Source organism: Stegostoma tigrinum, chromosome 1 (assembly GCF_030684315.1).
Source record: "Stegostoma tigrinum isolate sSteTig4 chromosome 1, sSteTig4.hap1, whole genome shotgun sequence".
In the NCBI taxonomy this organism is placed as follows: domain Eukaryota; kingdom Metazoa; phylum Chordata; class Chondrichthyes; order Orectolobiformes; family Stegostomatidae; genus Stegostoma; species Stegostoma tigrinum.
The window spans coordinates 105,458,228-105,569,294 of NC_081354.1; the positions used below are offsets into that span (position 1 = coordinate 105,458,228).

General features: G+C 42.1%; 1 protein-coding gene across 3 annotated transcripts; it reads left to right on the top strand.

Moving 5' to 3' along the window:
• Positions 1-43,374: 43,374 nt before the first annotated feature.
• slain2 (SLAIN motif family, member 2) lies at positions 43,375-104,599 on the top strand. 3 transcript variants are annotated; one of them, XM_048530751.2, is made up of 8 exons: positions 43,376-43,944; positions 67,314-67,474; positions 78,479-78,649; positions 83,047-83,208; positions 86,190-86,555; positions 91,758-91,901; positions 97,424-97,721; positions 101,846-104,599. In XM_048530751.2, the coding sequence occupies exons 1-8, from the start codon at positions 43,574-43,576 to the stop codon at positions 101,910-101,912; spliced, it is 1,740 nt and encodes a 579-aa protein (XP_048386708.1). In that variant the 5' UTR covers positions 43,376-43,573; the 3' UTR covers positions 101,913-104,599. The 3 variants fall into 3 exon arrangements, with proteins under 3 accessions (XP_048386729.1, XP_048386708.1, XP_048386718.1); XM_048530761.2 differs by having other exon boundaries at positions 43,377-43,944; positions 67,314-67,462; XM_048530772.2 differs by lacking the exon at positions 91,758-91,901 and having other exon boundaries at positions 43,375-43,944.
• The last annotated feature ends 6,468 nt before the right edge of the window (positions 104,600-111,067 follow it).

The following is a 111,067-nucleotide window of genomic DNA, read 5'->3' on the forward strand; positions in this document are numbered from 1 at the left end:
AAGGGCCGTCCATTTAAGACAGAGATGAGGAAAGTTTTTTTTCTCTCTGAGGGTTGAGAGTCTTTGGAATTTCCTTCCTCAACAGGCAATGAATACAAAATCTTTAAATGTTTTTAAGGCAGACATAGATAGATTTTTCCATTACTAAGGGGATGAAAGATTATTGGGGATATGCAGAAATGTAGAGTTGAGGTTAAAATTAGATCAACCATAATCTTAATTGAAATCCTTTATTAAGTCACATTTGTCCATAGGACTTTCAGTTCCACTACAAATTATTAAGATATTTCCCCATAATCAAAGTCAAATGGATCCCTAAATTCCCACTTTTTCAAAACCATTGATCCAATAAGGTCCTTCCCTGGTGGCTGCTATATAAATTGTGGAAGACTGCTGACCCTCAACTGAGAATGTAGATGTAGATGGAAGGTGACTTTGACCAACTTTGGGCCCAGCTGTTAAACTGCATCATCACATAACTACAACGTGATATAGTCAACCACCAAGTCATTAGGCCTCCAGAAAAAGAGCTCTGTAGTTGGCAATCTTGCTGTAACTGAAGCTAATGGCGTTGAGATAAGTTCTGCCATTGCCCATCAGACATTACATAATGGTAAATTCCACAGTTGAGTTGATGGAGTTGACCATTTATACTGTGATGGAAACCTTGGGTACCAAGGTCTTTGCAAAACCCTGTGCCAAGTTGGAACTGACTTCTTCTATGATCTTTGATAGTGTCCATAGGCCTTACTGAAAGGCTTTCCAGTTCACCAGGGACTTCACAATATACACCCATCAGATGTCTTTTATTGTTCGCTCCAGTCAGGTCTTCATCTGACTACTCTGCAGAATAACTCACTAATGATTTCTCTTCCACAGAACTGAAATTTTCATCATCTTTTTCACCTTCTATTTTAGCTCCTGTTCTCTTGTGCCCAGTAACTCACTATCTGTAGCTTTGTCCTCTGTTGTAGCTTCTAAGTTATACACTGAAGCAATCTCCTAGCTAATGGAAGATCAAGTCACATTCTCTCTTCTTCTTCACTGTCTTCTTCCTTTTCTGGCTGAGTGTATTCAAGTTCTTGGGAATCTGAAATGAAAGAGACAATGGTTAGGTTATACTTAGAGTGGAGTAAGTAATAAATTGTGTGTCCTTCCATGATTAGAAGACAAATTGAGAGATGAGGGAGAAATAAGAAATGAGAAGGAGGATCAGGGATGCAGATACCCTCATTAATCCTTCCAGCCCTGCCAGTGGTCATGATCTTAATGATACTTCTTCATATAATTACCACACTGTCTCCTCCTGGGAACTAAAAATGCATCTTGTATCCTCCTCCACTTCTTTCCTGTTGCATTCTGTTATGTTGCAAGGCAGTTTCTCCTCCAAGAGAGAGAAAAGTGTGTCAGCGAGTGTCTTGCAAATGTTTCAATCATGTGGTTGTTGTCATTGAATATTAGTCGGTGCGTGAGCTAACAGCTATGCTTGCACCCGTCCTAAGTGAGGTAATGCATGTAAATTGAGACCGAGGACTAATTAATCAAAAGTCAGAAACAGAAATTGCTGGAAGAGCTCAGCAGATCGGCAGCATCTGTGGAGAGAAATCAGTTAATGTTTCTGAACTAGTGACCCTTCTTCAGAACTGCTTTAATTTTTTATTTATGATGTGGAGGTGTTGGCGTTGGTTTCGGTGTCGGTGCTGGTGCTGGTGTTGGTGCTGGTGCTGGTGTTGGCGCTGGTGTTGGTGTTGGTGTCGGTGCTGGTGCTGGTGTTGGTGCTGGTGTTGGTGTTGGTGTCGGTGCTGGTGCTGGTGTTGGTGATGGTGTTGGTGTTGGTGTTGGTGTTGGTGTTGGTGTCGGTGCTGGTGCTGGTGATGGTGTTGGTGTTGGTGTTGGTGTTGGTGTTGGTGTAGGTGTGGGTGCTAGTGCTAGTGCTAGTGTTGGTGTTGGTGCTGGTGCTGGTGTTGGTGCTGGTGTTGGTGTTGATGTTGGTGTTGGTGTTGGTGCTGGTGTAGGTGTTGGTGCTGGTGTTGGTGCAGGTGCTGGTGTAGGTGCTGGTGCTGGTGTTGGTGTTGATGTTGGTGTTGGTGTTGGTGCTGGTGTAGGTGTTGGTGCTGGTGTTGGTGCAGGTGCTGGTGTAGGTGCTGGTGCTGGTGTTGGTGTTGGTGCTGGTGTAGGTGTTGGTGCTGGTATTGGTACTGATGTTGGTGTAGGTGTAGGTGCTGGTACAGGTACTGGTGTTGGTGCTGGTGGTGGTGCTGGTGTTGGTGTTGGTCTAGGTGTGGGTGTTGGTGTTAGTGCTCGTGCTGGTGTTGGTGCTGCTGCTAGTGTTGGTGCTGGTGTTGGTGCTGGTGTTGGTGTAGGTGTTGGTGCTGGTGCTGCTGCTAGTGTTGGTGCTGGTGTTGGTGCTGATGTTGGGGTAGGTGCTGGTACTGGTGCTGGTGCAGGTGCTAGTGCTGGTGTTGGTGTTGATGCTGGTGCTGGTGTTAGTGTTGGTGCTGGTGCTGGTGTCTGTGCCAATGTCGGTGCCCATGTTGCTGTTGGTGTTGATGTCGGTGTTGGTGTTGGTGCTGGTGTTGGTGTTGGTGTTGGTGTTGGTGTTGATGTTGGTGCTGGTGCTGGTGTTGGTGTTGGTGTTGATGTTGGTGCTGGTGATGGTGCTGGTGCTGGTGTTGGTGTTGGTGTTGGTGTTGGTGCTGGTGTTGGTGCTGGTGCTGGTGCTGGTGCTGGTGTTGGTGTTGGTGTTGGTGTTGGTGTTGGTGCTGGTGCTGGTGTTGGTGTTGGTGTTGGTGTTGATGTTGGTGTTGGTGTTGGTGCTGGTGCTGGTGTTGGTGTTGATGTTGGTGCTGGTGCTGGTGCTGGTGCTGGTGCTGGTGCTGGTGTTGGTGTTGGTGTTGGTGTTGATGTTGGTGCTGGTGCTGGTGCTGGTGTTGGTGTTGGTGTTGGTGTTGGTGTTGGTGCTGGTGCTGGTGCTGGTGCTGGTGCTGGTGTTGGTGTTGGTGTTGGTGTTGGTGCTGGTGTTGGTGCTGGTGCTGGTGCTGGTGCTGGTGTTGGTGTTGGTGTTGGTGTTGATGTTGGTGTTGGTGTTGGTGCTGGTGCTGGTGTTGGTGTTGATGTTGGTGCTGGTGCTGGTGCTGGTGCTGGTGTTGGTGTTGGTGTTGGTGTTGGTGTTGATGTTGGTGTTGGTGTTGGTGTTGGTGTTGGTGTTGGTGTTGGTGTTGGTGTTGATGCTGGTGCTGGTGTTGGTGTTGGTGTTGGTGTTGGTGTTGGTGTTGATGTTGGTGCTGGTGTTGGTGCTGGTGCTGGTGTTGGTGTTGGTGTTGATGTTGGTGCTGGTGCTGGTGCTGGTGCTGGTGTTGGTGTTGGTGTTGGTGCTGGTGTTGGTGTTGATGTTGGTGCTGGTGTTGGTGCTGGTGTTGGTGTTGGTGTTGGTGTTGGTGCTGGTGTTGGTGTTGATGTTGGTGCTGGTGTTGGTGTTGGTGTTGGTGTTGGTGTTGGTGTTGGTGTTGATGTTGGTGTTGGTGTTGGTGCTGGTGTTGGTGCTGGTGTTGGTGTTGGTGTTGGTGTTGGTGTCGGTGTCGGTGCTGGTGTTGATGTTGGTGCTGGTGTTGGTGCTGGTGCTGGTGTCTGTGCCAATGTCGGTGCCCATGTTGCTGTTGGTGTTGGTGTTGATGTTGGTGCTGGTGCTGGTGCTGGTGTTGGTGTTGGTGCTGGTGCTTGTGTTAGTGTTGGTGCTGGTGTTTGTACCAATGTCGGTGCTGGTGTTGGTGTTGGTGTTGGTGTTGGTGCTGGTGTAGATGTTGGTGTTGGTTCTGGTACTGGTGTTGGTGTTGCTGCTGGTGCTGGCGCTGGTGTCTGTGCCAATGTCGGTGTTGGTGCTGCTGTTGGTGTTGGTGTTGCTGTTGGTGCTGGTGTTGGTGTTGGTGCTGGTGTTTGTGCTGGTGCTGGTGCTGGTGTCTGTGCCAATTTCGGTGTTGGTGTTGATGTTGGTGCTGATGTAAATGTTGGTGTTGGTGTTGGTGTTGGTGCTGGTGTTGGTGCAGGTGCTGGTGTAGGTGCAGGTACTGGTGTTGATGTTGGTGTTGGTGTTGGTGTTGGTGCTGGTGCTGGTGTTGGTGTTGGTGTTGGTGTAGGTGTTCGTGCTGGTGTTGGTGCAGGTGCTGGTGTAGGTGCAGGTACTGGTGTTGATGTTGGTGTTGGTGCTGGTGTTGGTGTTCGTGCTGGTGTTGGTGCAGGTGCTGGTGTAGGTGCTGGTGCTGGTGTTGGTGTTGGTGCTGGTGCTGGTGTTGGTGTTGGTGTTGGTGTTGGTGCTGGTGTTGGTGCAGGTGCTGGTGTTGGTGTTGGTGCTGGTGTTGGTGCTGGTGCTGGTGTAGGTGTTGGTGGTGGTGTCTGTGCCAATGTCGGTGTTGGTGTTGGTGCTGGTGTAGATGTTGGTGTTGGTGTTGGTGTTGGTGCTGGTGTCTGTGCCAATGTCGGTGTTGGCGCTGGTGCTGGTGTTGGTGTTTGTGCTGGTGCTGGTGCTGGCGCTGGTGCTGGTGTTGGTGTTTGTGCTGGTGCTGGTGCTGGCGTTGATGCTGGTGTTGGTGTTGGGGTGGACAAAGTCAGAAATCACACAACACCAGGTTATTGTCCAACAGGTTCACTTGAAAATACAAACTTTCAGATCCTCAGTCCTTCTTCCAGTGTTGGTGAGAGAGATGTATCAGGCACAGAATTTATAAGCAGAAGATCAAAGGTTCACACCATTGATAAGGATGTACTAAACAAACCTAAGATGCTCTTAAATCTTTAATCAGTTTGAAGGTTTTAATTGATTAACACGTGTATGTACTTCCTCGAATTCTTTTCAAGTCATTGTTTTGAAAGAACTAAAGGTTTTATCAATGTAAAGAAGAGGTAGCATTTTAGGTCAGACAATGCATGTTAGGTCTCACACCTTGTTTAGCATCTGACTGTGTTTTAGTTTGGAGTCAGGCTGGTTTTATTTCTAAAACAGGAATTTATAAAAGACCATATTGACTGGCTGTCAATAAATTATGTGCTTTTTGAACAAAATAAAATGTTTCACTAAGTACAAAATCACCCCATAGATTTGTGTGCGTGTGTGAGGGTGGGAGAGAGAGTGAGGGTGGGAGAGAGTGTGTGTGTGAGTTGGCAGGGTAGAGAGAGTGTGTGTGTATGTGTGGGGAAGGAGAGAGACAGAGTATGTGTGTGTTTTGGGGGGCTTCTAGAGAGAGTGTGTGTGTGTGAGTGAAGAGGGGAGAGAGTGTGTGTAAGTGTGTGTATGTGTGTATGTGTTTGGGTGTGGATTGAGAGTGTGTGTCTGTGTGTATGTGTGTGTGAGGGAGAAAAGAGAGTGTGTGTGTGCATGTGACGGGGGAGTGTGTGTGTGTGCACGTGTGTGTGTGTGGGGGGGGGGGTGTGCGGGGGTGGGGGCTGAGAGAGAGTGTGTGTGAGTGTGTGCACATGTGTGTGTGCATGTGTGAGAGTGCATAGTGTGGTGTGGTCATCTGTTGTGCAACATGAACCCAAGATCCCAGCTGAGGCCATCCTCATGGGTACCGAACTTGGCTATCAGCCTCTGCTCAGCGACTCTGCATTGTTGTGTATCCCAAAGTCCTCCTTGGTTTATCCAAAGATCCAAAACTGAATGTCCTTGACCACTGAAGTGCTCCCCCACTGGGAGGGAACATTCCTGTCTGGCAATTGTTGCATAGTGTTCATTCATCAGTTGTTGTAGCATCTGCATTGTTTCACCAGGATACCATGATATGAAGAGAGCTGCTTTGCAACTGTTGGCCCAGCAGCACCAATGCCAGCAGTGACTTGGACTGCAACTACAAGCTATCTCCAGAGTCCAGAACCAATTATGAACAGGAAAATTACACATTAGTGACGAGGGCGTGGAGGTGGGGGGGCAGCTTTTGATTGAGAGATGGGCCTGAGGAGATGTAGCATCCACAAGAGGTATACGTTGGTTGGGTGTAACTAGTTTGGAAAGGGGGCCATTGAGGTAGCACCCTGACATCCCCACCTTCCTGCAGAAGGCCTGAGCAGAGTGATCAGCCAAATTTTCTGCCTGCACCTGAATTCCCAATCAGCCTCAAGATTGAATTGTTGACCGCTTAGGGGCAGCATTCAATCTAATTTTCTTTCCAACTGTACAGGCCTCTGAGGTTTGTGTGCAGCAGCAACTTGCTGAACTGGAAGTCAATACCACAAGTGCCATGCCTTGCTGATCGCCATTCATGGGATGTTGGAGCAACTGAGTTCACATGCAGCTTATAAGGAGTGTTTACTGTGGGCTTCAGTTGGGGGATGTGGGCAGGTGGGCCGTACTGTGCCCTGCTCACCTGAATTAAAATGTAGATTAGTCTAGGAGGGATGGGGTCAATGAGCTCAATTCATTGGACATGATCTGAATTCATTCTTGCTCTAAGGGAAAAGGAGGTAGCACTGCTAAGTCTCTAATAAGCAGTCAAGGTTTCTTCTATGCTTAAATTTGAGCATAATGCACAAAGTGGTGGTAAAGTTGATAAAATATATGAAATGCAACATAAGTAAGTGAATAATATAATTAAATAATAAAAACTCATTACGGATGGCAAGGCTGCAGCATGTAAAAGCTTCTGGATCTAGGGCAGATACATCTGCAATACCTATCTGAGGTTTGAGTAGATTTGACTCAACTACAGACACTGTGATGCAATGTTAATAAGTGTGAGGGCATCCATTTCGGTAGGAATAACAGCAAAATGGACTATGTTTTAAATGGTAAAAAATTGCAGCACACTGCTGTGCAGAGGGACTTGGGTGTACTTGTGCATGAATCGCTGAAGGTGGGATTGCAGAAGCATCAAGGAGGGGGAAAGTTACCCGAGTACTTTGTAGCAGGAAACAATCACACCACTTAGGATAAGATCTGCTGAATCAGCACTGAATCTAACTAGCTCAGAATGTAAAAACAGGCGGCAAAAGTTTCTATAAATATGTAAATCGTAAAAGAGTGGCAAAGTAAACATTGGGTCTTTAGAGGATGAGAAGGCCAATTTAATAACTGGTAATGAGGAAATAGCCGAGACATTAAGCAGATATTTCATGTCGGTCTTCACATTGGAAGGCACAAATAACATGCTGAAACCTAATGGCAAGAAGGTTATAGCAGTTGAGGACCTAGAAACTATCATTATCACTAAGGAGGCAGTGCTGGGCAAGCTAATGGGGCTAATGGTAGACAAGTCTCCTGGCCCTGACGAAATGCATCCTAGGGTATTAAAAGGTGATAGGGGAATTAGCAAATGCACTAGTAATTATTTATCAAAATGCACTGGACTCTGGGGTGGTTCCCACTGATGGGAAAACAGCCAATGTGACACCACTGTTTAAAAAAGGAAGTAGACAAAAAGCAGGTAACTATAGACCAGTTAGCTTACATTTGATAGCGAGGAAAATGCTTGTATCTATCATTAAGGAAGAAATGGCAAGACATCTGGATATAAATGGTCCCATTGGGAATACCCAGCATGGGTTCATGAAGGGTAGGTCATGCTTAACTAATTTGGTGGAATTCTTTGAGGACATTACTTGCATGGTGGACAATGGGGAACCTGTGGATGTGGTGTATCTGGATTTCCAGAAGGCATTTGACAAGGTGCCACACCAAAGGCTGCTACAAAAGATAAAGTTGCACGGTATTACAGGTAATGTATTGCCATAGATAGAAGATTGGTTGACAAGTAGAAAGTAAAGAGTAGGGTTAAATGGGTATTTTTCTGGTTGGCAATCAGTGGCTAGTGGTGTGCCTCAGTGATCAGTGTTGGGACCTCAATTGTTTGCTATTTACATAGATGATTTGGAGTTGGGGACTAACTGTGGTGTGTCAGAATTTGCAGATGAGACTAAGGTGAGTGGTAGAGCAAAGTGGTCAAAAGACACTGAAAGTCTGCAGAGGGATATAGATTGTCTAAGTGAGTGGGCAAAGGTCTCGCAGATGGAGTACAATGTTGATAAGTGTGAGAGCATCCATTTTGGTAGGAATAACAGCAAAATGGACAATGCTTTAAATGGTAAAAAAAATTGCAGCATGCTGTTGTGCAGAGGGACTTGGGTGTCCTTGTGCATGAATCGCTAAAGGTGGGATTGCAGATGATTAAAAAGGCAAATGGAATTTTGTCTGCCATTGCTCGAGGGATGGAGTTCAAAAACAGGGAGGCTATGCTGCAGCTGCATAGGGTCCTGGTGAGGCCACACCCGGAGTACTGTGTGCAGTTTTGGTCTCCTTATTTGAGAAGAGATACACTAGCACTGGAGGAGGCGCAGAGGAGATTCACTTGGTCGATTCTAGAGTTGAGAGGGTTGGATTATGAGGAGAGACTGAGTCGACTGGGATTATACTCATTGGAATTCAGAAGAATGAGGGGAGATCTTGTAGAAATATATAAGATTATAAAGGGAATAGATAAAGTGGAGGTAAGGAGGTTGTTTCTGCTAGCAGGTGAAACTAGGACTAGAGCACATTGCATCAAAATAAAGGGAAGCAGATGTAGAACTGAGGTCAGGAGGAACTTCTTCACTCAAAGGTTGTGAATTTGTGGAATTCCCTGCCCAGTGAAGTGGTTGAAGCTACCTTGCTGAATTTTTTTAAGGCAAGGCTCGATAAATTTTTGAACAGTAAAGGAATTAAGGGTTATGGTTGGTGGGCGGCTAAGTGGAGCAGAGTTTCAAAAAGATTTGCCATGATCTTATTAAATGGTGGGGCAGGCTCGTGGGCCCAGATGTTCCTGCTCCTAGTTCTTGTGTTCTTATTAAGTGGTCAGAGATAGTATGACAGTTATAATCTCTGGATGATTGCCTGAGTTATGTGCAAATTGTCAAAGGGTACATTAGAGAAGTGAATACATGGCTCAGAGTCTGGTGTGGGAGAAGTGGGTTCTGGTTTGTGGGCCACTGACATTGTTCTGGGGAAAGTGAGGGTTGCACAAACTGGACTATCTACATCCGAAACATGCTGGGGCCAGGTTTCTTATGAACTGCATGAGTCAGGAAATAGAAGGGGTTTTAAACTTGAGGGGAAGTAATGTAGAAAGACTGTATAGCGACATATAGAGAACAATTAAAGGAAAATGATAATATGGGAAATGAGGGCCAGAGAATGCAGGAAGGGCATAAAGGAAAATAAGTAAGAAAAGGTCAACAATTAAGATTAGATTTACAGAGATGATCAAAAACATCAAAATTAAAGGCTCTGCGTCTGAATGCACATTGCCTCAATAACAAATGAAACAAAGTGGTCGTATTTATTTACTTCAATGTGGACTATCTGATATCCATTATGGAGATATAGCTTCAAGATGACAAGGATCGAATCCTGAATATTGAAGGTAAATGACATCTAAGAAAAATTGGAAGCTAAGTAAAGATGGAGGACAAGCATTACTAATCAAGGATGGCATTTGAACAATAGATTAAAATGACATTGGTTCGGGGGGTCAGGATAGAGAATAAATTGGGTGACTGGTCGGCGTGGTCTACAGTACCGCAAACAGTGACTACAATGTGAGACAAAGTATATAAGGGATAATATTGTGTACTTATCATGGGTAATTTCAATTTACATATAAATTGGAAAAATTAAGATTGGCAATAGTAGCCTGGATGTAAACTTCATAGAAGTCTTTCAAGATAGCTTTTTCAGAAAAGCATGATCTGCAACAACCAAAGAGCAGGTTATTTTAGGCTTGGTATTATATAATGTGACAAGAGTAACCAATGATCTCAGAGTAAAGACACCCAAGAGTTAGACTTCATGGTTCAATTTTATATTCCATTTGGAAGGGAAAGAACTAGGTCTAACACTAGCATTTTAAACCTAAATAAAGGACAACTATGATGGATGATTAATTGAAATGTATCAGATCCTGAATGATTTTCACAAGGTGGATATGGAAAGGATCTCTCCTCTATTCCAGAACTAAGAGGGACTTTTTCAAAATTAAGAGTCACCCTTTTAGGACGTAATTAGGAGAGGGTTGTATGAATTTGGAAGTCTGCATCAGAAAGTGCTGAAGGTGGGGACATTGAATATTTTAAAGACAGAGATGGATTCATTCTTGTTAGACCAGGGATCAAAAGGTTATCATGGGTAGATCAGAATGTGGAACTCAAAATACAAACAGATAACAGGGGGATTGAGTTTAAAAGTCGTGAGATCTTGTTACAGCTCTATAAAACTTTGGTTAGACCGCACTTGGAATACTGCATCCAGTTCTGGTCGCCCTATTGTAGGAAAGATGTGGATGCTTTGGAGAGGGTTCAGAGGAGGTTTACCAGGATGCTGCCTGGACTGGAGGGCTTATCTATGAAGAGAGGTTGACAGAGCTCGGACTTTTTTCGTTGGAAGAAAGGAGGAGGAGAGGGGACCTAGTTGAGGTATACAAGATAATGAGAGGTATAGATAGAGTTGATAGCCAGAGACTATTTCCCAGGGCAGAAATGGCTAACATGAGGGGTCATAGTTTCAAGCTGGTTGGAGGAAAGTATAGAGGGGATGTCAGAGGCGGGTTCTTTACACAGAGAGTTGTGAGAGCATGGAAAGCGTTGCCAGCAGCAGTTGTGGAAGCAAGGTCATTGGGGACATTTAAGAGACTGCTGGACATGCAAATAGTCACAGAAATTTGAGGGTGCATACATGAGGATCAATGGTCGGCACAACATCGTGGGCTGAAGGGCCTGTTCTGTGCTGTACTGTTCTACGTTCTATCAGCCCAGATCTTAGCAAATAGCAGAGTAGGCTCAAAAGGACTGGCTAGTTCAGAACAAAGAACAAAGAAAATTACAGCACAGGAACAGGCCCTTCGGCTCTCCAAGCCTGCGCCAATCCAGATCCTCTACCTAAACCTGTCGCCTATTTTCCAAGAATCTGTATCCCTCTGCTCCCTGCCCATTCATGTATCTGTCTAGATACATCTTAAATGATGCTATCACGCCCGCCTCTACCACCTCCACTGGCAACGCGTTCCAGGCACCCACCATGCTCTGCGTAAAGATCTTTCCATGCATATCTCCCTTAAACTTTTCCCCTGTCACCTTGAAATCGTGACCCCTAGTTATTGAGTCCCCAACTCTGGGAGAAAGCTTCTTGCTATCCACCCAGTCTATATCTCTCAAGATTTTGTAGACATCAATCAGGTCGCCCCCTCAACCTTCATCTTCCTAATGTAAATAAGCCTAATCTACTCAACTTCTCTTCATAGTTAGTGCCCTCCATACCAGGCAACATCCTGGTGAACCTCCTGTCCACCCTCTCCAAAGCATCCACATCCTTTTGATAATATGGCGACATGTGTCTAGTTCTGATCCTGTTTCCTATTTTTGTATGTTCAGCCAGGGAGTCTTTTACATTTCCAACCCAGCAAACATATCAGTCGGGGACCACAAAATTATGCACCATGTTTTTGGAGCTGTATTTTTGCCATTGAACTCTGCTGCTATTTCTTTCTACTGTCTCCTCAGCCTATGCTTTGAAGGCCTCCTCCCCACCCCACCAAGCCCAATGTTACAGAACTTTTTCCCTTCTCCCCGCATCTTACACCATGCATTATCAGAAAACCTTTTGCAAAGATTTAGTCTTTTTCAATTTAGGTGCAGCCCACAAAGGATTTTGATGACTTCTTGCAATCAAACTCACCTCCTATTTAGAAGATGCAGTCCACCTTTAAGAAAGCCTAGCCACCTGTGATATTGGGCTCCTCAAGCAGAATGAGCTGCTTTTAAGTAGATGAATAGGTACACATTAATCAATCTGAACCACAGCCATTAAGCTAATATGCCGCCACAGGTTGCCAATAATTTTTGACACATTGAGGGCACCCAATCTAAGTTTTCAACTTGGTCCGGTTGAGATGAGTAGTTTTTGCACGCCATCTACGATCTGGAATTCCCGATCTTCATTAGTGTTATTTCAACGGGTTTACAGAGTAATCAATCCTTTCAACACAAGTATGCTGCCATCATTTGGCTTCAACCTGCCTGAATTATCATACTTTGCACAGACAGGTCTGTGAAGGCCACAATGCACTGATATCTACCCGACACTTTATAGAAGATTTTCATTTTCTTAAGTCATCATTCCAACAATCACATTACCATGTTTTACCTATCAACTGAACCAACCTACTGTGTTATGTTGACTGACTTGTCAGCATCTTCAGCTGAGACTCTCCAACAGCCATCTGTTCCTGCTGGGTGTCCTTCTTCATCATAACACGCTTGTGTGCAAAATGATTTAACTGCTTTCAAAAGGAACGCTGCTATACCGATGATGAATATACCCTGTTCTCCACAATGTCCTCCACAGTATTTGCATTCTGTCCTTTGTCCATGATTGTTTTGATCTTTGGGTCTGGAGTATCTATCTGCAAATGCAAGACCTTGTCTATTCTACCATGAATATGCTCTCATACAACCTCTGTTTCTGCATAAGTCAACTGCTTTCCTGATTGCAAGTTTCTCCTCAGTAGATGTCCTCTCCTGCAGAATCTCTTATGTCTAATATAATTATACCTTTTATTGTACTGTCTTTTAGTTGCATAAACTCATAGGATTATGTGAGCTGTGTGAATGATATCTCATGTTGATCAATGGACACTTTCAATGTGGCCTTAAATTGAACATATACCATTCAAAAGTTACATTCAGTTAGGGTTCAAGGTATGCCTTCAGGCTTTCAAGGCTTTAATCTTTTTTTATGTTGTTCTGAGAGATTTAGGCAGAATATGCTTTGAGATAGTCATTTCCTGACAGTGATGTGCATAACTATTCATAACTGCTATGGCCTGTTACGCAGATCTGTTGCTTGTTAGTAAATTTGCCATTGCACGTGGAAAAACTGCTAATTTCATTTCAGATCACTTTTCAGTTTGACCAGAACTAGGAGAGACAATGTTGCAGCCATTGTCTGTTGCCCAGTGTTTCTGGTGTGGCCTGTTCTTTGTTCTTTTTCAGTTTCTTTCTGTTGCTTGTAACAGCTTTCATAATTCTAAACATTCTGTGCCTCTGTTTGTTCTTATTCATTTGTTCATGGGATGCTGGCTAGAAAGCATTATTTCAAATCAATTCAAAATTTCCATTACGTAGCTCTGGGAAGGTTGAACGTTAAATTGCAGCAAATAGCACCATCTACTGGTTTATATGAGAGGAAAATTAAGGGCTGTTAAGAGTCAACCACGTTGCAGTGGGCCTGGAGTCACACATAGGTAAGGATGGCAGTTTCCTTCCCTAACAGACATTAGTGAACCACATGGGTTTTTCCCCAACAATCGACAATGCATTCATGGTCATCATTAGACCCTTAATTCTGGATATTTATTGGATTCAAATCCCACCATCTGCCATGGCAGGATTCAAACCTGGGTCCCCAGAACATTATCTGGATCTGTGGATTAACAGTCCAGTGATAATCCCACTAGACCATTGCCTCTCCACTCTGTTAGGCACTGTCCATTTTTACAGCTCTTCAACCACTCAATTTCAGTTTCATTTCTGACACCATGTTGTGTTCACAAAGCAGCAGTCTGGTCTGTACTGTGCCTGTACTGACATCCTTGCAAGATGGCTTCTCCAACGTGTGTGTGATTCATAATAGTGTCATTTGCCTCTGGGATACATTGCAGCCAAATTGCACAGCAAGTTTCCAGAAACAGCAATGGGATCGGTGGCTGAACAACCTGTTTAGTGACGTAATTTGACAAAAACTGGTGGCTTGTACACGAGGTGAATTCTCCTACACTTATTTAAGTAGTGCCAGGGACACTTTTATAGTGATGTTGTCAGCTGTGGCTCAGTTATCAGAACTGTTACTTCTGAGATTCAAAAGTTCTGAGTTCAACTCCTACTCCAGGACTTAAGCCTGAAAATCTAGGTTGAAACTCCAGTGAAGCTCTGAGGGAAATCTGAGCGTTCTTTCCAATGAGTTGTAATTATATTCTGAGTGCTCTGGAGGATTTAAAAGATCCCACAGCATTGTTTCATCAAAGATCAGGGGAGTTCTTCCCAATGTCTGAGCCAATATTTATCCCTTAATTACTATTACATAAACAAATTATTTACTCCTTACCACATTGCTGTTTGTGGGAGCTTGCTGTGTACAAAGTTGGCTCGAGATCTCCTACATCATAGCAGGGACTACACTTCAAAATTCTTAATTGACTATGAAGGGCTTTGAGATCTTTGAGTAAAGCTGCTATATAAAAGCAACTTTTATTTATCCAACAGAATTATGGTTCTACATCAAAAGAAAATGCTCCTTTGGTGGAATAATGCTGAAGGTTCAGGCGAGATAGTGTGTTCTAATTTCTGTGCTGACATTTAAATCCCTAACATTTAAGTCAATGTTCTGCCATTTAACCAAAAGTTAACACCTTCGAAAGAGCAAATGAGCTACAAGTTGCGGAAAGATAGTTTGAGCGATTTAGTGCATCTATAATCTGAAAAGCTATTTCAATACAATTCAAAATTTCCATTACATAGCTCTGGGAAGGTTGAACGTTAAATTGCAGCAAATAGCACCATCTACTGGTTTATATGAGAGGAAAATTAAGCACCTGATTGTATGTACTCTTAATCCAAAGGAAATGCTATGGGGATCAATGTTCCACTTGACAGTGTCTAGGTTCCACTTAATACAGTTCTCAATTAATACAGTAGTCGTGGTCCTGAAAATAACCACATTAAGCAAAACCATGTTATTCAAAGCAAGGTTTCTCATTGAAACTCCTGTAAAAGCAAATGTTTGTATTCCATTCTGGAATATCAAACAAATATAGAATACAAGCACAAAGTTAATGTAAAACATCAAAATTGACACAATTTGTTTTTAAAAAAGAATGTATTTTCATGCTCCTTGCCTCATATGCAAGTTTCCTTATCTGGAAGCCTGTGGGCTATTTGACTCAATGCAGATCTTGAAGTTGAAGCTTGAGGATCTTCAAACTGCTGTTCTGCTAGAGATGGAGTGTTGATTGTCCTTGAGGACAGTTTGTAAAAACGTTTCCACCCTAATTGAGGCAGGCAATAGCAAAAATGAGTTGAAAAAACAGGAACTTGTGCAGGAATGCTAATTTTTGGCTCATGTTTATCCCCTGCACTGTAGGGAGTTGAGAAATAATTTAATTTAAATTTTACACTTTCTAAACAGATGTAATCTCAGCACGTAATGGAAATGAATTTATGGTTTTGTTCACAGCCCTCTTACCACAATTTCCTCAGTCTACACAGCACCCACTTTCAGAGCTTCCCCAATCTAGGCTTTGCACAATAGCTTCCTGCGAGAAAACTGTATCTCATGAAACCTAGTCATAACGAGTGTCTGAAAATAATTGACTCTTTCTTTACCAAGAAAATCTTTGGGCCTTAAGAATTCAATCTGCAATCTCCCAACCTAAGTCCAGAAAACAAACTCAGGACCATGCTAGGAAAGCAGATGAACTTACAATGAACTCCACCTATCCTCTGAATTGGCAAGGATAGAGGAACTTTAGGCCATTAGAATTCAATGTTCCACTTCTGCATCGTGTCAAAACTTTAGCCTGTCAGCAGGTAGCTTTACTGTTACAGTTGAAAGATCCTCATGCTAGACCATTAAATATTCAACTGCACATATAAGCCAAACAAAAGTTTTCACTTGTATAAAAGCTTATATACTCTTTGGTTGCTTGGCAGAAATCAATCACTTCAGCTAAGAGTCTCCAAACCTTGTGACTCACAAACCAACATAAGTGCAATTTTCTGAAAAATCATCCCCAAAAGTACGGCTTTATAATACAGAAAATCTAGAAATTCTGGAGATTTGCTTTCCTGTTTACTGTCTAAGAAGCATTACAAACCTGCTGAGTGCGCTGAATGAGGTATAGGCTATGGGCCTCATCAACAACCTGGCTGAAACACTGGCATCTACCCAACAATTTGGCAAGTTACCCATGTATGTCCTGTCCAAAGAAACCATTACAAATCTAATCTGGTCAATTCAACCAATGAGAAATGAATGCCAAATGTATCAAGAATACGACATTTGATTAATTGTTTTTAAAAAATGCAGATTTACACTGCACGTGAGGAGGCTTCTGGCACAAATACATCTTCTTGTCCATTTTTCTTTAAAGTAAGCATGGAAAGGTTGCAAGAGCTTTTAAATTGTCTTTGTAAACCTGTTTGCTGTCTGGAAATTGTTTCCTTCATGGATGGATTATATCCTGAAAAATAAACCAATCTTATAACTAGTGTGAAAGTAGGCATGAATGAGTTTGTTGCCTCAATTGTGGGGCCATGCCTCTATGATTTGGTGGCATCACATGATTTATTACTAGAAGGAACTTACTGACTCAAACCTTAAGAAGATCCAAGCAGCCAGTTTCTATACACCAGCCAATGCAGATCCACCTGGAATAAAATATCCATGGAAGCTATACCAATGAAACACCTCAGAAGAAAGTTTGATGCATAACAAGACTTCTCTGTAACAATGTGAAGAATCTGTAGACTCCAATTCTTTTGCATTTGATAAGGATGGTCACTATTGACCGTCTCTTTGACCTTTGTTGCATTTCCATTCAGCTGATGTTGCTTCATTTAAAGCCACAAATGGAATGGGGTTCTCTTTCTCTCCCCATAGATTTTTTTCAAAGAAGTAGCCCAGTTGCAGGAATACCTTCAATGAAGCTGTCATAATTACAACTTAGGGAGTAGATATTATCCTATGTTGCTGGTCACTGATACCTGAGAGTTTCATGGCAAGGTACTACCTGAAATTCAAGAATGCTATAGTATTAATTAAAAGAAGGCCAGATGGCCACTTGTGGCCAATTCAGCCCCCACATCTGGAGATTGGCAATTATAATGAGCCAGTATTTATCTCCAATTGCCAGTTGGTGAAGGTCAAGAGTCCTTTTAGGTGGGTTTGGAATTAAATTGGCCACCTCATTCGCCCCACGGGACAAGAAAATATCTCTAACGTAATTCATCAGAATGTAAATCAGATCAAACTACCCTGACAATGTAGTGAATCAACATATATATGTATATTTTCTGTACATATCCCAAACTATGTTATGTCTTCTGCATTCTTCACTTTTCTTCACTGTTTCCAATTCATATATTTGTTAATGTCAGAAATTTCTGGAATGATTCTTTTTACGCACTTCTCCAACTCAGTTTTGGAAATTGGTAAGGACAATAATTGCACAAATCTTAGCAACTGACACAAGCTTCAACTTGCCACATAATTTACTGATACTACAACCTTTCTGTATGTCAGTCCTGTTGTTTTCTACAATTAGGGAGAATGTTATGATAGAGATGTTCTCTTGACAGGAGAGAACTTGGGTATTGCTGAAAAAAGTCACATTTTGTTGAACATTTTCATCTTTCACCCATGAAGACATTAGCAAGAGGGTCAACCTAAAAGGAATAACATTTAATCTATGTGAAAAAAAAGAGTGCTGATTGATTGGCGAGTGAACTGATTGGTAGAGGCACTAATGTGCGGAATGCACGAATTCCATGACAACCGACATTGAAACGTGGTTCCTCTTTGAATCCATATTCTTGTGAATATCCTGATCAGCGCAAGACGAAAAGATTTCACAAAATGTGTCTTTAGTATAGAAAGATGTTAGAAAATATTATGAGCAATTTTCAAAAGCAGTACCATCTATTTCCTGCCTTAAAACTAAGAATCCAGCAACTGAAAATCCTGTTATGTGTGGATGGGATGAAAGCTCAGCCATTCCTCAGTCTAAAGCCTGCCTGTGCATGGTTCTGTGTAGCATTCTTGCCTTAAATAACAAAGTTGTGTTTTCAAGTTCCAATCCAGAGACAAGAGCCAATACTTAGGCTGGTATTTCAGGATGTTCTTGAATGAGACATGCAAGATCAAAGAAGTCATCTTTCAGATGAGGTATTAAATTGACACATTGGTTTACCCTCTGTTATAGTCTCTGGTATTATCACTGGTCTGTTAATCCAGAGACGCAGATAATGTGCTGGGGACTTGAGTTCAAATTCTGCCATGGCAGGTGATAGCATTTGAATTCAATTTAAGAAATCTGGAATTAAGGGTCTAATGATGACCATGAATCCATTGTCGATTATCAGAAAAACCCATCTCTTTCACTCATGTTCTTTAGGGAAGGAACCTGCCATCCCCAGCTGATCTGGCCTCCATGTAACTCCAGACCCACAGCAATGCAGTGACTCTTAACTGCTCTCTGGACAATTAGTGATGGACAACAAATGATGCCCAGCCAGTGACACCCTTATTCCATGAATGAATAAAGGAATAAAAAAAAGTCTTGTCCAGCAGCAACATTAACATCCCAACTCCTATTCTCAATGTCGTGACCAATGACAGCAAGCGCGCCAAATGCCTACTTCACCAGCTCTCTACCTATGACATGATTCATATCCCTCTAAACCCTTCCTATTCATATATCCATTCACATGCCTTTTAAATGTTGTAATGAGCAATGTTCCCACACCCCTACCTCTCTCTGTTCAACAGGACTCCCCAGGGCCCTACCGTTAACTGTGTAAGTCCTGCCCTGGTTTGTCTTATCAAAATTCAACACTTTGCATTTATCTTTTCCATCTGCTACTCCTCAGCCCAGCTGGTTCACGGTTGATGGAAAGCTGACCCAGAGTTTAAAAGAAAAGTGGAACCAATTGCTCAAACCAAAGCCAAAGCAGAAGGATTTCCAGAATATATCAGAGATATGCTGCTTGGCCTGCTGTGTTTATCCAGCTCTACACTTTGTTATCTAGGATTTCCAGAATGTTGCTGTGATTTTGATCAGGATGTGGAGACCTCTTCAGGTACCTGCAAATGAAGAGTAGCAAGTGCTTAACCAGCTGGCAGTGTGCCCTAAGTATCCAGGAAACACTAATGATAACTCATGAAATTCCCATGGCTGGGAATCCAGAAGACATTGCAGAAGTAGTTACTGGTTATAACTGGTCCTAGCATCCTGATTTGGATTGTGTCTTGAGCTTCTGTCCTGTTAGAGCCTTTTGGATTTGGCAGAGCACAAGTAGCCTAATTTTTAAGCTGAGAATTTTTTCCCCTTCCTTCAGATGGCCAGTGGTCTAGAGAGGAATCCTAAATAATTTATTGTAAATATTAAATGGCATCAGTTTTCAAGGCACAATGTTTTCCCGTCTGAGGCACTTGTGTATATCCTACTATCATAATTGGCCGTGATCTCCTAGCAGCGTAGACAAGTTACTGTGAGCAAAACAACCCCTGAGGCTGCCATGGTTCCTAACCTAAACAATCCCTGCCAGCTTGTGATGTTTCAGCCTGATTCTGTTGCTGAGTTAATTAGTCCCCTAGCAGTTTGAGTTTCCAGATTCACCTACTGTCTTGCCTTTAGCGTGGACTCAGTCAAGATTTCTATATACTCTCGAGCTATCTGGACCACACTTTGCATAGCTACTTACATCTTTGTGTTGAGTGTGCAGTCTGTGAAAAGAGCCTGAGCAGGTATCCACAATGATCCTGGGTGGATGGAAGTTTCCCATTGTTAAGTATTGGGTGAATTGAATGCAGAAGCTGGTGTTAGATACACACACCAAGTTACCACAGGTGAATTGTTTCTCATTTGATATAAGACACCATCATATTATTATGAAGAATCACAGATGAATGTAGACTGATATTAGCCTCACATACAAAATACCACATGCTTAGTCTAGTGGCCTGCCATAGATCCCTCCCAAATCTAAATCACAGTTGAATCTTCTGAAAATGTTATATCAAGATCCCTCGGAATTTGCATATGAATATTCTGTCCCCTACTTAAATCATGCATCCACCCAAACCTTCTGGTTTTCTGTTCGTATTATTTAAGGGGTGCTCCCAGTCTTCTCATATTCTAAGTTAATAAATTTGTATCCTCAGTTTAACAATAATTACAGCCATAGAGATAAATGGCACGGACCCTTCTATCCAACTTGCCCATGCCGACCAGCTATTCTTTATAAATCAAGTCTTATTTGCCAGCATTTGGCCCATATCCCTCTAAACCCTTCCTATTCATATACCCATTCATATGCCTTTTAAATGTTGTAATCATACTAGTGTCCATGATTTCCTCTGACAGCTCACTCCATACATGCACTACCCTCTGCCTGAAAAAGCTGCCCTTCAAGTCTGTTTTATATCTTTCATCTCTCACCTTAAAACTATGCCCTCTCGTATTGGACTCCCCAACCCTGGGAAAGAGACCTTCCCTACTTACCTTATCCATACTCCTCATGATTTTATAAACCTTTATAAGGTCACCCCTCAGCTTCTGACACTCCAGGGAAAAAAGCCCCAGCCAAATCAGCCTCTCCCTTTAGTTAACTCAGCCACATTAGGGGCATTTAAACAGTCCTTGGATAAGCATATGGATGATGATGTGATAGTATAGGGGGAGGGGCTTAGATTAGTTCACAGGTTGGCGCAACATCGAGGGCCAAACGGCCTGTTCTGCGCTGTATTGTTCTATGTTCTATGTTCTACGTTCTATAGCTCAAACGTGCCAATCCTAGCAACATCCACATAATTTTTTTCTGAATTCTTTCGAGTTTCACTGCAGGAGGGAGACTAGAGTTGCAGGCAATACTCTAAAAGTGGCTGAACTAATGTCCTGTACAGCCGCAACATGGCTTCACAACTCCTATATTCAATGTACTGACCAATAAAGGCAAATATACCAAACACCTTCTTCACTACCTGATCTAACTGCGACTCCACTTTCAAGGAGCTTTGAACCTGCATTCTAAGGTCTCTTTGTTCGGCAACACTCCCCAGGACCTTACCATTAAGTGTATAAGTCCTGCCCTGATTTACCTTTCCAAAATGATGCACCTCACATTCATCTAAATTGAACCCCATGTGCCACTCCTCAACCTCACTCCTCATCTGATCAAGATCCCGTTGTACTCAGAGGTAACCTTCTTCACTGTCCACTGCACCTCCAATTTTGGTGTCACCTGGAAACTTACTGACCATACCTTCTATGTTCACATCCGAACCATTTATACAGATAACAAAAAGCAGTGGACCCAGCACCGATCCTTATGGAACACCACTTGTCACAAGTCTACAGTCTGAAAAGCAAATTTCCTCCTCCACCACCCTCTGTCTTCTACTTTTGAACCAGTTCTATATCCAAATAGTTAATTCTCTCTGTATTCCATGTGATCTAACCTTGCTAATCAGTCTACTATGAGGAATCTTATTGAGTGCCTTCTGAAGTCCACATGGATGGTGTCCACCACTCTGCCCTCATCAATACTCATTGTTCCTTTTTATGGTGGCTCAGTAGTTAGCACTGCTCGGGCAACTATCTGTGTGGAGTTTGCACATTCTCCCTGTGTCTGCGTGAGTTTCCTCCAGGTGCTCCAGTTTCCTCCCACAGTCCAAAGATGTGCAGGTTAGGTGGATTTGCCATGCTAAATTGCCTGTAGTATTCAGGGATGTGTAGATTAGATGGATTACAGGGGGATAGGTCTGGGTGGGATAATCTGAGGGAGGGATAATGGGAACTGCAGATGCTGGAGAATCCAAGATAATAAAATGTGAGGCTGGATGAACGCAGCAGGCCAAGCAGCATCTCAGGAGCGCAAAAGCTGCTGCGCTCCTGAGATGCTGCTTGGCCTCCTGTGTTCATCCAGCCTCACATTTTATTAATCTGAGGGAGGGTGTGGGCTTGTTGGGCCAAACAGCCTATTTCCATGCTGCAGGGATTCTATGATTCTATGAAAAAACTCAAGACAAGTTAGTGAGACAGGATTTCCCAGGCACAAAGCCATGTTGACTATTCCTAATCAGTCCTTGCTTTTCCAAATACATGTAAATCGTATCCCTCAGGATTCCCTCCATTTTTAGATTCATCTGTTCTGGCCTGAATCCAGTGACTGACAAGAGTGACTCAGTCTGATATCCAAGTGCTTGGATTACTAACCCATTCTCCCATACTGCTGTTTAAATAGACCATCGGAGCTTCCCACACTGTTGTCTGTCCAACAGTGAGCACTGCATTCCAAATCCTGTTTAAAAAAATGAGATTGGCTTCCGACTACGCAGTCATTCTTCATATACGTTTAATTGGATGTAATGTTTTCTTTCAAGTCTATAAGTGCTACGTATCACCTGCCTGAATTACTTCAAATGGTACTTACACCTGGGGACAAGTCCAACTTTGTCCGTGTTAAGTTTGATCCATATTCTGGTCCTTGTTCAAGGCATTTGGTGTGGCTTCTTAGTTCTGTCCATTTCTATACCTTTAATTATTTGTTAGTCCGTGACTTCTTGCCTCACATTGCCTCCTCTTTGCTTGAGGAGAATCCCTCGTGTGCTATCAGTTTGGTGTCGCTTTGGGATGCTGCGCAAAGCTTGTATCCAGCTATTCCCTGTTTTCCTGAATTGTTTTGGCTAATAATAATGTACCCCCTCTCCATTATTCAAAGCTTTGGGGGTGGTACGTAATGTGGAATTTCTGCTCTTTTTCCTAGGAATTTACTGTGTTCTTGATGTAAAATGAGTGGCCTTGGTCAGAATCTATTTACACTATGTACATCGCATTAAGGGGGTATCCCTGCTGCCAAGGGCTTCATCACCACGACAGCAGAACAGTCTCCAGTGAGGTAGTAGGAACTGCAGATGCTGAAGAAGCTGAGATTACAAGGTGAAGAGCTGGATGAACACAGCAGGCCAAGCAGGAAAGCTCTCTGATAAAGGGTCTAGGCCCGAAACGTCAGCTTTTATGCTCCTAAGATGCTGCTTGGCCTGCTGTGTTCATCCAGCCCCACACTTTGTTATCTTGGCCTGTTGTGTTCAGTGCTCCTGAGATGCTGCTTGGCCTGTTGTGTTCATCCAACTCCACACTTTGTTATCTCAGCTCTTATACCTTGTTATCTCGATCTCTCGTGAAGGTTGGCTCCATCTATTGGGTAAATTGGTTGCCTGTGACTGCACAATACTGTTTCCCTATAGACATAGGGAAGGCTTTGGTAACGTCAATTTGTATTTGTTCCTGAGATCCTTTGGGACGTGATTGATGCCGTAGTCAGATCTTAATTGCCTTTTCAGGGTTGTGTTGGGCACAAATTGTGCACGTATGACAACAGTGGCCACCTCCTGCCCAAATCCCTTCCACTACCAGCCAGGGACTAATAGATTTCTCAATTATTTCATCCTCTGGTCTGACTCCAGTGGTAAATTTTCAATGCAATTTTTCTGATTTTTCTTTACGGAGCTATAGTATTTCCAATTTTTTCCCCATATTCCACCTGATTCATTCTGTGCTTCACTTTATCCTAGTCCGACCACTCTGCCTAGGTTTCTAACTGAACACCCCATGCACCACCCCCATACCCACCCAAATGAACCTGAAGGATGCCTCACTAGTGCACTGTTGTCTTAAATGCTGCCATAAAATAGTCATACAGCACAGAAACCGATCCCTTGGTTCAGCCAATCTGTGTCGAACATAATACCAAAATAAGCTAGTCCCACCTGCCTGCTCCTAGCCCATATTCCTCCAAACCTTTCTTATTCATGTACTAATCCAAATGTCTTCTAAACATTGTCATCGTACACACATCCACTACTACCTCACAAAGTTCATTCCACACACAAACCATCCTCTATGTAAAAAAATTGACCCTCATGTCTGTTTTAAATCTTCCTCCTCTCACCTTAAAAATGTGCCCCCTAGTTTTGAAATCCCCCATCCTAGGAAAAAAGAGAAATAGTATTAACTCTATCTATACTCCTCATTAATTTATAAACTTCTATAGGGTCGCCTCTCAACCCACTATGTTCCAGTGAAAGAAGTCCCAGTCTACCTCTTTATAACTCAAGCCTTCCATACCTGGCTAGATCCTTGTAAATCTCTTCTGAACCCTCTCCAGCTTAATAATATCCTTCCTATAACTGGGTGATCAGAACTGGAAACTGTATTTCAGAAAAGGCTTCAGGAATATCTTGTACAACCTCAACATGTCTTTCCAACTCCGATACTGGAAGGGCTGAGCAATGAAGGGAAGCATGCCAAATGCCTTTTTAACCACCCTGTCTATATGTGACATAAACTTCAAAGAATTATGTACCTGCACCTCTAGTTCCCCCTGTTCTTCAACATTACCCAATGCCCTGCCATTAATTCTTAAGCCCTACCCTTGTTTGTTGTACCAAAATGCAATACTTTGCATTTATCCAAATTGAACTCCATCTGCCATTTTTCAGCCTATTGACCCATTTGATCAAGCTCCCTTTGTAATCTTAGAAAGCCTAAGATGTCTACAGTCTACTGTGCCACCAATCTTGGTGTCGTCCACAAGCTCATTAACCATGCTTTCTATATCCCCATCCAAATCACTTGCATAAATGAAAAATCAAAGAGAACCCAGAACTGATCCCTGTGACACACCTTTGGTGACAGGCCTCCGTCTGAAAAGCAACCCTCCTCCACACTCTATCTCCCACCATGAAGCCAATTATGTATCCAAGTCGCAAGGTGACCCCGTATCCCATGTGACAACTTTACTAACTAGCCTGCCATGCAGAACCTTGTGTAAGACTTTATTAAAACCCAAGTAAACAACTCTGCCCTCTTTTTGGTACCTTCCTTGTGCTCTCCTTCATAGTCCATGTCCCTGCCAGCTTTATCTGCCTGATTACAGAGTGGGCCCAAGGGCCTGTTTCTATCCGGACTGTTTCCCAACCGTTCTGATGTGTCAATTTTCCATTAAATTTTAATTTTGATCACAGCCAAGTCCCAGTTTTTGTATGGCCTCCAATAATTCTTTACCCTCTCAGGCCAAATTGTGTCCACATATCACCCTCCCTCGAGGGTGATGAACCAGCATAGTCATAGACCACCCTAATATGTACCTATTGACAGTGTAGATCCCTTTTCTCCTCTGTTATCTTCAAAGCCTCAGTTAGTGCAGTTAACTCTGCCACCTGAATGCCCTGCTGATAGGCATCCCTGGGTCAGTATTCTCCCTCCATCTTCTACTACTGTATTGACACGGAGAAGGAATTTCTCTGCCACAGAAAGCAGTTAAGACCAAAATAATGAATGTTTTCAAGAAGGAGTTTGATATAGTTCTTAATGTTAAAGGGTTGGGAGGGTCTGGGGAAAAGTGAGTGCAGGGAATTGAGCTGGACGATCAGCCATAATCATATTGAATGGCGGAACAGGCTCGAGGGGCTGAATGGTCTTCTCCTACTCCTATTTTATCTGTTATGTTGCTGCCCAAATCTCTAGGGGGTTTCGTTTCACAATTCTTCAAGATTCATCCACCTATAATACCACATCCGCTTCCTCACCTGTCCATTCCTGCGAACATCATAGGATCAGTGCCTTTAATTTTATTAAAACTTGGCAGGGTTGTTAACCCTCTCCTTGAGCATGGAAATTAGTTTTTGGAAGCAAGAGACTCTCCCATTTGCACCCTTCTTATGTCTGAGACAGATGTCTAGTATTTAACAGCTGATTTAGCAGCTGGTGTTTGTGTGCGCGCGTTACCATCTCTGCCAGTGTTATATAATGGGATCAAAGCAAAGTTTCTGGAAAAGTTCAAAAACAGAGTTAACGTTTCGGGTCCGGTGACCCTTCCTCAGAACGGTATATGTTGTATAATGGGATCACTGACTTTCACCGCCCAAGCTGTGTCAATCAGCTTGGTGTATCGGCTTAACCCACTACTCGAGACTGGTTGCATGTTAGAACGGTAGGCTAACTTGTGCAGATATGAAAAATGGGCTGAAAATCACAGTGGGTCAAACAGCATCCATGGAGAGACAGCAAATTATTGTCTCGAGTCGGAGAGCTTTGACGAAGAGTCATCGAGACTCAAAACGTCAGCTTGCTCTCGCTCCGTGGAAGCTGCCTGACCCGTTGTGATTCCAGCAGGTTTAGTTTTCAGGGTGCTTATAATCCCCATGATTACTATGGAATGGCCGCCTAGTTCCGGAGATCCCAGACCTGGGGCTGTTGCAACCCCTTAACTTCATCAAAGGCCATTTCACATTCCACCGCCCTATTATCGTATTCTTGTATAGACTTAACCATGCGAGTGTAATTCAAAATTCCTGCAGTATTTGAGGAGATCCGTACTTCGGTATTGTCCTGGGTCGTGATTACAATAAAATGATCGTCTCCTCTCTGTTTCCTACCTCTCTTTGATATGAAGTATCCTAAATAAACTGCTAGTCCTAATTGGGCTTTGCTGGGGTTAACTTTTAGCCCTGAATTTCCAAGGATTTCAAACAGTTGCAAGAGCTCCAGTGCACGATGTCGTATACTGGTGGAAGCATGTGGGTCATCCGGGCATTGTAGTGTCACCCCCTACTGTACTGGAGGGTTAAATCCTTCTATTATATGCACAAGGCGGTGATGTAATATTCCCTGTGTCAAATTGACAAACATTGACAGATATTTAGTGACCTGAAATTTTCCTTAGGGATTTGAATAATCCAAAGAAAATTTTGAATAAGTCATCCCAATAGAAAATCACCAAATCAATCCAGAGTTAAGTAAATTAATAGAATTGGCTAAAACTGAAGCTGAAGTGAAGAATGTTCCTGGGTATTACAAATGGAGTTCTGATGAGGAAGTGGAGACCTCCTCACAGATGTGCAGACAAAGAGTGGCTGGTGCTTCATTAAACAGTGGCACTGCCCAAATATCTCAGATAATATCCAAGATAGCCCATGAAATTCCTATGACAGGATATATAGGAATCAGGAAGGTCCAGGCAAGTATAAGCTCACATCTTTACTGGCCAAATCTTCACAGAGACATTGTGCAGTTTTGTGAAGTATGCCAAATGTGTCAGACTCTGGGAAAACTGCAACCCGCATTCAGACCAGCACCTGTCATTCCCATACCAGTTTTTGACTAAACAGTTAGTCAGAGGTTTAAAAATTGTATGGGACATGTTTTTATTCTATTGATTTCAGCAGTCTCATGATCACATTGACTTAATTTAGGCAGATGACAATTTATTGTAATTTTCTGATAGTTTTAGTTTATGAAGAAGCTGCAGTTTAAATATAACACATTAGTTTGTTAGATAAAGAAAATATATAGCCATGACAATTAGGGATGGTTCACTTATATCAGAGGACAAACAGGCTGTTGGCTTGGAACACACCCCCAGTCTTGTTAAAGTGATGGGGATAGTATCTTCTTTCTAGCTGATGTTTTGATGAACTCTTTCCTTGGTCTTCATCTTCTTCTTCTTATATTCATCTTCCATCTGTCTGGTGAAGTCTACTCAATGAAGACTGCTCTGTAGAGACCACCTGATGAGAACCTGTCTACCAGGTCTTCTTGATGAGACCTGCCCTCTGAGAAACTCTCCTCGGCCCCTTGATCTACCCTATTCTTGGTGACTGTCTGGATCCTCCAGTGTGGATCTTATCTAGTCCCAGCACGGTTACTCCAGCACAGATTCTGGCTCGTTAACCCTCTTGACCCCGGCATGGTTTTTCCAGCATGGATGTGGCTTCCCTAACTTTCTTGGTGCCAGTGCCATTATTTCAGCATGGAATTAGCCTAACCCCTGTAGGCTTCTCCTGGTGCCTCCAGTCTTGTATCTTTTTGTTTGAACTGTGTTTTCTAGGAGAATATTTTTAGCTGCTGCTGATACAACATGAAGATTTGAAAACTCCCTGCTTAATACATCAGCTTCCAAAACACGAAGAGTAGTAAGCTGACTTAGAAATGTTACTGCCTTTGCTTGAGTGAGGAGAGGGTGACTTGATCAACGTTATGAAAAGCAATCAAGGAGTCCACATTTATGCCTGTGAAACAATGTAGTTTGAAAATTATTTAAGTAATCTGGCTTGTTTTCTTATTTTATTTTGTCACAAACTGTGTGTGTTTGTCTATTTGTCTTATAGAATAGGGCTGGAAACAAATATTTTGGGTTTAAAACATAGGCATTAATCAGATTACCTTGATGTATTTTTGCTATGCTAAAGTTATTTTAGTAAATAGCTAAGTATTGTGTTTAGTATACAAAGCCAGCGTCTGGAATTAATTGGGTCTAGGAACTCCCTACCTACGTCTGTGACACCACTCATGCTCTCCACCTCCACCAGAACTTCCAATTCCCCGGTCCCCAACACCTCATCTTTATTATGGACATCAGTCCCTATACACCTACATTCCCCATGAAGATGGCCTAAAGGCTCTCTACTTCTTCCTGTCCCACAGGCCTGACCAGCCCCCCTCCAATGACACCCTCATCCACTGAGCCAAACTCACCCGCACCCTCAACAACTTCTCTTTCAATTCCTCCCACTTCTTACAGACAAAGGAGGTGGCCATTGGTACCTGCATGGGCCCAAGCTATGCCTGCCTCTTTGTAGGACACATGGAGCAATCCCTCTTCCAAAGCTACACTTGCCCTATCTCCCCCCTCTTCTTCCGTTACATTGCTGACTGTTTTGGTGCGCCTCGTGCTCTCACGAGGAACTTCAACAATTCATCCACTTCGCTAACACCTTCCACCCCAACCTTAAGTTCACCTGGACCATCTCTGATACCTCTCTCTCCTTCCTGGACCTCTCTGTCTCCATCTCTGGCATACACCTGGAAACCGAAATCCATTTCAAATTTACCGACTACCACAACTACTGAGAATACACCTCCTCTCACCCACCTTCCTGCAAAAAGGCCATCCCCTATTCCCTATTCCTTCGCCTCTGCCTCATCTGCTCCCGAGATGAGGCATTCCACTCCCGGACATCCCAGATGTTCTCCTTTTTCAAGGACTGCAACTTCCCCTCCACAGTGGTTGAAAATGCCCTCGACCGTGTCTCCCACATTTCCCACAACTCATCCCTCATACCCCCTACCCACTATTACAACCGTAACAAAATCCCCCTCGTCCTCACGTACCACCCCACCACCTTCAAATCCAACACATCATCCTCCAACATTTCCGCCATCAGCAGTCTGACCCCACTACCAGAGACATTTTTTCCTCCCCACTGTGATCTGCTTTCCGGAGGGACCGCTCTCTCTGTGACTCGCTTGTCCGCTCCACAATCCCCACCAGCCCCACCACACCCGGCACTTTTTCCTGCAACCAAAGCAAGTACTACACCTGCTCCTATACCTCCCCCCTCACCTCCATCGCAGGCCCTAAGAAGACCTTCCACATCAAACAGATGTTCACCTGCCCATCTGCTTATGTAGTATACTGTATCTGCTGTTCCCGTTGTGGCCACCTCTACATCGGGGAAACCAAACGGAGGCTTAGGGACAGCTTTGTGTAACACTTACGCCCAGTTTGCAACAAACAACTACACCTCCCAGTTGTGAACCATTTCAACTACCCCTCCCACTCCTTGGATGACATGTCCATCCTGGGCCTCTTGCATTGACACAATGACGCCACCTGAAAGCTGCAGGAACAGCCTCTCATATTTCGCTTTGGAACCCTGTAGCCCAAGGGTATCGATGTGGACTTCACAAGCTTTAAAATCTCCCCTCCCCCAACCGCATCCCAAAACCAGCCCAGCTAGTCCCTGCCTCCCTAACCATTACTCCCACCTCAAGCCCCACCCTCATCTACCCACCAACCTCATCCTGCCTCCTTGACCTGTCCATCTTCCCTGGACCGACCTATTCCCTCTCCATCTTCCCACCGACATTTATCTTCACTGGCTCCAACCCCGCCTCTTTGACTTGTCTATCTCCTCTTCACCTATCTTCTCCTTTATCCATCTTCTATCCGCCTCCCCTTTGTTCCCTATTTATTTCAGAACCCCCTTCCCCATCCCCATTTCTGAAGAAGGGTCTCGACACAAAACGTCAGCTTTCCTGCTCCTGATGCTGCTTGGCCTGCTGTGTTCATCCAGCTCTACACCGTGTTATCTGGAATTAATTATTCACAAAGTCTGGGATTGGTTATTCAAAAGTTGGTTTAGGAATCATTGGTATAATTATTGGGGCCTTTAACAGTTTAAATTACTGTGTTACGATTACAGAGGTAAAAAAGCTGATTTGGTTTGGCTCTCCGTCTCTGTCTTAATAGCTGTGAAATGGATTGAGGAAGTAAATTGTTTGGTTTTTACCCCAGATTGCTGGAAAAATAATCATCTATGTCACATATTGAATATATTGAAATAATACCACTGCTGGGAGGAGAATAAGCAAGTACATGTATGTCAGGTGGTGAGGACAATGCAGGATTGAAGCGGATAGTGAGGATTCGGAAGAAAGAGGTGCAGATGATTCCAAAGTTGAACCTCCTACTATCTAGTTAGTTAACTTGAATTATTAGGGAGGTTAGACAACATACTTTTATATTCAGAGTCAGAACATTAAGGAGTTTTAACAAGGTCCATCACAAAATTTAAACATGTCCATCGGAACAACCCAGAGTATAAAACTTTAGCCATATGTTGTGTGGATGTAGGAGATCATCTAAAATAACTTGTGCGTCACTTCAGTTAAGGGAAGCAGGCCCAGGTGAAAGTAGGAATCCAATGCATGTTGGAAACCACCTAATTGAACCCGGACCAGTAGCTGGAGTTCCCCGTTCATAAGTCTGAATTCAATGGGTTCTGCTTAGATCTTAGGAGGTTAATGCAGTAAAAAGGCAGACTCCAACCCCATTCCTCACTGAGAAGATTATATGATGGAATGAGCAGTGCCATATTTCTGACAAAATTATCTTATTTTTGAGTGGATACTGATAGGTTCCTTCAATAACCCAAGCTAAGGACATAGGCTATGTTTGCTGGCACCATGGAACATGTGCGTTGTTCCCCATGAATACAACTATGCATGCACATTAATGACTGTGGCTGTGACCAGGATGGGAGTTGGAGGCAGGACTGGACCTGAGGGGAAGAGAGAGATATCTGTCTAGTGGGTGGGGCCAGTGAAGAGATTTTTCACAGTCTGCAGTAACTTTTTCCTCGGAATCTAGGGGATTTTGAAAGATTATAATGAATGCCTCTATGACCTCTGCAGATACTTCTTTCAATAGCTTCAAAAATAGCCAGCCAGGTGTATGTATACTATGCCTTTAAGATAATTCACCTTAAAGGATTCTGCGTGCTACATGTATATGATGTCGCAACTCTACCTGGCAGTTTGGTTGCTGTGAGTCTGCAAGATACATTCACATTCAGAAATCAGTTGGTGATATCTGCTTCAGGAATTATCATGTGTTTTATTGTTGTAAATAAACTGACCCATGGAATTAATCAATCTTTGATCATTATCATTCATTATAACGCTATTATAGTTAGAATAACAGAATTATTCGGCTTTTTATGTAATTGTTTTACCAATATTTTCCTCGGTGGCGGTGGTTGTTTTAAGTTCATTCCACTCTTCAGAGATTTTCAGTTATAGTCTTAGCACTGTACAGCATGGAAACAGACCCTTTGATCCAACACATCTATCTTTGGGAAATGTGCTATGTCTTCTACAGTGAAGGCAGACACAAAATATCTGTTCAAAAATTCCATGATTTTCTTGCTTTTCATTATTAACTCCCAGACTCAATCTTTAGGAGTCTCACACATCGTAGTTACTCTTTTTCGATTTAGATACTTATAGAAACTAATACTATCTATTTCATTTTTCTAGCTTGCTTTCTTTCATAAGTGTTATGATCCCAGCCGATGTTATTACCAGACAAGTCAGATCCCAGGCTGAAACCTGGCTTGAGATATCACATTTTGATTTGCTTTGGTTTTAACGAAGTGATATCTCACTGAAAAAGAAGGATATATGCTGCAATTTTTGATTAACAATAACATAGAAGTTTTTTAGCAAAGGAAATGAAGATAAAACAGAATAAATCAAACAATCTACTTATAATACAAATTCAAAGAATTTTAAAGAGAGAGGTCTGTGGCTCAGTGGTTAGCACTGCAGCCTCACAGCACCAGGGACCCAGGTTCAATTCCAACCTCAGGCAACTGTCTGTGGATTTTGCACATTCTCCCTGTGTCTGCGTGGGTTTCCTCCGGGTGCTCCGGTTTCCTCCCAAGGTCCAAAGATGTGCAGGCTAGGTGGATCAGCCATGCTAAATTGCCCGTAATGTTCAGAGGTGTGTGGGTTATAGGGGGATGGGCCTGGGTGGGATGCTTCAAGGGGCAGTGTGGACTTGTTGGGCCAAAGGGTCTGTTTCCACACTGTAGGTAATCTAATCTAAAAAAAAGTATAATTCTATTGTTCTCAAAACACTTCTTTGTAAATTGAAACAACAAAACACAACTTTTCTATAAAGTACCCAAAACACATCTCAAGAAAAATATCCAAAAAAACACTTTGGATAGTATTCAAAAGTATCACTCATGCAGTACTTATACTAGAGTGCCTGGCCAAAATATCATATAAGGTTTAAGTCACCTGTGACATTAACACTTAGACCACAACCACACGCAGCTTCTTTCTGATGCTATTCATACACGAGCTTATATGCATTCAGTGTTTTATTCAACATTTCTGGTCTGGGACTAACACTAAATATTTACTCAAATATGATTTAGTCTCACCACATCCTTTCACTTTCAGGAACACTTGTCTATATAGCCATCTTCATCTGTAGATTCATAAGACTCAAAACTGAAAGTTTTAATTGAAGACACAGTACAGAGATTCATCACAAAGAAAAGAAAGATTATCGGGGGTGGGGGGCGGAGGAGTGTGTGATTAGACAGCCATGGCTGACAAAGGAAGTCAGGAAATGTATCAAAGGAAAAGAGACAGCCTATAAAGTGGCCATGAGCACTGGGAAATCAGAAGATTGGGAAGGCTACAAAAACAAACAGAGGATAACAAAGAGAGAAATAAGGAAGGAGAGGATCAAATATGAAGGTAGGCTAGCTAGTAATTTTAGAAATGATAGTAAAAGTTTCTTTCAATACATAAGAAACAAACAAGAGGCAAAAGTAGACATTGGGCTGCTCTAAATTGATGCTGGAAGTCTAGTGATGGGAGATAAGGAAATAGCTGAAGAACTTAATAAGTACTTTGCGTCAGTCTTCATAGTGGAAGACATGAGTAGTATCCCAACAATTAAGGAGAGTCGGGGGCAGAGATGAGTATAGTAGGCATTACAAAGTGCAAGAAAAGCCAAAAGATCTAAAAATTGATAAATCTCCTGGACCGGAGGGGTTACTTCCTAGAGATCTGAGGGAGGTGGCTAAAGAAGTAACGGAGGCATTGGTGTGATCTTTGAAAAGTCACTGGAGTCAGGGAAAGTCCCAGATGATTGGAAAATTGCTGTTGTAACTCCCTTGTTTAAGAAAGGATCAAGGCAAAAGATGGAAAATGATAGGCTGATTAGCCTAACCTTGGTGGTTGGTAAAATTCTAGAATCCATCGTTAAGGATGAGATTTCTAAATTCTTGGAAATGCAGGGTCAGATTAGAACAAATCAGCATGGATTTAGGAAGGGTAAGTCATGCCTGACAAACCTGTTAGAATTCTTTGAAGAGGTAACAAGTAGGTTAGACCAGGGAAACCCATTGGATGTTATCTATCTAGACTTCCAAAAAGCCTTTGATAAGGCCCCTCACAGGAGGCTGCTGAGTAAGGTGAGGACCCATCGGGTTCGAGGTGAGCTATTGGCATAGATTGAGGATTGGCTGTCTCACAGAATCTCCCTTCTCTCCCGATGTGGATAAAAGGCTCTTTATTGGAACGGCAGCCGGTGACAAGTGGTGTCCCGCAGGGTTCAGTGTTGGGGCCGCAGCGGTTCACTTGATATATTAATGATCTGGATGAAGGGACTGGGGGCATTCTGGTGAAGTTTGCCGATGATATGAAGTTAGGTGGACAGGCAGGTGGTACTGAGGAGGTGGGAGGCGGCAGGAAGATTTAGACAGTTTAGGAGAGTGGTCCAGGAAATGGACTATTTTCTAAATGGTGAGAAAATTCATTAAGTAGAAGTACAAAGGGATCTGGGAGTGCTAGTCCAGGATTCTCTAAAGGTTAACTTGCAGGTAGAGTCTGTGATTAAGAAAGCAAATGTAATGTTGTCATTTATCTCAAGAGGGTTGGAATATAAAAGCAGCGATGTGCTTCTGAGGCTTTATAAAGCTCTAGTTAGGCCCCATTTAGAATACTGTGATCAATTTTGGGCTCCACACCTCAGGAAGGACATACTGGCTCTGGACCGTGACCAGCGGAGATTCACATGGATAATCCCTGGAATGGTAGGCCTAACATACGATGAACCGCTGAGGATCCTGGGATTGTATTCATTAGCATTTAGAAGGTTGAGGGGAGATCTAATAGAAACTTACAAGATAATTCGTGGCTTAGAAAGGGTGGATGCTGGGAGGTTGTTTCCGTTAGGTAGGGAGACTAGGACCCATGGGCATAGCCTTAGAATTAGAGGGGGTCAATTTAAAACGGAAATAAGGAGATATTTCTTCAGCCAGAGAGTGGCGGGCCTGTGGAATTCATTGCCACGGAGCGCAGTGGAGGTCGGGACATTAAATGTCTTCAAGGCAGAGATCGATAAATTCTTGATCTCTTTACAGAATCCTGGACCAACACTCCCAGATCCCTTTGTACTTCTGCTTTATGAATTTTCTCACCGTTTATTAAATATTCCATGCCTGTATTCTTTTTTCCAAAGTGCAAAACTTCGCATTTTCTCACGTTGAATTTCATCAGCCATTTCCTGGGCCACTTTCCTAAACTGTCTAAATCTTCCAGCAGCCTCCCCACCTCCTCAGTACGACCTGCCAGTCCACCTATCTTTGTATCATCGGCAAACTTCACCAGAATGCCCCCAATCCCTTCATCCAGATCATTAATATATCAAGTGAACAGCTATGGCCCCAACACTGAACCTTGCGGGAAACTACTTGTCACCGGTTGCCATTCCGAAAAAGAGCCTCTTGTCCCAACTCTCTCCCTTCTGTCAGACAGCCAATCCTCAATCCAAGCCAGTAGCTCACCTCGAAAACCATGGGCCCTCACCTTACTCAGCAGCCTCCCGTGAGGGACCTTATCAAAGGCCTTTTGGAAGTAGATAGATAACATCCAATGGGTTTCCCTGGTCTAACCTACTTGTTACCCCTTCAAAGAATTCTAACAGGTTTGTCAGACACGACTTACCCTTCCTAAATTCATGCTGACTAGTTCTAATCTGACCCTGCACTTCCAGGAATTTAGAAATCTCATCCTTAACGATGGGATTCTAGAATTTTACCAACCACCAAGGTTAGGCTAATCAGCCTATCATTTTCCATCTTTTGCCTTGATCCTTTCTTAAACAAGGGGCTTACAACAGCAATTTTCCAATCATCTGAGACTTTCCCTGATTCCAGTGACTTTTGAAAGATCACAACCAATGCGTCCGCTATTTCCTCAGCCACCTCCCTCAGAACTCTAGGATGTCGCCCATCGGGGCCAGGAGATTTATCAATTTTTAGATCTTTTAGCTTTTCTTGCACTTTCTCTTTTGTAATGCCTACCATACTCAACTCTGCCCCCTTAATCTGCCTAATTGTTGGCATACTACTCATGTCTTCCACTATGAGGACTGACGCAAAGTACTTATTAAGTTCTTCAGCTATTTCCTTATCTCCCATCACTAGACTTCCAGCATCACTTTGGAACGGCCCAATATCTACTTTTGCCTCTCGTTTGTTGCTTATATATTGAAAGAAGCTTTTACTATCATTTCTAATATTATTAGCTAGCCTACCTTCATATTTGATCCTCTCCTTCCTTATTTCTCTCTTTGTTATCCTCTGTTTGTTTTTGTAGCCTTCCCAATCTTCTGATTTCCCAGTGCTCTTGGCCACTTTATAGGCTGTCTCTTTTTCTTTGATACATTTCCTGACTTCCTTTGTCAGCCATTTCTCTGTAATCTTCAAGGGCTTCATCAATTTGTAGACCTATCATATGCTTAATTTTTCCTTTTGACTAAGCTTACAATTTCCCTTGTCATCTGTGGTTCCTGAATCCTGCCATTTCTATTCTTCAGTTTTGCAGGGACATGCGTGTCCTGCACTTCAATCAGTTAACCTTTAAAAGCCTCCCACATGCCAGATATTGATTTGCTCTGAAATAACTACTCCCAATACAAACTCTCAGTTTGTGTTTCATTTGGATGCAATTGGCCCTTGTCTAACTGAGCACCCTCACCTGAGGGCCACTAGTGTCCTTCTCCATAACTATTTGAAATCTTATCGAGTTATGGTCAGAAGTCAAAATGCTCTCCTATTGAAACATTGATCACCTGCCCTGGCTCATTCCCCAGTACCAAGTCTAGCATGGCCTCTTCTCTGGTTGGATTGTCAACATATGGTCTCAAAAAGCCCTCCTGGATATGCCTAACAAATGGCTCTCCATCCGAGCCCCTGGATCTAAGGGAATCCCAGTCAATAAGAGGAAAATTGAAGTCACCCACCGCAACTGCCCTGTTTTTGTCACACCTTTCCAGTATTTGAAAACATATCTCCTGTGGTCTATAGAAAGCTCCCAACATTACGATTTCACCCTTTCTATTCCTGAGCCCCACCCATAATGCCTCACTGCAAGATCCCTCTGATGTTTCCTCCCTTAACACCGCTGTGATGTGATCCCTAATCAGCAATGCAACTCCCCCAAGCCTTTCGTTTCCCTTTCAGTCCTGTCTAAAACAACGATATCCTGGAATGCTAAGCTCCCTGTCCCTCCGTTAAACATGTCTCCATAATGGCAATAACATCATAATTCCATGAGGTAATCCATTCTCTTAGTTCATCTGTTTTACCCATTATACTTCTTGCATTGAAGTAACTGTACTCCAGACCGCCAGTCCCTGTGAGCCCCAATACTTCCCTCTGCCTGCTCTTACTCTGCGCTATGCATTTCCCAATCTCTATTTATTCCCCAGTCTCTGCACTTACTGGCCTGTTGTTCCAGTTCCAAACACCTGCCACACTAGTTTAAACCCTCCCGAACAGCTCGAGCAAACCTCCCACCCAGGATATTGGTGCTTTTCCAGTTCAGGTGCAACTCGTCCTTCTTGTACAAACGGATTTGATCAGGGACCTCAAAGTAAAGGAGCCATTAGGAGGTAGTGACTATAATATGATAAGTTTTAATCTGCAGTTTGAGAGGGAGAAGGGAGAATCGGAAGTGTCAGTATTGCCGTTGAATAGAGGGAGCTATGGAGCTATGAGGGAGGAGCTGGCCAAAGTTCAAAGTTCAATGGTACAATACCCTAACAGGGATGGCAGTGGAACAACAATGGCAGGTATTTCTGGATATAATGCAGAAGGTGCAGGATCAGTTCACACCAAAGAGGAAGAAAGATCCTAAGGGGAGGCGGGGGCAGCCATGGCTGACGAGGGAAGTTAAGGACTGTGTAAAAATAAAAGAGAAGAAATATAACATAGCAAAGATGAGTTGGAAGCCGGAGGACTGGGACGCTTTTAAAGAGCAACAGCGGATGACTAAAAAGGCAATACACAGAGAAAAAATGAGCCATGAAGGAAAACTGGCCAAAAATATAAAGGAGGATAGTAAAAGATTTTTTAGGTATGTGAAAAGAAAAAAAATGGTTACGACTAAAATTGGGCCCTTGAAGTCAGAAACAGGTGAATTTATTATGGAGAACAAGGAAATGGCAGATGAGTTGAATAGGTACTTTGGATCTGTCTTCGCTAGGGAAGACACAAGCAATCTCCCAGATGCAATAGTGGCTGAAGGACCGAGGGTAATGGACGAACTGAAGGGTATTTATATTAGGCAGGAAATGGTGTTGGATAGTCTGTTAGGTCTGAAGGCTGATAAGTCCCCGGGACCTGACGGTCTGCATCCCAGGGTACTTAAGGAGGTGGCTCTAGAAATTGTGGACGCGTTGGTAATTATTTTCCAAGGTTCTATAGATTCAGGATCAGTTCCTGCGGATTGGAGGGTGGCAAATGTTGTCCCACTTTTCAAGAAAGGAGGGAGAGAGAAAACAGGAAATTACAGACCGGTTAGCCTGACGCCAGTGGTGGGAAAGATGCTGGAATCAATTATAAAAGATGAAATTACGACTCATTTGAATAGCAGTAACAGAATAGGCCAGAGTCAGCATGGATTTGCGAAGGGGACATCGTGCTTGACTAATCTTCTGGAATTTTTTGAAGATGTATCTATGAAGATGGATAAGGGATAGCCAGTGGATGTAGTGTACCTAGACTTTCAGAAAGCCTTTGATAAAGTCCCGCATAAGAGATTGGCGAACAAAATTAGCGCACATGGTATTGGGGGCAAAATACTGAGTTGGATTGAAAATTGGCTGGCTGACAGGAAGCAAAGAGTAGTGATAAACGGGTCCCTTTCGGAATGGCAGGCAGTGACCAGTGCGGTACCACAAGGTTCGGTGCTGGGACCACACCTGTTTACGATATATATTAATGATATAGACGAAGGCATTAGAAGTAATATTAGCAAATTTGCTGATGACACAAAGTTGGGTGGCAGTGTGAAATGTGAGGAGGATGTTATTAGAATACAGGGTGACTTGGACAGGCTAGGTGAGTGGACGGATGCATGGCAGATGCAGTTTAATGTGGATAAATGTGTGGTTATACACTTTGGTGGCAAGAACAGGAATGCAGATTACTATCTCAATGGAGTCAAGTTAGGTAAAGGGAAGCACAACGAGATCTAAGTGTTCTTGTACATCAGTCAATGAAAGCAAGCATGCAGGTACAGCAGGTAGTGAAGAAAGCTAATAGAATGCTGGCCTTCATCACAAGAGGAATTGAGTGTAGGACCAAAGAGGTCCTTCTGCAGCTGTACAGGGCCCTGGTGAGACCGCACCTCGAGTATTGTGTGCAGTTTTGATCTCACAATTTGAGGAAGGACATCCTGTCTATTGAGGGAGTGCAGCGTAGGTTCACAAGGTCAATTCCCGGAATGGCGGGACTATCATATGTTGTAAGATTGGCGCGACTGGGCTTGTATATTCTTGAGTTTAGAAGGATGAGAGGGGATCTGATTGAGACGTATAAGATTATTAAGGGATTGGACACTCTGGAGGCAGGAAGCATGTTTCCACTGATGGGTGAGTCCAGGGCCAGAGGACACAGTTTGAAAATAAGGGGTAGGCCATTTAGATCAGAGTTGAGGAAAATCTTCTTCACCCAGAGAGTGGTGGATATATGGAATGCTCTGCCCCAGAAGGCAGTGGAGGCCAACTCCCTGGATGCATTCAAGAAAGAGATAGACAGAGCTCTTAAAGATAGTGGAATCAAGGGTTATGGGGATAAGGCAGGAACAGGATACTGATTGTGGATGATCAGCCATGATCATAATGAATGGTGGTGCTGGCTCGAAGGGCCAAATGGCCTACTCCAGCACCTATTGTCAATTGTCTATAAGTTCCACCTTCCCCAGAACACATCCCAATGATCCATACAACTAAAGCCCTCCCTTTTACACCAGTTCTATAGCCATGTGTTCAACTGTACTCTCTCTCTGTTCCTAGCCTCACTAGCCCATAGCATGGGTCGTAATCTTGACATTACTACCTTGGTAGTCCTACTTTTCTGCTCCCTACCTAACTCCCTGAATTGTCCTTGCAGGACGTCTTCCTTCTTCCTACCTCTGTTATTTGTGCTAATGTGAACAATGACTTCTGTCTGCTTTCCTCCTGTTTCAGGATGTCCTGTACCCACTCAGAGACATCCAGGACTCCGACACCCGCATATAGAGTTTCATTCACAGCGACAGAAATGCCTGTCTGTGCCCCTGACAGTCGAATCACCTAATACTATCACTCACCTGAACTTTGCCCCGCACTGCTCTACAGGCCTGGCTGCTGAGAAGCTATTCCCACTCCTCCGAACAGTATCCAAAATAGGATACCTGTTTGGGAGGGGAATAGCCATGGAGACTCATGTGCCTGCCTCTGCTGGCGGTCAGCCATCTATCTGTCTGGACCTGCGGTGTGACCTTATGCCCAAAGCTAGTGCCTATCACTCTCTGTGCCCCCTGTATGTACCACAGTGTGTCCAGCTGCTTCTCAGACAGTACCACGCATTCTGCAAGGAGCAGCAGCTGGTCAGATTTCCTACAAATGTAACGAAAACAGAGGTTCCTGGTAAAACTCAGCACATCTGGTAGCATCTGTGAAGAAAAAGTCAGAGTAAACATTTCAGGTCCGGAGGGAGGGTCACCAGACCCAAAATGTTAACTCTGATTTTTCTTCATAGTTGCTGCCAGACCTGCTGAGCTTTTCCAACAGCTTCTGCTTTTGTTCCTGATTTATAGCATCGTCAATCCCTTCAGTTCCTACAGATGTAGTTGTCTGCGAGGCCTAGAACAGTCTTCTCCCTGCTTTGTGCTCGTAAGTACTGTTCTAAGTATTTGATCTGAGAAATACACTCCATAAACTCATTTTGATGGCTAACCTTGTGGTTAACCTTTTGATCCATCCTGTCTGCATGTGGATTAAAACACTTCTTGCAGTACGCTTTTATTCAACGCATTTGTTTATTCTTGTAAATTCAAGTTTGAGGGCCTACAGGTTACTCCCAAATGTCATGTCTTACCTTTTGTATTTCTTATCTCTATCCAGAATTGTTTACATCTTGCTTTTACAAGTTATTCAGCTGATACTTCTGTACTAATGACAACTTTAATTAACAGAGTTATCCCATCATCTTTTCCTGGCTTCCTTTCTTTTCAAAATGGCAAAACTGTTTCAATATTCAGGTTCCAGCTTTGGTCAACTTGCAAATACAGTATGTCTCTATACTGGTCCCTCAGTCATTTACTTCTTTCTGTGCTAGCAATCCATCAATTTCATGAGAGAGATAGTAGGAACTGCAGATGCTGGGGAATCTGAGATAACAAGGTGTGGAGCTGGATGGACAAAGCAGGCCAAGCAGCATCATAGGAGCAGGAAGGCTTACGTTTCAGGCCTAGACCCTTCATCAGAAATGGGGGAGGGGATGGGATTCTGAAATAAATAGGGACAGGGGGCAGCGGATAGAAGATGGACAGAGGGGAAGATAGGTGGAGAGGAGACAGACCAGTGAAAGAGGCGGGGATGGAGCCAGTAGAGATGAGCGTAGGTGGAGAGGTAGGGAGGAGATAGGTCAGTTCAGGGAGGACAGACAAGTCAAGGGGGGGGTGCGGGATGAGGTTAGCAGGTAGGAAGTGGGGGTGTGGCATGAAGTGGGAGGAAGGGATAGGTGAGAGGAAGAACAGTTTAGGGAGGCGGGGACGAGCCGGACTGGTTTTGGGATACGGTAGGGGGAGGGGAGATTTTGAAGCTTGTAAAATCCACATTGATACCATTGAGATGCAGAATATGAGTTGCTGTTCCTGCAGCCTTCGGGTGGTATCGTTGTGGGACTGCAGGAGGCCTAAGATGGAGATGTCATCTGAGGAATGAGAGGGGGAGGTGAAATGGTTCGCGACTGGGAGGTGTAGTTGTTTATTGCGAACTGAGTGTAGGTGTTCTGCAAAGTAGCCCCAAGCCTCCGCTTGGTTTCCCTGATATAGAGGAGGCCACAATGGATACAGCAGATGCAGTATACTACATTGGCAGATGTGCGGGTGAACATCTGCTTGATGTGGAAAGTCTTCTTGGGGCCTATCTTCTCCTCTATCCATCTTCTACCTGTCTCTCCCTCTCTCCCTATTTATTTCAGAACCCCCCTTCCCCTCCTCCATTTCTGATGAAGGGTCTGGGTCCGAAATGTCAGCTTCCTGCTCCTATGATGCTGCTTGGCCTGCTGTGTTCATCCAGCTCTACACCTTGTTGTCTCATCATCCATTTCGTGAGAAGGCCGTACTCATTCATAGATGGACACTTTTACTGTCTTTTTGCAATTTTTGCTATCTTTGGCATCATCTGTTGGGGATTCTTAAGTTTGTTGTAGAAAGGTGCTATGTAACTCTGTTCTTTCCTCTGGTTATCATTGCCAAATGCGCCACTTTGTTCTATTTGTTTATTTCCTTTAATTTACCACATCTTCATGATCCTCCTACCACCCACAACTATATGGGTTAAAACCTTCTCATCGATGTTTTGCCTTAGTATTGAGTTGTAACATAAGTGCATTGTCTAAGCTGATACTTCCATGCAACATAAATGAAATGTTGCATTTCTGATGATGTCACCTTTTGGTTCAGATGTAAGTAATTCTTCCACCTGTGTGCAGATGGATAGAAAAGATCTAATGACCCATTTTCTAGCAACAGTATGAAATGACAAGGTGTACATCAACTAGTACAAGCAAGACAGATTCACTAGTCATTGGGGAAGCTAGCTGTACTCAACATAGCTGCTACATACAATATTGATTAGGTGTCAAAACAGTGATTTATTTCTTTATTTCATGGGATGTGGTCATCATTGCTGAGATGAGAATTTGCTGCCCATCCCTATTTACCTTGAACTAAATGGGTTGCCAAGCCACGTGAGGGCAGTTATTCTGGGCCTCAAATCACATTAGGTCACACCAACTACAATGTCAGATTTCCTTCTTTTCAGTGGCATTTTTTTTAATCGCAATGATAGTTGTTACAGTCACTATTTTAATTAATCTAAAATTTCACCAGTCACTGTAGCAGAATTTAAACTATATTTGCAGACATTTAGCCTGGGCATCTCGATTACTGGACTGCACTGGCTAAGGTCACCATGAAGGTCTTGCCTTCTCAGTCTCACCCAAGAAAGGGTTCGGCCTAAAATGTTGACTTTTCTCTGATGTCGCCTGATCTGTTGTGCTTTTGCAGCCTCACAATCGTCTGTCTCTCCAATGTTTGATGAGTGTGGATCATTAAGGTGAGACGGTGATCATAAGCACAAGATAACAAAGTGTGGGGCTGGATGAACACAGCAGTCCAAGCAGCATCTCAGGAGCACAAAAGCTGATGTTTTGGGCCTAGACCCTTCATCAGATGCTCCTGAGATGCTGCTTGGCCTGCTGTGTTCATCCAGCTTCACACTTTATAATCTTGAATTCTCCAGCATCTGCAGTTCCCATTATCTCTGATACAATCATAAACGCAGGCTTCTGTTTCCACTGTATTGTCGAGCCCACCTCCTGATTTCACTTGGCCAACGTGAGACAAAAACCATTAGTTTAAAAAAAAGAATCAGCTGTGATCTGTGATTCTTATGAAGTGTTTTGAATATGATGTGGCATCCCGAATGTGCACTATTGCCAGTGAACAGAGAACTACGGAGGTTCAGAAATTGCAAGCTACGGCTGTAAGAAATGAGAACGCTGCTCAGCGCCACGAGACTGCTTTGGGATTGGCGTGGAGGGGGCGTGACCTGCGCGGCGACGTCATCAATCGAGATGTGGGTGCAACCCGGCGACGTCACGCCCCCCCGCGCCGATGGGTGGAACCCGATGACGTCACCGGGCGGGGTGGAGACCGACGGCAGGAAGATGGCGGCCGGCAAATGACGGCCGAGCCCCGAGTTGGGCGTGGGAACCTGGTTGCGTCCGTCATGTCTCGGTAAACGAGGGCAAAAAGTAGATTAAAGATCGAGGGAGGGAAACGCCGAGAGACACGGAAGGATGGAGGACGTTAATTCGAACGTCAGCGCCGACCTGGAAGTACGGAAGCTGCAGGAGTTGGTTCGCAAACTCGAGAAACAAAACGAACAACTGAGGACCCGATCCACCCTCCTGAGCCCCAAGCAGCCGCAGCCCTCCCCCGGGGCCTGCGGCAACGCCTGGCAATCCGTGACCGCAGGCCCAGCGCCCGTTCAGGATGGGGAGGCTGTGTCCCCGTCGCCGGCCCGTGGTGGAGCCGTGTCTCAGTCGCCGGGCTCCCTATCGGGGGGCAGGGAAAGCCCAGAGCTGGGGGAGCGGACGGTGCTGGATGAGGTGGCGTCGCTGGATCTGGAGACAATGGTTTCGGAAGATAAGGAGGAGGAGGACAGCTGGTGAGTGAGTGAGGGCGGGGACAGGGTGAGAAATAGCACTCCTCCAGTGTTTGACTCTGGAAACATATCTGGGCAGACGGATGGTGCCTGCTCCCTAAACTGTCTCTTCCGGTTTGTTAGCGTGATTTTTAAAGTTGGTATTTTAATAGTCAGGTTCCTGGTGCTGTTTTTCAGAAGACTTAACATTGTTTCATAAACCTAAGGTACTGTTTAGGGCGTATCTGGTAGTTGTATGTTGGTCCTTCAGGATTCCCCCAATTTATTTTCATATGTCAGATCTGCACGTTAGGATGCACTAAGTACTTTTATTCGAGGTAAATGACCACTGATCCAAATTGGTTTGTTTAAAACCGCAGAAAGTGGTGTGTTGGTCACATAAAAACCAATGTGCAGGTGACTGTTGTTTTTAAAAATATTAAATATGGAAAAAATAGTACGGCGCTGGAGAAACACAGAAGGCCAGGCAGCATCAGAGCTGCAGGAAAGCTGACGTTTTGGGTTGGACCCTTCTTCAGAAAAGAAAAGAAGGGTCCCGACCCGAAACGTCAGCTTTCCTGCACCTCTGATGCCGCAATGCCTACTATGCTCGTCCAGCTCCACACTGTTATCTCAGACTCCAGTATCGGCAGTTCTTACTATCTCTCGATATGAAAATAATATTGCTTTCGACTACTAGAGTGGGTCAGAACGTGGTTTACATCGTGTTCCCTTGCCCCAAAACTGCAAAGATGACAATGGAACTAGTTATAATAATTGCTGATAAATTGGAGATGAGTCCAGGTTAAAAGAACCTTAAGATCGTCTTTGCAGCTTTCATTATTATAGTAGACTGGTCATTATTTCACAAGCATCACCTACCGTTTTAAGTCTTGTCCATTGGTCATGGGCTCATAAAGTTGTTCTGATGCATTTGGCCTCTGAAGCCCAAATCAGCTAATTTTACAACAACCTCATCAGTCGTTTTAATACAATCTGAAGCTACATGCCTTGGGAGAGGCAATGACTTAGCGGCATTAGCATTTGACTTGTAATCCAGAGACCCATAAAGTCAGTGATTCATGTCGAACACTGCTCCAAGAACCCACTGAGCATGACGAGAGTATAGAACGTACTGAGTGAGGTTGATAGCCACCACCAAAGCACTACTGCTGATCAAGTTGGTTGAGCCCTGAAGGACATTGCTGCTTTATTGGGTTTGTGGCAATGATGAGGAAACCAACAAGAAGGAAGACTGTACCTGACCTCAGCCTAACTAATCTGTCTGACACTATCATGGATTGATCTTGTGTTGGTAAGAGTGACTACCATGCAGTCCTCATGGAAACAAAGTCACCACTTCACATTGAGAATACTTTTTAGTGTGTTCTATGGCATTATTGTTATGCTAAATAAATGTTTATGCTTTTGAAAAGATCTTGCAGTTCAAGTCTGGGCATAGATGTCTTTTCCCTAATATGGGGGAGTTGAAAATTAGAGGGCATAATTTTAACATGAGAGGAGAAAGATTTATAAGGGACTGAGGGGCTTTTTTTTTTCCATAGAGGGTGGTTTGTATCGGGTGGGGGGAGGAAAAAACTGCCAGAGGAAGTGTTAGCTGAGGTACAATTGAACAGGGATAACACAGTTTAGAGCTGGATGAACACAGCTGGCCGAGCAGGAAAGCCGAAGTTTCGGGTCGAGACCCTTAATTGGACAGGTACAGGAATAAGAAAAATTAGAGGGATATGGGCTAAACATAAGCAAATGGGACTTGTTTAGTTGGGGAAACTTAGTCAGCATGGGCAAGTTGGACCAAAGACTAAGTTTCTGTGATAATGCGGTGTGAAGCTGGACAAACGCAGCAGGCCGAGCAGGAAAGCTTGACATTTCGGGTCAGGACCCTTCTTCAGAACCGTCAAGCTTTCCTGCTCCTTAGCCCGTTGTGTTCATCCAGCTTCACACCGTGTTATTTCAGATTCTCCAGCATCGGCAGTTCCTACTATCTCTGTGGTAAGTTTCTGTGCTGTCTGACTGTATAAGACACATGCTTCAGAATTTGCCTTGCCTTTGTACATACCAAGCCATAACAACAAAAGTCATAATTACCTAGTTAAGTCATTCATGATCATCAGCAAAATGATGTAAGTTTCCATTAGCAGTGTTATCAAGTAGTACCTGCTTAGCAACAAAATGCTTATTAACTCCCAGTTTGGATTCCACTGGGGCAACTCCACTCTTGATCTAGTCAGTGTTGGTTCAAACATGGACAAAAGAGCTGATTTTCAAAGGTGGTGAGAATGACTAGCCTTGATTTTAAGGCCATGTTTTGACCAAGTATGGCATCAGGAAGCCCAAGCAAAACTGGAGGTCTGGACAACGTCCAGGCTTGGGCTGACAACTGGCAAGTAATATTCGTGCCACACAAATACCAGGCAATGATCACCTCCAACCCAAGAGAATCAAACCGTCATCTTGAAATATTCAGTTATGTTACCATCAGTGGATCCCCCACTGTCAATGTCCTGGTGATTACCATTGACCAGAAGCTGAGCTGGACTAGCCATATAAATACAGTAGTTGTAAGAGCAGGTCAGAGGCATTCCTGCGAGTAACTCATGCTGACTCCCAAAACCTATCTGCCAACTCAAAGACAAGTCAGAAATGATGGAATACTCCCCACTTGCCTGGATGAGTGCAGCTCTAACAATCAAGCTTGACCTGCCCCGGAGAGCGGCCTACATCCACACACATCTATTTCCTTCACCAGTGTCGCTGAGACACGGCAGTGTGTACTAACTCCAAGATACTGTACAGAAATTCACCAGGTCTCCCTAGACTTCACTTTTCAAAACTGGGACCACTACAGTCTGGAGCGACAAAGGGTAATGCCACCACCCGCAAGTTCCCCTGCACGCCTCGCACCATCTTGACTTGTAAGTATGTCACCATTCCTTCTGTGTTAGGTCCACATCCTGGAACGTACTCCCTTGTGGCATTGTGGACCCACCAAATGGATTGCATCGATTCAGGAAGGCATCTTGCCACTGCCACCGTCAAGGGCAGTTAGGAATGGACAAAAAAATCTGGCCCAGCAGTTATGCCCACATCCCATGAATGCATTTTATTCATTTTTTTAAAAAAAACTCAATGTTACAAATGTCTGCCTCCTTCCTGACAAACACTCATGTTTTGACAGAAATATCTCTTTTGTATCCTTTTGGAGTACAAGAAATATTGGCATGAAGTAACAAACAGCCTCACAAAAACAAACTTTCCTGGGAACACTAAATGAATCCATTGCTTTGGGGGCTGGATGCACTCAAGGATTGGAAAAACAATCGTTGCTGAAAGCCTCAAATGTGTCAATGGACACTGCATGCACCGTCTACAGAGACACCTGGGTGCAGACATAACCAGCTGGTAGGGTCAAATTATGTCACCAAGCACCTGCAGTCTAATTTGTTTATGGCCAGAGTCATGGCAATGCCTTCCCATTTGCCCTGAGGCCAAATCCAAATCTCTCATTATTTTAATTTTTTTTTAATTTAAGCTATTTTTGTCATCAACCTGTTCAGAGATGTTTTTACATACCCTTGGAGCAGGTGGGACTTAAACTTGAGCCTCCTAGTCCAGGTTTTGGGTCACTACCACTGTGCCACAAGAGGTCCCCATGTGTCTCATTATGTCAGGTGCCTATTAACAATGAACTAACTAAACAAATGATCCCTCTTGAAATGTAAAGTCTGTCCCTGTTTAATCAAGGTACATAATCAATTCCTTTTTCCAGTGCATCCTTCACCTGAATACATTTAACATACCATGAGCGGCACTCCTACCCCAATTTCCCCCACTATCCCTGTAGCCTTTTAAAAACATTCATCTTGGCTGCCATCTATTTTCCTTTTGAAATCATTAGTCTCTGTCGCCATCACCCTCATTAACACAAGTTCCAGGTCACTGCTGCTAGCTATGCAGCCCACCTTATCTAAACTGCTCAGATTTTTACACATGAACTAAATAAGTTGCTTCTCTGCCTCAAGGATAACAACTTCAGCTTCTGTAACTTAGCCATGGAGGTAAAAATCCCTTATCTTTGGAACCTCCTGGCCAGTCTCCTCTTCATCCTTCCTAAAGTACAGTGACCAAAAATTAACTCAGTACTCTGAAGCTCTGTTTAGGTCACAACAGCATAACTATTGAGGTTCAAGTGGATTACTCCCCAGTATTTTGGTCAGCAGCAGGTACAGCATAACTTTACTGTTTCTTTGAAATGACTACCTAATTTATGAACCAAAGATACCAAGCGTTTTGTAAGCTGCCCCCAGTATGTGTTGCCACCTTCAGTAATCTGCCTCCGTGAGTGTCTGGTCCACTGTCCTATTTTACGGTATTATTTTGCTGCTCTTTATTCTACCGATGAAACACATCACTCTCATATCTCAGTATAAAAATTCCATCTGCCACTTGTCTAGCGATTCTGTCAGCCTATCTATATCTTATCACATAAATTAATGCAAAATAATGTGGAAGCAGAAACCTGAAATGAAGACAGTAAGTGCTGGAGAAATGCAGCAGATCCGGTGGCATATTTTGAAATGTTAACTTTGTATCTTGTATAGCCAGTTTGTGTTGGCCTCTTGTATTGTCAGCCACTCCTTCAAGTTTGGTGTTATTGGCAAATTTAGAAAGAAAATTCATATCCAGTATGTAAATATTTCAAAACAGATTGTCTTGGCACTGATCCCTGGTGAACACCACTAGCTACCATTCTCCAATCTGAAAAACGGCCATTTGCCTTGACCTGCCCTTAAGCCAATTTTTAAATCCAAGCTGACACTATCCCTCCTTACTCACAAGCTTCAATTTTGAGGATGAGCTTTCAAATAGTATTTTATTAAACACTTTTTCTTAAAATCCACATTGGATCCAATGAATTTTGTTCATCAAAATCCTTTTGGTCAAGTGTGGCTTTGAAATCAATACTCATCTCACCTCTGGAATTCACATTGTTTTGTCCATGTTTCGCCAAAGCTGTGATGAAGTTAGGAGCTCTGGCTGTAGCAGAACTCAAACTGAGCAGGTTGTTGTGAGCACTCAGCACTTTGTTAAATGTATTAACGCAGATTTCTGGCCACCAGATGTTTGCAGAACAGGAAGATCATGATGCCGTGCAGGATCCGATTCTGATTTGACTCCAGTATTGTCATTTTGGAGATGTAAATCTGGTCGACCTCTTATGCTAATATAGCTGAGCATATAAGTGCAAATAACAATTAAATGGATTATAAGCTTCTTAAAGTAATCAACTAGCAAATTAACTGTGTGGACACAAGTGACATGCGTTCACACTGGGTCTTGTGGCAGTCCTACCTACAAGCCCAAAGGCCACTGGTCAAAACCAACATGTTCCAGAAGTGTGGTGTAACATAGCTGAGCAGGTTGATTAAAAATAACTACAGTGTACAGTGCTTTCCAAAGTTTTTCAAGTGTCAGGAGTCTAAGGGAGTGGTATGGCCTAGTGAAAGAATCTTGCATTTCGGCATCTTTGATAACCAATGACGTTCCAAAGCACTTGACAGTCAGTCTTTAAAAGATCTGTTGCTGCTGTAGTATAAGGAAATGGCCATTTTATTTACAGCAAACTGTGCCAGAAACATGATAATGGCTAGGCAATTTCTTTTTAAAATGACTTTTGAAGAAAAAATGTTGACCAGACCATAAAGAATAATTTGCTTGCAGCTGTTTGGAACCATCATGGAATTTTGTACAAGCACCTGAGTAGATTTGATATTTTATCTAAAAGATGATGCCTCTTAGAGTGTTAGCACCCCCCACAGTCCTAAACTGAAGTGTCAGTGTATAAATGCTGAAACTGGTTGGCCTCCACTTTGGAAAACAGCATTTGTGGATGAATGAGAAGATGCCACACACAGCAATACGAGCTTCTGGAGAAATAGCCTCAGGTAGACTTTGTTTTTGACAGGATACTGGGGAGCAATCCACTTGAATCTCAATAGTGCCTGTCTGGTGCCCAGGTGCAGGATATTTTATCTGAGCTGCAAGAGAAATTTGGTGTGAAGATCCAGTTGTTGTGGTCCATTTAGCTGCCAATGATACAGGCAAGTAGAAACAGGGAAGAGCAGTTAGAGGCTAAATTAAAAAGCAGAGCCAAAAAGATGATGATCAGTTGATTACTACCTGAGTCACAATAAAATTGGCTCAGGGTTAATGAGATAAGGAAGGTAAATACATGGCTCAAAAATTTGTATGGGAGAAATGGGACATTGCCATCAGTACTGGGGAAAGAAGGAGCTGTTTCGATGGGACAGGCTCCACCAGAATCATGCTGCTTCGAGTCTTTACGAATTTTTGCCGGATGGGTGGGGGGTGGAGGTGTGGGGGGTGATTCAGCTGTGTGATAAATTATGAAAAACGAAGTTGAGGGAGGGCATAGCAGAACGAATAAGACAGAACATGGAAAGGGTCAAGCCCAGCAAGTCAGGGACAGCTCTGAAAAGGGGAGAGCAGTCAACACAGGACTGAGAGTTTTAGTATTTAAATACATGCTGTATACAAAACAAGGTAAATAAACTGTAGTGCAGATTGAATTTGAAATTGGCAGGAATGATGTAGGCATCGTAGAGACATGGTTACAAGGGGTTCTGAGCTGGGAGCTAAATATCCAAGAATACATGTTCTAGCAAAAGGACAGGCAGGTGGGCAAAGGGGACAGATTCTGTTGTCAGTAAGAAATGAAATGACATTGATATCAAGAAGTGAAGTAAAGTAAAAAGAGTAGAATATGTGTGCATAGAGTTGAGGAACTGCAAAGAGGAAAAAATAATCTGCTGGGAGTTGTGTTTAGGCAATATATGGCAGTAGTCAGGATATGAAGTAGAAAAGGCATTTATGAAAGGCACTATTAACAGTTATCATGGGGAACTTCAGTATGCAGGTAGACTGGGAAAATCCCAAGAAAATGAATTCATGGAATCTGTACAAGATGTGGTTGTTTGGGGCAGCTTGTGGTAGAGCCCATGGGAGAACAGGCTGTTCTGGATTTAGTAATGTGAATGAGGCAGGCTTAATTAGGGAGCTGAAGGTGATGGAACCCAACAAGACAGTGACAGTAATATAACAAAGTGTGAAGCTGGATGAACACAGCAGGCCAAGCAGCATCTCAGGAGCACAAAAGCTGACGTTTTGGGCCTAGACCCTTCATCAGAGAGGGGAATGGGGAGAGGGTTCTGGAATAAATAGGGAGAGAGGGGGAGGTGGACCGAAGATGAAGAGAAAAGCTGATAGGTGGGGAGGGGATAGGTTAGTCCAGGGAAGACGGACAGGTCAAGGAGGTGGGATGAGGTCAGTAGGTAGGAAATGCAGGTGCGGCTTGAGGTGGGAGGAAGGGATGGGCGAGAGGAAGAACTGGTTAGGGAGGCGGAGACAGGCTGGGCTGGTTTTGGGATGCAGTGGGCGGGGAGGGGATGAACTGGGCTGGTTTTGGGATGCAGTGGGGGAAGGGGAGATTTTGAAGCTTGTGAAGCCCACATTGATACTATTGGGCTGCAGGGTTCCCAAGCGGAATATGAGTTGCTGTTCCTGCAACCTATGGGTGGCATCATTGTGGCACTGCAGGAGGCCCATGATGGACATGTCTAAGGAAATGGGAGAGGTAAAATGGTCCACGACTGGGAGGTGCAGTTGTTTCTTGCGAACCGAGCAGAAGTGTTCTGCAAAGCGGTCCCCAAGCCTCTGCTGAGCTTCCCCAATGTGGAGGAAGCCACACCGGGTGAAATGGATACAGTATACCACATTGGCAGATGTGCAGGTGAACATCTGCTTAATATTGAAAGTCATCTTGGGGCCTGGGATGGGGGTGAGGGAGGAGGTGTGGGGGCAAGTGTAGTACTTCCTGCCCGGTTTGGTGGGGTTGGAGGGGAGTGTGGAACGAACAATGGAGTCACGGAGAGAGTGGTCTCTCCGGAAGGCAGACAAGGGTGGGGATGGAAAAATGTCTTGGGTGCTGGGGTAGGATTGTAGATGGCAGATGTGTCGGAGAATGATGCGTTGTATCCGGAGGTTGGTGGGGTGGTGTGTGAGAACGAGGGGGATCCTCTTGGAACGGTTGTGGTGGGGGCGGGGAGTGAGGGATGTTGCGGGAAATGCGGGAGACGTGGTCAAGGGCGTTCTCGACCACTGTGGGGGGGAAGTTGCGGTCCTTGAAGAACTTGGACATCTGGGATGTGCGGGAGTGGAATGCCTCATCCTGGGAGTGGATGTGGCGGAGGTGGAGGAATTTGGAATAGGGGATGGAATTTTTGCAGGGAGGGTGGGTGGGAGGAGGTGTATTCTAGGTAGCTGTGGGAGTCAGTGAGCTTGAAATGGACATCAGTTTCTAGCTGGTTACCTGAGATGGAGACAGAGGTCCAGGAAGGTGAGGGATGTGTTGGAGACGGCCCAGGTGAACCTGAGGTTGGGCTGGAAGGTGTTGAAGTGGAAGAACTGTTCGAGCTCCTCTGGGGAGCAAGAAGCCGTGCCGATACAGTCATCAATGTAACGAAGGAAGAGGTGGGGTTTGGGGCCTGTGTAGGTGCAGAAGAGGTACTGTTCCACGTAACCTACAAAGAGGCAGGCATAGCTTGGGCCCATGCGGGTACCCATGGCTACCCCCTTTGTCTGTAGGAAGTGGGAGGGATCGAAACAGAAGTTGTTGAGGGTGAGGACGAGTTCGGCTAGGGACAGGAAGAAGCGGAGGGCCTTGAGGCCATCTGCATGAGGAATACAGGTGAATAGGGACTGGGCGTCCATGGTCAAAATGAGGTGTTGGGGCAGGGAATTGGAAGTTCTGGAGGAGGTGGAGGGCGTGGGTGGTGTCACGGATGTAGGTAGGGAGTTCCTGGACCAAAGGGGAGAAAATGGAGTCCAGATAGGTGGAGATGAGTTCGCTGGGGCAGGAACAGGTTGAGACAATGGCCACAACCTCCACAGCCAGCAACCCAGAGAAAACAGCCACACTGAGCCCTGCTGAATCTTCACCATTCCCCCAGACCTCCCACTGACTGTGGACGAATGGTCAGTCCTAAGCAAGGGGCTCACTTCTGTCCCCCTACAACCACACATCAACGAATACCAGTCACCTTTGGACATCGAGCAGTTTTTCCGCCGCCTTCGCCTCCACGCTTACTTCTTTAACCAGGAGCCTAACCCTCCCTCCACTGACCCCTTCACCCACCTCCAACACAAGTCCTCCTCCTGGACACCACCCCCAGGCCTCCTACCCTCCCTCGACCTCTTCATCTCCAACTGCTGTCGAGACATTAACCGCCTCAACCTCTCCACTCCTCTCACCCACTCCAACCTCTCGCCCGCCGAATGGGCAGCCCTCCGCTCTAACGTCAACCTCACCATCAAACCCGCAGACAAGGGAGGTGCAGTGGTAGTATGGCACAATGACCACTACATCGCCGAGGCCAAACGCCAACTCTCCGGCACCACCTCCTATCACCCCCTTGATCATGACCCCAGCCCCAAGCACCAAATCATCATCTCCAATACCATCCATGACCTCATCACTTCAGGGGACCTCCCACCTACAGCCTCCAATCTTACTGTTCCCCAACCCCACACAGCCCGTTTCTATCTCCTTCCCAAAATCCACAAGCCTGCCTGCCCTGGTCAACCCATTGTCTCAGCCTGTTCCTGCCCCACCGAACTCATCTCTACCTATCTGGACTCCATTTTTTCCCCTTTGGTCCAGGAACTCCCTGCCTACGTCCGTGACACCACCCACTCCTCCAGAACTTCCAATTCCCTGGCCCCCAATACCTGATTTTCATCATGGACGCCCAGTCCCTATTCACCTGTATTCCTCATGCAGATGGCCTCAAGGCCCTCCGCTTCTTCCTGTCCCTAGCCGAGCCTAGCCGAACTCGTCCTCACCCTCAACAACTTCTGTTTCGATTCCTCCCACCCCCTACAGACAAAGGGGGTGGCAATGGGTACCTGCATGGGCCCAAGCTATGCCTGCCTCTCTGAAGGTTGCGTGGAACAGTCCCTCTTCCGCAACTCCACAGGCCCCAAACCCCACCTCTTCCACCGTTACATTGACTGTATCGGCGGCGCCTCTTGCTCCCCAGAGGAGCTCGAACAGTTCATCCACTTCACCAACACCTTCCAGCCCAACCTCAAGTTCACCTGGGCTGTCTCCAACACATCCCTCACCTTCCTGGACCTCTGTCTCCATCTCAGGTAACCAGCTAGAAACTGATGTCCATTTCAAGCCCACTGACTCCCACAGCTACCTAGAATACACCACCTCCCACCCACCCTCCCTGCAAAAATTCCATCCCCTATTCCAAATTCCTCCACCTCCGCCGCATCTACTCCCAGGATGGGGCATTCCACTCCCGCACATCCCAGATGTCCAAGTTCTTCAAGGACCGCAACTTCCCCCCCTGCAGTGGTCGAGAACGCCCTTGACCACGTCTCCCACATTTCCCGCAACATCCCTCACACCCCGCCCCCGCCACAACCGCCCCAAGAGGATCCCCCTCGTTCTCACACACCACCCCACCAACCTCCAGATACAACGCATCATTCTCCGACACTTCCGCCATCTACAATCCGACCCTAGCACCCATAACATTATTCCATCCCCACCCTTGTCTGCCTTCCTGAGAGACTACTCTCTCTGTGACTCCCTTGTTTGCTCCACACTCCCCTCCAACCCCATCACACCCGGTACCTTCCCCTGCAACCGCAAGAAGTGCTACACCTGCCCCCACACCACCTCCCTTACCCCCATCCCAGGTCCCAAGATGACTTTCCATATTAAGCAGATGTTCAGCTGCACATCTGCCAATGTGGTATACTGTATCCATTGTACCCAGTGTGGCTTCCTCTAATTGGGGAAACCAAGTGGAGGCTCGGGGACCGCTTTGCAGAACACCTCTGCTCGGTTCGCAATAAACAATTGCACTTCCCAGTTGCGAACCGTTTTACCTCCCCCTCCCATTCTTTGGACGACATGTCCATCATGAGCCTCCTGCAGTGCCACAATGATGCCACCCGAAGGTTGCATTAACAGCAACTCATATTCCGCTTGGGAACCCTGCAGCCCAATGGTATCAATGTGGACTTCACAAGCTTCAAAATCTCCCCTTCCCCCCCACTGCATCCCAAAACCAGTCCAGCCTGTCTCCGTCTCCCTAACTTGTTCTTCCTCTCGCCCATTCCTTCCTCCCACCTCAAGCCGCACCTCCATTTCCTACCTGCTAACCTCATCCCACCTCCTTGACCTGTCCGTCTTCCCTGGACTGACCTATCCCCTCCTTACCTCCCCACCTATACTCTCCTCTCTACCTATCTTCTTTTCTCTCCATCTTCGGCCCACCTCCCCCTCTCTCCCTATTTATTCCAGAACCCCCTCCCCATCCCCCTCTCTGAAGGGTCTAGGCCCGAAACGTCAGCTTTTGTGCTCCTGAGATGCTGCTTGGCCTGCTGTGTTCATCCAGCTCCACACTTTGTTATCTTGGATTCTCCAGCATCTGCAGTACCCATTATCTGTGACAGTAATATGATAGAATTCATCCTGCACTTTGAGGGGGGAAAGATTGAATCCAATGTAATGGTCTTGCAATTGAGTAAAAGTAGCTCAAAACCTGAGGGAGCTGATGGCCAGAGTTGATTGGAAGTGTGGTCTGCCAGGGAAGATAGCGGGCGGAACAGCAATGGCAGGAGTTTCTGGGAGTAATTTGGGAAGCACACTAGAAATTCAATCCAAGGAAGTTGAAACCTATTTAAGAGAAGATGAGGCAGTAATGACTGATGATGGAAGTCGGGGACCATATGAAAGCAAAAAGCATACAATGTGGTCAAGATTAGTGGGAAGGCAACGGATTGGAAAGCCTTCTTTATAAAAACAAAGGATAACTGGAGAAACTAATAAGGGAGAAGATGAAATGTGACAGTATGCCAACTAGTAACTTAAAAGAAGAAAGCAAGATGTATAAAAGGTAAAAGAGAGACACATGGGCATTAGACTGCTGGAAAACGAGGCTGGCCAAGTAATAACAGTGAACAAAGAAATGGCAGAGGAGCCCAATGGATACTTTGCATCAACTTTCACGGATAGAACACCAGAACTTTGAGAGTCATTGGGCAGAGGTGAGTGCAGTAGCCATCAGAAAGGAACAGATGCTGGGGCAGCTAAATAGGTCTGAACACAGTTAAATCATCCAGACTAGACGGACTACACACCAGAGTTCTGAAGGAGACAGCTGACGAAATTGTAGAGGCGTTGGTAGTGATTGTTCAGGAATCACTTCAGTCAGAGGGATTGGAAAATTGCAAATGAAACACCCATGTTTAATGAGAATGTGAGAGGCAGAAGACAGGGAACTATTGGCCAACCAATCTGACCTTGGTTGTTGACAAGGTTTTAGTGTCTATTATTTGGGATGAAATGCGGTGTGTTTAAAAGTGCGGAGTCAATATGGTTTTGTCAAAGGAGGTCATGCCCAACAAATCTGTTAGAATTCTTTGAGGAAGTAACAAGCAAATTAGTTAGCAGACTATTGATGTATAACCATTCCACAGTGTTGGGCTGTTCTGGAGGAGCCCTGTGGTGTTTAACTATAGGTTGTGGGGCCTGCTGTGCAGTGCACGCACTCACCATTGCGAGCAAACAACCCTTTCCACTGGCTGTTAGAAACTACCTGAGGAGACTGCTGGAGAAACTCAGCACATCTGGCAGCATCTGTGGAGAGAAAGCAGAATTGATATTTTGGGCCCAGTGACCCTTCTTCAGAACTAATGGCTCGGAAAAGGTGGTATGCTGAAGGTGGTGGTGGGTGTGAGAGAGTAATTTACGAATGGAGAGGGAGTCTAGCGAGAAGAAGAGAAACCAGGAGTTGGACAGACAAAGGAATGGATACTCGAGCCTGGGAGTTGGAAAGGTGCTAATGAGAACCATTAGTTGGGTTGGCTGAGATTAGAACAATTGATATGATGACAAGGCCTGGGATTTGAGGAGATGGGTAAAAGACAGGTAAGAAGGTGCTCGGCTTAAAATGAATGAACTCAATATTGAGTCCTGAAAGCCGCAGGGTATCCAAATGAAAACGGAGACAATGTTCTTCCAGCTTGTGCTGAGCCTTCCTGGAGCACTGCAGCAGGCCCAAGGCACACATGTTGGATAAGGAAATCAGTGCTGTATGGAAGTGGCTGTTAACCAGAAGCAGGGGAACATTTTTGTGGAAAGAACATGGATATTCCACAAAGTGGTCACCTAGTCAGCCTTTCAGCTTCCCAGTGTAAAGGAGACTACGTTGTGAGCCGCAAATACAGTAGACTAGATGAGTGAAGCGCAGATAAATCTCTATTTCACCTGGAAAGCCTGTCCGCAGCCTTGGATAGTGAGGAGGGAAGAAATAAATTGATGTGTTGCACCTTATGCAGTTACATGGGAACGTGCCATGGGGGTGTCGGGAGTTGGTCAGGATGTCCCGGAGACCCTTGATAGAAATTCCCTGTGGAAGCCTGACAAAGAAAAGGAGGGCATATGTGTCTGATTAGGCATAAATGGTGCGAGAGAAAAGAGAAGGGTTGAAGGCAGAAGTGCAGGAAATGGGTTGGACGCAGCTGAGGACACTGTCGACCAGGGAGGTCAGAAATCCTCAATTGAGGAAAACTGTGGACGTTTGATTCCCCTGCAGAAGGTGACATCATTAGATGTAACGGAGACAGAGTGGGAGAATGGGGTGGAATCTTTGCAGGAAGTGTGATGTGAGGATATATAGTTGAGGTAACTGTGGGATTCAGTGGTTTTGTTGTAGATATCGATGGCTAACATCCCAAAAATGGAAACAGATATCGAGGAAGGGATGAGTCAGAGCTGGACCAGGTGAAGGTGAGGGCAGGGTGGAAATTGGAAGCGAAAATGATCAATTTTTTAACAGTTCCAAATGAGATGGAAGCAGCACAGATGATGTTATCAATGTACTACACAGTTGTGGGGAGGAACCCCAGAGGGATTGGAACAAGGAATGCACCAGGTATCCCACAGCGACAGACATAATGAGCACCCATGTGGATACCTGTGGCCAACTTTGGATCTGAAGAAAGTGAGAGGAGTTGATGACTTTCTTCAAAGTGAAGATGAGCTCAGCCAGGCAGAGGAGGGTGCTGGCGGCTAGGAATGGTTCAGGCCTTTTCTTCAGGATCAAATGATGACCCTTAGGGTTAACCTGATGGGATTGATTGTGTAAAGCAATTGCTCGTCCATGATGAAGCAGCTGCTAGTGCCTGCAGACTAGAAATTCTGAAACTGAGTGCATCAGAAGAATCACAAATGTAAGTGGAAAAAGGAAGCAAAAAAGTAGCCGAGGTAGGAAGAGATTAGTTCTTTGGGGCAGGCAGAAACAATACGTCTGCCCACAAAATCCTGTTTTGTGGATTTTGGGATGAAGTGGCTGCAGGGGTGGAGATCACAAGATAAAATGAGATTAGTGACTGTCTTGGAGCACAGAAACTAGGAGAGGGAATGGTGCAGTGATATTTATTACTCAACTGTTAATCAGTGACCCAGGTAATGTTCCCGTGCTTGGTTTCAAATCTTGCCAACATAAATGGTTGAATTTGAATTCAGTGAAAATCTGAAATTAAGAATCTAATGATTCAATCATCATCTAATGATGACTGTGAATCCACCAACGATTGTTGGAAAAAATGTATCTGGTTCACCAAAGTCCTTTTTGGGAAGGAAACTGCCTTAATGTGGTTGATTCTTAACTCCCCTCTGGGCAATTAGAGATGTGCAATTAATGCTGGCCCAGCCTGTGACACCCTCATCCTGCGAATGAATAAAACAAGACTTATTGCATTACACATTTGGTTAGAAATCAAAATGTTTCTTTAAGCTGGACAGCAATCTGTTTGTGAACTAGATCGCTTGAGGTTTTCCTATCAAGTAATGGTGTAAGCTAGGAAGCTTCATGGGATAGCGTGAACACTGCTCAAGGCAAATTTTGTGGGCTTGGGTTTCTTCTGAGTTTTTGCCTGATACAGCAAGTGATGATTTGATTTGGGGAACCAGTGTTATCCCTGATATTTTTATATGCTCTATATCGGCATTAAGCATTAATGGTGAGCAGATGGTTACAGCTGTATTTGAGGTAGCCACTGTGAATAATCTTGTAGCATGTCAAATTGTAGGAATCAAGAAACATGTTCTGAGCAGTGAGCATAGGCTTTTGGTAGATTGTAGTAGATAATCTTGAGCAGATTTTTCAACTCATACATTGAGGAAAAGGAGCTTTCCACCATCTACAAAAGCAAAGCCAGAGATGTAATGGAATATTCCCCATGCGTGGACCTTCCAACAACACACAAACTCGATACCACCCAAGAGAGAGCAATCTGTTTGATTGGCACTTGTTTTACCACCGTAAGTATTCACCCTCCCCACCACCTGCACAGAAAGCAAGACATACGACAGAATGAAACAAAGAACTGCGGATGTTGGAGATCTGAAACAAAAACAGAAATTGCTGGCAAATCAGGTTTGGCAGCATCTTGGGAAGAAAGCAGAGTTAACTTTTCATGTCTAGTGATTTTTCATCAGAACCTAGAAAAATTTACCAAGGTTTCTTTGACAGCACCGTCCAGACTTGTGACTGCAATTCCTTGGATGAAGGCAACAGGTGGAAGGAAGCAGCATTGCCCTGCAAATTTGCTTCCAAATCTCTATCTGGAGTTGAAACTATATTGCCATTCTTTCACCATTACTGGTTCCAATTCCTGGTACTGCTGACCAGTCTTCTTGGTGTGCCAATACTACATGGACTGCAGTGGCTGAATTGCCCCCATTTCTTGATGACAGTTCGATTATACAAAAAAAATGCTGGCCTTGCCAACAACATACGCACCCTATGAATGCATATTACAAAAATCTGTTACAGTTGCAATGCACCTTCTCTTAAGAGGAGCATGTTAGCTTTAAGTCTTATAAACAAGTTACAGTCTTGGACATTTTATTGTTGCATGCAGCTGGTGAACAGTGTGGTAAATTTTGGCTGCGCAGTGCAATCATAGTATCAGCAGGCACTGTGAAAAGGAATGATGTTTGTAATTTGTTCATTGTGCAGTTAACCTATGCCCACTGTGACTCTGCCCTGGGAAATGAAAGATGAATATCTGTCAGCTGGCCTGTTCATTTGAAACAGGTGCGTTGCATCTGTATGCTCTTTCTGTCTGCATAGGATGAATCTTCATATATGTAACTTCCAGTATACTCAAGTGGATTACTGAGAGTCCACTGACAATCCTAAATTAGAAAAAACAAAATGCTTGAGTAAACTCAGCCAATATGATAGCATCTGTAGAGAAAAATGAGTTAATGTAATGAGTTTGATATGACTTCTTTACAATTTTCCACTGAATTTCTCCAGCATTTGTTTTTATTGTAGATACCCACCATCTGCATTATATTGTTGTTACCTGAATCCTAAATTGGTTGAGTGTAATTTCTTACTCATTAAGGATTATCCAGCATGAGGAGGACAATTGCAGAATCACCTCTAATGTTAGACTCTGTTTTGAAATTTTCCAAGTATAGACAGTTCTGGTCCATTTAAGTAACTTCCTTTTTGCAAACAGCTGGAGAAACGTACTATTTAATACAATCTGCTGTTTTGTTTTTGGATTAAGGCCTCTGTACCTTTATGTCTCCTGCACTGTAATTCAGATGCTGCATTACTCATTTATGTATTAGGTTTAATGTCTGTGTAATATTCTGACCAACCATAGTCAAGCTGCTTGGTTTACAAGTTAACCATGAATCACATTAATAGTGCATCCTTCTTGGCTTCTATAAGTAAGCTTCTATAGGGATATAAAAGGAAGGAGAGTCACTAAGGTGAATGTTGGCCCCTTGGCAGATGAAGCTGGGGAGTTAGTAGTGGGGAACAGGGAAATGGCAGAGATGCTTAAATCAGTACATGGCCTCAGTTTCAGAGATAATGGGAACTGCAGATGCTGGAGATTCCAAGATAATAAAATGTGAGGCTGGATGAACACAGCAGGCCAAGCTGCTTGGCCTGCTGTGTTCATCCAGCCTCACATTTTATTATCATGGCCTCAGTTTTCCATGTTAGAGGACAATAGTACCAATCCTATTGAAATGGACAAGTCAATAGAAAGGGTAGAATGTAGAACAACCAACATCGATAGGGAAAAGATACCCAAGAACCTGTTAGGATTGAAGGCAAACAAGTCGCCCGGGTCTGATGACCTACATCCCAAGGTCTTAAAGGAGGTGGCGGTGGAGATAGTGTATCCATTGATTAAAATATTCCAAAAATCCCTGGACATAGGTTTTGGTGGGTTGGAAAAGGTGTTAAATGTAACACCTTTATTCAAGAAGGGATAGAGACAATATGTGGGAAATTACAGACCAGCTAACTTAATGTCTGTTGTTGACAAAGTTTTAGAATCAATTATCAAAGAAGCAATGTCAGGAAATTTGGAAAGTGAAAATGTCAGCATGGTTTTATGAAGGGCAGATCATGTTTGACTAATTTGCTGGAGTTCTTCGAAGATGTAACACAAAAGTGGATAGTGGGGATTCTCTAGATGTAATATATCTGGACTTCTGGAAGACGTTTGATAAGGTGCCACACATAAAGCCGATTCCCAAGGTTCAATCATATGGGGTTAGGGGTAATTTATTAGCTTGGATAGATGGCTAGCTGATGGACAGAAGACAGAGAGTGGGGATAAATGAGCTTTTTAGAATGACATGAAGTAACTAATGAGGTGCACAAGTTAACATAAGACATAGGAGTGGCAGTAAGGCCATTCGGCCCATCAAGTCCACTCCGCCATTTAAATCATGGCTGATGGGCTTTTCAACTCCACTTCCCTGCACTCTCCCCGTAGCCCTTGATTCCTTGTGAGATCAAGAATTTGTCGATCTCTGCCTTGAAGGCATCTAACGTCCCGGCCTCCACTGCACTCCGTGGCAATGAATTCCATGAGCCCACCACTCTCTCTGGCTAAAGAAATGCTGTCTCCTTTCCGTTTTAAATTTACCCCCTCTAATTTTAAGGCTGTGCCCACGGGTGTAGTCTCCCCGCCTAACAGAAACAACTTCGTAGCGTCCACCCTTTCTAAGCCATACGTTATCTTATAAGTTTCTATTAGATCTCCCTTCTGAACTCTAATGAGTACAATCCCAGGATCCTTAGCCGTTCATCGTACGTTAAACCTACCATTCCAGGGATCATTCGTGTGAATCTCCGCTGGACACGCTCCAGGGCTAGTATGTCCTTCCTGAGGTGTGGGGCCCAAAATTGGACACAGTATTCTAAACGGGGCCTAACTAGAGCTTTATAAAGTCTCAGAAGCACATCGCTGCTTTTATATTCCAACCCTCTTGAGATAAATGACAACATTGCATTCCCTTTCTTAATCACGGACTCTACCTGCAAGTTAACTTTTAGAGAATCCTGGACCAGCACTCCCAGATCCCTTTGCACTTCTGCTTTACGAATTTTCTCACCATTTAGAAAATAGTCCATGCCTGTATTCTTTTTTCCAAAGTGCAAAACCTCACATTTGCTCACGTTGAATTTCATCAGCCATTTCCTGGACCACTCTCCTAAACTGTCTAAATCTTTCTGCAGCCTCCCCACCTCCTCAGTACTACCTGCCTGTCCACCTATCTTTGTATCATCGGCAAACTTTGCCAGAATACCCCCAGTCCCCCCTTCAAGATCATTAATATATAAGGTGAACAGCTGCAGCCCCAACGCTGAACCCTGCGGGACACCACTTGTTGCCATTCCGAAAGAGAGCCTTTTATCCCAACTCTCTGCCTCCTGTCAGACAGCCAATCCTCAATCCAAGCCAGTAGCTCACCTCGAACACCATGGGCCCTCACCTTGCTCAGCAGCCTCCCGTGTTTGCTTCTTGGATGCCAGCTATTACAATCTACATTAGCGATTTGGATGCAGGGATAGAAGGCTCTATAGCCAAATTTGCAGACGACACGAATAGCTAGGCTGGTAGGTAAATCACAATGAGGGAACAAGAACCTTACAAATAGATGTAAATGGGTTAGGAGACAGGGCAAAATGTGACAGATGGATAAGTATGAGGTTATGCATTTTGACCAGAAAAGTGGGAAGATAACTATTATCTGAATATGGAGAGACTTTGGGGTGCTCCAGTGCAGAGACATGTGGGTGTCCTTGTTCATGAGTTAGGAAGCTAGCATGTAGGCACAGCAGATATAAAGCAAGTGAATGAAATGTTGGTTTTTATAGCTAAAATAATAAAAGATAGCGAGTAGAAAATATTGTTGCAAGTATATAAGGCATTGGTGAGACCGCACCTAGAGTATAAAGCACGGATTTGGTTCCCTTATGTGAAGAAGGATGTAGTGGCAATTGTGGCAGTTCAAAGGAGGTTCACACAGGATTAATCCCAGAGAAGAGGAGTTTGTCATATGAGGAAAGATTGAACAGTTTAGGCCTGTACCCTATGGAATTCAGAAGAAAGCGGGGAGATCAAATTAGGATATTCAAGATGATAAAAGGCTTTTTTTTTTAAAAGGAGTGATAAAAGATATAGATGAAATAGGTTTAGAGCAGATGCTTCCTCTTGTGGGGCATTTTAGGATGAGGGGTCATAGTCTTACGATAATGTGTAGCAAATTTAAAACAGTTGCGGAGAAACTACTGCTCCCAACGGGCTGTGAATCTGTGAAATTTGCTACCCCAAGTATGGTGGATGCTGGGACAGTGAGTAAATTTAAGGAGGAGTTAGACAGATTTTTCATTGGTAATGGATTGAACGGTTATGGGGAGAAGGAACGAAAATGGGAATGAGGAGCAAATCAACCATGATCGAATGATAGGCAGTCTTCAGAGGGCCAAATAGCCTATTCTACTCCTGTATCTTGTGAACTTATGAACAGCCATACCAGTCTCAGTCCACTTGCTATCTAAGCAGCGCTCTCCTTATGTGCAATGTAAGTGTTGGTCTTGCCCTTGAATGTGACACTCTAGAAAGTACTATCTTAAAAAATGTGCTAAACTTTGGAATTGCTTGATCTGATTATCTACTAGAAATCCATGCAAGATTTTAATCAAGCTAATTCCATATCTTTCAATAGTTTTGCATAATTTACTATTGAAAAAAACTCCTTACTGGGTACCCATCATGTACAGCTGGACTTAAGATTTTATGGAAATAATGCTTGGGTTATTCTACAGTTTAAAGTACATGACTTCTAATATATAATAGTAAAGAACAAAATTTCATCTTGGTGAGGAGTTTCTCATATTTCAAATGCTTTTTGAATTATTAATTTTATCTGCCTTTTGAATTATTTAAATTTACCATTTAGAGAAAATAGCATGGAACCAATTGAGCAATTTCTTTGTTTGCACAACTTCAAATCTGACTGAAATATTTAACGATGGTTAAAAGTAAATACCTTTTAAGTAAATATGTATATATTCTAACTGGCATGTAACTTTTTGTGCAGTTTATATGGTTCTAATAATGTACATGTTTACTCAATATACCCTGACTTCCATCAACATAAAAATGCACATAGTGTAGGCCAAAACTTGGTTGAAATGCATTAACATGTTGTCCTTCCGATCCTTCCAGAAGTTGCTTTCCTATTTGTCAAACTCAGGAATAATTTCATACAAGTGTCTTGATTTGACACTCTCAAGATTAGAATAATACAGACTTTGATTTTACTGTTATTCTGTTTTATTTCTGCAAGTGTGCCTCTTCTGATGAGATCATCATCTGAAGATTAATCTGATTAAGTTGCCTTGAGTTGACTGCACTAATATTCGATGAGTTGAGTTTGGTTTTGTTAGCCAAGATTAATCAAAAAATAATATTACCCACCTTGCTACCAGATTTATATCTAGGGCAAAATTAATCATTAATCTTAAATTGTAAGATTTCTTTGTTATTATCCTGAGATCATATTTGCATTTGAAGGGAATTCTACAGTAAGGCAACCTATTTACCTGTCTACCTTTAGGAGCACTGCTTTGAACTGTCTGTCATTGAAAAGTTAGGTTATGAAATTCTGTTAATCTCTCTGCCAAATTGATTTAATTTATCTCACTAAATTAATATTATAGTTTTATGTTTTGCAATTACCCAGATTACTTTGTGCCATTATAATTAATAAGTTATTTCCCCTTTCAGTTAATATGCCTCTGCTTGTTTATACATTTTCAGGCTACAATACTGTTGCACAGTAGATGATTTTAAGCAAAAGATGCGTTGATGGTAGGTTTACTTGAATTATTAAATTGCGCAATGCATAGCATATGCATCCAGAAGACAATTCTTTTTATCAACTGACTTTGCCAAGTGATTACTATGTTTATTGGAAATCAATTGATTGTTTAATTGAATTCAATGGTCATGTTTCCAAATCCATCTTTTGGCCTTTTGAGGCTGTAGCGGTGTCCCTACCTCTGAACCAGAAGGTTCAGGTTCAAATCACACTTTTTCCAGAGCTCTGTATGGACATACCTGAATATGTTTAGAAAATATCCTATTGGCAGAAAGAAAGCAGCTGAAACTGTGGTTATAAGAAAATATGCTTCCGCAAGTAGTAGTTTGTAAGTGTTTCATACTTATTCTGTTCAATAGAAGAATATTCTATTCTCACCATCTGGTGTTCGAATGTCATTTAGTATTGAAAATGCATTGGGTTTATGTAAGTCTTTCACAAATGTTCTTTCTAGGAGCAATAAACTTTTGTTCTTCCTCTCTGCTTCATATTGCAGTAATGATTTCATAACTACACCTGCCTCATTGTTTATATAAAGCATATAATGCATGGGGCCAGGGCTTGATTCTTTTGTGAATGTTTTACATAGCATTCCCTCACATCATATTCAGTTCATTATTCCCTATAGAATGCAAGTATTCTGAAATAAGTGACCAGTTGATTTTTGATCGGGGAAAGCATGTTGAGGTCATGTAAAAAATCACCACACTGCTTTGAAAATTGTGGGGTCATCAACTCAGATTATATGCTTAAACTGAGAATTTTCTAATCCAGAGCCCAAAGCCCAGCTTGGACAAACCGACCTTTAAAGTTACCTGTATCCTGTGTTCAAAAACCTAATTTTCTTCAGACATTTAAAATACTTGAAAATATCAAGAACATCAGTGAGTGAGATCTGCCTAAATGTTGGCAAATGGTTTTGAAATTTTTAATTTGTCAGGAATGTGGTTCATACTCCAGATCTTTTGCAAGTGTCTCCCATGAAGGTGGCCTATAGGTTTAACCCCTACAATTTTAGACCATTGTTAATCCTCAAAACCAGTGTTTTGAGATTTGCAACAGATGCTGTAATGTTGCACTTGCAGTAAAGTGTATGTCTCTCTCGCTGTCACTCGCCCTTGTTCGTGCTGTCTGACTCTCGCCCCTGAACAGACCCACATATAAATCTCTGGGGTGAATTTACATTTGCAGATTTGTAATACATTTTATTTTGTTTGGAAAGTGCACAATTTGTAGACAGTCAGTGTGGCATTTTATAAATTCCTACTTTGGAAATAAAACCAGTCTGGCTCCCAGTTGAAACATAGACAGATTCTAAACCAGGCTTCACACCTAAAATTTCACTTGCATGGTTCTAGTTCTGCTGATTTTTATTTTAATTACTGATGGCCTTGATATTGTGATTTTTATTAATTACTCCAAAATTGTTTTTCAAAACAGTTAAGTATGGGTTGCTGGATAAGACCATGTAGAATTGAGAAAGCAGTGGTATTTTGTAACGATGTTTCACCTTCGTTCTGAAGGGCAGTGTGGAAATGTGCATATTGACACAATTTCGCATTTTTTAGTTTAGGCTTCAAATCTTGGTAGAGTTTTTATTTTCTGTTTTACAAGTTTTAACTTGCTTTACAGAGGAACCATTCTTATTACTTTTGAAGAGGGCAAAACAGGTTGGAGCATAATAGTAACTGCATTTATGCTACTTTAAATCTGTCCATAATGAAGAAAGAATATAGCTTTTTTTTTTGTAAAAGGATCAGGACAAGCCAAAACACTTCACAGGCTATTTCAAATACTTACTATTGTAATGTAGTAAAACGCAGCAGTCAATTTGTGTGTTGAAGATGAGAAGAGTATTGGATAAGCCCAGTAACTTAATAAAACAGCAGTTAGTATATAAGGTATATTGATTTATCCATCAAAATTGTTTTTAAAACACTTGAGGGAAGGTAATGGGAAAGACAATAAAACCAGTGGACCTGATGATATATTGTGGTGAAGAAAGATTGCCAGCCATCTAATTAATCCAGCAAATATTTTTTCTTTTCAACTATAGGTTGTACACGTCACCAAAGAGGTTGCCAACCCCTGTTCAAAAGGCTTTTAGTCCATTGCAGTGGTGCAGACAAGTGCTGGATCATCCAAATTCAGAAATGGAAACAGCAAAAAAGTCATTGATACATAGGCTTGATCAAACATTGGCAGGTAACAAATCAGGTACCTTCACTGTTTTAGTGGAAATTTTTAATTTGATGTCAGAAATAATTTCTGACAGTGTTCAGACCTTTTTTATTCAAACTGGAACTTATTATTTTACACCTTTTCAAGTATTTGATTGCTTTCAAGTGTGGGTAAAAATGTACATTGCCTAATGTTTCCAAATTTGAAAACATTGCATTTTATTAATTTTGCAGTATAATAGTCAAAACATTTTTCCCTGTGATTATTTTTTTGCTATTTAAGGATGCATTTTTTAATTCTTATGGTTGCCTTTATTAGGTGATCAGACATGTAGTAACAGTACTTTTTGTATTCATGTGGAGGTATGGTATTTGAATACTGCCAGAAGCCTAATTAGAGGAAATCAACAATACCCATCATCATCATCATTACCGCTCTGTTAAACTTACAGCCACACTTGCAAGGAAAGCAGAATTTCAAGACATGGTATTTAAGTTGGCACTACTAAACAGGCAGAAGTTATCAACAAATGCTTCTTTTGAAAAATAATTGACAGACCTATACACAAAGCCATTATCTTAAATAACTTTGACTTCATTGCTGAACCAAGTGAGCAACAGCACATATATACTTTGGGAAATGTGCCAGATATGTTGCAAGATAGGATCTTCATGTCTATTTCTGATGATCAGTGTAATCAGCCTGTTTTAGGTAATGGTATTCTGACTTTGCATTAAGCTGTAGTCCAAAATAACTTCACTATTTTTCTGTGATTGCTGAATCTCATCTGGGGGAAAGAAATTTAGTCAGTAAACAATACCATGGTGCCGGAGATAGTTACGTACTGCATCTTCAAAATGAGCTAACTCATTTCTGTTTCTGGAAACTGTTAATGTCTTGATAAGTTGCTCAATTATGTACTTTGGTCACTATCAATATGAGAAAATGTATTTGACTATACTAGTTACGAGCAATGGGTATGCAATGTCTTCAAGCCCAAAAAGTAATCTAGGTGATGGAGTGGAGCTTTTTGAATGTATTCAAGATTTAATGACTAATTATTTCAGCAAGGTGATAAGTAGGATCCTCTCATTTTTCTCAATAATATTTGCAGTTTATGCCTTTAAGGCATAATTAAATCAAAGAAGTCCTTGTGCTCATGTTTGTGTTACCCAAGGTGGCTTACCTATTTGTTGTAACCAGTATATTGAGAGCTGTGGGAATGTTGGTTTAATTTCAAGTGTTTGAATTTTTGTTCTCTTGATTGTGTAGCACAGATTATAACCTCATGGAAATGCAAAGAACATTCTCACATTGGTAGAAACACATTTACACTGCCTTCTGCAATATTTTTCAAACCCAGCATTGAATCTGATGCCTGTTGTTGACCTTAAAATGAAGTTTAACTCAGCGAGCCTGCAATAAACAAGTTGCAGTACAAAGGAGGTCCATCATTCGAATGACTGACTGTGTTGTTTGACTGTCCATGTAGTTCCATAATGCAGAAAATGATTCATATCAAGTATTTGTACACTGAGAAAGTCTGCTGACACCTCCCAAAAATCGCTGTCAGTACTCGTGCTAGCACTGCCAATGATACCATTCTGTCCTGTTTGCTCATATTTGTTGTACTTTGTAGGAGCCGCCATGGTTTTTATTTATTGGCAGAGTGTTTCATGAAGTGCGCCTGTGCACAAGTTGCACATGCACAGTGAAGCTGTTGGGGTGTCAGCAGACACAGCCCTTTTCAATTCTCTTTTTAAAATTATTATGCAGTTTGCTTCCACTATACTTTGAATCAATGCTTTCAGATACCATCTCTCTTTTATTTTATTTTCCCTTCTCGTATTCAGGTCTTTTGCCAATCATTGATTCTGTCACTCTTATTACTGTCCCTTCTGCTGCCAAAAATGGTTTATCCTTTCTACTGTATCAAGATATCTCCAGGATATTGAACTCCTTCAAATTTCTCCTTTGTATTCTGTACAGTCAGGATATAACCTGGGTTCTCTCATCTCTCTCTGTATGGTTTTCACTGTGACACTGAAGTAGTTTTCCCACCAATCTGTGTGCAGAACTGGCTGTGAGAATCCAAGCATGTTAATCAGTCTTTCATAAAGATTTAGCTCAAATTCCTTGCTTTTAAACTCATCCCTATCTTTGTGAAGCTAGAGCTCCTATATGACCTGGAATAATTTTCTCAACTTGTCAACATCTAAGACTTGTGTACGTAATTCCCAATATCTGATCCAGCTCCAATTAAAATTATACTGTAATTCATACTGCCATTCCACGTTTTTTGCATTAAAATGACTTGGTATAAAACTTTTCTATATTTTATCTAATATGTGTCTGCCCATTTTGCTATTCTGTTTGTCCTCCAAGAATCCTGTTATTAGATTAGATTAGATTCCCTGCAGAATGGAAACAGGTCCTTCGGCCCAACAAGTCCACACTGTCCCTTTAGAGCATCCCACCCAGACCCATCCCCCTATAACCCACACACCCCTGAACACTACGGGCAATTTAACATGGCTGATCCACCCAGCCTGCACACCTTTGGACTGTGGGAGGAAACCGGAGCACCTGGAGGAAACCCACGCAGACAACGGGGAGAATGTGCAAACTCCGCACACAGTTACCCGAGGCTGGAATCGAACCCGGGTCCCTGGGCTGTGAGGCTGCAGTGCTAACCGCTTAGCCACCGTGCTGTCATTATCCTTTACATTTTAAAATTTTGAGTCTAATGAAAATTTGAAATTCTATTCCACTCATTGCATTTATTTAGGTTTGTATCTATTATTTCTACTGATTCATAAATAGCAGCAGCCCCAATGCTGACACTTGGGAGCACCACTGCACACTTCTGTATAATTTGTAACATACGAAAGAGGAGTAGGAGTAGATCATTTGGCCCTTTGCATTTGTTCCAGCATTCAGTAAAATCGTGACTACTCTGTTTGTGTTTCGATTTCTACATTCCCAAGTACCACGTAACCCCCACTTCACCTGCCTAGGAAGGTGCTATCCACCACTATTTTAAAAATATTCAGTTACCATTCCAAAATTCTAAACAATCATGGAGGGGGAATAAAATGTAATTATCACTTGACAAAAAATGGAAGGGACAGTAAAGGAGTGAAAGATTGAGAGTTTGCCTGAACCTGATGGGATGCCTCCTCGGATATTAAAAGATGTAGCTGGAGATAGGGAATGCGGTGGCAGTTATCTTCCAAGAATCCTAATATTCTGGTCAAATCCTAGAGGCTTGGAAAGCTGCCAGTATAACAAAGGGGTGGATAATGGCAAACCAGGGAGGAAGAAAAGCTGCTAATTGGACCATGAGTAAGTGAAAATGAGTTGGCTGTGCTGAAGCAGCCTAACTTATGACAGTGCCTGGGGTTTGAATGTGAATAAAGGACATGGAGGAAGGCTGTCAGCGCTGAAGGGTATTAACTCTGCTTTCTCTCCATAGATGCTGTCAAACTTCATGTTAAATCTATGTAGGATTGCTAGTATCTCTATGGCATGCAGCAATCTCCAGACTTTGGTTCTCACTGCATCTTTGAGATCTGTATTCAGTGCCGCTCATTGCCACATGCACACTCTCAATCTCTCTATCTCCATCAGCACCGTCTTGTACTATCTCGGAGCTATCCTGATCCCCATCCAGTTCTAATCTAGCGGATTTGATGTTCTAACAGAAACAACTTCTCTATGTCTCGGGCATGAAGAAATGCAAGCTGCAAACTGTCCTGGAAAATTTCACCCTGTCCCTCCCTGTGTCTTCATCCTTCCTCCTAAATCCACCTTGTATCAAGTGTAACTATCTCTTCTAACCTTGCAGTGTACACTGAAAGTTGAGGAGTCAGCTTTATTTTTCTGTGCCTGACCTCAATGACTTTCCGATGTGCCTTCCATCAAATTCATGCCTGTGCCCGTTTAGAGTCAGTGTCAGAGAGCTGTACGGCATGGAAACGGACTCTTTAGTCCAATTCATCCATGCCGACCAGATATCTTATTTAAAAACTGGGCCCATTTGCCAGCATTTGGCCTATATCCTTCTAAAACCTTCCTATTCTGTGCCCATCAAGATGCCTTTTTAACATTGTGATGGTATTCACTTCCAGCATAACCAATAAATCATGTCTAAGCTCCGCAGTTCTGCCACATCCAGTCATGAATGGTGGTAGACAATTTAAACAACTCACTGGAGGAGGAGGCTGCACAAATATCCCCATCCTCAATGGTGGAAGTGCCCAGCACATCAGTGCAAAAGATAAGGCTGAAGCATTCGCAGCAACCTTCAGCCAGAAGTACCAAATGGATGACTCATCTCGGCCTCCACCAGTGGTCCCCAGCATTATAGATACCAGTCTTCAGCTAATTTGATTCATTCAAAGAGCAAAGAAAATAACAGCAGAGGAACAGGCCCGTCGGCCCTCCAAGCCTGCGCCGATCGAGATCCTCTGTCTAACCTGTCATCTATTTTCTAAGGGTCTGTGTCCATTTGCTCCCTGCCCATCCATGTACCTGTCCAGATATATCTTAAAAGACGCTAATATGTCTGTGTCTACCACCTCCACTGGCAACGCGTTCCAGGCACCCACCACCCTCTGTGTAAAGAACTTTCCACGCATATCTCCCTTAAACTTTCCTCCTCTCACTTTGAACTCATGACCCCTGATAATTGAGTCCCTCACTCTTGGGAGGGGGGGAAAAAAACTTCTTGCTATCCACCCTGTCTATACCCCTCATGATTTTGTAAACCTCAATCAGGTCCCCCCGCCCCCTCCATCTCTGTCTTTCTAATGAAAATAATCCTAATCTACTCAGCCTCTCTTCACAGCTAGCACCCTCCATACCAGACAATGTCCTGGTGAACCTCCTCTGCATCCTCTCCAAAGCATCCACATCCTTTTGGTAATGTGGCGATCAGAACTGCACACAGTACTCTAAATGTGGCCGAACCAAAGCCTTATACAACTGTAACATCACCTGCCAACTCATGTACTCAATACCCCGTCCAATGAAGGAAAGAAATTCCACATGAGATCAAGAAACGCTTGGAGACGCTGGAAACTGCAAAGGCTACAGACTCTGAAAACATTCCAGCAATGGCACTGAAGACTCGTGTTCCAGAACTTGTTCTCTCCTCCCCCGCCCCAAGCCAATCTGTTCAAGTACAGTTACACCACTGGTATCTACCTGGCAGCAATGGGGAGGTAATGGCCTTGTGGTATTATCACTGAACTGTTAACCCAAAGACCCAGGTAATGTTCTGGGGATCCATGTTTGAATCCCATGGCAAGGATGGTGGAATTTGAATTCAATAAATATCTGGAATTAAGAATCTAATGATGACCGTGAATCCATTGCTAATTGTCAGAAAAAGCTCATCTAGTTCTCTAAGGCCCTTTTAGGGAAGGAATTTGCCATACTCACCTGGTCTGGCCTACATGTGATTCCAGACCAACAGCAACGTGGTTGACTCTTAACTACCTACATGTGATTCCAGACCCACAGCAACGTGGTTGACTCTTAACTACCCTCTGGGCAATTAGGGATGGGCAATAAATGCTGCCTGGCCAGTGATGCCCTCATCCCATTGAATGAATAAAGAATGTGGAAAATTGCCAAAGTACATCCGGTATACACAAAGCAAGCCAAATCCAACGTGGTCAATTACCACTCCATCAGTCTACTCAATCATCAGTAAAGTGATGGAGGGTGTTATCAACAGTGCTATCAAGCAGCGCCTGCCCAGTGATGCCCAGTTTGGATTCCGCCAAGGCCACTTGGCTCCTGACCTCATTACAGCCTTGGTTCAAACATGAGCAATAAGGTCAGAAGTGGGGATGTTTGAACAATGTTCAGCACCATTCATGATCCTCCAATACTAAAGCAGTCTGTGTTCAAATGTAACAAGATCTGGACACTATCCAGGCTTGGGCTGACTAGTGGCAAGTGACATTCATGCCACACAAATGCCAGGCTATGACCATCACCAATAAGAGAAAATCTAACCACCGCCCCATGACATTCAATGGTGTTACCATCACTGAATCCCCCCCGTCAACATCCTGGGGGTTATCATTGACCAGAAACTCAACTGGACTTACCACATAGACACTGGCTACAACATCAGGTCAGAAGCTAGGAATACTGCGGCGAGTAACTCATCTCCTGACTCCTCAAAGCCTGTCCGCGATCTACAAGATACAAGTCAGGAGTGTGATGGAATACTCCCCACTTGCCTGGATGGTTGAAGCCCCAACAATACTCGAAGCTGGACAACATCCAGGACAAAGCAGCCCACTTGATTGGAACTACATCTACAAGCATCAACTCCGTCCACCACCAATACTCAATAGCAGCAGTGTGTGCTGTCTACAAGATGCATTGCAGAAATTCATCAAAGATTTTCAGACAACCTCCAAACCCATGACCACTTGTATCTCGAAGGACAAGGGCAGCAGACATATGGGAACACACACCTTCACTTTCCCCTCCAAGCCACTCACTATCCTGACTTGGAAATATATTGCCGTTTTTTCCGCTTTTGCTGTGTAAAATCCTGGAATTCCCTCAAAGGCATTGTGGGTCAACCTACAGTAGGAGGACTGCAACGGTTCAAGAAGGCAGCTCGCCACTATACCTTCTCAAAGGCAACTAGGAATGGGCAAGAAATGCTGGCCAGCCAGCGACGTACACGTTCCACAAATGAATAAAAGTAATCTTATGACAGATCATTCCACACATGCACTGCCCTCTGCATGAAAAAGTTGCCCCTTGTATCCCTCTTAAATCTATCCTCTCTCACCAAAACCTGTGCCTTCTCGTTTTGGACTCCGCTACCCTGGGAATGGACCTTGGCTATTCACCCTATCAATGCTTCTTTGAACAAGAGTCCCTTCCCCCTCCCATAGTCCCTTTCAACACTCAGCCTTCATCTGGACCCTTCCTTCTGGCCTTTTAACTGCACTCAACTTGTTTGTTAAGAACTGTCGACCTAACATTGCCTCAATTTCTCTGCCCTCTCCCATTCAAATCTTTCTCCCTCTGAACTCACTGTTTTTTGTGCTTTCAGATCTAACCCTGACTAATCAAGCCTGCTGATGAGTGGTGCTATTGTTGTCTGGCATACTGACCTCAACGCTGCAGAGGCTGAGCACCAGCTCTGTGACGCCACCTCCTGTTTTCCCCCTAGACTATGATCCCACTGTCAAACATCAGGGGACTGTATCAATACTTAGCAATAATCATCTCATCTGAGGGTTGTTCTCCCCCCACCCCACAACCCAGCACACCCCACTTCTATCTTCCAAAAATCCACAAACAGAATTGCCCAGGCAGATTCACTGTTTCTGTCTGCGCTTGCCCCATGGAACTTGTTTCTTCCTACCTTAAGTTGATTTTCTTTTTCTCGTTGCCCAGTCTCTTTCCACTTGGATCCACGCTTCTTGCAATGCTTTACATCAGTGTGAAAATTCCCAATTTGTGGGCATTAGCTGCTGCCTCTTCACTTTGGATGTGCAAACCCACTATACTTTAGGGCTCTCCAGTAACTGGCAATCACCTGGATTCTACATTGTCACTCATTGCTTCCCATAAGAATTTCATTTCATCTGAGTTTCTGTGTCTCCATTGCATCTATTCTGATGTCACCTTCTGCAGAGGTGCTGCCGCCGGACATATTCCCCGCTCCAATCCTCATAGCACCTGCCTATACATTCACAGAAGGGCAACATTTTCCTGTTTGTCTCCCTCCTTTCTACCCAAGCCTCCACATATGCCTTCCAGATGAAGCAGCGATTTACCTGCACCACTCAATCTGACTATTGTATTTGCTGCTGACAACGTGGTTTCCTCTACACCAAGGAGGCAAAATACAGACTGGGTGACCACTTGGTGGAACGCCTACTTTCTGTCTGGAAAAATGTCTGAGCTTCTAGTTGCCTGCCGCTTCATACCACCCTCGTCAACATTTGGGGTCTGTAGCCTTTGATACTTGATATTGAGTCAGTAATATTAGAGCTCAACACCTTCTGTGTCCTTTACCTGCTTTCACACCCCAGGCCCTTTTCTTAACGTGGCTGCTTTCAGCACAGCCAACTTAATTTCACCTATTCATGCTCCCCATTTTCAGCTTTTCTTCCTCCCTAGCTTACTATCTGCCCTCCCCATAGTCTGCCTAACTTCAGTTCTAAAGAAGGGACTCAAAATCTTAATTCTGCTTTCTTTCAATGCTGACAGACCAGCTGAGTTTCTCCAGCTATTTCTGTTTTTGTGCAAGGCATTTGTGCATTATGAGACTTCACCTCCAGTATTGCATACAGTTTTGGCCCCTTTACATGGAAGGATGTAGTTGTATTGGAGGCAGTTCTGAGGAGTTGTACTCACTTGGTTCCGGAGAAGAGTGATTTGCTTTATGGTAAGAGATGGTGGAGTTTAAGCCTATGTTCTGTGGCATTCAGAAGAATTAGAGGAGATCTCAATTGTAGTATATAAGATGCTAAAGGGGATTCACAAAGCAGATGTAGAAAGGAGGTTTCCTCATGGAACAATCTAGAATAAGTTATCATGGTTTTGGGTTGAAGGGTGGCAGATCTAAAACAGATGAGAAATTACTTAAATGGTTGTGAATCAATAGAATTCACTACCCCAGTGTGTGGTGGATGCTGGGATGTTGGGTAAATTTAAGTGGACATAGACACATTTTTAATTGTTGGTTGAAGGGTTATGCAGAGCAGACAGGAATGTGGAGTTGAGGCCAAGTTGAGATCAGCCATGAAATGACAGCACGCTCCAGGGCTTGAATTCTACTCCTGCTCCTAGTTCTTGTGTTCTTATAGTTTTGCTAGTACTTCACACTAGTGATAGTTACTGAAGTTTCTTTCCTCCTTTTACCCTTTGATAAAGATTCTGGATAATTTCTTCCACTGCGAAAATTGCAAATTGTTAATTCAACTCTCCTGCCGTATTCTGGTTCCTCGTTATTATTTCAGCAGTCTGATTCTCTTAGAGTCCTATATTCATTTTGACCTCTCGCCTGCTTCTTGTGTGTTTAAAGAAGCTCCAATTGTAGGTCTGTGTCTCATAATTCAGCCATGTCTTCGGGTGAAGCCAATCGGTTGCAGGGAACATGTCGGACTTGAGTTTTCTCAGCTTATTTTTCCTGAGGATTATAATTGTTTGAAGTTCGCCCTTTATTTGCTTTGTGCTGATCTGAATCTTGTTTTCAGATTTTTGTTTTGGGGAAAGGCTGTTTAGTATTATGCTGTTCATGCTGTGAGCAAGTGTTTTGTTTCTTTACTACAGCCATTACTATTCTGTTTCATTCACTTTTGTTCCATGACATTTTCATCAGTTAATCTCACCTGCTTTCTACCCAATCCCAGAAGTTGCCTTATATTCTTCCTAGCCTTGCCCCTTTTGAAAGTACAAAATTTATCCTCACAACCTTCCTTAGGCTCTGAAGGAGATTCATTTTACACTTGAAATGTTGACGCTTTCGCTTTCCACAGATGCTGCCCGATATGCTGAGTCTTTCCAACATCCTAGATAATAAAGTGTGAAGCTGGATGAACACAGCAGGCCAAGCAGCATCTCAGGAGCACAAAAGCTGACGTTTCAGGCCTAGACCCTCCTTCAGAGTGGGGGATGGGGAGAGGGTTCTGGAATAAATAGGGAGAGAGGGGGAGGCGGACCGAAGATGTAGCAAAAAGAAGATAGGTGGAGAGGAGAGTATAGGTAGGGAGGGGATAGGTCAGTCCAGGGAAGATGGACAGGTCAAGGAGGTGGGATGAGGTTAGAAGGTAGGAAATGGAGGTGCGACTTGAGGTGGGAGGAAGGGTTGGGTGAGAGGAAGAACAGGTTAGGGAGGCGGAGACAGGTTGGACTGGTTTTGGGGTGCAGTGTGGGGAGGGGACGAGCTGGGCTGGTTGTGTGATGCAGTGGGGGGAGGGGATGAACTGGGCTGGTTTTGGGATGTGCTGGGGGAAGGGGAGATTTTGAAGCTGGTGAAGTCCACATTGATACTATTGGGCTGCAGCGTTCGCAAGCGGAATATGAGTTGCTGTTTCTGCAACCTTCAGGTGGCATCATTGTGGCACTGCAGGAGGCCCATGATGGACATGTCTTCTAAAGAACGGGAGGGGGAGTTAAAATGGTTCGTGACTGGGAGGTGCAGTTGTCTATTGTGAACCGAGCAGAGGTGTTCTGCAAAGCAGTCCCCAAGCCTCCGCTTGGTTTCTCCAATGTGTGACTTCCTCTCCCCACCCCCCTCTCTGAAGGGTCTCGGCCCGAAACATCAGCTTTTGTGCTCCTGAGATGGTGCTTGGCCTGTTGTGTTCATCCAGCTCCACACTTCATTATCTTGGATTCTCCCGCATCTGCAGTTCCCATTATTTTGATACAATTCTTTCCAACATCCTGTTTGTTGTTGTTAGATTTCTAACATCTGCAATATTTTACTTCTGTTTTAGTTCAGGATTCATAAGGATTACACTCCAAACCTGTGAATTCACAATGTTCAAAATTGCAAAGCCCTCTCCCAACCTTCAGAACCCTAGTTACCTGTGGAGGTACAATGGGCCCTGTAACTCATTGAAATACATGTGAGATCCAGTTACAGGCCTGCCACATGTTATTGTAGAGTATCCCGTTTATAAACTACTGGGTATGTGCAGGAAAAAGCAAGTTTACAAGTGTCTGTTTAACTTCTGAACTTCAGTTCATTGTGATTCCTTTCCTAACTTGTATCCTTTTCTTTGAACTACTTTGCTTCCAACCCACTTCTTTGACATAGTTCCTCATCACATCCTGATTTTCATCTGATGGGCTTTGTGAATAATCAGTTGATTGGGCCTGTTATCCATGCTGATCAGTTTTTCAAATTTTATCGGTATTTATGTTGAAAATGCTGTAATGACATGAGGAAGGTGACATTGCCGCAAAATTTTTTGGCTAATTTCAGATGTATTATAATTCTATTATATATCACTTTTGGGACAACATCACTTGTTTTATACGTTTCAGAGAGCAAAAGGCGGAGTCTGTACAGTAGTTCTTTCTATCCTGCTGCTTACCCAAGTTCATTCAGCCCAAGTGGAGGCAGCAGTCCCTATGGCAGTGGCTTCAGTTCCCCGTCCTCAACGCCAGTCCGATCTACACCCCTCGTGAAACAGTTGATCACATCTGGAAGTGCAGGTACAGTGACCTTCTGATTTCAGCCATTGTTAAATAGTTTCATTATAGTGCATGTGTTATTGCTTATCAACTTTGCTTAACAATGACAGCCCAAAATTTGTGGTATCTGCAGGAAAATTTGATTTTAATATAGTTAGTTGCAGAAAAGCTTTAAAACTTTTTGTAAATTTTTATTTACCTGAAGGTGGTTTACCTGAAAGCACTAGACCAGTAATTTCGAGACAGCTGGCTGACGTAATTTTACTTAACCACAGCAGTAAGATTGAGTGATGAGCAGTGTTACAATATCGGTGTGCATTTTCCTGTAGAGAAAATGTATTATTTTGTTAATCTTTTCAAATACTAAGTATAGATTACTTTAATCTTACCACAGTAATCTGATGGGAAAAACGTATTGTATAACTGTTGGAATCATTTCTCCCCTCTTCTCCAAATGTTGCAAATGTCGCATATTCCAAGTCGTGTACCCAATATCGCAGGGTCACATTCCTGTCTGGTCATTGTGGGATCGTGTTCAAAGAACCAAATGACTGAGATTAGTGAGTGTGGGGAGGAACCGCCTCCTTATCGTACATTTGCAGCAGCACTATGTGAGGCAAAAGTAAAATCCCAAATTCATAGCTCAAAAGTAGCCTCTTTTATATAGAGTTTGTGCATATGCCAACATTCTAACACCTTGAGTGCTAAGCAATGGCTATTGTACAGAAAACTGTCCTGCAGGAAATCGGAGATGGTCTAAACATTTGCTAATTGTTAGTGGTTATTATAGTGAGATTAGAGTGCCTCTCCGGTTTGTCCTTGCATAATTCAAGTCTTGTTATTCCCAAAATTAGAATGTTGTTAAAAGGTATCTATGTTAAATAAAAGTTTGGATTTCTATCAATTGTGGCTGTCTGACTAATACCTCAGGCCCATAAAATTTCAAATAAAGAAAAGTAGCCTATGAAACAGTGGAAGATGATTTTGAAATTCGATTGTCCGATACAATTTTTGATAAGTTAACTAAAATGAACCAAGGCAAAAAATAAGGCTGATGTGTTCAGCCCATCTTCTTCAACAGAAATGTTGCAAACCTATTTTGTATTGAAACAATTGCGTCAAACAGAATGCTCAGAAACTGAATCTAAAGCAATACTTGAGCATTTGATAAACAAAATATGAATGTTTTGTTTCATATTGAGGTAATAACTTCAAATACCAACTGCTCAGGAATGTATAATGGTCCATCAGCTTGTAGTATTGTAATGACATTTGACAAGTAGCTCTCTGAATTCTAATGGCAGGTGGTGAGTATTGGGGAAACTCAGTTTAAAATATTAAAACATTTTTTATTGGCCAGGATCAAATAAAGATGGAGCCAAATTCTGCCAAACATGTTGTATATGTCAGATAATGAGAAAACCCCAACCCTTAATTAAAACTGTAAGCTGAATTCTGTTATCAACTTGTGGAGAATTGTTTATCAGTCTTAATATATTATGTGAGGTCTCTGCCTAAATGGGCATCTATTTCTTTTTACGATTATGAACGTTTCTGCAAGATTTCCTGAAACAATGCCTTGAGGAAAACTAGTTCAGTTTTAGTTCACAAGATATGGATTACTTTGGTTTATATTAGTTTCGTGGGTGGAGAGGGCACAGTTTTAGTTTAATAGAAACACAATATACATGAGCAAAGGAATCAAGGCAGAAGGAGTTCAGGCAGATCGAGTTGCAAGGGAGTAAGGTGAGGCTGCGTGGCCTTTGGTTTAATACTAAGTATTATAGGTAAGGCAGATGAGTGACGCGTGTGGATTGACATGTGGAATTGCAGTGTTGCCATCAGATGTGGTTGAGAGAGGGGCAGGGCATGAACTCAACAGTCTGAGGTATAGGATATTCAGGCAGGACAGGGGACAGCATTAAAGAAGATGTGGTGTCGCATTGTTTGATAAGGAGTCAGTTATTCCAGTAAAAGAGGGATGATATCTTGAAAGATCATCAATTGAGGATTTGTGGGTAGAGGTTAGGAATAAAAAAAAGGCAGTCACATTGTCAGGGTTCTTTGTGGAACCCCCCCCCCCCCCCCCCAAAACAGTCACCGGGGAATAGAGGAGCAAATATGTAGACAATTTGTTGGGGTGTGTAAAAATATTAAAAGGGTAATTATTTTTGGGATTTCAACTTCTCAATCAAATTGAGATGTTCATAATGTAAAGGGTTCAGAGGGAGCATATTATTTGAAATATATTCAGGAGGTATTTTTGAACTGACATGGAGAAGGTCCTAGGAGGAAACACTGCAACGCTGGACCTAATTCTGGGGAATAAAGCTGGACAGGCCTTCGTGGTGGCAGTGGGAGAGCATTTGAGTGATAACAACCACAACACCATATTCATTGACATTTGTGATGTAAAAGGAAAAAGATGGTGTGCAAAAAAAGGTCTTTGGGGAAGGCAGATTTTTAAAATGAGGCAGGACTAAAGTACTGGGAACAACTACTTGTGGGCAAATCTACAGTTGAACAGTGTAGCAAGGGAGCATTAGAAAAAGAATTGGGGAGAATTCAGGCCCAAAGGGAGCAAGTCAGCAGAACCCCTAGATAAGCATAGAAAGCGCAGGGGGAAAGCTTACAACAGTTGGGAGAGCAAAGATGAATAAAACTGGGGCCAATCTCAAAATATTCTATACATATCAAGGGAAAGAAGTTCACCAGGGAAAAAGAAGTATCCATTAGGGACCAAGAGGATATTAATAGTGTGTTAAATACATCTGTCTTCACTTGGGGGGAGGAGGAGGAGGATATTGGTGCAATATTTGGAATGAGAAACTGAGAGTATCTCAAGAATGTTGACATAGTGGGGAGGTATTGGAGGTTTTGGTGCATCTTTGTCTGTATGTGATGCCAAATTCAAAGGTGATTAAAAGGCATTTAGCATGCTTGCCTTCATTGCTCAATCTTTTGAGTATAGGAGCTGGAAAGTCATGTTGATGTTGTATAGGACATTGGTGAGGCCTCTTCTGGAGTACAGCTTCCAGCTCTGTTTGCCAATTTGTGGGAAACATATTATTAAGTCGGTGAGGGTTCGGAAGTGACTTGCCAGGATGTTGCTGGGTATGGAAGGTTCGAGTCATGAAGAAGGGCTGGATAGGCTGGGACTTTTTTTTTCACGCACTGGAGTGTAGATGTATGAGATGTGATCTTGTAGAAGTTTATAAAATCATGAGGGGTATAAATAGTCTTAATGGTAGTCGTCTTTTCCCTGGGGCAAGGGATTTCAAGACAACGGGGCACGTTTTTAAGATGGGAGGAGAGAGATTTTGAAAATTACATGAGGGGCAATTATTTTTACATAGAGGGTGGTTCGCATATGCAGTGAACTTCCGGAGAAAGTAGTGGATGTGAGCACAATTGCAATATTTTAAAAGTCATTTGACTAAGTGTATGTGAATAGGTAACTTTGGAGGGATATGGGTCAGGAAGAGGCAAGTGGGACTAGTTTAGTTTAGGATTATGTTCGGCAAGGACTGGTTGGACTGAGGTGTCTCTTTCTGTGCTATATGACTCTATGGATAAATCCCAGATTACTGTGGGAGATGAGAAAAGAAATGACAGGGGCTCTGACCCAAATTTTGAATTCCTGTCTGCTCACAGGGGAGGTGCCAGAGCCCTAGAGTGCAGCTAAGCTGGTTCTACTTTTCAAGAAGGGTGGTGAGATGAATCAGGGACTTACTGACCAATGAGTTTCACATTAACGTACCATGAGAATCAATGCTGAGTTCTTTATTTTTCATGCAAGTAGCAAATCTAACAATGCTTTTTTAAAAAGGGAAAGAGGAAACAAACAGGTAGCCGCCTTCATGTCAGTGGTAGGGAAAATGCTGGAATCTGTTATAATGAATGTGATATTTCAGAAAATAATGCTGGGCTTGGGAAAATTCAATATGGATTTATGAAAGGGAAATTGTATTTAACAAACCTAAATGGTGGAGAAGGCCAAAGGGGCCAAATGGCCAACTCTTGTTTCCTATGTTATAACTGGCAGAGCAGCAGAATACCCCATATGCTGTGTCTATGAAGTTCATAATCATATACACTGCATTTGATTCGTGGCTAAATGGTTGCATAGCGTAGAAGGAGGGAGCTTGTCCCTTAACCTCTATAATCAGTGGAATGCATATCTGGTTTATATGATCTCTCCTCATAATTTAATCCATTGTGCAAAATGGTAGAAAGGTTAATTAGACATTGCTAAATAGGTAGGCTTCTTCCCTGACTCCCTGTTCCTGTATTGAATATTGTCATTACTTCATTGTCATTAGCAAAGCATTGTAACTGTTATCAGCTATAACAAATACAATGAATTGCAACTATATAGCAAAATGAAATTGGCAACTTGCTCCTGTTATTCATGTTAGGTCATTTTAAAAGTTCTGCTGATCAGAATCCTCCCATTAGCCCTCCATCGTCTGTGGATAGTGAACTAAGTGCTTCGGAAGTAGATGAAGATTCATTGGGATCTGGTTACAAGCTTGCTGACGTCACAGATGTACAAATCCTAGCTCGGATGCAGGAAGAAAGTAAGTATTGAACAAATATTAATTGTAAATTCTGCAAATCTTCAGTGTTTTTTAAGAGTTGTTAAATATAACAATGGTCCCAATGTGATGATTGCCTTCCAGCAACTTTAATGTAATGAAATCACTGAAAAGATGCATTTTGTGCAAACGTTCTATGTAAGAAACAATAAGAGTAGTTAGAGGTCAACAGCGTGGAAGAAGATCCATTGACTCTGCGCCAGTCAAAAACAAGCACCTAACTATTCTAATCCTCTTTTAGCACTTGGCTCATAGCCTTGAAAGTTTTAGCGTTGCAAGTACACATCTAAATACTACTCATGTTATGAAGGTTTCTGCCTCTACCACCCTTACAGGGTGAAAAGCGTTTCTTTGCATCCACACTAAACCACCTGCCCCGCATCTTAAATCTGTGTCCCCTTGTATGGAACTTTGAGTATTGCTGGAAAGATAAAAGACATTTTGTTGAAATGTTTCATCTCGCACACCTGAGAACATTTTGCAAGAATGCCAATTCAAGAGGAATGCAAAATGTCCATTACTGTATCCAACATTAGATGTGGTTTTGCAATTGAAGAACATAAGTTGAATAATTCTGAGTGTGCAAAAACTTACAGACCTATAATCAATTTAGGATCATTAGTCAGACTTGCAGAGCAGTGCGTTTAGAAATACTGGAAGCAGCCTTTGCAAATAAGTAGGACCCTTTTTTGCTTTTACAGAAAGAAGACCCGTACTGTTCCTGTTTCAACTAACCTATGACCAATTGCGTCTCACTGATGACTGTTTACTAATTTATTTCTTAAGGGAATGCCTTGACCAAAGCTTGGCTTTAACTGTCAATCAGCAGCATTGGATGCATTCTGCATGGCCATGTCTCTACCAGTCAGCGCACTCCTCATTCTTGAAAATTGTGCTGAATAGTGCAAGACAAAAACCTTCAACAAAATGCCTTTTTCTTCTGGCAGTACTCAAATGTTAAGTAATAATTTTCTGTTTTTATTCTCTTAAATTACTTCCTTTGTTGCCTTTTGGTACTGCTGTTTGGTAGTTCTTCAACATTCTTGCTGCAGACCGCACACGTCAGTGGATGAGTTGAATGAACTTGATATAAGTGCTCTCTCTGTGAGAATTTGTTATCTGGTATTATATGCCAAGACACCTCAATTTTTAAACAAAATTGAATAAAATATTGATCAGTAATAATTTTCATTTATCATGGCTTCACCATCATAAAACCTGTCCGATGAGCATTATTGGACAAAATTTGACACCCAGCCATGAAACGAGACATCCAAAGAGTGGATCAGAGACAGCAAGCCCCAAAAGCACTCCTTAAAGGAAGGATAAGTAGAAAGTTTAGGGAGGGAATTTCAAATTTTAATTCCTTTACATTGACACAACAACCACCAATAGCGGAGCTGGTTAAAAATTGGGAGATGTGGAAGAGACCAGAATTTGACGAATACTGATATTGAAGGAGAGGTGTAGGTTGGAGGTGCTAAGAGGTAGAGAGGGGAATACTCTATGACAGGATTTGAAATTAGTTTTCAGAATTTTAGATTTGAAGTGTTGCTGAACTGGGAACCAATGTACGTCAGTGAGTATAAGAGAGACAGGTGGTTCAGTTTAGGACATGGGGACCTGAGTTTTGGTTGAGCTCAAACTTCCAGAATATGGAGTCCCACCAGGAGAAGGTTAGAGTAGTCCATTTTAGAGGTAAGAACAACATGCAAAGTTTTACACAGAATAAGATTTGGATCTATTTTGAGGAGCAGCGAATTGGTTAAAAATTCATTCTTGAAATTGTCGCAGTACTTTGTGTTACCTTCTTCTAGCAACTTGTGATCTTTATATTTTAATCAGTGTAATTTATAACAACTGGTCCCTGAATTAAAATGAGTGTCTCGAATTAGATATTTCTCCCCACTTTGTATTCTCCAGTTAGTAAATTTGTTTTGTTTCAATTTCAAAGTTAGCACAAAATATAATTGGATTCTGTTGTGTCAAATTTACGACATGGATATTAAAGTACACCAATAGGCCCCGCAAGCCGCCTGTGCCATTCAGTGAGATCATGGCTGATCTATGGCCTAACTCCATATAACTGCCTTTGTCTGGTATCTCTAATACTTTTGCTTATAAAAATAAAAACCTGTCTCCAATTTAAAGTTAACAACTGATCCACCATCCACCAAAGAGAGCTACAAATCTCCACCCTCTGTGTGGAGAAGTGCTTCTTAATATCAACATGAGCGGGCTAGGTCTAATTCACAGACTGTGCCCCTAGCTGTAGAATCCCCAACCAGTGGCAATAGTTTATTATCTATCCTATCTTTTTCTGTATGACCAAATATCTTGAAGACTTTGAGATCACCCCGAACCTTCTAAGTTCTAGAGAAAACTGGTCTAATTTGTATAATGTTTCTTCATGACTTTACACCTGAAGTCCGGGTATCGTTCTTGAAAACCTACGTTGTACTCCCTGGAAGGCCAATATATCCTTCCTAAAGTTTGGTGGCCAGATCTGCTGTCAGTGCTCTAAGTGGGGTGTAACCAGGGTTTTGTGTAACTTCTGTGTCCTTATAATCCAGTCATCTAGATATAAAGGCTAACATTCCATCAGTTTTCTCTATTATTTCCCAGACTTGTTTGTGGCATTTTTCTCTTTGAACATCCACTGTATTTAACTTCATAACATCTACAAAGTACCCTGATCTGTCCTTTTTTTGGTCCAAAATGGATAATGTCACACTTGCTTACATTGAATTCCATCTGCTGCAATTTTGCCCACTCACCTAGTCTATGAATAATGAATTTGAAATGATGTGTTCTAGTACATTTAATCAGCACTTGTAACCTTGCAGAAAAAAATTCATACTAGTTCTTCAATTTTCAGAAATATCTTAATAGATAAAGTTTTAGTTTTGTTAATCCTCCTAATGCAATAATTCAGTTATTCTCTGTACTTTTATTGCTCTGAGGCCTCAGACAAGAATATGAAGCCAGTACCTCAAGACGTAGTTCAGGTTCTTCCTGCCATTCCCTGAGACGTGGCACGTTCAGTGATCAAGAGTTTGACGTTCAGAGTTTAGAAGATGAAGAGGAATGCATTCCTAACGCACCACATCCTCCTTTGACCCGATTCACTCCATCTCCACGGCACACCCCTCGAGCTTCGCCAAGGCACTCACCTCGGAACTCGCCACGTTCACGTTCTCCTGCTCGAAGCCTGGATTATGGGAGAGCATCTGTTTCACCGCAACCTATGATTAGTCGTCTACAGCAGCCTCGCCTTTCTTTGCAAGGCCATGCCACGGACCTCCAGTGTAATATTGTAAAAAATGAAGGTAAGTGACTGGCAGTAGAGTGATACTGAATTGAATCATAAATACTAAATTTATGATATAACTGCATTGATTTGTATTACGTCTGTAATAAGATGTAAATGACATCATTTTGGAGATGTATACGTTTTATTAGCTTTCCATATCAATGTACAATTATGGATAGGTTGATTGCTTTCCTTTTGTGAGGTGGGAGTTTCACTGGCAAAACCAATATTTGTTGGCAATTCCGAATTACACTTGAACTAGTGAGTAGTTTACTCTGCCCTTTGAGGGCATTTAAGAGTCAATGTCATTGCTGCAGTGGAGTGACGCGTAGGCCAGACAAGATGAGGATGGCAAATTTCCTTCTCTGAACCACATTGGTGAGTCAAATGGGTTTTTACAACGATTAATGATAGTTGCACTGGAGCCATCATGTAATATCACTGATACTTGCTGTATGTTCCAGGTTTATCAACTGAAGTTAAATACCAGATACCATAGTTGCATTTGAACCTATGCTCAGATCCATCAGTCTATGTCTCTAATTTACTAGATCAATGACATTACCACTACAAATATAATTTACATGTCCTGCATTTCAGTACAAAAATGTTATACTGGAAATAGTAGCCATTGTTTCTTAATAATCTTACTTTGAAAAATAATGAAAACCAGAATTTCCTAAACGCTGGTCTTGACCTTTGCAGAGGGGCAAAATATAGTCCAGTTTAGTCTGAAGTACTAATGAGATGAGCAGGTAGGTAATTTTTGGTGATTTTCAAGTTTTTTGTTTTCTGTTTCTAAACTCTGCAGTAGCTTAAGCTGGTACTGGGGAGCTGTAAGAGTTGCAATAAATTTATAATATTGCTGTGCTGCGTAATATAACTAAGAATAGTTGTTGTGATTAATATTTTTAAACTTAAGCAACTGATCAAAGCAACAAAGCAGAAAATATGTTGAAACTATATAGCGTGTGGGCACTTGTGGTCCTGAGCAATAACATGTGCATTACATTATTGGAGTTGAAGGGGCATCAGCTCTGTGTTGTTGAGCTGAGTTTTAAGTTGCAGACACTGTTGCATAAGGATACAGGAAAGTTACCTAAACGATTTAGTGAATACAGTCATATCAGTTGGGTTAGGTAGTTCAGATTTGATCGAGTGTGACTATGAGAGGTTATGGGGATCCAGAAGACGCCAGCAGAGAAACCTCAGCAGTTGTCTAAGTGTCTGTGTTCTGACAGTGAAGACAAGATATGGTGAGAATGAGCAAACTAACCACAGCACCATGCTACAGGGAGCCATTCAAATGCACGTGGTAAATAAATGCAGCTCCTAATCCGGAGTAGCATAGCCAATAGGAGACCAGAATATATATCCTGAAGGCTGTAGTACCTGCCTGCTGCATGTTTATGGTGAGAGCAGTAGCCTGCAGTTTTTCATGGTCCACAAGAATACCAGTGACAAAAATAGGAAAAAGAAAAGAATTGTACAGAGTGAGATATGGCATATGGCAGCTAGGAACTAAATTTAAAATCAGAACCTCCCAATGGTAATGATCTCTGGATTACTACCCAAGCCATGAACGAATTGGCATTGGTATTTTTAAAAAAAAGGTCAGTCGAATTGTGGCTAGTACTGATTTGGGAGAAATTTGGTTTTATTTTGTGGGATCCTAGTAACAGTCCTGCGAGAAAGAGGAAACTGCAAGTTTGGGATGTGTAGGAGCAGTTTTCCCAACCAAGGAGAGAGACTCGGGAGTCGGGCAGGATTTGGGTAAGTGGACGATATTGTTCAAGCAGAAATTGGTTTATGCAGGGAGAGGGCCAAAGGATCTTCCCTGAATCTGGCTTCGGAAGATAGCTCATTGACACATCTGCTTTTAGAAAAAATACAGCATTTTTATACAATAATCAAATACGACATATTTACTGTCCTTCCCCTTATCCACACACCCAATCTCATGGGACATCCAATCAATGATGTGCACTTCTACAGACAGCCCCAGGTTCCCATGGTCTTATGGTATTAGCTAGGCATTGTAATCTCTAGGTCTTGGGATCTTCCTATGCATCCTGCTCATTCACATTCTAAAAGTTTAATGGCTGTACTCCTTCGGGTTTTTCTCAGGCTTGTTTATCTGTAAGGACAGCTCGAATTCTATTACCCATTATATTTTGGTGCTGTCTTTTATCACATTCAGTTACTCCTTTTATTTTCCCACTGTCTGGATTGCATAATGTAAAAGTAAAAAGTCAGTTAGTTTTAACTAATTGCTATAAGGTTAACTTCTGTTATAAAGTTAATTATAAGTGTAACGTTATATAATACTTTTACTGTTAGCATTTTGTGATTTATGGGTTGTAAGCAATCTATCTTGTTCAGGGCATAGGAGAAATTATCTCCTAAAGCTAGTTAACCTTCACATCTAACCTTAAAGGTTTTCTAAGGCTTGTATTATATTCTGGTTATGTTTTGAAACCAACTTCTATGATTAGAGCATTTTTAGCTAAAACTATTTAATATTGCTGATACCTTAAGAGGCAACTGTGTACAATGAAATAACTTTAGCTATTATTCTTTCAGTGCTCAAGGACCTAATCTAATACCTAATGTTATTCATTTACTGGGACAATCATCCTTTCATTTAATAAAGCTGAAATTGCTCATTTATCTGTCCTAGGGCATCCATTTATCAGAACTGTCCCGAATGGGAACATACAGCCGCCTTTTATTGACCTTCTAGCAGCTCTGTTCAAAGGTACCATTGTGTTTCACAGTGTGAGCAGGCTGCTTAGTTTTGGTCTGCTTTTGTCTGCCATCTTGTAAGCAGGCATGGGCGGCTTAGTGTGGTCAGGTAAAAGCCAACTTGCATAGCCAGGTACAAGTCACACCTACAAATGGCTTGACCTGCATCATGCTGGGTCCACGATCCTGGTGACTTGCATAACTGAGTCCATAAGCAGGACTTTGAACTAAGTGGCCATGGGAAGTGGTGATTTGAGAAGTTAAAAAGCACGGACAAAGCAATAGTGCAGTGTAGAAATGGGAGTCCAGGTAGTTCTGCTATAAACATGTGTTTCGTTAACTCAAATTGGCTGCAACACCATTGATGAATAGTCGATGATGTGAACTTTCTGCTGTACAGGTGTAGCAATTTTCTATAGCGATTTCCCTATAACATGAACTTCTGTGGTGATTTTTCTGTCGCGTGAGGTTACGTAAGAATGCAACAATCGTGGTATAGGAGAACTACCTGCAATAAATGCCATTAATGTGACAGGAAGGAAGATCATGCAGCATAAGAGTGCCCAGCAAATAAGATGAGAGTGGGGTTAACAATGGTAAAAGGCAAAGTTAAAAATGCTTCGCCTGAATACTGAGCATTCTTTTATGCTTTAATTTGTTCATGAGATATAGGTGCGTCTAGATAGGCCAGCATTTTTATTGACTCTCCCCAGTTGTTCTGAAGCAGGTGTTAGTGAGGTGCAGTCCTTGTGGGAGCATCTAGAATGCTGTTAGGGAGGGAGTTCCTGGATTTTGACCCATCGATAGCAAAGGAACAGTGATACGGTTCCAAGTCAAGGTGAGTATATGGCTTGGATGGGACCTTGAAGGCACTGGCATTCCCATTTATCTGCTGCCCTTTTCCATCTAGATGGACACAAGTTTCCATTGTGCTGGCCAAGGAACTTCCAATTATTGCAGAGCTTCTGACAGATGGTACAGTACCGAGAGTCATTAGCAAGAGGAATGATAATTGAAGGTCATGACAGGGATGCCAACCAAGGAGAATGCTTTGTCCTGGATGGTGTGACACTTCTCAAGTATTGTTGGATCTGTACCATCCAAACTAGTGGGGAGTTTTCCAGAAAACTCCTGTTTTGCACCTTGTGGATGGTGGACTGACACTAGCAAGTCAGGCGGTCAGTTAATGGACACAGAATGTCTAGTCTCTGATATGATGATGTAACCACAGTATTGATTTGGCTAGTCCAATCCAGTTTCTGATTAATGCAATTGTTAATGAAAAGCTGAAACTGAAGCCTTAAATTGAAGGTAACTACAAGGGTACGGAGACAGAGTTGGCTAAAGTGGAATGGAAAATAAGTTAATAAGTGAGACAGTTGAGACATTCCAGTACGCAAATGTATTTTCCATTGAGAGTACACCCTTCTCATGGAGTATATTTATGGCTATCAAAGGAAGCTCAGAATTATATTAAATGGAAAGGAAATACAAACAACACTGCAGAGATTAAATGTAGTCCAGAATTGAAATTGATATCAATGACAAGACCATTGTTTTCATCTCCTTACTTGAGCATATTTGCATTGGAAGGAGTACAGAGAAGGTTCATTTAGTTAATTCCTGGGATGAAAGGATTGTCAAGAAAGAAATGTTAAGCAGGGTTGGCCTAAACTCATGAGATTGTAGAAGGGTTAGAGGTGACCTTGATACAAAGGACTCTGAAAATGCTTGACAGAATAGATGATAGGCAATATTTCCTTTTGTGGTGAAATCTGGAACTGGAACCACAAATTAAGAATAATGGGTCTCCCATTTAAGCTGGAGATGAGGAATTTCTTCTGTCAATAGTCCTTGCTTTCTGTTGCAAAAAAAATGCCAACAGAGCCTTGATAATTTATTATCTTCAAAACTGAGGAATGCTGAAGTCTCCAAGTGTTTCTTTTATCAACAATAAATTAATCAATATGCCATCAATTTCTTTTGCTAGAACATAGCCAACTATTTGTAACAGTGCTAAAGGAGAAAAGCTTTTCAACTTGAATTAATTGTAAATGCTAACTGTTGTTTGGTACCTATAATCATCTTATAAACACATTTTTTATTTCTTTCCATTGGTTAAAATCTTAACATTTGAATTTTGTTCAGTTTTTCTTCTGTAGAAAAAATTTGTTCTATGAAATATCAATAACTGACATTGATAGTGTTAATCGTGGTATGACATTATTTGCTCAATACAAATTTAGGATAAAAAGATTTGGTGGGTTCTTTTTGCTGTTATCCACACAATGGAATTGCCATTAATTTCATTGTCTTTTAAAGTAAGTGCAAATTCTGCGTGGGTTTAAAAAAAGTTTTTCAGTATACAGGAAAAACATATTCACATAATTTCTTTGACATGTTTCGATTGCAAGCTCACTTTTGTTTTATTTAGGTGACTAACCTGCGTCATTTTATCTTTTTTCTATTGTAGAAAAGTTGAGACGTAGTCTTCCAAATCTATTCAGGACATCTAATATACAGTCAGCAGAGTCTGTTAAAAACAGTAGAAGTTGTGACTCAAATTTACAAGTGCCAAATGGGGGAATACCCCGAATTCAGCAACAAGCATCAGCGAGTAAGTCTAAATTAAAGTTGAAACAAGTTTATGCGTAGAGTTTCAAAAAACTTCCAACAAGGTTCTGTTTGATTATCTCAAGTAAGATCAAATCTTGTAAAATCAAGCAACAAGTAGTATAATGGCTCTAAAAGTAAACTGGATAGAAAATGGAAAATAGAGTGGGATTAAAGAGAGACTGGCAGAAGATAGGAAGCGATAGCCCGTAAGGATTGATACCACTATTCATTTGTTCATGAATTGTGGGGACTGAATAGTATCTATTGCCCGGAACTATCCAGTAGCAATGAAAGAAATTTTAGGGCATATGTGGCTGATCTCTGATTGCCCTTGAACCAAGTGATGAGCTTGCTAAGTTATTTCAGAAGGCTGTTAAAAGTCAATAACATTGGAATCATATTTAAGCCAGTATATATTATTGAACCAGATAATTTATTATAACAATTGACAATGGTTACATGATCACCACTAGGCGAACTTTTTATTCCAGCTATTTTTAAATTAAACTCAAATTTCACATTGATCATAGTGGGATTTAAACCCATGCCCCCAGAACATTATTCTGGGGTTTTGGATTACTAGCCCAATGACATTACCACTATACCACCACCTCCACATTCACTACAGTCATGATTGTTCACCTTCTGGGAGCAGTTTAGAATTTAGCATTGGATCACTAATGTCTAAGGGATTGATTGATTAAGAGGGGAATAAACAGTACTAAATAAGGAACATAAATGTAGACTGCAAGAGCTTCTGTAAATAAATAGAAACAAATTAATGAAGACAAATGTTGGAACCCTTAGTCTGAAATGGGAGAATTATGAAAGCAGTTAGACAACTACTTCAGTACTTTGGAGATAATGAGAACTTTAGTTTTGTCTTTACAGAAAAAGAAGCAAATAATTTCTCAGAAAAGTTAGGAAAGCAAGAGTCTATTGGAAAGGAAGAATCGGCTAAAATTAGTGTTTTGTTTTAATTGTGCTAGAGAAATTACAGGGACTGAAAGTGATTATTCAATCACCTACATTCAGGGATATTAGAACAGATGGCTATGGAGAAAGATGCATTGCCAGCACGTTCCAAAATTTTTCACATCCTCGAAGAGTCTTGTCAGATCTACTGGAGTTTTTTGAGGATGTAACTAGAAGAACTCAATAATGGAGAACTGGCAAATGTGTCTTTGGATGTTCCAAAAACTTGGATAATGTCCCACAAAAGTGCTTGTTACATGAAATCAAAGGTCAGAGGATTGGGTGATGTACTGGAAAGAATTAAGACTTGGCTCGTCAACAGCAAACAGAGTAGCAATAAATGGGTCTTTTTTTAGAGTGGAATGATGATCTGAGGTTTACTTCAGGGATCAGTGTTGGAGCCCCACCTGTTGACAATGTATACCAACAATTTGTTTGAGAGTGGGCACATACCATGGCGGATGCAGTACAATAAGGAGAATTATGAAGTTATCTAATTCAGTAGGAAAAACAGAATGGTAGAACATCATTTAATTGGTGATAGGTTGAGAAAGCTTGATGTACAAAGGAACTTGGATGTCTTTGCACACATGTCACTGAAAGCAACCATGCGGAAGCAACAAGCCATTGGGAAGGTAAATGTATGTATGCTGTCATTGCAAGAAGATTTGTGTGTAGGAGCAAAGATGTCTTCCTGCAACACTAAGACATTAGTGAGGCTACACCTGTAGTATTGTGTTCAGTTTAAATAACCTTACCAAAGAAAATATATTCGGCAAATTTTTTATTGGCTGACACCGATGGTACCAGGGTTGTGCCGATTAATCAAATATTCCAGATATTCAAGAGGTCCACATAATCAGCGTAAAAACACAAATAGTAACAGTGCTGGATGTATATACATCACTTGTACTTTATTTACATCTTAAGTTACTTAAATAATAAAGCAGCTTAAGTAAAAATTACAGTAGGTAGACTTCTCATTCGCACCCTGAACTGACTACTCGGACATTGTGATAATGTAATAAACTTTGTTGTATTTGAAGTGTTTCAATCTTAGTTTATTGAAGGTGTCGATTAAAACAAAGTTTACTATATTGCCATAAATGGATGCTGCAAAGGCTCACCAGACTGATTTCTGGGATGGCAGGTTTGTTGTATTTGGGGTGATTGTGTCATCTGGGCCTGTACTCACTGCAGTTTAGAAAAATGAGAGGGAATCTCATTAAATTTACAAAATTATGTCAGACCTTAAGAGACTGGTTGCAGGGACTATGTTTCCTCTAGCCATGTAATCCAGAACAAGAAGATCCAGGTCTTGGGATGTGGGGTATGCCTTTTCAGACTGAGAGGGGAGGAATTTCTCCTCACTCAGCATGGTGGACTTATGAAATTCTCTACTACAGAAAACTGAGGCTATGCCACTGAACATGTCTATGAGAAAAGTTTGTTATATTTCTGGAGGCAAAAGGAGAGAGAGCAGGATTATGGCAGGAGGTGAAAGATCAGCTGTGATTACGTCAAATGGCAGAGTGGGTTTGATGAGCTGAATGGCCTGCTCCTGTTTCCTATGATTGTAAATGATTGGGTCTCAAAAATCAGAGTTCAAAAATTGCAGGTGAAGCCAAATTATGGGATATAGTCAGTGCTGAGGAAAACTCCAACCAGGTTCTAGATGATATTAACTACTTGCAAAATGGGAGTGTAAATGGTAAATTAATTTCTGTATAGTTACGCAAGAATGCATTTCAATAAGAAACGTAAGGAGGCCACCTGCTCCTCGGAAGATGATAGCCTGAAAGAGGCAGAAGTATTAAAAAAAAGGTCCAGGAATCTAGATTCGCAAACTGTTCCAGGTTGCAACCAGTTTATCAAAGCCAAGCAGGGAAGTTGTATTCAATTTATAAGACTCTTGTTTATCCAGACTTATCCAAGAGTTTTTTTTTCCTCAGTTTGAGTCTCCATAATATTAATAGAATATATAAGCACAAAGAGGTGCACTGAAAGATTTAGAAGGTTGAAACCACAGCAGACATGATGCAAGCGCCTATAGTTAACACTAAGTAGAGTTGCTTTTCTCAAGAAAAGAGAAGTCAATGAGATGACTAATAGTATTTTTTTAAAGTTCTAAAGGTGTTTGATTAGGTGGACGGAGAACCCAAAACTCAGGACCATAATCATCATCATACAAACAATAAGGAACTCAAGAGAAATTACATTAATCGGGAGTATTGAGAATGTAGAATTCACAACCATGTGAATAGGGTGAGGAGAATAACATCTAACTAAGGGTAAAATCGAAGAGGGAGAGTCTAGAACTGATGTATATGTTGATGGGGTGTGATGAAATAGTCTGGCAACACTTATGTGGAGCAAAAACACAAACTTAGACTTGTTGAGCTAAACGACCTGTTAAAATCTATGTAATTGTATTAACAAGATAATATTCATGCCTCCTTTTCAGTAATTTAATGTAAAATACTAATTTCTGTTAGCGGCTCAGTGTTTAGCACTGCTGCCTCACAGCTACAGGGTGACCGTCTGTGTGGAGTTTGCAGGTTCTCCGTGTCTGCCTGGATTTCCTCCAACTTCCTTCCAAAGATGTGCAGGCTAGGTGGATTGGCCAACAGTGTTCAGGGATGTGTAGATCTAGGTAGGTTATGGGGGGGTGGGTCTGGGTGGGATGCTCTGAGGGTCAGTGTCGACTTGTTGGGCCAAAGGCCCAGTTTCTACACTGTAGGGATTCTATGATTTAATACATTTTAGTTGTGTGCATAAGTTTCACAGTGACTTTAGAAAATCTTAGTTCAAATTAATAACCAGCAACACTGACATCTAATGATGAGGAGGAAGCTTTCTGAGTAAACAAGCAAGTGCTAGATGGCTGCTAGCAAATTGAAAAGGTGAGGCAGTGGAGGGATTAGAGGCATAGAATTTTATGGTACCGAAGGAAGCCAATCATCCCATCATGACCATTACCAGCTCCTAAAAGAGCTGCCCAGCTAAGCTGAATCTCCTGTCCTATCTCCGTAGCACTCAAGTTCATCACTTTTCAATAATATTGAAACCTCCATGGAATTCTCCTTCCCCACTCTGCCAGGCAGCGTATTCTAAATCCTAACAACACTGATTAAAGATGTTTTCTGTCCTCTCAATCTTAGCTCTCTTGCTGGCAATCTTGAAATTGTGACCCTTACTTAAAAGCCATGTCAAGAACATCTTTCTTTGCATGGAGAGGTGTCCATGTTCTCCATTTCTTGTTCTGAGTGTTGTCATCAATCTACTATTGTACATGGAAGCAAGTAAATCCACCCTGAAAGTCCCCAAAACACACACAAAATTCAATCCTACAGGCAGCCAAGCTGGAAAGAGCCACCCCCATGAATAGAATGGACAGAATCCTTGAGATGCACCTCTTCCAATCACGGACTGTTTTTGTCCCATTTGTGTTGATTGAAGCAGCATGATGTACATAAATGGTGACTGGGAGCAAGGCTGGAGTTAGTGAGAATACTGAGGCCAGACGCCATGGCAGATTGGGAAGTGAAGCAGTTGGGTTGTGATGGGGAGCGTGATAGGTGCAAGCTAGGTTACTGGAGTTGGGAGTGAGACCTGAGAGCTAGCAAAAGATTGGTCACAAGGGTGGGAGGAGGAGCTATCCATTTTGCTTTCAGTCTAGCACAATCACTTTCTAGTTCACGCTTTCCTGTGTTTGCATTCTCACTTTAGTCCATGCACTCTCCCTCTGTCCCACTCAGCCTGTCCCACTGTTGCCACCTGGGGCTCCCACTCTGTCCCATCTGCACACTGTGGCTCTGAGGTTTACAAATAGAAAATTTATTAAAGAATGTACCTTCCATTTTCATTGTGATTTTGTCCCAACTGAATCTACCCTTTGGTGTATGATCCCCTGCCAAATGGTGATCACCTCATGTTAATCTTTGGTAGAATGTAAGATGGATATTGCTTGTTAATTTGTTTTCACTCTGCTTACAGAATTTTTGAATATTAAATAGATAGTGAGCTGTTTTGCTTTTTGACTTGATAAATTGAGATTAATGATTTGTTGTTCAAACCAGTGGAATCTTTTGGCTATATTCTGTTAGTAAGGATTTCTGATTCATAAATTTCACCTATTTTAAAGAAGAGGATTCTGGTCCCCAACCAGACCATGTCAAAGTTTGGAAGTCTGATCTGGAATATTATCTGCTCCCCACCCATCTGAATCATTTGCTTCAAATTGTTAACCAGAAATATGTCCTAATAGTATGATCATTTAGTATGTTTGACCACTTTTACGTCTGATAACAGTTACTGTGACATGAGTTATGGAAATCCACACTACTACCAGTGCTTCCTTTCTGTATTTACATGAGCTGTGGAATAATTGTGTTTGAAAATGTGTGCATTTTGGTAGGGTTTTTTCCACAAGTTTAGGTCTCACCTTCAAAGTGGTTATATAAACATTTACAAACTTAAAATATCAAAATTGTTGTAGAGTGAGTAGTCTAGCAGTATCTTCATGTAATATTTTATTTTCTTTTACAGTACCTTCTCCAAGTAAGCTCAGACTTCCTACCACGCCATCTCCATTAGCGCTCCGTCAGCCACTGAAAGCAATGGCCAATCCAGGGCCTGTCTCCACAAATTCTGCATCTAGCCACAACAGTTCTGGATCAGGGTCCTCTGTTCAGTCACTCAGTTCCCCAGTTCACACTGCTGCAGGTGGTGTTAATCCTAACAAAGGACAAGCTGCAGGGAGTCGGAGTGGCTTGCCTCGACCTAGTGCCTGTGCCGGAGGGGGAATACCAGTGCCTCGGAGTAAATTAGCACAGCCAGTTAGAAGGTAAGAGTTTAACAAACAGAACTCTTACTTTACATGAAGCAGAATTCTGACTCATACTAATCAAGGGAGTAAAGAACTGTATCAATTAATTATGTGAAAACCAAAAGATTATAGATTAAAACAAAATAACTGAATTAATTTTCCTTTATTTTTGTGTCAGTTCTTCTTCTTTGCAACATCTAAAAGATTTCAAGCTGCTTTAGAAATGTAGCCCACTGACATTTGAGATTTTTTTTCTTAAGCCTACTGTTTTGGAGTGAATCTTAGGTGCTTTTATTTGCTATCTTTCACCCATTTAAGATTAATAAAATTATGGGCTGTTTAAAGAGTTTTCCTCATTGTTACTTACTTCGACACAAAATGTACATCCGATCCACACAGGCCAGAGATTTTCCCATTTACATTTGAGACAGCTGAGATGCAGTAATCAGCTCCTCTGTCCTTGACGTAGAGAAAGTAGACTCTGGGAGGGTTCTTGTCCCTGTTTATTGGTTTCTAGCCAAAAGAGACACTTAATATGTCCTAGTGGTCAGGTAGCTTAACTATACTATCATCTTGCTTCGTACGTGGGAAGTTCACACTTAGTTTGTAGCCCCACACGAGAGAAAATGGCCCTTGTCAGGTGAAGTCAAAACCACCTTTCACAACAATTGTAGACGTTTGGTAGAATTCACTAGAAGATACAAGGTCAAATCTGCTTATGTTTAGCAAAGAATAGACTTGTATTGCCATTTTCATTACACCACAGCACTGGTGGAGGGAAGATCTGTGTTTGGGTTCCAAGAGACAATAAGTAACTCCTTGAGCGACATAGTGCTTTGTTTCTGTTTAAATTAGTGTTTTATTTGTGAATATTGCTTGTTCCATTGAAAATTGCATTCTTGAAAGTTTTCATCTCATTACTGCAGTTCTAAACAAGTTAGAATAATAATCCCACTCTTGCAGCTGAGAGGTTCTAAATATCAGAAAAGACTCAACTAATTTGATTTTGTAACGGAAAGAAAGCAGGGTGAGGAGTGGCCATCTTTTTAAACTGTTTTTTTCCAGGTAGACGTTAAGATGTCACTTTGTGGCAGTTTCAACACTGAGGATTATATATGTAAGCAAGGCACTAATAAGCCAAAAGGAATTCAGGAGGAACTTTATTACTTAAAGGGAGGAAATTAGAACATGCTTGCACAAGAAGGATTACATAGTTGTATTTAAAGTGAAAAGTGGGTTACTATTAAATTAAGAAAGCAAATAATTGCATTTGAAGCAATACAGAAGAGGTTCTCCTGTTTGATTCCTGATTTGAAAGTGTGGTCATAAAAGGAATGACAGGTTGGGTTTGTATTTATTGTAATTCAGAAGAATGCAAAGTGGTCATATTGAGACACACAAGAGCCTGAAAGAACCTGACAGTGCTGAAAGGATGTTTCCACTTGTGGCAGAGACTAAATCTGGATGACAGTTTAAAAAGAAGTGGCTTTCCATTTAAGACAGAAAGAGAGAGTGTTGTCTTTTTTCTGAAGGTTATAAGTTTGGAATTCCTTGCCCCAGAGACTGGTGGACGGCAGTGTCATTAAATAACTTTAAAACTGTCCTTAGTTATATTCTTGACTAAATGTTGTCAAAAAATATAATGGGCTGGCAGGAAAGTAGAGGTGGGGCCACAGCCAGATCAACCAAAATCTTATTGATGTGGACGTGCCGGTGTTGGACTGGGGTGGACCAGATCAGAAATCAGATGACACCAGTTTATAGTCCAACAGGCTTTTCTAATTGAATGAAGGAATGGGCTTGAGGGATTAAGTTTGTTTTACTGTTAATTCGTGAGATTGAGCATCACAGGCTAGACCAACATTTATTACCTATCACTACCTATCCCTACTTAAGAACAAGAGAAGTAGCAAATAGGATTAGAGTATATATTTTATTTTGTATGATATTAACTTGCATATTTGATGCTTTTTTCCTGGTGAGCGAGGTCCTACAAAACCCAGCTGCAGCTCTATTACTCTGGTTATATTGATTGTAATGGGAAAGTCTGATTCGCTTTAAGTTTTCACTTTAATTTGCACATCACAGAAAGACAACTACGGTGTGTGAGGAGTTATTATTTTGGAAAATTGCATTCAGAGGGTATGTAGGAGACTAGCTAGAGTTGCTGGGACTGGTGAATTTTAGTCTTGTGGAATCAGATAGAAAATATGAATTGGAGTATGTCATTTGGCCCTTTGAGCCACTTAATCTCAAGTTACTTTCTTTGGGCGAGAGAATGTTAAAGGGCACCCCCTACCTGAGAGATATAGACAGTATGAATAAGATTCCAGTTCCCTTTGACTGAAGGATCCATTGCTGAGGGGTATTGATCTTGGGTAAAACCTAGAATATTTAGAAGGGATTCGAGGTGAAATTCTTTCACCCCTGTAGGATAGTGGGAATTTGGAACTCTCAGCCTGAATAGGTGCTAGAAGTAAAAACGCCTAACACTTAACATATAATTGGTTATATATTTGAAGTGCTGGAACCTACAAGCTGATGACCCACATGTTGGAGAGGGGGTTAGGCTAGCTATTGGCTGGCATAGACATGATGAGCTAATGGCTTCTTGCTGTAAGTTTGATTTTTTTTTCTTTCTGATCATGTTGGATGTAAAGTTGATGTGGTCTGACCAGACCACGGGACTGCTCTCTTAGAGACAACTGTTGATGGTTTAACCAGAGTAGCCAGTTGCTTAGTAAATTTTTGAAGCCATAACTGTTTTGGGGTCTTTCTTGAATCTATTGATTTGATTCTGCCTCCAGTACACTCTGAGGTAGTGAGTTCCACATTCATAACCCTCTGAGAGAAGTAGCTTCTCCTTATCTCAGTTTTGAATCTACAGCACCTCCCTCTGTCTATATCTGTGACTTCTTGTTCGAGACTGTCCCCCTTGTGGGACAATCTGTTCAATGTCAAATTTATCAATTCCCTTTAGCATTTAATGTACCTCAAATCAGAATCCACCTTCCCCCGCCCCCGTCATTCTTCTGAACTCCAGCAGGTACAAGTCCATGCTGTTCAACCATTCCTTTTACTAAAGCCTTTTAATCCCTGGAATCAGTCTGGTTTAATTACACTTCCTCAGTTCTTCCATGATATTTGCCCTCTTGAATCTTCAAAGCTTGAAATATATAAAGTTTCTATCTCCCCGTCTGTTGATCCGCTGAACCGTTCTCTGCTCACAATTTCACGGCTGTGGCAAATTTTATCACAGCAACTGAGAGGATCAGCAGTCACATCAATTTGTGTACCTCCTCACTGAAATGGATTTTTAAAAAACAATCCAAAATTCACCTCTTCAACAGAAACATATCGGTTCTTCTCTGGTCCAAATCCTATTTGTGCACCACGTTTTGCTAAAATTTGGCCATTAGTTTTGGGATATAATGTTTGCAGGTTACCAGTCCAGTTGGCAGAACTGTGACCTACAGTGGTACAGGTTGTTTGTGAATACCCACAGTATTGATTGATTCAGTTGAGATCATTGCCAGCTATAATACTAATTTGTAAACTAGCAAAAACTTAAATTGTAATTGAAGGGCCAGAATCTTTTGTGCTGATTTTGCTCAATTTTGGTCAATGTGTGCTAGAAATGTCCTGGGGAAACTGTACCCCCATGTATTCTTTGTATTTGACTTCATGCATATATGTTACTCGTGCACTTTCTAATTCATTAATAATTTGTATATTGACATTTTAATATTTCAGCCATCTTGCAGAGATCTCTTCTGGCAACCTAGCTCTATTCATTGTATTTCTGACGCATCGGTTTGTTTGAACTTGTTGGCTTTGGAATTTTGTGAAGAGAATTGCAATGATGAGATGTCTTTAAACTGGAACTATATCCTGAATCAAAATATGAATTTAGTCTTGGTATTTGGTTACCAAAGGTTTTTTTAAAATCCCTGCTTTACAAGAACCAGAGCATTTAGGTTTAAAGCCTATAAATATATTGTAACAGCTTCCTGTTCTCTGTATCCATTTTGTAACAAAATCAAATGATGTAAAGCTGTCTGACTTTCTTGTTAACTTATAATCAGAGTACAATTTTGTATTCTCAATTGTAATTACTTTTTCTTCCTATACTTGACGCCCAGGTCATTGCCAACTCCGAAGACTTACAGCAGCATTAGAGATGAAAGTTGGAAAGATGGCTGCTATTGATCTGAGTGCGCATGAGTCTGAAGCTTGCTCTGCTACTTTTCCTGAATCAAAAGGACTTTTTACTCGGACTGTTCAGAGAGATTTAGTAGGATTTGAGACAATCCAGTTCTCTGCCATAAATCAGCACAAGTTGGTGGAGATCATGGAGTAGCACTTTACTGACATTAAATATCAGACCTTTTGTTACATGTACAATCAGTTTTTTTTCATGACTGTCCATTATTTTAATGCTTATGAGCAACTTGTCATTCAAAGAATAAAGCATAAGTCTGGACACAATCCCAAAAATGCCAAAGAAAAATCTTATAATAACCATTGGTTGGGGTAAATGGATATCTAATACTGTTGAGACTTGAATGGTCAACAAAAGACTAGCTGTGAAATTCTGTTTTGTACAAATCAGATATTGTACTGGTTACAAATTTGATGGTTTGTAAAGTAAAGCAAGGCACAATTCCATTATCATGATCAGAGAGCAGTTATAGTAATCTGCTGCCAGTTGCTAACTGATTTATTTCAATATGGAAATGTATAGCATCCCAGCTGTTATATTTATAAATTTGAGTGACGAAAGATAAATTACACATTTTTTCAATTTTATTTTTGAAGCTTTCAGGGTTGGGGATAATGGGAGGAGTACGAATGTTATTTTAATTCATAGCAATTTATGTTAATACTTCAATTATTACTATCTCTGAAATTTTACTTCCAAACTTTTATTGGTCTCTTTAAAGAAAGAAATTAACATTGCAACAATAGTTTTCATTATAGAAGCCAATATGTATTTTGAACAAGATGGATGTAATGTTTGACACCTTGGTGATCACTGGAGTTGTGTCCTGTTGTACTTTGTAACCGACTGAAAGTTTAGTGAGAAAAGGCAAGTTGTAACTTCAGTGGTGCTTTGTACAGACACATTTCTTTGTGGATAAATGGCATAAGTTGAAGTTGTGTGTGTATTGTAAGTGAGACACTTTGTTTAAATTTTTGCCCGCACTAAGAAGAAAATGTTTGTATGGAAAGCCTTCAATATCACTGTTTTTCTCCAGTTGACCATTTTTTGTTTAATTGCCAAAGGGCTTAGTGTCACGCGTGTTTTACACAACTGCTTTTGTCAAATTGTAAAGCACTGGCTCAGGAAAGAGTGGCTTCGATGTACAGCCAAGTTTTCAGCACACAGCATATAATAGGACACAACTGTTCTAGTAACACATGTTCCCCTAGAAGTAGGTCGTGAAAACTTGGTCCATTCAAGTTGTAATCTAATCACACCACAGTGCTTACAAAAAATAATGCAACATCATTCTGTCTAAACTATGCACTCGTATCCTGTTATACAAACACACTTGCTTGGAGCTGTTTAATACATATTGCAGCCTAGTAGGTACTATAATTCAGTAATTACAATGTTTGGAAGATCACTACACTTGCCTATATTCTTATGAACGATTAAGTTTACATTTAAATATACTTGTATACTACCGAGAGTAGTACTTTCTAAGTTTTATTATTTTGCAATTGCTTCCATAAATAGCTCAAATTGACATTAATGTAGTTAATAACCAGAGGCCAATTTTGTAAAATGTAATTTTGGATTCATTTACAGGAACTTACCTTGCAAATTTAGAAAGCCTTCTTTACAAATGCCCTTTAACATTCAAATGCAGGAACCAATAGTTTAATGGGCAGATAGACATTCGAGAAAAGTTGGGGTAAAAATGGAAGTAGACTGTGAGTGAATGAGCTGAATGTAGGAGATGAGTGAGCAAATAGTGAATTTGGTGACTGTTGAGTGCAAAGTGAGAGTTACAGATCATTAGGTTTGCATTTGAAGCATAGAATAGACGTGGTACCGTGTGAACAATTAGTGAGTGAGTTGAATGTGATTTTTACTTCTGTTTGCTTACCGATCTGACTGACCAGCTGAAGTAAAGTGTCATGTCATATCTCAATCGTACAAGTTGTATAGGTTTGAAAAATGCTGATTCACGAGAGGATAATTGTGTGTTGCAAGGAAAGAATTTGTTCAGATGTAATCCTGTACATCTAATGTTTATTGTCAGTATCTTTTTATATTTACACCCCTGAAAGTCATTTGATGTTAAATAATTGTCTGAGCAAGGAATTTGTTTATTTTATATTGGGAAATAGCCTTTTGTTGAAAAGTAGAACAATGAGCAGTGTAATTCTTTCAATTAAGAATTTGCTTTCATTACAAGTTACAGTATTTATGAATGTATTTTGTGAAGTTAAGCCTTTTCATAAATTGAAGGTTTGAATTAGTCCTATGTGCAGAGGGATATAATGTTTAAAGATGCAGAATGAATGCAAGAACTGCTGTAAAACAGCACCTTGTGGAAGTGACATAACTACATGCCCACTCCAAGTTACAAGTTCACTTCAGAAACGACTACAATGACTGTACACAATAGACGACATTCTTTTGAGTTATTATGGGAAAACTTTGTTTTAACATGCATTCATAAGTATACAGTTGCACTGCTATACTGGAAGACACAATTGGGCAAAAATAAAACCTTATCATAACACTAAATTGATCCCTAAAATTGAAAGCATGTTACCTTATGGTGTTTTAATTAACTGCAGAGGAATAAATGACAAATATGACATTCAAGCAACATTGAACTTAAAATGTGGGCGAAATAAACTTGCTTTCATCCTGACAAGTGTGGAATTCTTAATTTTATATAATAAAAAATAGTGCCTATAATTTAAATTCCTTATTGAGGTTTCAATTTTGTTTGTTGAATGTGAGTTAACTTTTTATGCCAATAGATTGGAGTAAATGATACCCAATGTGAGTAAATGGTTATATATTGCTTTTAATATTTAATTTTTTTTGCTTGGCTATGTAACTTTTGTAATCTTAATGAACTTGTTTTTTTTTAAAAAGGAATCATCTTGGGGGGAAAAAATAAACAGTTCTTGACATTGTAAAACAATTTAATATTGTAGTAATGACATTTCCTATTGAGCCAGAGAAGTATTTTGACCATATCTGTGCTTGAAATTTACTTTGTGCCACTGTTATGAATTAACTGGGAATAATGTATCAATAACCAGGCCCCCCACGCTGTTGCAAATGTGTAGATATCTAACATAAACAACAAAGATTGTCAGGTGCCTTAACTGCTTTTCAGGTTACATCACTAACAAAAATAACCACTGTAAACCAGCTAATGGCAGAGGGGAATAAAACATGTAATCTGCTACTGTGACTGAAATTATGTCTATATAAAACCACAAGCATGCTCAAATAAGGCAAGAAACAAACTGGCTAAGGGAGGAGAAGAAAATTCTACAAAGAAACCTAGGAGCAGGAGGAGGCCATTTGGCCCATTGAGCCTGCTCTGCTTTTCTCTGCGATCGTGGCTGATTGTCCATCTCAATAGCCTAATCTTGATTTCTCCCCCTAACCTTAAATCCCATTCGCCTCAAGTGATATATGCAGTAGCGTCTTGGATGCATTCAATGTTTTGGAATCAACTACTTCCTGTGGTAATGAATTCAACAGGCTCACCACTCATCTCCATCCTAAATCATCTACCGCTAATCCTCATACTGTGACCCCTGGTTCTGGACATATCCACCACTAGGAACATCCTCCTTGCATCTATCCTGTCCAATCCCGTTCGAATTTTATAAGTCTGTATGAGATTCGCCCTCCTCCATCTAAACTCTAGCAAAAGCAATCCCAACCTAGTCAATCTCTCCTCATACATCAGACCCACCATCCCTAGAATCAGCTTGGTAAATCTTCGCTGCACTCTCTAGCAAGCAAGAGCATCCTACCTTAGAAAAGGAGACCAAAACTGCACACGATGTTCCAGGTGTGGTCTCATTAAGGCGCTGTACAACTGTAACAATAGGTCAAAAGTCGAAACCACAAATTGGAAATTTAAATCTGTCCATTCTTTTAACTTTAACAACAACCTGCAGAGTGCTGAACTTACTTTGACTTGACAATTATTTGGGTCTTTTTTTGTATTATATCTCAATTTCTTGAGTTTTCTTCGTTCTTACATACATAGAAGGGACAAAGCTGTTTTCTGTTTGCTGCTTCTGGGTATTTCTGGACGCACTGCTTGCAAAAGCCTATAACATTCTGACTCAGAGCTCCAAAGCCTGTCATGCAGCTTTTTTATTTCTTAATTCTGAATCTCAACAACACACTGCTTCAAAAGCAGCATTGTCGTGCACATCTAAAAATGTGCAACACTTGATTTTTTTTCAGGTTGTATAGGGGACTATAGGAAAGCCTTCATCACTCAGTGGTTAACATTGATGCCTCTCAGCACCAGGGACCTGGGTTTGATTCCACCCTCGGTTGACTGTCTAGTTTGCACATTCTCCCCCTGTCTGCATGGGTTTCCTCCAGGTGCTCGGTTTCCTCCCCACTCTCCAAAGATTTGCAAGTTAGGTGGCATATGTTCAGATGAGGCCAACTTTGACAAGGGAGCCTCCAAAATGCCCACCACCTTCCTCCACTGAAGATTCCCCAGTTCCATTGTCGAAAGGGCCCTCTACCAGGTCCGACCCATTTCTCACACTTCCGCCCTCACCCTGTCTCTTCCCTCCCACAACAGTGATAGAACTCCCCTTATCCTCACCTACCATCCCACCAGCATCCACATCCAGAAGATCATCAGGCGCCATTTCCACCACCTCCAGTGAGATGCCCCCACTAGATACATATTCCCTGCCCCTCCTTTGTCAGCCTTCCGTAGGGACCATTCCCTCCGGGACACCCTGGTCCACACCTTCCTTCACCCCCAACACCTTCCCACAGCCCTATGGCACCTTCCCCTGTTAACAGTGAAAGTGCAACACTTGCCCATTTACCTCCTCCCTGTATCCAAGGGCCCAAACATACCTTCCAGGTGAAGCAACATTTCACCTGCACTTCCCAGAATCTAGTCTACTGCATTCACTGCTCTCTATGTGGTCTCCTCTACATTGGGGAAACGAAGCGTAGACATGGTGACCGCTTTGCAGAGCATTTACATTCTGTTCACAAAAAAGACCCTGGACTACCTGTTGCCTGCAACTTCAATGTACCACCCTGCTCCCTGGCCAATATCTCCATCTCTGACTTGCTGCAGTGTTCCAGCGAAGCCCAACGCAAATGGAGGAACAACATCTCATTTTACTCTTGGGGACCGTACAGCCCTATGGACTCAATATTGAGTTCAATAATTTCAGGGCCTAAACTCTCCCATGTCCCTGCCCCCCACCCCACACACCAGGCCTTGTTACCACATAGCCTACAACTACACACCCCCTGTTGTTAGTCACTATTCACCCTCCCAGTCTGATTGTTAGTAACTTCTTTGTCCATCAGTCTTTCTCTCTCTTTGGGCCCTATCCTATCGTTTAGTCCCTATCCCACCCACCTCCCTATTTTCTGCATGTAAACTGACGTTTTCCCAGCCACCACCAGTTCTGAGGAAGAGTCACCAGACCTGAAACACAAACTGTTTTTTTCCTTCACAGATGCTGCCAGATCTGCTGGGCTTTTCCAGCAACTTTGTTTTTGTTCGTAAGTGTAGGAATGGAGCATGTGCCAGTTCATAAATACGTCAGTTTAATTTAAATAATTTGTCTGTCTTTTTGCCCTTATCGGTTGGGGGGTGGGGGGGGTGCGCGGTGAGATAAGGCAATTTGGAGATAAACGTTTGACAGCAACAAGTTTAATATTGCTGAAAGCCATAACTGTAGACTGGCATGCAAATAGTTTAGAATCTTCATTGCTCGGTGCTGGACTTGTAAGGCTTTAGCATCCTGTAAAACTTAACAGGCCTATTTGGGTTTTGAACTGTTTGTCCGAAAAATGTTGCTACACTATACTAGGTCAGTTTAATTGCAATCTGTAAACCATCCTCAATAAAAAGCATAATTTGCTTTGATTACTATGATGTAAAAGAATTATTAAAAATATTGGTAACACTACAACTGACTAACAATAACATCATCACTGCTCTGAGCAAAACTGTACTAGCTGGAAAGGGGCACTTGATGGAGCATTCCATCTTGGTGGCCAAGTAGATGAGGTGCATTTCATTGCTTGTCTAGGATTTACAATGGTATCACTCCAAAGTTGTGCATCTTGCAACCAGTATTAGAGACCACCAGTTTCAGTAACTGGTGTCTATGCATTAGTGATGACAAATGAAATACAAGTGATGTAGTTGCTTTAAATCAATTGGCAAAATAATTTTCACAGTAAGTAATTACTTGGCCAAGTTTTTTTTCATTATTTCCTGACGTAAGTAATCCTGGAAAAATCAGCAGTTTTACTGTCTCTTTTCTCATTCCTCGAGGTGGTGGCCTAGAGCACTTTGAACACTGCAGTCTGTGGTTTAGGTATACCCAAAGCTGTTGGAGATAATTTCATGATTTTGACCAAACAACAGCAATATATTTACAAAATCAATTTGGAGATGATGTTCCCATGTGCTTGTAGTTCTTGGTCATATGTTGTGAATTTGGAAGCTGGTCAATTGTATAGGACAGAATGTAACAAAGTAGTACAGAAGTAGACTGGTTGTGGCTGCATGAACCTTCTCTGCCAATTAATCTTATCTCCATTTCCTTTGATATGTTAAGACCCCAAAGCTATAATATCATTTAAAATTAATTTGGTGATGCAGCACCCAGTCTGTAGAACTCTGAGGATCTACAGCCATTCAGAAAATTATTTTCTCATCTCAGTACTAAATGATTGACCCCTTACTCCAGCTAAGGGAACAAATTCCTCGTCTATCCTGTCAAACCTTTCAGAATCTTGCATGTTGTAATGAGTTCACTCCCTATTCTTAAACACCAGACAGTGTCACACCAACTTACTCAATTTAATCACACAAGCCTCTCCACCCAAGAACTAGACTTTCAAACTTTTATACCTCCTCCAATGTATATATATGTTTCACTGTATAAGGACACTAGGACTGTGCACATGATCCCAGCTATGATTATAGTATAGTTGTAAGGTTTCCTTGTTCTTGTACCCCAATGTTTGTGCAATAAAGACCAACATGCCATTTGAGTTGCTGTAATTCTATGTTAATGGTGTTCCTTGTACAAATACACCCAAGTCTGTATCTGCAACAATATTTATAAGGATGCAGTGATTTCTTATCGAGAAAATGTATTCAGCACGAATTGGTTCATCAACAGATTGTTCAACCAAACATACTTTATACTGAATGCATTCTTGATCCCAAGGGTGAGTAACCAATTAAGTTATTTAACAACCTAACTTCTATCCACTGTGTGAACTTCAGAATGAGAGAACCATCAGACCACTAAATAGAGCAGAATGGGTCAAACAATCATATTGCATGCCCCAGGAAATTACAAGTAACTTGAGCACAGAGGTCTTTATTAGTTCTACAGCGATGTGATATTAAATTTAAGCAACTGAAGGAGGATCTGTAAGAGTGATTAGTAACTAAGTTATCTCGGTAACGGATTGACATATGTACTGTGCTTGAAGACAGGTCTTTGGCTTGTGTTTGCTGATGTTTCATCGTAAGATTTTTTATCTTGATTTGCCATTGCTTTATGCTTACAGAAGCAGTAAGGAGTGTCAGTCTTAAGTCTACCTTCAACTGAACAGTATGAATTCATTTACTTTATTCTAAACCATACTAAAGCTAATTGACCCCTATCTTTTAACAAGAGTAAACTTCAGTTGAAGAACCTGGTTTAGGGAGCACAGAATTGGAAACCTGGATTGATGTGTAGCTGGCGAGTTATTTTCTACCCAGTTAAGGGAATTACATGTTTTACAAGCATTACTAGCTCTACTTGAGATAAATATGGTAAACAGAAGCATACTGTGTCATTTGGTAACTCCAGGATGCATCTTGTTCTTGAGACAGTTACAAGTTTAAGTGTGGCCTCCTGGAGAAGCTGAAGAGATCAAAACTCCTAGTTACAGAACTTGAGCAGCTGACTTCATCTCCATGCATCTATAAGGCTGAGAGCTGCATGAATAACACGTTTGTGGAGATGGTTGATCCATAGCTTGAATGTGTGGACAGATAGGGAGTATATGATGGAAGCTTGGCATAGAGCACCAGGCCGGTACTGCCAAAGTGTCTGAGTGCATCTCACTCTAATTGAGGCTTGTTTGGGGGGGGCTGACAGCAGAGGTCATGGTCTCCATTGGCACCACTTACATTAGTGAGAGGAGGGATGAAAAACACGTATGGGTATTAAGATGCTTAGAAATTAATAAGCAGACTGCCAAAGGTAATGATGGGTTACATCATTCTGGAGGATGCCATTTGTAGTGGTTTTAAAAAGAACATAAGCGTCCTTCAGGTCTCTCATGGTTTTGTTTATTTAGACTGTTTGTGTCCCTCTTTTGACATCTTTGTATTCTCTCTGGCCATTGGTGAGGTCCCAGAGGACTGGTGAATAGCCAGTATTGTCCCACTGTTTAAGAAGGGTAGCAGGGATCCAGGAACTTACAAGCCTGAGAGTCTGGTGGTAGGGAAATTATTGGAAAAGTTTCTCAGAGACAAGATCTATGCACATTTAGAAGCAAATTGACTTAGTGAAAGACAGCACAGTTTTGTACGGAGGAGGTCATGCTTCACTAACTTGATGAAGTTTTTTGAAGAGGTGATAAAGATAATTGTTGAAGGAAAAGTTGTTGATATTGTCACATGGACTTTAGTAAAGCCTTTGACAAGGTCCCTCATGGCAGACTGGTACAAAAAAGTGAAGTCACATGGTATTGGGGTGAGCTGGCAAGATGGATACAGAACTGACTCAGTCATAGGAGACAGAGGGTGGCAGAGGAAAGATGCTTTTCAGAATGGAGGATTGTGACTAGTGGTGTTCCACTAGTGCCGGGCCCTCTGCGGTTCGTGACCTACATAAATGATTTGGAGGAAAATGCAGCTGGTCAAATTAGTAAGTTTGTGGATAGTGAGAAAGATTGTCAGAGGATACAGCAGGATATAGATCAGTTGGAGGCACGGGCAGAAAAATAGCAAATAAGTTTAAACCACACAAATGTGAGGTGATGTATTTTGGAAGGGCAAGTACATATGGAAATTATGCAGTGAATAGCAGAACCCTCCAGAGTATTGATAGGCAGAGAGATCTGGGTGTGCACATCC

Excerpts from the sequence above, each read along its gene's own strand:
- slain2 (XM_048530751.2), top strand. The coding sequence starts at position 43,574 with ATGGAGGACGTTAATTCGAACGTCAGCGCCGACCTGGAAGTACGGAAG. Across the intron at positions 43,945-67,313 it reads AAGGAGGAGGAGGACAGCTG|GTTGTACACGTCACCAAAGA; the intron begins GTGAGTGAGTGA and ends TTTCAACTATAG. Across the intron at positions 67,475-78,478 it reads ATTGGCAGGTAACAAATCAG|AGAGCAAAAGGCGGAGTCTG; the intron begins GTACCTTCACTG and ends TATACGTTTCAG.